Genomic DNA, 124935 nt, shown 5'->3' with positions numbered 1-124935 from the left:
ATTAATTAATTCGGTATAGCTATAAAAAAATATACTACTAGATCCGAAAAAATATTAGTAAATTTATATCCCGTAAAAAAATATAACAGATATTTAGGATATTAAATAAAATAGAAATAAAGATATGAGATAAGTATAAGAATCAGAAATATAAGAGGTTTACTATTAAGGAGCCAGGTTAATATTAGTCTATAAATAGGTATAATAAGTATTAGTATAGCTATTCCTTTGGGAGTCACGTGCGTAGTCACGGGACACGGGATACGGGATATGGGCAATGGGATATAGGCAATAGGATATAGGTAATGGGACATGGGATACGGGATATAGTTATATAACCTCGCGTCCCATTAGTAACTCGACTAGTAAACTAGACCTCTTTAGGCTTAGCAGATTTAGGGATCATATATTAATACTATAATACTATAATCCTTACTTCAAAATAATAATAACTTTACTAACCTTATACAAATAGCACTTCTACGCTTATGTAATAGTACTATATATTCCTGGTAAACTAATACTAATCAGTTTATATATACAGATCAGAGAAGATTTTAGATTAGTCCTAAAAGCATTCGGTAGCCTAAAACAAATCTAGTCTATTCTATATTAAAGAGGGGAACTACTTATTAACTTTACGAAAGTATTCGGTAGCCTATAGAGAAGATATCTAGCTCTTACTAATTAATAAGCGGTCAGCCATTTAACTATCCATCCATTTAACTTCTACTATTCTTTAAAACCAACTTCTTTCGGCTCTAAGACTACCTTCTTGGAAACCATCTTTTCCACTTATATAATACCCGTATCTACGGGACCCTCTCTCCGGAACATACGCCCTGCATACGCCCTTAAAGCCATTTAACTACTACTTCGATTTTACTATCAAATCAAGTCCTTCGAGCTTCAGACCCTCCCGGAATCGTAATATTTCACTTCCTAAATTTCTCGTCACGGACGAAAATATTTAAGAGCGAAATATCTACTTCAACACCCTACCAGGCATCTGGGCATCTGGCATCTGAACCAGGCATCTAGCATCTCAATAACCAGGTATCTAGTATCTTAACCAGGTATCTGAACTAGGCATCTGGCATCTGAACCAAATATCTGAACCAGGCATCTGGACACCTTTACCACCAAACCCTTTCCACGAACCTACCACGAACTACCTTACCTTCGAACCCCTCCTGCCACGAACCACAAATATATACTAGGGAGAACCTAAACTCGGTTTAGTATAGACGCTAATAAGGAAAAGGAACTAATTAAGAAATGGGAGGACAGTATTAACCCGGTAACTATAACAAAGGCTGAACTTCAGGAATATATAACTACTAAAATATATTAGTATACCTTATATAAGAAGAGTAATAATAATCTATAGGATCTGTTCCAGGATAACTTCAAAAACTTTAATACTATAATATATAGTCTAATTAACTATATACTTATATAAAATCTTCGAGCTTAACTTCGGTATAATAGTATTTATATTAAATAGAACTACAGAAACCTTACTATTATATAATTCTTTATTAATCTTGCCCAAGAAAAGATAAAGAGTATATAGAACGAAGCTAATATTATTAATAATAATCTAATTAGAACAGATCTTCTTTAGGAACCTATTATATTAGTTTATCTTACTCTAGATAGAACTAGATATAAGGAAACCAGATAATCTCAGTCGAGAAATTAAGCTATTTATCTACCTCCTCTAAATCAAGGCTATTTACTACTTCTACCTTTACTATTACTAGTATTACTACCAAACCCGAACTATTATTAATTAGTACCTACTATTTCTGCTAGGAAGCTCATTAGGGAAATAGTAAAGATATATTTCGAAGTATAGAAGTATAACGGAACTAATAGTAGTTTTAATTATAAACTTACTATCTTCCTTAATATCTGCCAATATATAGAGCTCCTAGAAAAGGCGCTAGTAAGAGCTTTTCCTACTATATTAAAGGAACTAGTACAAGACTACTTCTATAATAACTAGCTCTCGAGCCATATATATAAAGAGGCCTATACGAATATCTATAGCTTCTTTAAAGGCCCCGGTTTCTATTATTGAAATTTAGACAAATAGAATACTATTACCTTAGTAACTATAATAGTAAAGAACCCTAAAAAGACAATATTTGAGCTTGTCCAAATACTAATTAATAACCTATATAAATTATAGTATAGCCTTGCTCCTGCCTTATAAAGTACCGAATTCCTATATAATAAAATTATTACCTTCTATTAAGGCTTACTAGTATACTAATATATAGTTTCGGACTTTCCTAATAATCTTGGCCAGCTTATTAATAAGCTCTAATCGTCTATTACTACTTATAAGAAGAAGTAATAAATTACTACTAAAACCTACTTTACTAATTAATAATACTATTCTTAAAACCCTCCAAATTACTATCTGTCCGGAAATTATTAATACGGATCTAGCCATAACTTTAGAACCTATAATAACTACTTCAAGCCCTATAATTATAATAATTATACTCTGAAATTATATTTTATATATAAGAGACCCGAATACCGCTTATAGAAGCATATACCAGAGGAATAAGAGGCTAAGAAGGCTCGATTCAAGAGTAGAAACATTTACTAATTTAGATTCCGAAATACTCGCAACTTTAATAAATACTTTAGTAATACTTATATATAGTATATTACTAAATTCGAAAGAGAAAAGAATAATGAGAGTAGTAAGAACGAACTAGTAAGTAATGCTTTTAAAGCCTTACTAGCGGAAACGGATAAAGGAAAGAAATATTATTCTAATTCCTACTTCATTTCTATTAAGAGCTTTCTAGCCGCTCCTATAGCCCCTGCTCTTACTATTTCCATAACTAATACCCTTATAAATAACCTCACTTCCCTTTCTCTTATATACTAGATAATAGGCGAAAACCATACCTTAGAGCCTATTAAATAAATAGAAGATATTCAGATATTTATAATTAATAGTATATTAAGATATAACTCTTACTACTTTTATAAAGTTATAATTAATACCGGAGCCTCCAGATTCTTAACCGCTGGTTCTAACTAATTCCAAGCTTTATAGCAGACTAATAGTAGTATTAAACTTAATAAAACTACTAAAGGTCAAATTAATATCTAGTTTAGTATCGGATCTATATCTTTTATTAGATCTATAATAGTAAGAATACTAATTAGGCAAGTATAATTCTATATTATACCTATAAAGACTCTATTCCTATTTAGCTTGGCTAATATAGATAAGCTAGGAGTTTACTTTAATAATCTTACTAATTATCTCATTATTTCTAATAGATATTTTATATCTATAATATAATATTTTGGATACTCTTTCCTGCTTTGGAATACTATTCTATAAAGCTTTATTTCCGAATTCTTTACTTATAACCTCTGCTTTTTTATAGAGATTAAATTATAATATTTATACTACTATTTTAGTTATTTATCTATTAGTAAGCTTTGAAATATACTAGAACGAGCAGGCTATAATATTAATATAGAAGCCCTTAAGTACTTTATAAAGTACTATAAGTAATACCAGAAATTCGGATAATTACCGGAATAATTTAAGTTTAACCTGAGAGATAATATTAGCTTTAATTATTCTATTATTATTAATATTTTCTATATTTCTGGTAAACCTATACTTTATATTATTAATAAAGGTACTAGATATTAAGCCGGCTAATGGCTTCAAAATATTAGTATATTATATACTTGGGATGCCCTAAAGTAGTATTAGATTAATACCTATTTAGGCCCTCCTAATTAGATTATAGCAGATACCGGAAAGCAGTTTACTAGTAAGGAGTTCGCTTAGCTTGCGAATACTATAGGAACCAAAGTCAAAATTGTCCCTATAGAAGCTTATAGTTCCGTCGGAATTATAGAATACTACTATAGCCTGATTTAATATATTTATCTTATTATTATACCCGAAATTAACAGAATTAATAAGGATATTATACTCCAAATAGCTTTTAAGGCTATTAATAATTTTACTAGACCCGACGGCATTATTCTAACCCTCTTGGTTTATAGCACTTTACCCCGAATAACTAAATATAATACCCTATTACTAACTATATTATAGTAATTAGTAGTATTTAAAAAGGCAATAGTAGAAATTCAGAAGCTTTGAGCTAGATACCAGATTAAAAATGCCCTAAATACCCGAAATAGTCCTAGTACTACTAATATCTATAAACTTCCCTTAAATTCGGATATTCTTATATAATATAAAGGAAATACCGGTTAATCTAGTAATTAGGATAGGCTATATAAGCTAGTAGCCATTAATAGGGAGAACTATATACTAGCTCTACTATATGGCAATACTACCTTTCGTTTAACTTCTATAAAGCCCTTTTATATAGGGAATATTAAGGTTATTACTAATAGCCCCGAACCTGAACCTATTCTCGAATTTTATAATAAAGCCAAAGATAATACAGGTATGATTTCTTCTGCTATTCCCGCTATTTCACTAAAGTATAGTAGAGGACGCTCTTATAAGAACCCGGATATTATAGTATTCCTATAAGATAATAACCTATATAAGAACTCCTATTAAGTTAAAGTTACTAGCCTCCTAGAAAAGGATATATTTAAGATTACTTCTAGATCTCAGGTACTAAAGAAGATATATATCTTTAACTTCCGGTTTATTAATGAGATTAAGAATAAGGATATAGAGAAAGAGTTTAAGAAGTCAAGACTAGTCGTTCAGGCTTATAATAATAATAAAAAACATATGATATTAATATAATTGCCTACTATTTAATGTATTAGCTAGAGAATTATCCTTAGTATTACTACTATAATAATAGATACTATAGAGCTATATTTATATAATATCTCGCAAGCTTATATCTAATTAATAATCTTACTTAACCGTAATTTTTATATTAACCTACCTTGCAAGCTTACTAGAGAGCTAAATCTGAATAATAATTCGGTTCTAAAGGTTATAAAACTATTATATAATATACCGGAAGCTAGAAACTACTAGTTTAAGACTTATTATTCCTATTATATTAATAAGCTTTCTATAAAATAGTTAACTTATAACTCTTGCCTCCTCTATAGTAAGTAATTCTTCGGAATTATTGGCCTTTAAACTAATAATATCCTATTTATCGGAAATAATGATTTTGTAAAAATAAAGTAACTAAAGCTCTAAAAGACTAAGTTTTTGGCCAAAAAGCGTAAATACCTTACTATTAACTATAATCTCAAGTTTAATAGAGGTATTATTTATATGGATACTACTAGAATTACCTTTATATAGGAATACTAGTATAAAAACCTCCGAACTATTTCTATAAAGAATACTACTACTATAAGTAGTAGGGGTACTATTCGTTAAAATCTCTCTATTAAGAACTAATATATTACCTAATATACTAGAGAAATATATATTATATTAGTCTATTAACTAGAAGCTTTATATAACCTATTAATTACTACTCAAGCTATTAAACCCTTGGAAACTAATATAAAGGCACTTAATAAGTGTATTTAATAGCAAATTAAGAATACTACCAGAGGACTGAGATTCGTAAAGCTAGTAAAAAAGTTCTTATATTTAATTGTTTTTACGAATACTTTATTTACAAATAATAGAGATCTCTTCTTTTAAATCGGATATATTATAGTTCTAGTAGACGGAACTGGATATACTAATATTATTTACTAATTCTCTATTAAATACAAGAGAGTTACTAGAAATGTCCTAGCTTCGGAACTCTATAGTATGGCTTACGGCTTTAATATAGGCACTTTAGTCAAATCTATAATTAATAGAGTACTAGAAATAGAACTACTACTAGTAGTTTATATAGATTCGAAGTCATTATACGAATACCTTATTAAATTAGGAACCACTCGAGAAAAGTATCTAATAATTAATATAATATGCCTCTACTAGATATATAAATAATGAGAGATTATAGAAGTCAAATAGATTAAGAGAGAATCGAATCCTGCCGATTCTATAATGAAATCAAAGCTAATAAATACCCTCAAGTACCTAATTAATATAAATATTATATAATTAGATATAGAGAAATAGATTAAGTACAAATAGGGCAGGAAATAGATATATAAGATAGGAGGATATTATAGGAAGAGAAGTCATATATAAAAGGCCGTAGCCTTTGGTATATAACTAAAACCTCGAAAGTAATATAGATATATAAAGCGTTTGGGAAATCTGGTACTAGGCCGGATTAGGGAATTTGTATATAATCGGAGGGAGATACTATTTTTCACGTTTTTAGAGAGTTTCCAGTATTAGTATAGCTATTTCTTTGGGAGTCACGTGTATAGTTACGGGACACGGGATACGGGATATAGGCAATGGGATATAGGTAATAGGATATAAGTAATAGGATATGAGATACGGGATATAGTTATATAACCTCGCGTCCCATTAGTAACTCAACTAGTAGACTAGACCCCTTTAGGCTTAGCAGATTTAGGGATCGCATATTAATACTATAATACTATAATCCTTACTTTAAAACAATAATAACTTTACTAACCTTATATAAATAGTACTTCTATACTTATATAATAGTACTATATGTTTCTAGTAAACTAATAATAAGTTATCTTATTACGGCTTCCAGATCTATAGTATTATTAATATATATTCTTAAATAATAATTAGTATTTTTATTAATATATTAAATCATATATAGATTATTATCCTAAAGTTTTATATTTTTTATATTAGGAAATAAGGTTACTTTCCAAAAAGGTTATAAGCTAATAAAGGCTAAAAGATATTACTTATAGCAATTATATAAATCGAGCTCCGGTAGTTAGTAAAGGGTTACGATTTACTATAGAAAAAGGCCTTTATTTACAGGCCCTTAATAAAGAATTAGTATATTAAGATATAGTAAAATACCTTAGCTAATAGGCTTATAAAGATCTGGAAACGGTTCTTTAAATCTTTTTATAATATAAGTATCTTTAATAGAAAGTCTTACTATAACCTAATTACTATTTAATTTATTTATATAAATACTCTTTATTAATAGATTAATAACTTTATTCTCCTTTATAATATTAGTCTAATCTATTCTTAGCAGATAAGAGCTAATTATTTCTGGCCTAAAATTCTAGAAAAGCTATATAATTATTACTAGAGAGTTCATTATTATAGTATTTCCCTAATAAAAATAACTAAGTAATTACTTTCTGAACTTAAAAAAGAGATTACGGGATATAATTATATAATATATTAAATTCCCGAAATTAAAAAGCTTTATATAACTTTTCTTAAAAATACTAGTATTATATATATTATAAATAAGTTTAAAATAGGGCTAGATTAAAACTATATTAGGATATATTAGTTCCTTTATTATATTCTTAAACTTTATAAAAAGAGAATTAGAAAGCTCCTATTTAATATCGAGCCTTCTTATAAAAAAAATAAGTAATTAAAAACAATTCGAGAGGTAAAATAGAAACTATAGAATATAATTATAGTAAATCGAGGACTAGGAAATATTAAAGAGGATAATCTTAATAGTAAGGTTTCTATAGATAATAAGGGGTAATATAAGAATAATTTAGGGGATTTAGAAAATAAGGGAATTTTGGATAACTTATTTAATAACTAATATTTGGGCTATAAAAGTTTATTTATATTAAGCTCCTTAAAAATAATATTATAGCTATATATAAAGATATAATTCCTTTAAATTAATATAAGAAATTATATAGTTATATAACTTTATAAAATTAGCTAGTTATAAAAATATCTTAAAGCCGGAAATTTATAAAGAGTTTTAAAAGCTTTAGGGTATCCGGACTATTACTAGTATCCGGTATTTTTTGGGAAAAGAATATAATATATTTCATAATAAGTAATCTATTATAGATTATTTAATCTTAAAATTAAGCAGGAAATCTAAGAACTAGATTCGTAATTCAAGTCTTATTAAGGTTATTAAAATCTTTACTAGCTAGTATTATAGATTTAATATAAATATTATAGGAATCTTATAGATTCTATTCTAATTTATTTAGAAAGCATATATAATATATCTCCTTATTTATTCCGATATTTATATATAATTCCTAAGAACTAAACTATTACCTAAAAAAGGAAGTAAGAAAACTAGACTAATATCTTTAAAAACCAAGGCCTTAATAAGTCTATCTAGAAAAGCTTACTAATTCTTCTAAAAATAACCCAAGAAAAGTTTAAATTTATTATATATTATAACTTATATAACCAGAAACAGGAACTGCTCTAATAAGCTAGAAAAAGTTTCTTATATAGCTTACTTATATAACCAGGGATAGGAACTTGAATTCGTTATATAGAATTACCTATATATAGAGACTTCTACTATAAACTCCTTGTTTGAATTAATTAGTTAAATCTATTTTTAATACTAAGTCTTTATTAAGGCAACTTCCTATTCCTAGAGGCTTTAGATAAAATAGCTAATAAGTTTCTTAGCTATTAGCTAAGACTTATTAGCTAGAAAATCTATAAGTAGTAAATAAGATTATAAAGCAGAACTTTCCTAACTATAATACTATATGTTTTACTATAATATAAAATAATTAGATATAGAAGCCCTATTAAATATAATATATCTGGAACTATAAATAATATCTCATAAGATATAAAAAGTCTTAGTATTTAACTAGTACTATAATTTAGCTCAAAAGTACTTATTATCTTTTATATCTAATTTAATAGAAATAAGAAATATTTATACTTTAACTCAAGAAATAATTAGGACTTTTATATAGACTTAGGGTAGTAGTTTGCTTTATAGAGAGAAAATAGACCAGAATTACCTATATTATATTAATTTTTAGAAAGGGTTATAGTAAATACTATAACTCCTAAAATACTTTCAAAAAAACTCTCCCAAACTAAAATAGGCTAGTTTATAATCCCAAAAGATTTATAGAAGTCTTATATACCCGAGAATACGAGTACTTAAGATAAATACTATTTAAGTCCTAATTTATAATAAAAGGAAAATAAAATATATAAAATAAAAATAAAATAAAATACCCGGGTATTTAATAAATAGAAAGCCTAACTATAGGTTATAAGAACTAGTACTAACTAGGCATATATATAGTAATATTAAAAGGAAAATAAGGCAAGAAAGATAAGGCAAGAGAGGTAAGGTAAGGGGAACTAAAAAATAAGTTAGTATATATTTCATTAAAAAAAATAGAGAGATATCTAAATAGCCCAAAAATAAAAAATATATATTAAAAAAGTCGAGATTAGAAAAAGAAAGGCTATTTCCTATAAAAATAAATTAATATATATTCCAAGATAAAAAATAGAGGTATTTAGTAATAGTCTAAAGGCTTTTATAAGTATTAAAAGAGGAAAGAAGGTATTAGAAAAGAGAAGAAGGTATTAAAGTTTAGAAAAATCTAAATAGAAGTTAGCCTCTTTTTAGAAGTTTGAGAAAGGGTATTCCTAAAAGGCCCGAAGGTATAAGAGGTATCGGAAAAGGAGAGGAGGGATCTAAAATTTAGCTTTCTAAGAAGTAAGTAGGTTAAAGACTTATAGTATAGAAGTTCCGGACAAAAGTAACCCGGAAGTAGTAGTCAGGTACTAGCTCTTGGTATTATTAGTAAAGGATTTAAAGGAAGAGGGGTTCGAAGAAGGAGGAGTTAAAGGAGAAGGGGTTCGGAGAAGGAGGAGTTAAAGGAGGAAGGGTTTAGAAGAAGAAAGGTTAAAGGAGGGGTTTAAAGAAAGAAGAATTCGGAGAAGGAGGATTTAAAGAAGAAGGAGTTTAAAGAAAGAGGGAGAGGTTATAGGTAGTTAGATACTAGTTCTTGGTATTAATAGAGGTATTAGTAAAGGGTAGTAAGATACTAGCTCTTAGTATTAATAATAAAGTCAAAAAAATATAGAAGAAAAATAGAGGTTTTAGAATAAAGATAAAATAAAATTATATTTTTATAAAAAGAAAAAAAGATACTAGTATAAGATAATTATATTATTAAATTCTATATTTACTTTTATTATTTATTAAGAATATATATCTCTTAGGGAAAAGTATTATTTAGTATTTCTAGAAAATAATAATTTAATAATAATACTATTAAAAAAACCAAATCTAATATATTTAAATATACTAAAATAAAGTAATTATTTTTATATTAAAAATTAAATTATAATATTACTAGATATAGAACTATTTTAGTTTATAGACTAGACTATATATAAAGATCCGAGAATATTAAAGCTTATTTGAATTACTTATAGAATAGCTATATAAATAGCTAGTAATATAATAAAATAGTATTATATTTTACCTAATTAGGTTAATAATAAAGCCCTTTACTATAGTAGATATATAATATTTGTTTTTTGAGATATTATATAGCCAAAAAAAAAGGTATATAACTATATAATTCCTAGATTCTTAAAATTAACTAGAAATTAGTTAATTAGAAATAAATAAATATTACTTTTTATATTTCTAATTTAACTAGCTACTAGAATAATAAGATTCTTAATATAACTAATTTAATAATACTAGGAAATTCAGATAATCTCTTATTATTTATATATTTTCCCCTTACTTTTAGCTAACTATAGAGAGCTTTTATTAATATTAGATCTAGTTGTTTTAAGAGATCCAGAGCCTTTATTTTAAGCTTCCTAGACTACTAGTACTACTAACTCCGAGCTTTTACCCTAGGTCTCTTATATAGCTACCTAAAAAGCTTTTTATATAGTAGATATTAAGCTTTTACTTTTATTTTACTAAATAACTAGTTTGCTAAGCTCTTTTTTATTTCGTATTATATAATCGAAACTTTATTAAAGAGCCTCTATTATAAGCCTTACCTTCTTTTATAAATCTGTAATTTCCAAATCCTTTTTTATAAAATTATTAAGATATTTTAAACTTATAAATAATTATTTCTCCTTAACTATTTTATTTTAAGAATCTCCTAAAAGAAAAAAAAATATCTTTATATTTAGCTCTTTAAGATTCTTTATATAGATTTTTAGTAAGACTTTATTTTTTAATTACAAATTCCTCTCTTATAATTTTTAAAAGCTATATTCTCTTATTAAGCCTATCTATATAAATATTACTTTCTTTAATTACTATATTTCTTTCCTTTTCAAAACTCTATTTTCGTATCTTAAATTACTTTTTTTCTTTTTTAAAGTTTATTAGCCTCTTTTTTAATATATATTAATACCTATTAATATAATCTTTTATTATAAACTCTTTTAGCTACTTATATTATTTATTAAATACCTTATTAAAGGGCTTCTCTGAATTACTAGCTAGAGTAGGCTTAGTAGCTAGAGTAGACTTATAGGCTAGAGTTTTAGTAGCTAGAATAGGCTTACGGGCTAGAGTTTTAGCGGCTAGAGTTTTAGTAGCTAGAATAGGCTTATTAGCTAGAGTTTATAGAGATTTAGATTTCTTATAGTTCTCTTAATAAATAATATTAAGTTATTTACTAGTATTTTAATACTAATACTATTTCTTTTTAGATATATAATTATTTCCAATTATATTATTATTAAAGTTATTAATATTAAGGGTTTTTAATAAATTATTAGTATTAGGGGTTATTATTAAATTAATTATTAGCTCTTTATACGGTTAATAATCCTATAGAGGCCACTTTTTTTTAATAGGAATAAGGAAGTAGAGTTTGGGCTCTTAATAGTTTATATCAGGATATATCTTCTTTATATATTTAAGGAACTATTTAAAAGTGCAATTTTCTTTAAATAGAACTAGAAAGTCCGGAATTTTAAAGCAGGTAACCCTATTAGTAAGATAGCCTATAATTAGGCTTTAATTCTTAAGGTCAAGTTTATAGTATTTAGCCCTTCTAATACTTTTCCAGATATTAGATTCTAGGAGGCAATTAAATATCTAGCTACTAAGCCTTATAAATATCTTATAAGGGTCGAGAAAAAATAGGAGTTTTAAAGGGGCAGTTTACTTAAACGGCTTCCCAGAATAGCTAATATAGTAATAGATAGTTATTAATAAGCCTATTAGTAAAAGCTTATTAGTAGAATTATAGCCATATTTACTAGTTAGCCCTTCTTTATTATACTTTCTCTTATTATCTTTCTTTATTTTTAATTCTTACTAACTATAAGCCTTAGTTAAAGTACTTTTCTAAAGTCTCGATTTCTTTTTCTTCTTTCTAGTAAAGGCAAGGTTATCTTCCTATATACTATAAAAAGTATCCCTAGTAATAGTTTTTTAGAGACTTTCCCTCTCCTTTCTTATCCGCTCCTTCTTTCCCTCTTTCTCTCTCTTTTCCTTATTCTTTTGGAACTTGGCCTAATAAGTATACTAATTTCTAGTACTTATCTCTTTAGTACTATTATTATTATTATTCCTTTTATTATTCTTAGAAAGGCAAGAGGCGAGAAGCGAGAGGCTTTGGCTTACGGGTCTTTTATAAATACTTCTCTTCTGAGATAGATTCGGTCGGGCTTGAGGAGGGAAAAATAGTACTATAGTAGCTATAAAAAGGCTAATATTTTTTTGCTTTTAGTACTTTTCATAGTAGGCTATAATATTATAATATATAAAGTCTTAGATAAGGCAGTTTTAAAGAGATTAGATTAAGAATAGAAATAAAAGAAAGCAAAAATAGTAATCTAGGAAATAAGAATATAGTAGGAAAACCCCTCTATATTAAAGAATTAGTAAAATTATTTATCTTTATTTTAGATATAGATCTATACTAAGTTATCCTATAATATATCTTTATTTATTACTACCGGTTTCGGATATATTTCTTACTAACTAGTAATTCTATATATATCTTTATTTATTACTACTAGTTTCGGATATACCTCTTACCGGCCGGCCACTCCAAGTATATCCTTATTCGGTACTACTAGTTTCGGGTATACCTCCTATAAACTAATAACTTCATATATTTTAATTTATTTTTACTAGTTTCGGATATGCCTCCTACTAACTAGCTATTCCAAGTATATCCTCTATAACTAATTCTCTAATCTAATATAATTCCGTTCTTCTATATATACCTTATATATATAAAGCTAGTTATATATTAGTAAGAGTAGAAAGAAGGGATAAAGAGGTATTATAAGTAATAGTACAGGGCTAGTATAATCTTATAAGAATAATTCAGAAGTATTATAGTTAATTATATTATAAATTATCTATACTTAGAAATATAATTTAATTATATATATAAGTCTTATAATAAACAGTAATAAAGGGACTTAAGTTAGGTATGGTTATATCTGCAGAATACAGTATTTTGGTTACGGGCAATTTTTGGTAGAGTACGTACGTGCCATAAATCAGATATCGAAGGTCGAAAACCAGATTCGAAAATCGCTTGGTCTTCTGATCCTTACGGCTTTCCGTAGACGTCGCTTGCGACTTCTAGGTTTGATGTTGAAGCACGTGACCAGAGGGTATATACTGATGTGCCTGATGGAGGCTTTGCTGCTTGGGCTCAGGTTGTGGCGGGCCATCTGGTGATCTTCAACTGCTGGGGTTACATTACTTCGTAAGTCAACGCCTTTCCCCTCGGCCTCGCGCATCAGCCAGCCCAGAGTTGGCTATGATGGTGCGGAGAAAGATGAAATCTAGTTTCACTCAGCCTCTAATATAGCTCTTTATAGGTTCGGATTCTTCCAGTCATACTATGTGCAACTACTCGACAGGTCAGCTTCGGATGTGGCATGGATAGGGTCCATGCAGATGTTTTTACTCAACTTTGTTGGTGTCTTCTCTGGAAGGGCGGTCGATCTGGGGTACTGCCGCCTGTGTTTGATGCTTGGCTGTTCTCTCCAGGTTATTGGCATCTTCACGACAGCCTACTCTACACAATATTGGCAATTCTTCCTTTCGCAAGGTGTCTGCAGCGGGCTTGGACATGGGCTCCTGTTTGCTCCGATTGTGTCGATTCTTCCGACCTATTTCAAGAAGAAACGAGCCTTTGCCGTCTCTCTGGCGACTTGCGGTGCTGCCACGGGAGGGATGGTGTTTCCGGCTATAGCCTACACCTCGATGACGAAATATGGGTTCAGATGGACGGTTCTCATCATGGCATCCGTTGTCACCTTCAACGCGATCATAATTGTGAGCCTGGCGAGACCTCGCATCCAAGCACGAAAGGCTCGGTCGTTGTTCGATGCAAGTGCTTTCAAGGAAGCGCCATATTCGTTCTTTGCTCTCGGCTCCTTCTTGACTCTCTGGGGCATCTATTTTGCCTACTTCTATGTACGTTGTGTCTTCCTCGCCCCCTCTTTTCACAAGCTTGTCGGGGGGCTAACAAATTAGGTCGGCATATACGGGCGTACGGTTCTTGATTTTACCCAGCGGACATCCTTACTCGCCATCATCGTCATGAACGGTGTAGGCATCTTTGGGCGCACCATTCCATCCCTACTCGCGGATAGATACTTTGGTATTCTTCACTCTCTGATCCCGGTCGAGCTAGCAAGCGGGGTCCTTCTGCTTGGCTGGATTGGAGTCAACTCAACTGGAGGCTTATTTGGATGGGCAGTTATCTATGGCATCTGTGCAAATGCAACCCAGAGCTTGTTTCCTGCATCAGTCGGCGATCTGAGCACAGATCCGACAAGAGTAGGGACAAAGGTCGGCATGATCCTGGGCATCGTGAGCATATCTTGTTTCACCGGGCCACCAATCGGAGGACGGTTGGTTGCTCTGCGGAATGGAGACTACTTATATGCACAACTATTTGGCGGGTTTACAATGTTGGCTGGTGGGGCAGCGTACCTGACCTCTGCTGTGTTGAAGAATAGAGCGTTAAAGAGGCAGCCAAGTCAGGTATAAGAGAAGCATTGTGTACATAGAAACAAACAAATACGGATGGTGACTTGACAAGGCGAAGAAGAGCAATAACCAAACACAACAATATGCTGCAACCAAGATCATATGAGATAGGCCGGAGTGCATGATAATCTCATGACTTCTTTGTGAGACCGTACAACTCTGCAAATGGATCATCGCCCGCATCTGTCACACGATTGTACTCCATTCTGTCCGCGATTGCCTTTGCGACATTAGTCCCGTGGACATGCTCAATCCAGGCAAGGGTGGCATCGATGCCAGCGCTGATACCTGAAGAGGTCCATACGTTACCGTCCTGAACCCAACGTGCGCGATGCACCCAGTCCACTTCAGAGCGCACTGTTATTGTTGATTGCCAGGATAGCTTGTTTGTAGTTGCACGCTTGCCATCGAGGACTCCAGCCTGTGCAACAAGTCTGGCTCCGGTACATATCGAGATAATATACTGGAGTGAGGGATAAACTTCCTTGATGAAGTCAATCGCTGGCTCCAGACCTGCTGCCCGGCTGCCCTGCCCACCGGGGACGACAAGCACGTCGAGAGGGGGCGCTGTCTTGAACGTATGCGTAGGCACGACCAGCTGTCCAAAGTCGGAGTCACTTGGCTGCTTATCTTGAGGCAGCTGTGTCGAGACTGGGTCCACGGTATTGGCTATAGTATATAGATGCATGTTGTTGGTCCGCGAAAGTAAACTCAAAGCATCTAGAGGACCGAATACATCAAGCGCCTGGAAAGCTGGAAACAGAATGATTCCAAAATTGACCGGTTTGGCTTCATTGGTATCAGAAGATGATGGCTAGGTGCGAGGAATGACTCGTTATAGTTGGTTCCTTACATTGTTTTGACGACATTGCCCTCTTTGGTGACTTAGTGGAAGAAACTGCTGCGACTCTGGTCCTCAGCTGTTGAGCACGGAATAGGTTGGTAATATGTGGGAGCTGGCGATATGTCATCACGAGCTTCTATCAATGCGTAGGGCGGAATAAGTACGTTGAACTAAGACATTGAATGGCAAAGAAATGTACAAGATTGGGCGGCTGGATGGGCTTTTTATAAGTGGAAGGATAAATGTAAAAGTGGGTAGGTCCCTGCACATTGTAGAACCCCCTGTTTAGCTCACATACTATTCCTAAACAGGATTGTAAGCCGAAAGTAGTAATTTTCGTGCTTAGTAGTAATTAACTCACTTTTAGATATGTGCTGGCAGTCTTCCAGGCAACCCTAGAAGGGGCTTAGATAATTGAAAGTTTAATTCGCTTTTTGCTTTCTTTTTTTGCTCTTAAAAAAGCTAGTTTCTAATTATTAAACTTGTATCATTTATTCGACTTTTATTACTAGTTTTAAAAATAATAAAAGTGAGAGTTTGCTATATAAGCACATTTCTGACTTCTTTATAAAATATCAAGTAATAATTACTTAATTTATAATTATTACTCTCTTATATAATAAGACAGTTAGCGAGTTGCTGTTTTCGAGGGTTAGCTAACTAACCTCTCGATACTCCCGCACCCCAACTCTAGTCACCGCACACACACACCAGCATGTTAGACAGCCTCAGGCACCACGTGTGGGCGCTTGAGCTCCACCCAGCCTTCCACCTACGTCCATCCTCTTTATCCTCTTCTGTTGTCCATTTCTGGACCCAGCAGAGCACCCCCTAGGCCCAAAATGCCGTTAAGCACCTACCAGCTGCGCTACATTCAAACCCAAATGAAAAGGGGCGACAGACACGAAAATAAGCAATCTGCGAAGCTGTTACACTGGAAGCTACAAAGAAACTTCCTCTCTGCATCGCGACCACGTGGTTGGCTTTCGAGATATTGTTGACGAGTGCTGTCAAAAGCTTTCAGCCTCAAAGAACTGGTGGGGAGCTGAGAAAGCTGACACGCCTTTCTTAGGAATATACGAAGATCCAACATCACGTACGACCAAATGACCTATGCGGTTGTGATAAATTCGATCTAGACCACTGGCTTATGCGAGTCGCCTAAAGCAATCATGCAATTGAGCCCGCCAAAAAAAAAAAGAAGAGAAAAAGAAGAAAAAAGAAAAAAAAGGGAATTAACCGGTTTGCAGCCCTATATTCTGCTTGTGGCGGAAATGTGCCCTATCATCCTCTACCAACTGCCTTTCAGCTACGCCACCAGAATTGCGGGGAGCGAATAACTTCTGGGGAAGGAGTTCACCGATTCCTTGAAATCCAAGGTTGAAGCCTACATCATATATCATTATACCCCTCTTCTGCACTTTTGATCGAACTTTCTCTCATTCCTTTAAAAAGTAAATCACGACGTTTGATCTTTTCCTCGTCCTCCTTCTCTGCCCAGGAGTTCATTCTGCATTTACCGTCCCCAAAATTCTCTTCACATACCAATCACAAGGCCTTAACTTCAAACAATGGACCGACTTTATCACTATCTGCCTCGCTCCCTTCATCGCACACCTCGCAGGCGGCGTTGTGAGTCCCACTATTCTGGGTAGCCTATCCCAGGGACCAACCTGGATTTCATACCTCACACACTTCAATCCTGTTTCAATCGTCTGGCGCTACTATATTATTGTGGATCGGCGCGTTCGAGCACGGAGTTGGGACCAATGCGACATGGCAGCATGCAATGCTGTATTCTGGGACGCAGAGCGCAAGCGTTGGGATGGATCTGAAGAAATCATGGTGAGGAGTAGGGCTTGGATTACAAAGGTGCCAGTGAAGCCACATGTGCAGCTATTGTCGGCTTCGAGTTTTACGACATTAGTGCAGACGGTGCAAGGAGCGCAAATTATGTTCTATATAATCGAAGGGTATATTGGGGGCTCAGAACATATACTGCTAGGATTACCAGGTGTATTCGCGGGGCTGCAATTGCTAGGGCTTATAAGGTTGTTTGCTGGTCTGTGGTTATCTAGCGATTACAGTTATATGAACTTCAGGGGGACCGATTTGGGTTCAGAGATCAGTGAAACTCCTTTGGAAAAGCATGTCGGCAAAAACATCCTCGAAGCCCCTGTCAGCAACCATCTATTGGAGGTGGATGTCAGAGATCGTCTTCTTCCCCTTCATTGCTGGCAGGGGATCTTGTACCGGGCATTTTGGCTCTTGACGACCTGGGGTATCTTGGGCCCAGCTGCTGGATCCTGTTCCGAGGTTTTCTGGCGCTATCCCCCAGGACTTCCCTATGACCCGGCCTCGCGATTGTTATGGCAGACCATGTACTTTGTTCTGACATTTTTGCTATTTTGATCTATACCTTCTATATCATTCGGGGCAAGACCCACTCGACCATCATTCCTTGTATACACGAGTCGTGGTACAAGATCTTCACGATATTCATATTTATCTTAGCGGTTGTTTGTACTGTGTTTTCGTGTTTGGAGACGAGGGTTCGGTTGGGTGGCACCGTCACTACATTGCCAGAGTTTCTATGTGGCGAAGCGGGAGCTTTGTGTTTCCCTGTAGGGAAGGGCCAAGGGAATAATAATGTTTAATGTCGAATTTTCTCTGTAGCTGGTGAAGTTGCGTGGAGTATTGAGGTGATCGGTGCCTATTGCAAATGTGGGAAGAGTTGAAACCTCATACTTAAGGACTTGGAAATGGAGTTGAAGAGCACTAGTCTTCAGTATGGCAAGTTTTAGCGTTTATATAGACTCCAGAGATATTGAAATTGATGAGTTTGAGCTCTGAGAGTGGGAAAAAGTGTTGATAATTGCCAAACACTAGTATAGTATCTCCCTGAACGCGAGTAACGGGTGTCAGCCTGTATATCGCTTGGGTGCTGACTTCAGCGAACAAGCAGGCACCTAGGATACTACTGGTGAAAAATACAGGGTGTTCCAGTCATCCTCACAGAGCCTCCGAACGACCGTCAGACTCTGTTCCAGCTACAAAGAATTCTTCGCAAATTGGGAGAATGATGTTCAGACCGATCGCGAGGGGAAATACCACCTGTTCCCTCGTGCTCAAGGCTTCCGTGTCTGAGTGGCGTCTCTTCCTACTCCTTGCGTTCTATGTACGTAATTGCGTGCCCAGATCGCACTATACTCTCATGAATATTCATGATTAATTATTCTAATCTAATCAAATTGCATAAGTATTACGTTAATCAAATTCTATTCACGCTATTCATGAATCTTCATGAATTAATCAATTAATCAGATTAATTTTCTCGCACACTGTTCGGGCCCTTTAATAGGCTCGAATGAGCTTACGTGATTCCGCGTATATACTTGATTATGTATAAAAGGGGAAAATGTAAAACGACCCCCCCCCGGGTGTCGATTGGGGGCCGAACTAACCTAAAGTAGAGGCGCTCGGACAGGAACACCAAAACTTTGGCTATTTCTATAATTTAATTTAATTTTATAAGGAATTAATATAATTTAATATTTGTTTTATTTTGTTATAGCACTAATTAACCGCTATTTAAATATGAGCTTTTTATAGACTTTGGATTAGTAATAGCTCTTTTAATTAAAGAAGTCAAAAATTTCATATTTTATAGCCTAAAAATAAGCTTAAGAAAGCCTAGAAATTTAGCGAATAAGTCCCTAAAACCAAATATAAGAGCCCTATAAGCCCCTATTTTATAGGGCCTTATAGGATTCAAAAACTAGAACCTAATTAATTAGTATATAAACTCCCTTAAATTAAAATTCTATTTTAAGGAATCTTTTTATTATAAGTTAGAAAGCACGTGATTATAATACTGGGATTATAATATGCTAGCTTATGCTTATATTAAAAAATATAACCTAAGATTTTTGAAGAGCTTAGGTAGCCAATTACAAGTTTATCGACACCCCAAATTCCAATCGACACCCCTCATCGACACCCGGGGGGGGGGTCGTTTTACATTTTCCCTATAAAAGCATGATCCGGAATCACACAAACTTCGCTTGTAGATTACGTGATGCTACCCCAACCTCAGAGTCACAAAATCGCAAGCGAGAAACTTCTTTCGTGCCACTTTAATGACCCCATTCTTGTGCTTACGGAAATCCTTCCTATTTGAACCATAATGAATGACTGCAGTTAAATGCTACAAGCCGAGCCACTTCCGTCTGCATATACCAATCTGATAACCATTCCTGTCCGTACCAAATCCGTCCTATCCTTTCCCCGTGACCGAAGCTTCGCAGGTTGTATCCAAAAAGATATCCATATTTTGGCATGACGCATTTCAAGTAGATGGCAATTTAGGCGTTGCTGATTAGGACATAGTTACCGATGAGTCAAGTGCCAATGCCATCGGTTTGACTGCAAATACACGGGAAGTCACTATAGAAACATAACTAAGTATTAGTATATAGACTAGACAGAGAATAGTAAGACTTAGGTACCCGTCAGTACACCATCCATAAGCATAGCCTGTACTCTGACACGAACTAGTACAAGTGCTTCCAGACCCGCAGTAGCTCTGAGACCCGCAGTCATAAACACAAAGCGAAAGCAATTGCTGGCTATAATAAGATATAATTAGCACTATAATATCAGGATATATTGGGCCTTTCTTACTTATAAACGCAGCGTTGAACGCCATCATCGCCTCCTAGGCATCCACTTGCGATTGAAGCCACGCAGGACAAAACCCCATAGAAACTCGAAGCTATGCATGACGCATTCCTAGAAGGTGCCGAAGTAGCTGCCGACGAAGTTGTCGATGGAGTATATGGGGTTGACGTGGGGCTAGCAGAACTGCTGGTAGAGGTGCTGGTGGAATAGTCGGAAGAGGTGCTGGTAGAGGTGCTGGTAGAGGCCTCTACCACTGGCAGAGAACTGCTGGTAAAGGTGCTGGTAGAATAGTCGGAAGAGGTGATTGTCGAGCTGCTCCTACACGGTAGTCCTTCAGCCGCCGGCCAGGACTCTTCAAGCGCCTCCTGAGCCTCCACCCAAATCCTGTATTTTCTCTCACAGTCTGGTTCAGTAGCACTGTATTGAATAAGGATTTTCCCATTCGGTTCCCTGCTACTTTGTATTGCCTCCCTATTCCTTCTGTACTTGTATGTTGTGATGCGAATATTGGGCATTAGCGATTTGAGTTTAAGTTCTACTACACGGATTTTACCCGCATATTCGAAAATATTTGGACCATCTTGCTGCCTGACGGATACAATCAAGGCTCGAGGCTCATATAAGGCCTCAAAGGGTTGCGTAGGACCGGTGAGCCCGCCAAGGCCCGGTATTCGTTCGTCTCCATTTTCCGATCCAGTTCCCTCGACTAGGGGTGTAAGGACGCGGTCTCGAAATTCCCGGAAACTTTCTGCGGTAAAGAGGGGATCCTCCCACCAATGCGATACCCATACGGCTCCTTTTGATACAACGATAATCGAAGTACACCCATAAAGGCCAACTATACCAGTAGTAAGATCCTGTTCTCGAAAATATTCTAGCCTGGCCGCTCCCCCGCTGCCCTGATTATCCAATAATTGCCCGCTTGCCTTTGCATTATATAGCTCTGTTAAGAAAAATCTAGTCACATCGCCGTCGTAATTCTCTGGACCCCTCATTTCACGCTTAAACAAAGCAGGTAAAGCCAGCTCTTGGAGAGATCGGGCTTCTTCGAGTAAACATGATGAGCCCTCGCAATTACTATACTTGCATAATTCTGTCGATAAGGTGGGCGTTATTAATGTTGACGTACTAGTAGTGCTACGAGAAGATATTGTAGGGTGAGTGGTAGGAGGTGGAGAGGATGGAGGCGGAGGAGGCGGAGGAGGCGGAGGAGGCGGTAATGTACTAGTACTTGAGGTTACGCTACTGGAGGACGCTGTAGTAGTCGAGCGAGTTGACGTAGTACTACCATTATTGCTTTCTCGGTGCTTTCGACTAAGGGTCGATGCAGCCGAACTAGAGGGGGTTAATATACTGTGCGGAACTAAAGGTGCCCTGCTAGGCGAATTGGTCGCTCTTGTACTTCGGGAAGTAGAAACTGCTATAGCTGTCGAATTCGATTGTCGTCCGCGAGTATTAGAGATGCTAGAACCATGGGAAGCAGAGGGATACAAAAGGCTTAGTAGTATAATGCAGGTAGTTGAAATGTGCAGGAATAGAGAGAGGTTAACGGAAAACTTGAAGAAAAACATTTGGAGTCTTTAGTATAGGCAATAATAAGTTATCGACTTTCGATATATAATAATAATAATAGATCCAGATTTGGAGATAATATATAAGAAGATAATATAATTCTAAAGAAAAGCGTTCTCGGTTTGTAATTACTAATATATATTAATTCGCGGATATAAATGCCAAGTACTTATAATTAAGTTTCCTCGTCTAAAATCCCGGTTTTATTATATAAATTACGGTTTAATTTAAGAATACTCGGATTAAAACTCGGCAATTTCGCGATTTGCTATACTAATATTAAATTAGTTGCATTTTATATGCGAAATTATAATAAATTAATTAGTTATATATAAGAGTTTTAATAATTAAATTACTTTTCTTTATTTATTATTAAATCTCATATATTTATTCTTATATATAAACTTTTTTCTAGCTAATAATACTTTTTAGGCTTTATTATTATTTTTATTATTAAAGAGAAATAAAAAAATTATAATATATAATAAGAATTTAATTAGATATATTTATAAATTTAAGAGATATTATATAAATAAAATATATATTAAATTATTTAATATTTATTTTATAAGAAAAATAAAAGCTAAAATATAAAAAAGAAAATAATTAAGAAATTATATAAAAACATATAATTATATTAAATATTAGTCTAATTCTTATTATATTTATTTCTTTTTTAAGTAAATTACTTATAATTTACTAAATTATTAAAAGAACTTATAAGGAAATATTAGCTTAAGTATATAAATTCTATTTTATTAAAGCAAGTAAAAGAAATACTGAAACTAAATAAAAAGCTTAAAGAAAGAAGAAATTATATAATTTTATTTTCTTTATAATCTTTTTTTTCCTGGATTTTATATTAATTTTATATTTTAATTATATTAAAATCGGGATTCTAAACCGGGCTTAATATTACTTTAATTTTTTAAATATAATATTTTTATTAAAAAAGCAATTATTTAAGCCTTATTTAATAATTGTTTTTTTTTTAAAAAAAAAGCTAATATTAAAGTTACTAATCTTATATTTTCTTTTATTATTTTATTTAATTTTAATTTTTCTTTATTACTTTTATTTTTCTAAAATAAATAAAATATCTTTATTATTAATAATCGGATATCTCGTACTATTTATTTATATACTAGTAAAAGCAGAATTTAAATAATCTTATTTTGCTTTATTTTTATTTTTATTTTTATTTTTATTAAAAATACTTTAAAAATATTTAATAATTTTCTTTTTAAATATAAGTAATAATAAAAAGAAATAACTTATAAATAAAACGATTACTTCTAGACTAATATTAGACTATTATATATAAGAAAAGGAATTCGGGGAATTGAAATAATTCTCTAAATTATTAAAGTTAAAAGCTAGTTTATAAAAGCTATTAAAAGACTTCTAATATTAAGTATTAAAATTAGATTTTATATTATTTTCTAATTTAAAATAATCTTAAAAACAAGTTAATAAATAGTTTAATAATAAAGCTTTTATTAAAAGAATTATTAATTACTTTTTATTTCAAGTCTTTTTTTAAATCGAATTTAATATTACTTTTTTTATTAAATTTATTATTAAATTTTTATAAAAAATTATAAATCTTTTTTTTTAAAGAAATAAGAATTAAAAATAAAGAATAAAAGTTTCGAATTATTTTTATAATATATTTTAAAGCTATATATAAATAATTATATTATAAGCTTTATAAATATAAAAATAAAATATATTTCTTTAAAATAATTATTGGTTTACTAGTAATATATAGCACTGTTATATAAGTCGTGGAATACTATTTGCATATAATTAGTAAAGTTATTATTATCCAGAAGTAAGGATCGCAGTATTATAGTATTAATATGCGATCCCTAAATCTGCTAAGCCTAAAGAGGTCTAGTCTACTAGTCGAGTCACTAATAGAATACGAGGTCACATAACTATGTCCCGTATCCCATATCCCATTGCCCATATCCCATTACCCATATCTTATTGCCCATGTCCTATTACCCATATCCCGTATCCCGTATCCCGTAACTATATACGTAACTCCCAAAAAAATAGCTATACTAATACTGGAAACTCTTTAAAAAATACAAAAAACAGTATCTCTTTCTAATTATATGCAAATTCCCTAATCCGGCCTAGTGCCAGATTTCCCAAATACTTTATATATCCATATTACTTCTGAGATTTTGGTTATATACCAAAGGCTGCGGCCTTTTATATATAACTTCCCCTCTTATAATATTCTCCTATCCCATATATTTATTTCCCGCCTTATCCGTACTTGACCTATTTCTCTATATCTAATTATATAATATTTATATTAATTAGGCGCTTAAGGGCGTTTATTAGCTTCGATTTCGTTATAGAATTAGCAGAATTCAATTCTCCCTTAATTCATTTGACTTCTATAATCTCTTATTATTTATATATCTAGTAAAGGTATATTATATTAATTATTAGATGCTTTTCTTAAATAGTTCTCAATTTAATAAGGCATTTATATAATAACTTCAAATCCGTATAGACTACTAGTAATAGTTCTATTTCTAGTATTTTATTAATTATAGATTTAACTAAAGTACTTATATTAAAACTATAAGCCATATTATAGAGTTCCGAAACTAGAATACTTCTAGTAACTCTCTTGTATTTAGTAAAGAACTAGTAAATAATATTAGTATATCTAGTTCCGTCTATTAGAACTAGAATATATCTAATTTAGGAAAAGAGATCTCTATTATTTATAAATAAAGTATCCGTAAAAATAATTAAGTATAAGGACTTCTTTACTAGCTTTATAAATCTCAGTCCTCTAATAATATTCTCAATTTACTATTAAATATACTTATTAAGTACCTTTATATTAGTTTCCGAGAATTTAATAGCTTAAGTAGTAATTAATAGGTTATATAAAGCTTCTAGTTAATAGACTAATACAATATATGCTTCTCTAGTATATTAGGTAATATATTAGTCCTTAATAAAGAAATCTTGGCAAATAGTACTCTTATTACTTATAGTAATAATATTTTTTATAGAAATAGTTCGAAGGTTTTTATATTAGTATTCCTATATAAAAGTAATTCTAGTAGTATTTATATAAATAATACCTCTATTAAACTTGAGATTATAGTTAGAAATAAGGCATTTATACTCCTTAGCTAAGAACTTAGCCTTATAAAGCTTTAGTTACTTTGTTTTTATAAAATTATTAGTTCTAATAGATAGGATATTATTAGTTTAAAGGCTAATAATTTCAAAGAATTACTTACTATAGAGAAGGCAAGAATTATAAGTTAATTATTTTATAGAAAGCTTATTAATATAATAGAAATAGTAAGTCTTAAACTAGTAGTTCCCGGCTTCCGGTATACTATATAATAGTTTTATGAATTTTAGAACTAAATTATTATTTAGATTTAGCTTTCTAGTAAGCTCTCGAGATAAATTAATATAAAAATTATAATTAAGCAAGGTTATTAATTAGATATAAGCTTGCGAGGTATTATATAAATATAATTCTATAGTATCTATTATTATAATAATAATACTAAGAATAATTCTCTAGCTAATATATTAAATAATAAGTAATAATATTAATATTATATATTTCTTACTATTATTATAAGCCTAGATAACTAATCTCGACTTCTTTAACTCTATCTCTATATCCTTATTCTTAATCTTATTAATAAACCGGGAATTAAAGATATATATTTCCTTTAGTACCTGAAATCTAAAAATAACCTCAAATATATTCTTTTCTAGAAAGCTAGTAACTTTAACTTAATGGGAGTTCTTATATAGGTTATTATCCTATAGGAATACTATAAAATCCGGGTTCTTATAAGAGTATTCTTTATTATACTTTAGTAAAATAGCAGGAATAATAGGAGAAATTATATCTATATTATCTTTAGCCTTATTATAAAGTTCGGAAACAAGTTCAGGTTCGAGGCTATTAGTAATAACCTTAATATTCCTTATATAAAAGGGCTTTATAAAGGTTAAATAGAAAGTAGTATTACTATATAGTAAAGCTAGTATATAGTTCTCTCTATTAATAGCTACTAGCTTATATAACTCATTCCAATTACTAGGTTAACTAGTATTTCCTTTATATTATATAAGAATATCCGAATTTAAGAGAAGTTTATAAATATTAGTAATACTAGGACTATTTCGAGTATTTAGGGTATTTATAATCTGGTGTCTAGCTTAAAGCTTCTGAATTTCTACTATTACTTTCTTAAGTACTACTAATTACTATAATATAATTAGTAATAGGATATTATATTTAGTTATTTAAGGTAAAGTATTATAAACCAAGAGAGTTAGGATAATACTATTAGGTCTAGTAGAATTATTAATGGCCTTAAAAGCTATTTAAAGTATAGTATTCTTATTAATTCTATTAATTTCGGCTATAATAATAAGGTAAGTATATTAAATCAGGCTATAATAGTATTTTATAATTCCGACGGAACTATAAGCTTTTATAGGAACAATTTTGACCTTAGTTCCTATAGTATTTATAAGCTAAGTAAACTTCTTACTAGTAAACTACTTTCTAATATCTGCTATAATCTAATTAGAAGAGCCTAAATAAGTATTAATCTAATACTATTTTAGGGTATCCCAAATATATAATATACTAATATTTTAAAGCTATTAGCCGGCTTAATATTAAGTACCTTTATTAATAATATAAAGTATAAACTTACTAGAAATATAGAAAATATTAATAATAATAAAATAATTAAAGCTAATATTATTTCTCAGGTTAAACTTGAATTATTCTAGTAATTATCCGAATTTCTAGTATTATTTATAGTATTTTATAAGATACTTAAAAGCTTCTATATTAATATTATAGCCTATTTATTCTAGTATATTTTAGAACTTACTAATAAATAAATAACTAAAACGGTAATATAGATATTATAATTTGACCTCTATAAGAAAGTAGGAATTATAAGTAAAGAATTCGGAAATAAAGCTTTATAGAATAATATTTCAAAGCAGGAAAAAGTATCTAAAATATTATATTATAAGTATAAAGTATTTATTAAAAATAATAAAATAATTAGTAAGATTATTAAAATAGATTCCTAGCTTATTTATATTAGCCAAGCTAAATAGAAATAAAGTCTTTATAAATATAATATAGAATTATACTTACCTAATTAGTATTTTTATTATTATAGATTTAATAAAAGATATATATTTAATACTAAACTAGATATTAACTTAATCTTTAGTAGTTTTATTAAGTTTAATACTATTATTAGTCTACTATAAAGCTTGGAATTAGTTAAAACTAGTAATTAAGAATCTAGAGGCTCTAGTATTAATTATAATTCTATAAAAATAATAAGTATTATATCTTAATATATTATTAATTATAAATATCTAGATATCTTCTATTTATTTAATCGGTTTTAAGGTATAGTTTTCGCCTATTATCTAATATATAAGGAAAAGAAATATAAGATTATCTATAAGAATATTAGTTATAGAAATAGTAAAAGCAGAAATTATAGAAGTAGCTAGAAAGCTCTTAATAGAAATAAAATAGGAATTAGAATAATATTTCTTTCTTTTATCTATTTCCGCTAGTAAGGCTTTAAAAGCATTACTTACTAGTTTATTCTTATTATTCTCATTATTCTCTTTTCCTTCAAATTTAATTATATACTATATATAAGTACTACTAAAGTATTTATTAAAGTTATAGGTATTTCGGGATCTAAATTAGTAAATATTTCTATTCTTAAATTAAGCTTTCTTGGCTTCTTATTTTTCTAATATATATTTTTATAAGTAGTATTCGGGTCTCTTATATATAAAACATGACTTCGAAGTATAATTATTATAATTACGAGGCTTGAAATAGTTATTATAAGTTCCGAAGTTATGGCTAGATCCATATTAATAATTTCTAAACAAATAGTAATTTAGAGAATTTTAAGAATAATATTTTTAATTAGTAAAAAAAATCTGGGTATTAATTTATTATTTCTTCTTATAAGTAGTAATAGATAATTAGAGCTTATTAATAAGCTAGCCGAGATTATTAAAAGAGTCCGAGACTATATATTAGTATACTAGTAAGCCTTAATAAGAGGTAATAATCTTATTATATAGGAATTCGGTAGTTTATAAAATAGAAATAAAGCCATATTATAATTTATATAAGTTATTAATTAGTATTTGAACAAGCTTAAATATTATCTTTTTAGGATCTTTTACTATTATAGTTACTAAGGTAATAGTATTTTATTTATCTAGATTTTAATAATAGTAACCGGGACCTTTAAAGAAACTATAAATATTTATATAAGCTTCTTTATATATATATTAAGAGAGCTAGTTATTATAGAAGTAGTCTTATACTAGTTCTTTTAATATAGTAGGAAAAGCTCTTACTAATGCCTTTTCTGGAAACTCTATATATTAGTAAATATTTAGGAAAATAGTAAGTTTTTAGTCGAAATTACTATTAGTTTTATTATACTTTTATATCTTAGTATATATCTTTACTACTTCCCTAATAAGCTTCCTAGTAGTAATAGTAGGAATTGACTAGGTGTCCTTTAAATATAGCAGATCTAGTAATAGTAATAAAGATAAAAGTAATAGATAGCCTTAATCCGGAGAAAGTAAATAAATACCTTAATTTAACTAGCTAGTTAACCGAAAATACTTAGTTCTCTTCTATCTAGTTCTCTCTAGAATAAGATAAACTAATATAATAGGTTTCTTTAGAAGATTTATTCTAATTAGGCTATTTTTAATAATATTAGCTTTATATTAAATATATATTATTTTTTCCTAAATAATATTAAATCGAAACTATATTATAGTAAGATATATATAATTCTATTTAATATAAATATTATTATACTAAAGGTATTTTTAAAGAATTTATAATTTAGTATAACTATATTAACTAAAGATTATATTACTAAAGTTCTTAAAGTTATTCTTAAATAAATCTTATAAGTTCTTATTAGAAGTTCTATATAAGATATACTAATATAGTTTAATATTTAGATATTCCTAAAGATCTGCTTTTATAATATTATTAGTATTAATTCCATTTTCTTATTTCTTAATTAATTTCTTTTCTTTTTTATTATTTATACTAAACCAAGTTTAGTCTCTTTCTAGTATATATATATGATTCGTAATAAGAGGTATTTAAAGGTAAGGTAGTTCGTAATAGGTTTATAAAAAGAATTTAGTAATAAAGATATCCAGATATCTGGTTTAGATATCTGGTTTAGATACCAGATATCTAGTTCAGATACTAGATACCTAGTTCAGATACCAGATATCTAGTTCAGATACCTAATTAAGATATCAGATGTCTAGTAATTAAGATACTAGATACCTGGTTCAGATATCAGATGCCTAATAGGATATTAAAGTAAATATTTTGCTCTTAAATATTTCGTCTATAATAAGAAATTTAGGAAGTAAAATATTATAATTCCGGAAGGATCTAAAGCTTAAAGGACTCGATTTAATAATAAAATTAAAATAATAATTAAAGAGCTTTAAGAGTATATATAGGACATATATTCTAGAGAGAGGGTCCTATAAATACAGGTATTATATAAGTAGAAAAAATAATTTCTAAGAAAGTAGTCTTAGGGCTAAAAGAAGTTAGTTTTAAAGAATAGTAGAAGTTAAATAAATAGATAAATAGTTAAATAGCTAATTACTTATTAATTAGCAAAAGCTAGTATTTTTTTTTTAGGCTACTAAATACTTTTCCGGAGTTAATAGTAATTTCCTCCTTTAACTAGAAATAAACTACTTGTCTTAGGCTACTAAATACTTTTCCGACTAGCTAGGTCTTCCTCTAATCTATAAGTACTAACTAATTAGTATTAGTTTATTAGTAATATATAATACTATTATATAAGTTATAGAATACTATTTATATATAATTAGTAAAGTTATTATTATCCAGAAATAAGAATTATAGTATTATAGTATTAATATATAATTCCTAAATTTACTAAGCCTAAAGAGATCTAGTTTACTAGTTAAGTTACTAATAGGATATAAGATTATATAACTATATCCCGTATCTTATATTTTATTACCTATATCTTATTACTTATATCCCGTATCCCGTATCCCGTAACTATACACGTGACTCCCAAAGAAATAGCTATACTAATAATAATATAATTAGTTTATATAAAATAATTTAATAGCATTTTATTTATAAAACTTAATTTAATAAAACTAATTATAATATAAAATAATTTAATAATATATTTAATTTAAGAAGCTTTTTATTAATAAAGAATTTCGGGATTTTAAAGCTATATAATTTAAAAAGAAAAGTTATTTTAAGAAATTTCATTTTTTAAAATCTTATTATTATTATAAGAAGTTATAAGATTTATAAAAATTAAATAAAAATTATTTTTTAGCTTATTTTTATAAAAAGATATAAATATAAATATATTTAGAACTTTTTATTTAATAAAAGTAATATTATTTAAAAGCTATTTAAAGCCTTTTTATTTATTAATTTATTTTAATTTTTTATTAATATTTTTTCTAAGCCAAATTTAAGAAAATTAGAAAAGAAATAATTATATTTAGTTTTAATTAATATATTAGTTTTATTTTAGAAGCAAAAAAAAAATTTTATATAATAATATTTAGAATTACTTTTAAATATAATAAAATTAATATCTTTAAAAAAAAAATAAGAAATATTAGCTTAAATTTATTAAATAATATTTAAATAAACTACTAAGTATATATTATTATTAAATAAAAATAAAAATAAAAATAATTAAATAAATTATATTTCAAAAAATATAAATTATATAATATATATATATATAAGAAATTTCCAATTAATAGAATTATATAAAAAGACTATATTTATTATTTAGTTAATTATAAAAATAATATTATAAATATAAATATTTATATAATTATTTATATATTTCTAGAAATTAAAACTAATTTATTTTTATAAAAAAGTATTTTAAATTATTTTCTTAAATAATTTATATTTCTTTTTAATATAAAAACTCGAAATATTATAATAATTATATTAAACTTTTTAAAAAGTTTTTAGAATTTACTTTTTTTTATTTTTGTTTTTTATTTTAGGTTTTAAGCATTTTATATATTTTTAATTATAAAATATATAAGCTATTTTAATAAATATAATTAGAATTAAAAAGAGTTTAACTTATTTATTTATTAGAACTTAAAGAAAATAAAGATCTTTATATATAAAACATTATTTGAAATACTTTAAAAAGTTATAAATACAAATATATTTATTAAGATTTTAGAAGTTAGATTTAATAAAATTTGATTTTAAGCTAGATTAAAAAAGATATTTTTAATTTAATATAATAATAATATTTATGTTTTTGCTTTTAGCTTATAAATTAATAAGCTCTTTAATTATAACTTTATAAATAATACAGGTCTTAATTTAATTATAATTATTAATAATAAAATTAATAAAATATTCTTTAATTTCTTTTAAAATATTTTATAAAATATAATTAATAAATTCAAAAACTTCTTTTAATATTATAAATTCAAGTTTATTAGAGTTCTTAATATTAAAAATCGTAGGCTTTAAAGTATTAATTATTAATAAAAATTTTAATATTTATATTTATATTTTTATTAGCTTTTATATTTATAAGTTTTTAAATATATTAATTAATAACTTTTTTAAACTTATTTCCGGCTATATTAATTTCTTTATAAGTCGGGTTTAATAAGTAATTATTAACTAATTTTGAAATAATAATATTAATTATAAAAAGAAAGTTATTTGGGCCTTAGTTAAAAAAAGCTTACTTAATTTAATATAATCTAAAACTAAATTATATTAATTTAAGATTAATTTTTTAGAATAGTTTCTATTTTTTTTATTTAAATTTCGGCTAATTATTTTATTATTTCTGCCTATTATTTTAGTTCAAGCAAATTTAATATTAGTAAATATTATATAAGATTTAATTTAATTTAAAATTAAAATTAGGCGTTTTAAAGTTTTTAATAATTAAATTAAATTAAAAGATAATGCGAGCTAGAATTTATTTATTAATAAGCCAAATAGCTTATATAAATATAAGTATTTTAGTAATAATACCTATTAGTATAGCTATTCCTTCGGGAGTCACGTGCGTAGTCACGGGACTCTGGGCACGAGACATGGGCAACGGGATATGGGCAACGTGATAATTATTCGGCCCTTCTTAGCTAGTCTCGCTTAGTAATGCTTACTAGGTAAGGGCCACTAATGCGCAAAGCATACTAATATGCAAATTTTCACCTCACTATTCACTTTCACTTACCAAAATGCCACCCAAATCGAGAGATATTAAAGAGCGCATGGCTAAGGCCTCTATAGCAATAAACGAAGACTCTCGCCTTAAAGGAATAAAGGCTGTAATCCAGTTTGGGGCCCCCTGTAATCGATTAGTAGCCTGCCGGCGTGGCCATCCTGCGAGTTATACGAGAGGTAGAACTAATAAAAAGCTCTCTGAACCCAAAGACGAAACCCTTAAAAAGTATATTTTTATGCTATAATACTCTGGCTATAGTGTGAATATAAAGGCGATCCGGGAAGCAATAAAAAGGCTGGTTTTTTAAATAACTAAAGAATCTAATTTCTCGGTTTCTATATATTAAATAAAGTAATAAATAACTTAATAAGCTAAATAACTCAAATCTATTAAAGAAAAGCTTTTATTTATAAAACAATTAGTAATATATATTATAAAGAATATATAAGGTTATTTTCGAGAGTTTAATTATATTTTAAAGAAATATAAAGTTTATATAATATATTAAACTTTAATAAAAGTAGCTTTTAAATTAGAGTAATTACTAGAAATTAAATTTATATTTCTTTTAATTATAAAGTTATTTATAATACTAATTCAAGTAATTAAGAGCTTATTATTATAATTACTATAATTAATTATAATAATATAAAAGTTCTTATAATAATAATTTTTAAAAAATTATATAAATATTTTAAGAACTAATTTAATAATAATATATTCTTTATATTCTTTATATTCTTTATATTCTTTATATTCTCTATATTCTTTATATTCGTTATATTCTTTATTATTACTTTTCTAATTATAACTTAATTCTTTATTATATTAAATATTTGAATTATTTATATTTATTTCTTAGTTTTAGCTAATATTATATTCTTATTTTTAATAAATATAATTTTTATTTATATTGCGATTTTCTCGATTATTACTAAATAAATTATATTTAATTTTATAAACTTTATATATATATAATATATTTCTTTTAGTTATTTAATATAACTATTTTTAGGCTTTAAAATACTAGTTTCAAGTTAAATTATATTAGAAGACTTTTATAAAAATAGAAACTATAAATAAAAAGGCATTTTTTATAAAGTTTTTAATACCTATATAATTATACGAAATTTCTTTAGAAAAACTAAACTAATTTCACTTAATTTAAAAATTATTTTTATTAAAAATAAAGAAGTATATATAGCTTTAAAAGTAAAAGAAATAAAAATCTAGTTAAAATAATTAATATATAAAAGGCTAGTATATTAAAAGATTAATAGTATTAATTATATTAATTAGATATTAATTATATTAATTAGATATTAATTATATTAATTAGATATTAATTATATTAATTAGATTTTAATTAATTTAATTAATTAAAAATTAATTTTATAATAAATAAATTTCTTGATTTTATTTATTTTTATCTTTATTTTTATTAATAATTATTAAATAACCTTATAATTTAATAATAATAATATAATAAAAAAAACTAAATTAAGCTAAAAACTAACTAACTATTTTCTTTCTATAATAATAAATTAATTATTCTTTTCTATAACTTGATTTCTTTTCTTTTTCTTTTTTACTTCTTTTAATTTATTTTTAAATATACTTTTATTAAAGATACTTTTATTAAAGATACTTTTATTAAAGATACTCTTATTAAAACTATTATATAATTTAGATATAATAAAAGCCTTTTAAGAAAAAAACCTCTTACTAGCTATTAAGAAAACCGGAATTCCTAAATATTTCCTAGCTATTAAAGCCAAAATAGGAAATCTAGTAATATTAGACTTCTAATAATCTAATAGCCTAATTTATATGTATATTTTAGTACTTATATATTAAAAAATATTAAAGAAATATCGGGGAATTATTTAATAGAATTTAAGTAAATTTTATTTATTTTTTTATTTTCTTTCTTTTTCTCTAAATAAGTTACTAATTCGTTTTCTATATTAGAGAACTTATTAGTAATATATATATCGTTTTTATTAAAATTGGAATCGGCTATATTAATATTCGAGGAATTAGATCTAGCTTAAAATAAATTATAATTATATTTATATCTAAATAAAATTAGTTAATTATTAATTTATTAAAAAGTAATAAAAGAAATTACTTATATATTATAATTAGCCTTTAATCTATTATATATATCTAAAGACATATCTCTAAATAAGCTAATATTATTTAATTCTTTTTATTTAATTCAGAATTAAAAATAAAAGCTAAATATAAAGTCTTATTTTTATTATCTAAAATACCTGTTTTAGGATAATATTTTTAAAGCTTAGCTATACCCTTATTAATAATATCTATAAATGTTTTATTCTATTAAAAGTTAGTATAATATTATTAATAATATAAGAAGAATTTTAAAAAAGACTTATTTTAAATTCCTTTTTAAAATTCTTAAAATTATTATATATTTTATATATTTCAGGTATAATATAATAAATAATAAAGTAGTTTTCGGCTTATAGCTAGTTATAGCTTTAATAAATATTGAAATTGTATTTAAAATATTATTTAAATATATAATTTCAATATTAGTTAAAACTAGATTTTTATTTTTAAAAGCCTTTAAATTAGAGCTATTAATAATTACTTTAAAAGCTTTATATATATATAAAAAGTTCTTTAATATATAATAAATTAAAAATCACCTAGTTTTATAATTTATTATAATTAGTATTATTAATAATTAATAATTAAATAATTAAATAATTAATTATTTACTAAATTAAGAAAATCGAGTATTTTCTATATTAAAAGCTTTTATTTAAGCTTTTAATAGCCGTCTATTTTCCTAGTTATATTTAAAACCTATAATAGTTTTTCTAATTTTTTTCTAAATAGATAAATCTATAACTTATTAATAAATTTCATATATATTATATAAGAAACTTATTTATTACTTGTTTTTTTTTCTTTTTCTTTTTTCTTTTTCTTTTTTCTTCTTTATTTTCGAGTTCTTCTATTTCTTATTTAAATAAGTCCGTAAAATAAAAGATATTATAATTGTTTTTAATAAGAGCTTTTAAAATATCTTAAATTATTAAATTTAAAATATAAGTTATATAGGAAATATCTCTTTGAAATTTAATATCTTTCTTATTATAATACTTTAAAAAAGCCTTTAATAAGGTATTATTTAAACTAGTATTATCTCAAATAATACTAATTATAAGTTAGTTTATTATTAATAATTTTAAATATAATTAATATATTTTTAAAAGAAATTTAATTAATAACTTATATAATAATACTAAGAAAGGCCTTTATTATAAATAGTAAGAAATAGTAATTTATATAAATAATTATCTAATTAAAAGAAAGAAGCTCTAAAGAAAGCCTCTGGATCTAGCTAAATAAAAGGGGCCGCTAAGTAAGCAAAGCTAAGCTCTCTAATACTCGTATATATAATATATCCTCTAGAAGCTTCTAATTATAAAAGAAATAGCTAGTAAAGTACTTTTATAAAGTACCCCTAGTAAAGCAAAAAGAAGTATATATATAGTCTATTTTCCTTAATTAAGAGCTAAGAAACCATTATTCCCTAATGCCTTATATTAAGCTAATAGAACTAAAAGGGGTAGGAAGCAAAGCGTCTCCAGATATCTCTGGTAGTATATTTAGTTCCCAAAAAAGCCTAGCTCTAGCCCCGGACGGCTCCGCAAGCCCAAAGCCAGGAAATCATATTATATATACTACTAGTATTTAAAATACTCTAGTAGCTTTATTTCCTTCTTTATCTAACCCTTCTTCTCAAGCTATTTATATAGCTTCTCATATCTCTTTACTATAAGATATTCTTATATGGCCTTTAATTACTCGTCTATAGGCTATGAATCAAGTTTCCTAGTATAGGAACTAGTAGTTATAAGCTCTAGAATAGAGTAATTAACGGGCTTTTACGAATGCCTTTCCGCTTTTGTTTTCTTATAAGAATACGAGTGGCCTTGCAAATTAGATTATCTAGTAAGAAAAGCAAAGATCCCAAGTAAAGAGTATTCGTTTTACTAAATTAGGGCCTCAAAGATCCTTCCGTATTACTTGAGTATACGAACGGGCTTTCTAAGTATATTAGCCTCAATTACTAAAGCGAATTACTATACTCCCCAAATAGATATAAACTTAGCTACTATTACTTGAAGAAAATCCTTAATTACTAGAAATTCTTTAACTTCTGTAACTCGGTAGGTTTGAGCTTATATAAGAGCTTGGTACTAATTATTAATCCAGGTTTTAGGAGATTCTGTACCTATTCTATTATAGTCCAGAATTCTGTTATAATCCTCCCTTACTTATTCCCATATATTATTCTCTAATAGCTGGAATTTATTATAAAGAGCTCGTATAATATTCTAAAAAAAGAGCCTTTACTAGGAAATAAGTAACTTAAGATATAGTATGAGTAGAGCAGGTTCTATTATATATAATACCTAATCCCAGATATTCTAATACCGAGAGCTTTATATTAACTAATTCAATTACTTAATAGTATATTTCTTGAGCCTAAATAAGTATTCCTTCTTAATATTATTAAAATAAGCTAGATATAGAGCTCTTAGTCATGCTTCCTTCTCTGCTTCTGGCCTCCTATCCATATCCCATATTACTAATAAAGTATTTCGCTCGATATTTAATTACTTAATTATTTAATTAATTATAAGAGGTAAAGGGGGTTCTATAGAAAGTAGGTAAGGAGCTTCTAAAGTATTGGAATTAATAAGGTACTATATATTTTAAGCTCTATATACTATATAGGGAAGCTTCTATAATTAGTAAGGTATATATTAGAGACTAGTAAAGCTACTATTCTAAAGAAAGAAATAAAGAATAAGAAAAACGGGTAAAATATATTCTTTTAGTAATTATAACTATAATAAGAATAATTATAATTACTAGAATACTTACTAATTACTAATAGAGATATATAGCTAGTATACCGGGCTTATAACTATTATAAATAGTAAGAAATAGTAATTTATATAAGTAGTTATCTAATTAAAAGAAAGAAGCTCTAAAGAAAGCCTCTAGATCTAGCTAAATAAAAGAGGCCGCTAAGTAAGTAAAGCTAAGCTCTCTAGTACCCGTATATATAATAGCCTTTTAATTTATAATTATTTAAATATCTAAAGTAATAGAAAAGATTTCTTGAGTTTTTATATTCTTAAATAACTCTTTTTAAATTAATAAGATTTTTTTAATATAGCTTAATTCTAATTTGCTTATAAGAACCGTAATATATAAAGGTAATATTTAACTAGTTATATATTAGTATTAAAGCTTTAAATAAGGTTAATTAAATTATTTACTAATTTAAATAAGTTAAAAGCTTTTTAAAACTTAGACTAATAATAGTTCTAAAAGATATATTATTAGAAATAATAAAATTTAATAATAATCTTTTAAAATAATTAATAATAAAGCTTTCTTTATATTAACCGGTATATTTATTAAATAGCTAAGCTATAATAGGCTAACTAGATTAGCCGAACTAGCTTAATATTTCGCTTTTATCTAAAATATATATTAGTTAAATTAATTAAAGACTAATATTAATTAACTTACTATTAATTTTATTAGTCTTTAAGCTTAAGAAACTTATAAACTTATAAAAATATCGAAAATAAATATAATAATTACTTATAAAGCCATATATTTATTATTTAATCCAGATTTTCCTAATATAAAATTAATTAAAATCTAAAATAGAACTATAATAATTACTTATCTATATCTTTAAACTAAATATTTAATAGTATATATTCGAATATCTTCGGGGTCTTTTTAAGAGAGATCTAATATTCTTTTAAGGTATTTAAATTAAAAAAGAAAAGATTATTCCTTAAATAATTCGAGTATAAAATCGTTTTAATTTTAAGTTAAATTAGTTTTAATTAAGGATTACTAAAATATTTTCAAATATATTAAGTAAAATAGAATAACTTTATAATATAAAGCTTTTTAATAGATATAGTAATTAGTTTAATATTATATTTTAAAGTTTAATACTAGAAAAATTACTAAGGAAAATAAGCTTCTTATATAGAAAAACTTTTAATTCTAAGTAATTCTTAATATTTCTTCTAATTAGAAATAATCTATTAATTTTAAAGTATTTATTACTAATAGAGATTAATTTCTAATTACTTTATTTATAATAAATATAATTTATAAGAGAATTAGAAGTATAGAAAAATTAAGGGAATTCTAGATAATTTATTTATTTAATAAGTAGTAGACCAGACCGCATCTAGTTCTAATTTAGTAAAGTATATTCTTAATATGGCTAGACCTAAACCTTAATCTGGTATTAGCTTGGCTACTAGCCCTTATACTATTATATACTCTATTAATTAATCTAATTAGATTATAATTAGAATATAATTAATAGTAAAATTCTTTAATTAGGTTAGATTAATAGCTATTAATCTAATCTAATCTAATTATTTAATATACTATAAAAGGCTTAATTAAATAAATTATAATTTATTAAATATATTAAACTTATAAAAATTTTTCTAAAAAACTATTATATAATTAAATAAAAATATAATATTTAGGGCTTAATTTATAAAAATAAATTATAATTATTAATTAAATATATAGAAATATTTATATATTAATAACTTTTATTTAATAAATATTATTAAATAAAACTAAATAAAACTAAATAAAACTAAATAAAACTAAATAAAACTAAATAAAACTAAATAAAACTAAATAAAACTAAATAAAACTAAATAAACTAAATAAAACTAAATAAAACTAAATAAAACTAAATAAAACTAAATAAAACTAAATAAAACTAAATAAAACTAAATAAAACTAAATAAAACTAAATAAAACTAAATAAAACTAAATAAACCTAAATAAAACTAAATAAACCTAAATAAACCTAAATAAACCTAAATAAAACTAAATAAACCTAAATAAACCTAAATAAAACTAAATAAAAAATATTAAATAATTATAAAAAATAAAATATAATTATATAATTTTACTTTTTATATATAATTTAATTAATAACTAATTCTTATTAAATTTAATAAATTTAGGAATTATATATTAATATTATAATATTATAATTCTTATTTTTAAATAGTAATTTATATATTAAATATATTATATATATTATATATTACTAATAAACTAATATAAATTAAAGAAATATTTAACTAATTAGAAAAGTATTTAATGTTATGCTTTACTGCTTTACTAGTAAATTTAGCGTCACGTGACCGCAATAACCCATGCGGCTGGCTAGTATTTAGAATACTAAAGCTCCTATACTTAGAGCTTTTCTCCTTAGTTTAGAATCCTCGGATTAAGAGCCACTTTACCTGCTTTCCAAGCCCAGAAACCCGGTTTCGTAATATTTAATAATTTAAAATAAGTAAGTTTATTTATATATTAAAATAGAAAATTATTTATTAATTTCAAAAAAGTATTTAATAACTTAAAAAGAAAATATTAGCTTTTACTAATAAATAAATAATTAGTTATTTAATTAATTAAATATTTAATTTTTATTATTTTTTAAAACTAACTTCTTTTAGTCCTAAGACTACTTTCTTAGAAACTATCTTTTCTACTTATATAATACCTGTATTTATAGAACTCTTTTTCCGGAATATATATCCTATATATATCCTTAAAGCTCTTTAACTACTACTTCGATTTTACTATTAAATCAAGTTCTTTAAGCTTTAGATTCTCCCGGAATTATAATATTTTACTTCCTAAATTTCTTATTATAGATAAAATATTTAAGAGCAAAATATTTACTTTAATACCTTAATATCTCTAGATATCTGAGATATCTATATCTTATCTAGTATCTAAACTAGATATCTAGTATCTTATTAGTATCTAAACTAGTATCTATATATTATATCTATACCTTATTTTCGAATTTCTTTTATTATAAATTATATGAACATATTATAAAGAAATTAAACTCGATTCAAAATAAATAAGAAAAAGAAAAAGAAAAAGAATTAAATAAGAAATAAAAAAACAAAATTAATATTATAAATATTATAAAAGTAAATTTCCGGAAATATTTAAATACTATATTATATTAATATATCTTATATAAAATATCTAATAAGAACTTTAATAATATAATTATATTTAATTATAAGACTTTTAAAAATGCCTTTAATATAATAATATTTATATTAAATAAAACTATTTATATTTTATTATAATATAGTTTCTATTTAATATTATTTAAAATAAAGCTAATATTATTAAAAATAATTTAATTAGAATAGATTTTTTAAAAGAATTTATTATATTAATTTATTTTATTTTAGAAAGAATTAAATAAAAAAACCCAAGTATTTTTAGTTAATTAGTTAATTAAATTAAGGCATTTATTTATTACTTTTACTTTTATTATTATTATTAGAACTACTAAGTCTGAAGATTCTTTAATTAATATCTATTATTTTTATTAGAAAGCTTATTATAATAACTAGTATTATATAGTTAATATAGACGTGGTTTTAGCTAAAGGAATTAGTTTTAGCTAAGGTTCTAAGCTATAATTCAAATCAAACTCGCTTCCAAAGCTCGGTATTTTAGTAGTCTTGGCTATACCTACTTATTTACTGCCACATCTCACTTCTTCTTTCTTTAGCTTTAGATTCTATAGAATATTAGAATTATAGATTTTTAAGTATTATTCTATTACTTTATTTCTGCTATTATATAATTTAAAACTCCTGTCTTATAAACGGTAGTTATTATTATTATTATTATATAGCGCTACCTATAGTCTTTTACCCGCAAGGCGTCAAAAGGCTCGATTTTGGCCAGCTTAACCTACCTCATTGATTTTTTTACCTCTTTACCAATTTTACTAATACTCTCTTGAGAATAGACACCTTCCAAACGCAAGTTCAATACGAGTTCGATGGCCTGTAAGCTGAAATCGCCACTCTGCAAATAGCTCTTGCGAAAACCCAAGCTTCCAGGTCCCGTCCAAAGTTTCCTAATCCTGAGAAGTTTACTAGAAGCACCTATAAATTCGATACTTGGCTTCTGTTAATTGAAGCAAAGCTAGTTATTAATGATACGGTAATTGGAGATACTACGGCTCAATTCTACTATGTCTACCTGAACCTTGATTCGTCTGTCCAATCCATGATTTTGCCATAGCTCTCCTATACGAAGTATATTTAATCGTAGAACTACTAAACGATCCTGGATTAGCTTTCGCGGGTATATAATAATTCAAACAGGTAATCGGAGGCCAAAGACAAGCTCTATATCCTCCGCCAAGGCAATAATCCCCTTCCTGCCTATATTGCCAAGTTTAAACGCACCTTATATAAAGCGAACGGTTAAAGCTGGCCAGATATTAACAAAATATCCAGTTCTTGCAATGGCCTCAACTCCGCGATTCGCTCTCGTTTGGCCCAATAGTTGACTTTGCCCCAGATTTACGCTGATTTCCTATATACGGTTTAGCAGCTCTCGTCAAAAACAGCCGCTCTACCGTATATTACTGCTCCCAGAATTGCCAGCGACCCCGCGAAATATAAGGCGAGCCAGGCCTGGCGGAACATGTGGGCGACGGAAAGACTAGACGCTGTACTGACATTTGTTGCTCCTCACGCGGCGGTATGGCCAGATACCTAGACAGCAAGAAACCTCGCTCGGCTCTTCAGTCTTCCCGATTGTCCAGCCTTGGTGATACCAGCAGGCACCGTGCAGGAATCCGACATAAGGGACCAAAACGCAAAATATGGTACCGCAGATGAAGCTGTCTACAAGCTCGGTGGGTCGCCTGCCCCTGCTTAAAATCATTTTCCCCAGCAGACTAAACTTGCTTTAGATACTAGTCCAAGCGAATACAACGACGCGCCAACGTGTCTTCAGCTAGTTGGAGAAGATCAAAATGACGAGCAGTTTCTATCCATGGCAAGAGGAATCGATAGCATTCTCAACCCCTTCCTCCCTGAGGAATGTGCTTACCGAGATGGGAATCGACATATGCGACACGATCAGAGAGATAAAAGCAAACCCTATTCCTCCGACTGATGGACCAAGTTAGGGGGCATAGCGCAGACCCTAGTTTTAGTTTTCGAGGGCATCACTAGGTCATTCAGTCAAGGAAACAAGACGAACGAGATCAAGTCTGCTTGAATCTGTGGATAATGCGCACACGCATTGAACAAGTTTTGCAAATTCATACCGAGTCAAAAGCGTAAATGATTTCGGGGCCGTAGTGTGTGAAGTTAGCCCGATATCGCATTGCATCCCAAGGAGTTTCAGGCCCCCAGAGCGCTGTGTCTTGAGTCGAGCGATGCGCTAAATACCCTCATCACTGTAGTCATCATCAAGCCGTGACTTTATTCTCTCACGACCTCGTTTCTGCATAGCATCCCTGATCTTCCCTGATCTTCTTGTTCACCTCCATTAACGAGTCATGGTGCTCGAGTGGGCTGAGTGGCTGAATAGAGGTGCTGTGAGATAAAGATCCAATGCCTGGCGAAGACACCTGACTGCGACCGCGACTTCCGGGCCTGCTTGGAGGCATGCTTTTGAGACGAGATTGGGAGATGTCGGTCAGAGATATATCCTCAGCTACGCGCTCAGGATCGAAATCTGGGAAAACTTCTGGCCCCAGCTTGCTGATCAAGTCGGTGACTTGCCCCGAAAGCGCTTGGCGATGCTCTCGAAGCTTAAGAAGCGAGCTGGCCGATTGGGGATCCAAAACCACTAACAAGGGTGGTAATGATTTGATCACATCCATTCCAATCTCACCAGTGCGGAGTGCCGCGAAAGTAAGAATAATCATCAGAGCGAAAAGGCAAACCATGAACATCCATAAGGGAACATATTTTGGAACGTATAGGCTGGCGTTCATCCTGCGTGGAAGATAATTTGTATAAAAGCCGTCATGACGGTTGTGGTATAGCCAGGTAGTTACGATGGCCGTATACCATACGTACAGCGATGGTGCCAGTCCCATCGCAACGAGGATTTTCCATGTGCTAACAATATCACGGGCCTGAATCTTAACTTCAGAAGCAGCCAAGGCCTTTCGTTGCTTCTGTACCGATATGGCTTTTGTGGTGACAAAGACTGGCCAGAATAAGAAGAGTCCAGGCAGAGTGCCAATAGCCAGAAGGGCGAGTCCAGAAATGCGGGAGACGAGGATGAGTAGTATCAGCCACCAGGGTCTGTGTTTCACGTCGCCCCATTCAACCTGGTGGTCCTTGATTCCTAGAGCTCGCAAACGTCTATTGTAGTCGAGGACCGATTTCTTCACGTTGACCACTCTTATATCATTCTGGTATCGTGAGTATCCTTGGAGAAGACGTCGATTAAAGTCAATAACAAGCGATAGCGGCATTTTCTTGTTTGCAGACATGTATAGTCTTCTCGAAGCTTGGATGAGTTGGAGTGTTTCATAGTCTGGACTGAGTTGAGTGACGGAGGCGAGTCCGTCATGTATCGTCTCGAGAAGTGAGCCTACAGCATTGCGTTTCTCATTTCCACCGCATCTGTACGCCTCGATTTGATCAGGGTGCACCTTTATGGGATGGCCAAATTCGACGAGAGCGCGGGAGCGAAATTTGTGTGCGTGGAAGTAATTCATCCCACAAGGGATGATGGTGAGTCCGCAGTCAGAATCTCGTGCCAAAAGTGTCAACGCGATGATAGCTGCTCCTGGCTTCAATGGGAGTAGATTTGGACGATCATGGGTACCTCCTTCCGGGAAGATGCCTACGCAACCATTGGACAAGAGTTCGTGGAAAACGGCTTCAAACATCCCGCTCTGGTCGATGTGCGGAGCAACCTTGAAGTTTGACCCCGTGATTTTTCCGTCTGTTGTGAGCGAAAGCTATTCCGCTACGGATGATGGGAATGGGTTCTTTAGTCGAAGCTCAGTCGGACCAATGATTCTCGCGATGGTTTGCGTGGCTGAAGCCCCCTTGCCCATTCTGGGTAATGTGATGCTACCACCCTCAATAAAATCCGAGTGGGTGAAGTTTGTCGAGTTGCCATATGTTCCCCCCCGTTCGTCAATACGAGCGATTAATTAATCGCCCCCTCCCATTAATCAATCGGACGCTACGATTAGTTAATCGGGGCTAATTATGATTCGGGCTCCACAGTAGGTCCCGATTAATTAATCAATGTCCCGATTGATTAATCGCATAATATTAGGGTTTCGGGGCTAATAGGACTAAGGGAGCTGAAAGCTTTTACTTACTAGTTCATACTAAATATATCCTTAATTCTATATTCTTTACTTTGCTTAAGCCTTACTCTTTATACTATAATATAGATTTCTAATATTTAATACTAAGTATATCCTCAAGTCTAATTTTCTTATTTCGCTTATACCTCACTTATTTATACTATACCTATAGTATTATATAGTTTATTTAATTTTTTTCTAGGTATTAAAGGAAGTAATAATAGGGATAAAGACACTTCTCTAGAGCTTCTAGATATGTATAGGGCCTTTACTTTCTTATTTTCTAGATATAGTTTATACTATAAGTACTATAAGTACTAATTTACTAAGTATAATTACTGATTTTTATATCTCTTAATTAATTAATTACCTTACTTCTAATATATTTCTTTTAATCCTTTGTTTATCCCTAATCCCGCATATGCCTTATTAGTATATTTATAGGCGAGTAGAGCAATATTTTAATATTACTACTCTAGGAGCTCGTTTATCTGGCACCTAGTTTTTGCCCTCCCTAATTACTAAAAAGCCTACTAATAATTAGTCTGCCAAAGACAAAGCTGTATAAAATCAGAGGCTTACTAAAAAAGGTAGTAGGAAAATTCTTATTACTAGGAAATATATAAATATTAGATAATGGCTTTAAAATCCTAATACTCCGCTTCCTAGTAAAACTAAGACAGAGAAGTATTACTAGGCTAATATTAAGTATAAATCCTACTTATATAAGCTTTAGAATAATCAAGTATATTATAAGAAGTACTATAATACTTGCTGTAATAAGATTCTTCTAGCCCGGTATACTCTTTACTATAATAATGCCTTTGAGATTTTAACTACTATTTATAAGAAATTAATATATATAGGTAAGTATTCCCTTAAAGCTACTAATTTTTATACTAATTATATAATAGCTTCTAATACTATATTTGAGTATATAAGACGACTTTAGTATAGCCTATCTTATAATAATTATACTTAGATAAGTGCTTATTATACTTATTATAATAAGAAGAAGGCTCAAAAGAATAATATAGGGATAATACCTATTTAATCTCATTATCCTGGCTAGTATATAGTTCTGGATTTAATAGATTTCCGTATAAGTATTCCCTAAGTTATATGATTTACCCCTATTTTAGCCTTTCCTATATTTCCTATATTTTTAAGCTTTTCCTGTAATTTTCGCGATTTTCGCGATTTTTGCGAAAATCATAAAAATCGCGATTTTTATTTATACTACTTACTAATATTATTATAGTATAATCCAGATAGAGAATATATATGAATCTAGTAATTGAAATACCATTTTTCCAAGTTCGTTTGGATCCGTGGGCTTAAGGCTAAGACTACGGACGAAGCTATAAACAAGCTTATTAAATAGCTAAATAATAATAGATATATTACTATTCTAGCCTATAATAATAGGGGCGAGTTTAAGGGAAAAGTAATTAAGGTTTATAAGAAGAGAGAAATAAAGATTATTTGCGGACGAGCTTATTACTCCTAATCTCAGGGCTCTATTAAGGTTACTAATTAAATCTTTAAGAAATAACTATAGGCCATATGAGCGAATACTAGTATCTAATCTTAAATATAATTACTTCCTTTAATTATATAAGTAATTAATACTATGGCTATATCTGCCCTTTCTAAGGGTAATATGCTATATGAGGTCTGGTTTAAATAAAAGCCACCTACTAATTTCCTAAATTATAAGGAAAGTACTTGCCATATATATATAGCCTTAGAAGAGAGGGAAATCGATATTAATAAGAGTGGTATTTCTGAATAATTATCTACTATTAAAATTTAAGGAGAAAAAGAGAATAGAGAGAATAGCTTATTTGTTAATAAAGAAGCAGAATAAGAGGAAGTAGTAGAGGAGATAATTTTGTCTAAACTAACTAAGAGAGTTATAGAGTATATAAAGAAATAGTAAGAGAAGATAGTAAAGAGGGCTAGTACTAAAGCTCTTGAATATAATATTCAGGAGATCGTAATCCTATAGATCCTAAAGCAATATTAATTTAGTACAGAAATAGCTCGGATTCCAGTGAGAGTTCTGAAAAAGACTTTAAAGGTATATAACTTATAAGGATATACTTTTGGCTAAAGCTAATTAAAAATAGGGCTACCGGTTAACTACTAAGTATAGTGAGCTTATAACCCTCTGGCCGCATAATACTCTCAATAAAGTTGCTTTATAATTAACTTATCCTGATTTGCCTATTACTAGTACGGCCTATAAGAAAGACAAAATTACCCTCCCCAAAGCAGTGGTAAAGGAGAATAATCGGGATTCAATTTCGTCAGTTTAGAAGGCTGGAAGGGTATCTGAGAGAGCAAAGAAGAGAGTAGCTATTGAGCAAGCACGTGAGGATGGAGCTAGAGAAGGGGAATCAGGTGAACAAGTGGGTGTGAGGGTACTAAAAAGGGCTAGAGTAGCTATGAAAGCACCTAGACGAAGTGGGAGGCATGTATAATAAAGCTTGGTTTGGGTGAAGTATACTAATATATACTGCTTTTGCCATTCCCGAAACCTCAATATTACCCGATTAATTAATCGGGACCCACTGTGGAGCCCGAATCGTAATCCCCCCCCCCATTGATTAATCGGGCGCTACGATTGATCCATCGGGAGGGCGATTGATCAATCGCTCGTATTGACGAACGGGGGGTATCACATAGACGAGGGTCGGATCCTCAGGGTTGGGCAAGTAGATAGTCCCTTCCCCTGCCTTGGCTCGGTCCATTCCACGAACAACGGGCAAGCTTCCCATCGCGCCAGCCGTTGTGCTGATGTATGGCTCCTTCATCGATTTCTCGGCAATCAAGAATGAGACTCGGCGGTTTGCATGGGATTTGAGAATGCGCATGAGAACGAGAGAATCCACGAACTGATTGTTGTGCGGGCCCGCCACAATGAGGACCAGCCCATGCTTGGGGACTCTCCACGCGCCGCGAGAGTCGAGTTGTCGAAAGAAAACGTCCAGGCAAAGACTGAAGACTCAGAGACCAAGGTCATAGATCATGGGCGACATGGCCTTTTGCTTTTCCGGCAGCCGTGGCCGGCCATCTCCCATGTTTGCGTGCGGGTATCTGACGCTGTCTAATACTCAATGTGACATATGTGACGGAGAAGAGGATATGGCCCGTTCATATCGAGAAGTTGAGAAGGAAGGTGGTGGTAGCATGTTGAGACGTTAGATGCATCATGCAGGGTTTGCAGCTTGAACGTGGCGCGGAAGCCGAAGAGCGATCACAACTTGTCCTGGGTTGGGGATGGTCAGATTTGTGATATATAATTTATATAATAGTACCAATGGCGTAATTATATAATAACGGTCTCGCCGTTATTATGATTTATGAAATCAAGTATAATTTAGGCATAAGTTAGGCATAAATTAAGTAAATTTGGGCGTCTCCGTTCGTCAAGGGCAGGGTACCCAAGAACCCCCCTCTCCCTTACGAGCTAGCCTTTTCATAATAGGTTAGCGTGTAAAAATAATGTAAAAACGCATTTTCTCCGTTGTATTACATTATTATATAACGACTGTCAAAATTATAATTCTTACATCCCTAGGGGGAGGTGAGGATTGCTCAAAACAACAGTACCGGGTTCGTTGAAACAACTTGGCATTGGAGATGAATTTTCATTGGAAACAAAAAAATGCTCGTCATAATAATAAGACGTGAGCGATAGAGGATACTTGGGTATCATCTCTAACAAATGGCAGAGCTATAATAGAATCGTGAAGGTTTAAATAGAGAAATAGGCGCAAAGAAACATGAAATGAAAGTGTGCTGAAGAGAGGCAGGCCAGAAATTAAACTTAGCGAGCTTAAGCCCCTAGCCCCTGAAGCAATTTCTTTGGCACACCTCACAAGGCTGAATAACGACCGACATCGCAGACCACGCCGTAAGCCGGCACAACTGATTAACAACTCTTGACATTGTTAGTTGAAGGCGCAGGGGTACGGTCAATCGACGGAAAGGGAAGGTAATTGGGGTTGGAATACATTCCAGGAGGGAACCGCAGCTCCTGCTTGCGATTGATCGACAGCCTTTCAATGCCGTGACTCCCGTGCGAGGCCGAGGCAAATATCAGCACCTCCTGCTCACTCTCAAAGCATCTCAAAGACTGCATTAATTGCACACAATGGCGACCTTTGCGTACGCTCCCTCATCCATACGCAGAACAACAAGCTAACATACATCTCCAAGTAAAAGCACCTTCAACGCCCTCACCTACGCCGCCTTCCGCCCCTCCTACCCACCCGCACTCTTCAAAACCGTGCTCTCCTACCATAAGCCTCCCTCCTCCCTCCTCCTCGACCTCGGGTGTGGGCACGGCCTCATATCCCGCGAGCTCTCTCCCTCCTTCACCAAGATCATCGCTACCGACCCCTCGAATTCCATGATAACACAAGCAATATCCTCCACGCCCGAAGAGAAGTACTCAAACATTGAATTCCGACAAGCGTCAGCAGAAGATTTGAGTTTCATAGAAGATGGAAGCCTGGATATGGTGGTTGCAGGCCAAGCAGCGCACTGGTTCGACTACAGCAAAGTCTGGCCCGAGTTGAGCAAGAAGGTTAGACGAGGCGGGACGTTGGCGTTTTGGGGGTATAAGGATAATATCTTCGTGGAGCATCCGGCGGCAAGTAAAGTGATGGATTGGTACTGTTATGGTGAGAAGACGATGGGTCCGTTTTGGGAACAGCCGGGTAGAGGGATACTGAGGGAGAAGTATCGGGCGATTGTACCCCCGGAAAGCGAGTGGGAGGATGTGCGGAGGGTAGAGTATGAGCCTGGTTTGGAGGGGAAGGGTAGTGGGGAGGGAGAGGTGTTGATGCGGGGGAGAATGAAGCTGGGAGAGGCCGAGGGGTATTTGAGGACATTTAGTGCGTTCCATAATTGGGCGAGTGAGAAGGGGAATCTGGGGAGGAAGGCAAAGAAGGATGGCGGGGAGGGTGATATTGTGGATGAGTTGTTTGAGGAGATGAGAAAGGTTGAGCCGGAGTGGAAGGCGGCGGGGGAGGAGTGGAGGGATGTAGAGGTCGAGAATGAGTGGGGAAGTGTGATTTTGTTGGCCAGGAGGAAGTAGAGCTGCTTTAAAGTAGCATTTGGAAAGGAGAGGCTGAAGCAATGTGAGTATCGCACCCCACTTACTCTTTTCTGCAGATGTGGCCAAGCTGCCGACTAGTTCGTCATCATTCATCTACTCCTAGCCCCCGGGCCCTCTGTGGATATGTATATCATATGCAAATAGAATCCAGAACCCTCCGCTAAGATCGTATCGAGCTGGCCAATTCAGATATTGATAGTATTCTCCCCTTGGAGTCAGAATTCGCCCACTCACCGAATTTTCGATGACTAAAACGTTCGCGGACTCTCGTTCGCAGGATACCGCTTTCATGTCCTTGCTTCTTCCTACTAAGATCGACCTAACCACCAAGCCGTTCCTTCGATGGAGTTCCGGAAGTGCGACAGGTTAAATCTCAAGCCGAAAGGGGATGGAACGAAATGCGAACACGAAGTTCCCTGACCACAAAACTCATCTCGACAGTTCTTTGCAAGACGCTGTCATGGCTGCAGCCGAGAGAAAGGATCGATGGTCCTGATAATGAACATACCAAAGCCTACACTTTCTCACAGCACAATGCCAGCTACCCCACTTGACCGCCGATATGCTCATCAGTCATGAAATTACGTTGGACAATTGGAATTGCCTGAGAGAGAGCAAGGGTTTTATATAGACCAGCGAAAACAAATACAAGATTGGAAATTATATTATCGCGAGATATGATGGCTCAATGTTTTTATTGGTAGTGTCGCGAGATAGGGGGGTTCATGTTCTGTTGTTGTTGCCCTTGAGATTCGTCGTTTTTCATTATCGTTGTAGTCCAACTGTGATACTCAAAAATGCTCGAAATTTACAATATGCAATTCCCATTAGTGATTGAAAAGAAATAGGCCGACTATAACATTTGAAGGCCGACTTATGAGAAATACTCTAACGCTTGGGAATGTGAATCTTCCAAAAAGAATCCCAATCCTGCCTCCTGATTGCTCAATTCCGACCCCCTTAATCTCACCCATCTCGCTTGGCTCCATCGCCGGAATCACAGCCTCGCCCGCCCGCTATCGCGTTGCTGTGCCCACCAGCCAAACCCACCAATGTTTCGTTTCAACCACGCACCCGCATAAATGACACGGACCAAAGAAAACACATTTTCATACACATCCATTCCTCGTCCTCCCATTCATCCCTCAATATCTCCGCGTACTCTGTTCGCCTCAGGAACAACAAGCATTATGGTGAGTGCTCTCTCTGTTTACCCTCCAGGTGCGCGGATTAGGGAAAGCGCGGCGCCAAAAAAAAAACCGCCGAACGGCAACGCAAGGAAGGCAGCGGAAGAAAGGAAGGCAGGCAGGCAGGCACGACGGCATTTTGACTTGTTGACGACGACGTGACTTGCCTTACTTTCGAGACCTTACGTACAACTTCATCGCATCACACCACATCACATCCGCGCATTGCTTCCTCCATCGATTTTGATTTGCATTGGATACACATCAGCCCATCCATCCACACCATCCATTCCATTCCACTTCCATTTGTTTGAAAGAGACGGTTAGGGGTTCAAGAGCGTTTGACGGGATACTTTGACCGAAAGGAAAGGAAAATGGCATCTAACGCACCGTACGACGCGCAGGCAAGCACCAACTACAAAGAAGCATTCGCGCTCTTCGACAAGCGCGGCAACCAGCGCGTGCAGCTGGAGTCTCTCGGCGACCTACTCCGAGCGTGCGGTCAGAATCCGACGCTGCAGGAGATTCGGGAGTTGGAGAAGAATGTCGGTTCGGACTGTCGGTTTCCCTGCATCCCCCAATCCATCCCCGATCCGCGCCCAGAGGAGAAGGGAGAATGTGCTGATTGTGAGAATGGGTGGGCATACAGTCGATTTCGAGACCTTCTCCAAGATTCTCAACCGCCCGGGCGGCTTCCGCGACCCTGGCGAGCCCGAAGAGTACTGCCGCGGCTTCCAGGTGTTTGACAAGGACATGACGGGGTTCATTGGTGTCGGTCAGTTACGGTATATCTTGACGAATTTGGGGGAGAAGATGAGTGATGAGGAGGTGGATGAGTTGTTGAAGGCGGTGGATACGAGTTCGGGGGAGATTAATTATACTGGTATGTTCTCTTTCTTGTCCCCCTTGATTCTTGCAGGGAAGAATTGAGATGGGAGGGATGGGTGCTGATATGAGGGGGAATAGAACTCGTCCGCACGATCCTCGCAAACTAGACGACGAATCCGAAAGAGAGTGACGGCGGGATAGAGAGAGCATACTTCATTGTAGGAATACGCATTCATGGCATGGCTAGGGCTGCGGATATGCACAGAAGACACGGGGGGAGACATGGCGTTACGTTGCTGTTATTGATTGTTTGATGTATGGATTTGCCTCCGCCTTCCTCTGGTGTTATGGGAGAGGGAACGGAGGCTGGATGGATATCGATTTGCAGATCATGGACTTCTTGTGGGGAGTGCATAGCATGGAATTGAATGAACGCAATTGAGAAGAAGCAGAACTGGGAATTGGTATTTTGATGTGAACGCCGCGCTATGCTGTGATGCTATCCCCTTTTTCTTCTATCAACAGGTCTCTCCAACTCTCTCTCCCCAGTCCCAGAGTCAAGAGCACTATTCAAAAACAGCCACCGCGCCCTTTACTGCAACGTCCTGCTCCCCAATCTTCTTCCCCCCATTCGTTCGCCCCATCATAACATCCGTACTCTGCACCCCACCCGGCAGCAAATAAACCACTTTCCCCTGATACCCCTCCTCTTTCTCCTTACCCTTCTCCCCACCATCCAAATCCATAGCCTCCCCTCCCTGTATCTGTGTCTGCAACTCGTACCCAACAATCACCCCACACCTCTCACACCTCCAACAAATCCGCTTCTCGAACCCATCTTCCCTACGAACGATTGTGACTTTTTTGTCTTGCGCCATGCCTAATAACAGGCTGTAGCCTTCTTGTGGTAGGTCTGCATCTTCGGAGGACAGGGTTGGGGGCGAAGATGGGAGAGGGAGGATTATGGCGGCGTCGGCGGTGGGGGAGTTCGAAGTTGAGCGGCGGGGGAGCGTGGAGAGAGAGTGCGTGGAGGCGAGGAGGAAGGAGGTGCAGACGCAGTGGTAGGTGTGGATTTTTGGAGGGAGAGAGGAAGCCATCTTCGAGCTCTGCGTTGGTTTATGGAGTGGCTGCAGAGGATGGAAGTGCTGTTGAAGAGTGGAAGGCTGCAGCTTCGAGAAAAACCTCGATCGGCGATGCGCAAGGCTGATGCTGATGTTGATGTTGTTCTGCAGGGTTCAGGATCAGCGGTCTTGTGCAACCTGGAGAGGACCCTTCCACTGATCTGATTCGAAGGTGAAGAGCGGTGAATTGATCAGGATAATGCGGAAGGTCTTGCGAGACCTTTGGACCTTTGGGCCTTTGGGCCTCAATTATCGGAATATTCTCCAATGGTGCATCGTACCTGAGCTGCCGCTCTCGGGTGACCTCAGCCTCCTGCAGCTGCAAATGCCTCTGCCCCCCCCTTAAACCAACAACTCCCTCCTCACCACCGCCTCCCAAACGCACCTTTCCCATCCACCCACCCATCCACCCTTTCACCCTTCCATTCACTTCTCTTATGACATAAAGCACGTCCGTGCCTCCCTTCGCAACGCTGGCTTCGTCTCGACTAAGAACAACATTCCTCGCCCTCGCCCTCTTCACCTGCATTCTCTTCATTCTGGCGTCCTCATCCACCCGCATCGGTCCCCGGCTCTCCTCACTCTTCAACCACTTCCGCCCTACATACGCCAAGGCTTTCAGACCGATCACGAACTCCAGCATGGCGCCAAAGCAGTACAAGACGCCGCCTCAGGCTCCACCGCTATTCACAGCAACGAAGGAGAGCCTGCTTGAGGATGCGAAGAAGCTCTGTGAGGGGACGAGGGGTCTGTTGGATAAGGTGAGTTCGTTGTTCGCTTTTCGGGATGTTTAGACATTCGAGGTGAAGAGAGGCAATAGCTAATGATATCTGCAAAATAGCTGGCAAAAGACACCAAGCCCACCGAAGCCACCTTCACCAACGTCGTGCTGCCCATCGCGCAAGACGAAGACAACGCCGCGCTCTCATCGCGGATCATCGGCTTCTACCAAGCGGTGTCGACGGATAGCGAACTGCGGGATGCGAGCTCCAAGGCAGAGGAGATGATAGACGAGTTTAACATCGAGGCGAGCATGAGGGAGGATATTTTCAACCTCGTGGATGCGGCGTGGAAGCGAGAGGCGGAGAAGAAGGAGTTGGATGGGGAGAGCAAGAGGCTGTTGGAGAAGGAGTGGAAGAGTTATCTTCGGAATGGGCTGGGCATTGAGAAGGGGCCGAAGAGGGATCGGTTTAAGGAGATTAAGAAGCGGTTGAGTCAGGTATGCTGGGATGTTCCTGTTGGAGTAGGGGGAATTTGGGGCTGACGAGAACAGATCCAAATCGAGTTCCAGAAGAATCTGAATGAAGAGGACAATAGTATCTGGTTCACGAGAAAGGAATTGGAGGGTGTTCCTGCGGATGTTTTGGAGACTTTTGAGAAGGGTAATGGAGATAATGAAGGCAAGTTGCGGTTTACGTTCAAGTACCCGGATTTGTTCCCTACATTGAAATTTGCACTTGATTCGGAGACGAGACAGAAGGTGTTCATTGAGAACGAGAACAAGGTCAGTTGTGGCATGTGATACATGGTTTGGATTTCTGCTAATACCATGCAGTGCAACTCAAACGTCCCTCTCTTCAAGGAAGTTATCATCCTCCGTGATGAAGCTGCCAGACTCCTCGGCTACCCAGACCATGCCTCGTTCCGCATCGAAGACAAGATGGCCAAGACCCCCAAAACTGTCAATGACTTCCTTGGTGATTTGAGGGTTCAGCTTGCTCCTGGTGGAAAGAAGGAGGTCGACCATTTGATGGAGATCAAGAAGGAAGATTTGAAGTCCCGAGGTCTGGAGACTGAGGATGATGGAAATTATTACCTCTGGGACTCGCGATTTTACAATCGCATGATGGTGGAGAAGGAGTTCTCGATTGATGAGCAGAAGGTTGCTGAGTATTTCCCTCTGCAATCTACGATTGAGAGCATGCTGCATATTTTTGAAGAGCTCTTCGGATTTGTATTCGTTGAGATCGAGGGTGAAGATCGCACAAAGCTTTCAAGTATGTAAATGCCACTTCTTTATGGCAATCATGCTAACGGAATGCAGCAACTGGAAAGGGAGAAGATATTTCTTGGCATGAGGATGTCAAGATCTTCAGTGTATGGGATGATGAAGGCGAAGGTGGCGGATTTGTGGGCTATCTTTACCTGGATCTTCATCCACGTCCTGGAAAATATGGTCATGCGGCCAACTTCTCTCTCCAACCCGGATATATCTTGCCTAACGGCACCCGTCGATACCCTGCCACTGCACTTGTCTGCAACTTCTCAAAGCCAACTGAAACCAAACCATCACTTCTCAAACACGACGAAGTTGTTACTCTCTTCCACGAACTCGGTCACGGCATCCATGATCTTGCTGGCCGCACAAAGTATTCTCGCTTCCATGGAACATCCGTTGTCCGCGATTTCGTCGAAGCACCCAGCCAAATGCTGGAAAACTGGTGCTGGACCCCCTCACAACTCAAATCTCTCTCCAGCCACTACCTTTCCGGCGCCAAGATCCCTGATGACTTAATCGAGAAGCAAATCAGCGTCAAGCACGTCAATGATGCCCTCTTCAACCTCCGTCAACTCCACTTTGGAATCTTCGACATGACAATTCACACCCCTAAGACCCACGAGGAAGCCGAAGGCTTCGAGCTATCCGCGCTGTATAACGACCTCCGCACCCAGATCGCCGGTCTCAAGGGACCTAAATCCCTCGGCATGAAATCCGACTGGGGTAACGGCCAAGCAACATTCGGACATCTAATCGGTGGTTATGATGCTGGTTACTACGGGTATCTTAGCAGTCAGGTCTACTCAATGGATATGTTCTACAGTGTGTTCAAGAAGGATCCAATGAACAAGGAAGAGGGCCGGAGATACAGACATATGGTGCTTGAGAAGGGTGGATCTCAGGAAGAGATGAAGACTCTGGAGGACTTTTTGGGACGGAAGCCAAGTAGTGATGCGTTTTACCAGGAACTGGGGTTGAAGGGGATGCAGAGTTAGAGGTCGAGTGGAGGAGATGGTATTTGACGGGGAGTAGAAGGGGTGGAGGCGAGTGGTGAGTGGTGAGTGGTAAGTGGTGCGATGCGTACCCAAAACGGTGATGGCTAGATGCGTTAGAGCAGAGCGATGAGTTTTAGCGATGCATACATACGTTGCTTTCATGAAGTTGGCCGGTGCAGTTGCTGTGCAGTGACTGTTGAAAACGCTTTTCATAGCCTCATTCAGGTCAGTTAGTCTGCACCATTCTGATGACTCAAACGAGAGGCGTTGGTTGTCCACCTATGATGGCGTGGAATCTTACGCCCAGTCTCCGCAGCAAGCGGACAATCCCCATCTTGAACGTTACGAAGAGGGGATTTTTCCAGTCCAGTAAGCTTGGTCCGCTAAGGTACACTTTACAGATGATCTGAATGGGAAAAGAAATTTCTTTTTCTGGAACTTGGCGCCCGCTAGAGCTTTCAACTCACTGCCATCCTAGTTCGTGTCACCACCATACCTGCAGAAATTGTCTCATACAACTCGTGATGTTTGATGTCGCTGAATGAGAGTGATTGGTTTGAGAAGGAAACATAACATGGCTTGATTTATGGCTAATACACTCTTCTCTCCAACTTGAACGCATTTCGTAAACCTCTCCTGTTTCGGCACATTTCTCTCGCCGAGGATTAATGGCGGAAGCTTTGGGTCAAAGGAAGTTTGTGGAGAAAGTGTGCCCCCAATGCAAAAGGAACAGGCTGGAAGAAGCATTTCCACCAGCGCCATTCAACGAGCATCTTGATAACATCTACACTCCATTTACTTCAGTAGAGAAGGAGATAAGGCTTCTCAATATCCTCCCCGGGCTCGAAAATGAGCCGCTCAGGTGTTCGCTTCAGCCAGATTTCCTCGACAATGCTCGCTACACAGCATTATCATACTGTTGGGGCGCTGGGAATGATCGGATCAATATCACGGCCAATGGGCAGAGTATCCCAGTTACAAGGAATTTAGAAAATGCTTTGAGGCAGTTGAGGCATACGCATCAGAATATGGTGGTCTGGGCAGATGCTATTTGCATCAACCAGCAAGACCTTGCTGAGAAATCAGTCCAGGTGGGCATGATGGGGGGGATCTATTCAAAAGGTATGGGTTAGTCGACTAAAGGAGAGAACTTCAGTAATAGGTTTCTAGCAACAGATGTTTGGATTTGGCTTGGAAACGCAGGTGACAATAGCGACGCCGCCATGGACTACATTCGGAACATTCGAGCAGTTGATTTTGACGACCCTCAGTATAAGCCACACCCAGATACATGGCACGCCATCAAATTACTATGGAATCGACCGTGGTTTGAGAGGTTGTGGGTTGTGCAAGAGGCCCTTCTTGCGAGGAAAGCAACCTTCAATTGTGGTCAACAGAGCGTGGATTTTGACTGTTTCGTTTACTTGAAGAGAGTCCACATGAAATATAGGAGGCTTCCAGATACACGACTAGCCCCAATGTAATACAATCTATCATCACCATTTAGTCTTGCGCTCTGGGACTGGAGCAGACTGAAAGAACAACTTTCGCAAGGAGGCATACCTATTTTCGAGATGATCACTACAACTGGAAAAGCGCTGTGCTTTTTACCCGTGGATAAAGTGTACGGTATCTTAAGTGTGTGTCTGGAAGTTGATCGGCGGGTAGTCAAGGTAAATTATCATATCTGCGTTCGCTGTCTCCTTACACGGGTGGCAGGATACATGCTACTCCGATATGAAGCCGTTGGTCCACTACTTGTGCTTCAGACCCACCAAACGAATAAGCTGCAAGCTCTTCCATCTTGGGTACCCGATTATACCACGGACGATGACGAGGAACACCTTATAATACCAAATATAGAGGGCTGTACACCATTCACCGCCGGTGCAAATAACGCCGCTTGGACAGCTCTTGGCCTCCCTTCATTTCACTGTCTTCGCCTTCATGGCGAAGAAAATGGCGGTGATGATTTGAACTCCCTTCGGATACAATTTGAAGACGAGAATACTCTTGAGGCTCTACTGGTCCCAGGCCTCATTGTGGACACAATCAAATCTGTCTATCCGCCTCCCTGGGTTGACTTCTATACTGGGCCCGATCTAGAGGAGGACCGGCGCGTTAAAACACTTCGAAAGAATGAGCTTATTACTGCTGCAAAGGAATGGGAATTCAATATTCGAAATGACTTGCGGAACGAATTCAATCCATATCCGTGTCCATCTGGTCGTGCTGAGGCATTTTGGCGCACGTTGGTCACAGATCGGGACACCAATTATCCACCCAAGCGCCCACCGGGCAATGACTTCGCGGGTCGATTTGAGGCTTGGATGGGAAGGGGAGAAAGACCTGGCGATGAGGCGTACATTCGGCCTTACAGCGATGCTGCTATCACACGGTGTCTGTACAGATCGTTTGCCACCACACAGAAAGGATATCTGGCTCTGGTACCTCGTCAAGCTACACCAGGCCATTTGGTCTGTGTACTCCGGGGTGGAAATGTCCCGTTCATTCTAAACCGACGAGAAGACGGGTATCTTGAGCTTGTGGGCGAGGCGTACGTTCATGGGATTATGGACGGTGAAGTTGTTCGGAGCGCTCAGAAGGAAGATTTGAGCGTGTTTAGGATTCGATAGATTTGGGCGTGGGGGATGTTTTTCCGGATCGGGGCGGGATGCAAGTTTCCACGCCTATTGGCGCACTCGGAGCTTCTTATGCAGTATGAGTTTACATCAGCTATACTTATTCAAAGTCCAATGCAAGTCAGTCTTCATATTCTCTGCACCAGATTACTGTACAAAATTCGCACCTTGCACACTTCTTCTCAACCCTTCCGGACTCTAGGTGAAAATCCCACCCCTTGTTTTCCGCACTCTTTGCTGCTGGTCTTCATGAACTCAGTTGGATATTAAGAGATGCGCCTGAGAACCGTAGTATGCCCTCAGCTGAAGCCATTTGCCACGACTTAAGATTAACGGGTACGATATCTAGAAGACACAACGCTGAGGCTTGGTAGAGAATCGTAGTCAAGTCCCCAAGAAAAGATGCAATATTCAGAGAACATCTTTATCATCCATTAAGTGGCCCTAAAACATCAGGCTACAGCTCATCATTGGCGAAGCCGAGGGAGTAGCTGCCAAGATTTGAAGCCACTCACCTTGAAGAATTGCTGCTTATTAGCACCCCTCTCTAGCGCAGCCTGATACTGATTCTGCGCCCTTACCTGCCTTTTCAGTATTTTTTCTCCTACAAGCCTAGGCTCTCCTCTTCCACTCCGACATACCTATCATCCCCATATGCAATTTTCTTGTTGCCACTTGTTTACTCGTAACCCCAATAGCTCGACTTGTCCCGGGGTTGCCCTCAATAGCTTTCCGCTCTGCTGCTCTGGTGATCGTGGTTTGGCTCTGCTTGTTCCCCCACCTGAATGTTTGCTCTTCCTAACCCTATATTTCACCTAACCAGCGCCGCCTTTGCTCAGGCTGGCTCAGCCACGGCTCAGGTTTGCTCATCCTATTAATGTATTTTGTTAGAAACCGTTAACTTTATAGAAGGGCGCCCGAAATGAACACCTTTCGCTTAGTAAGGGTCAGAATTCCATTACTATTATATATCTCTAAATGATTATTCTTATTTGCCTTATTTTTTTTTAACTTAGTGCCTTACTGGTAGACTAGGAAATCGCATGTTTGTTAGATGTGAATCACTTGTTTATTACTTGGTTTATATAATTTCCGGGGATCTCTCTCTTTTTCGCAGCCATATTTCAAAGGAGCAGGTCTATCTTAGTTCCAATAAATAAGAGGGTTTCCGCACAAGCTCTCTTGCTTTTTCGGAGAATATCAGATAAATCCAATTAGTAATCCCAATTCATCTTGAGCTAAGCCTGATAAAGGAGATCACGTGAATCCCATTGTCACACATTAGGAAGGTTTACTAGCCAATCGCCACGAGGAACACCCCCAAAAAAATTGGCTTAGAAAATCTCCGAAAAATTCCCGGATTTGCTATAAATGGGCCGGAGATCCCGAATATTAACTTATTTCCTATCATTTCATGTCGTTGTGGTGAGAATAGATATGGTCGGTTGGGTGGTTTGGGGGTTGGCAAAAGGGTTATTTCACGTGACTAATGTTAAGGCAGAAGCGTAAGGCTATGGATATTGGCATTTTTGAAGTCTTTTCATGGCTTGCTACACATTTCTCGTCTTCCACACCGATCCAGTCTCGCCTTCTCCCTACTTCAAGCCCGGCTCTGAACCCATGAGAATATTCATTCAGTCTGCATATGCAACATCGTCTACGAAACGTTAAACCAGTCCCACCTGCGGCAGTTTCAACAATCTGTACTATGCCTTCATCCTCAATTACGTTGTGCCCCAAATGCCAAGTCTTGAGATTCGATGACGCGGCTCTCGGAGGGTATGAGGGAAGATCTTCTAGAGGCAAGACGTGCTTAAAGTTCAACCAAGATGACAGGACGAGGAATTTCTATCTAGACTACTTTCTGGTAGATGAACTACCTGATTTGCGTGCACTTGGAGAATTTTCTAAGAGAGGGTGCAAATTCTGTGGCCTTTTGAGGACAGCAATTTTCAATTGTCAGCTCGATAATGTTGAATGGCTAGAAATTGAGATGGAATATCGTTGGATGCCGTCTGCTTATCCTCTCAAAAGGGGGCTTGCGGGTTTGGTAGTTCATCTGAACCTTTATCCCTCAAGCAAAGGTAAAGCCCATTAAAGCGATATCGGATACAGCTAAATCTATTAGAATATGGAGGACATACTACTCTCTTGTTTACAGTTGATGCTCCCCCTGACGTTCGTATTTTGATCCCCTTGAATCGAGTTCGCTATGACTAACACTTCCTACAACTTTAAACTCGCATTTCGAATTGGCTGAGGCTTGAAGCATCACCGGGACCAAAGCCATTGTGCGAGGAGAATTTACAAATGATCACTAGGGAACTGATTCCGCTTTCGCGCCGGGAGCCGGTGCTATTTATTCTAAGTCGATTAATCGACATCGGCGACGATCCAAGGAACTCTAAGCTGTGTCTTACAACCAGAGAGAAGCTACTGAGTCGGTTTAGTGGCCAAGATCTAGAGCGTTTCAAATATGCAGCCTTCAGTTATTGCTGGGGGCCGCCAGAAGTAGCCGCCACGCAAACCAAGACAAAGCGACACTCGCTAGCAGATATGATGTCAGGGATTCCATTTCACTCATGCTCTAAGGTTATCCAAGATCTCATTACGGTTGCTAGATTTCTTCAGCTCAGATTCCTTTGGGTCGACGCAGTGTGTATCATCCAGGATGACCAAGCGGATTGGGAGACAGAGGCATTGTCAATGGGAGACATCTATCGTCACGCATTTCTCACGATCTGCCCTATAGCTTCCCAAACATGCCAGCAGGGGTTTCTGGCGAGGACCACAGAGACTTTAAATACAAGTTTTAAGTCCAGTATTGCAGATGATATAGAAGGAATATATACACTGCGGCATAGGGGAATTCGTTCTCCAAATAAAGACACGTGGTGGCCTTTACGAATTGATCTAGATTTGGCAACATGGGATCGGCGAGGGTGGACGTTTCAAGAGCTATCACTCTCTACAAGACTCATAATGTTTGGACAGTCGAAGATTCATTTCCTTCGCTCAAGCAAGGTCGTCTCGGAGGGTGGAGACGAATATGATGGCTGCGGAATTGATGTTGATATTGGTGAGGTCTTGGTCGAACCTCATGGCCAAAAATGGCATGAGAAGTGGAGGCGGGATGTGGCGAGCGAGTATTCAGAACGTGAATTAACCAGAAGAACGGATAAGTTGCCGGCGCTTTCGGGACTGGCAAGGTCAGCAGCAGTCAGAAACATATGTGACTATCTGGCAGGATTGTGGAAGGATGATCTCCTAGCTGGACTGCTCTGGGAATGTGTCTCACGCAACAATGTTGTTACTACGGCGAAATTCTCTTTGCTGGATAGCTTTGATTCTCCCGGCTCGTACATTGCACCATCTTGGAGTTGGGCTAGCCGAGATACGTTTGCCCATTTCGGACAGAAAGATTTTGATACTGGCTATACAGAAGGTTTCCGAGATTTTCGCCCAGAATATACGACTCTCGATGCTTGGACCACGCCACCAGCATTGAACCCTTTTGGAGAAGTGAGCAACGGCCATTTGCGCATCAGTGGACCTGTTTGCTCACTGCCATCAAACTTGAGCTTGATGGAAGACAAGGACATGATACAAAAACGATGGAGAGCTAGTGTGCGTGGTCAGTGCATAGCATATTGCTCTTTGGATTGGACTCTTGACCTCAGAGTGAATGTGTAGATGGTATTCTGATGGTGTTACTCGGCAGCTGTGTTAGTACGAAGAAAATAAGTGGAAAGAATGGTAAGCTTGGTGAAGTGTGGTCAGAGTCTACCCGCTTTGCATTCGGGCTTATCTTGCATCCAGCAAAGCAACCAGGGTTATATCTTCGCGTCGGAATATTCAGTTCTTGGCCAGTCGAGAGAGGTGGCTCGGCCTTTTTCAACCGCCAGGGCCACCGTGTTCTGAAAATTATCTAAGTCTTCAAGCATCGTACGAGGCCAGAGAAAGTGATTGGTGATTCAGGATAATAGATATTGTTTACGCCGTCCTGGAACAGGCCTCTCACTTAGGTCACTTCTTGCCCACTTGACATATAACCCTACCATGTAGAGCTTTAACTCACACGTGGTGAATAAATAAAATTTCTTGTCCTTTTCTTTACTCTACTATCCTTTCAAGTTGGTTTCGAGATTTCAAGGTATCTAATGACACATGCGCGCGATAGTAAATATTAATATGTGAGATTACATTCTTAATTAAGCCAATATAAACATAATTTGGCTCCACTAAGACTCTCCTATGTGCACCGGAACAGATAGAATAGACCTAGGGCTACTTATCGCCCAAATAAACAGCTTGAACCTGAAGAATTTTTGCCGAATCATCCTATTTACATATAATCAGCTAGAATACGGCCCATCTTTGAGAGCGACCTCTCCTAGTAAAGAGAATTGAATTAGTACTTGACAGATTAATGCCATGTATTTGTACAATAAAGTTGAATTCGTGAAGTTCATAGTCGGTAGTTTCGTTTCGTGCGGCCGTTGTTCACCGGGGTCCAGAACCTTCTAATTTGAGCAGGTGGCAGTCGTAGCCGAGGAGCTCAAACGGGTTGCCTTCCACTCGTTTCATGGCTCACTTGCCCAGCCTGGCTCAGGCTAAAGCAGCAGTTGCCCAGGTCCGCAGACGGAAATGGGGGATACACATGTCAAAATTCTGATGTGGTACTCACTGTAACAACGGGCCTGAGACCGATGACCCAACATCCGTCCCAAGGGGAGATGGAGCTCGTTGCCAATGTGAACAAGAACCTCGAGAGACTTTTCTCTGACTTCGTTCTCTGCATCGGAGTCTGCGTCTACGTCCCACTCGACATCATAGAAATCTTCATACTCAGACTCGGCGTCGGGATTGAGATTGCGATGTCTGTTCGAGAGAGATCATCTTGATCTGGAATGAAAGAACCGTGATTTTCCCCCCTATTTTTGACATTCAGCTCTACGGTTGAAGAATTGATTGTGCAAAAGAGACATCTTGAGGGTTCAAATGGTTGTTTAATTTCTGCCCCATTCGGAGACACTGTTTTATTTTCCATTGAGATATCTAGGTCATTGTTCGATCCAAGCTTTTCGAGCACCTGGGCGCGGGCTTCAGGTTTCAAGTGGCTTTCATATGTCTTGGCGCTATCGTATGCCTTCTAACGTATCGTGCATGTCTTGGAAATTCCCGAATCGCTGGTCAGATCCATAGATGTTGATTTATCTTGTGCACTAGCAACATGTACATTGTAAACTTCGGAAGTGAGAGGTGACAATGAAGCCACGCGCCTCTTCAAATTATAAAACTTGCATTGTCGGTGCCGTATCAAAAACTGAAATTAGGCATCATCTTACAATCGACCGGCCTTGTTGTGGGCACTTTGAAGGACATTATTTTCGAACTCAATTTAGCAACCGCTGCAACTGAAAGATGTCTGTGTGGAAATCATTCTGCATTCTTAGAAGGCGAAGAGAGTTCGTCCGTACTTTCGGGTAGACCCCATCAGAAAATTTGCAATAGAGAAATATTTGAAAATCGTGCTCTGATCTTGCATATATGCGTTACTCGAATTGGCCCTTGGATTTGGATTTTCCGCGGGGCTGAGTGAGCAAGGGCGGCTAAAAGGGGAAGGTTGAACCTCGAAACCAATGATTTTTTGGTGTCTTACCTAGCGTTGACCACAGTGGCTCGATGGGGAACACATCGCAATATCAAGCTTGACTCTGACCTTTCGTGTCATGCATCTGGATGCATGAAGAATGACGTCCCCAGAGAACGGAATGTGCTTTGGGCAAGCAACCCGCAGGTAGCTTGAAACAAGCCTCGAGTTTGCAATTTCTAGTGGCGAAGACCAGCTGGGTCATGGCTCCAGCTTTCCCACATGCTCGAAGTTCAAGCAGTTTTGCAAAAACCCCTGTCTAACCATAGACCGATCGTGATTTCGTACTTCAAGTGAGACTGAGTAATTTTCAAGAAGGTTGAGGATAAGGATTTTAGTTGGAGAGGTGATGTGAGGTTGAAGTAGGAGACTCGCTTAGAAGCGGGCCATTCCATTTTCCGCCCGCTTCTTCCCGAGACCCGAGGAGATCTGATTGTGCCTCGAGAAGTGTTCAAACAACATCTCGATCGCAAAATATCAACAGATGTAAAAAAAATAGATTTCACGATGTTTTCGAAACATATATGGGCAGCTGGGTGTTCTCGAGGCAAGTTTTCTATCACCAATGCTGCTGTTCTGACCAATTGAAAGGGGTGGGACTCAGGCTGGGTGCTGTCCCCCAGACGGCGTTGAAGCGGCTTGCCCAAACCACAGCCGCCGTTCAATATGTCAAGTATGCCCGTACTATTTTCTACAATTCCAATTGCTCCTTACCATCCAGCTCCCCCAGTTAACCAAACATCTGCAGACCTTTCACCACCCAGCCGATGAAGCCCGCAGAATCCCAACAAATCCTCGCCGAACAACGCAAACTACGACCCGTCTCCCCCCATCTAGCAATCTACCGCATGCAAATAAACTACTTCAACTCTCCCTTCAACCGAATAACGGGCTCAGTCCTCTCTGGTGCGTTCTACTGCTTCGGCGCGGCGTACCTGGTCTCCCCACTCTTTGGATGGCATCTCGACACGGCTACGATTGTTGCAGCATTTGGGTCAATGCCTGTGGCTGCAAAGGTTGCAGCGAAGTTTGCGATGGCGTTCCCATTTACCTTTCATGGTATCAATGGCGTGGGACATCTGTTTTGGGATACAGGGAGGGGGTTTGCGAGGAAGCAGATTGTGTCGAGGGGGTGGACTATTCTTGGGCTGAGTGTTGTGAGTGCAGTCTATTTGGCGGTTTGGGTATAGACCGGACATATCAGAAGATGGTGTCTAGACCAACAAGCCCCCCAAACCATCCTCTAGCTCTTGCAACAACTCAAATATTTGTGGGTGATCAATTCGTCGCTGCGTTCAAAGGCCGCGGGGAACGCCTAGAGAGATTCTGCTTGTGTCGGGACACAACCATTAAGCACCCGTGGGTACACGTGTGTCTGCGCACTCGGTGGGCCCAAGGCAAAGCGCAAGGCGTTTTTGTGCAGACGGGACACGGCTCCTATTGGCCCACCATGGATCAGCAAGGCTGGAGGAATTTCAACCTCGCAACTCTCCTTGTCCCCACTATCGCCACCTTTCTTGATTCATTCCATCGTGCCTACCATCTCTATATCACAGCAACGGCACCAGCTTGTCTCACTAGGAACTTCTCTGCAAGAAAATATGGACGGGTTGAGCGCTGCCGCCAGCGGCTTCGCAGTCGTGTCCCTTGCGGTACAGCTCGTTGGCTCTGTGCGCCAGATCAGACAATTTCTACACAGTATATCGGAAGCCCCGGAGGAGTTGAGGAGGTTGATGGATTTGTTGGAAGAACTCGAGCTTATTCTTGAACAGGTCGGCATCCTGGTTCAGAGCCAGCGAAGAAATTCGACACTGTGGGAGACTGGTGTATTGACGAGCGTGTTGAAGGCAGCTAATAGCTGCCAAATCAAGTTGGCTATGCTTGAAGGTGTCGTTGAGGCTACGAAGAAAGCTTTTGCCGCGTCTAATCGGACAACGAGAGCGTTGGGGTCCTTCAAATTGGCTTGCAAGAAGAAGGATCTTCGAGAGATAGAGAGTCAGCTGCATAATGCTGCGAACTTGTTGAGTTTGAGTATGATGGCGAATTTGACGTATGTAGAAGACTCTTATTTCACTTGACGGTTTTGCTAAGAATTCTGAGGTTCGTTCATTCAGAGGGCATGGGACAACTCCACAACCAGCTCTTGGCTTCAAATCAAACCACGAACACGATCAGGCATGATCTGGCCCTTCTCCGTAGTAATCTAACAAGAAAGCCTAAGGAGACTTCCAAAGAGCAGTGTGCCATTGTTCAGAAAAGATCGACGAGGTCCAGGGTCATCAGGAAGCAATCAGTGGTATGCCGATACTATACCAGTATATTTGGCAAACTCCTTATTCGAAGGGTATCACAAGTGACGAGTTTCTGCGATGCGAAGCTGCGGTCAGCTACAGAAACCTGTTCTACTACTACCGAAAGTAGTTGGGCCTTTATGCCGTCGTTCCTTTCCCGTTGTTTCGAATACCAATCCATGAGCACTAGTGGCTTTATTCGGGGGGCGCTCAGGATTTATTCACTCATTCCAAACAATCACCCAATCTGGAGGATGTGCAGGTGTGGTGATTTGGAAGGTGTCCAGACTCTACTTAGTAGTCGCCAGGTATCCCCTTTTAGTGTCGACACGGATGGCACTACACTTCTTCATGTAGGTCAAAGAACTACCCTCAAACACACATACAAGATCTGACGGTCGCAGATTGCATCAGCCTGTTTTCAAATAAAGATTTGTGAATTTCTATTCAACCTAGGTCTCAATGGCCAAGAGGTAACCGTCAATGGCAGGCATGTGATCTCTTCATTATTTCACGACCCTCGAATTACTTTTTGAATAAATCCTGACTGGAATTGTGTAGCCCACCTTGGCTCGGTCCACTAGTCTCCTTAGACAACGCATCAGAGTTGCTGGATATATATTCGTTATTCACAGTACGATGTGAATATTTTGATGACAAGGCATTCTTTAAAGGCATTTTCAGTGATCCCCATTTAGAGATCACATTCGAAGCGTTCAACAGTATCGTGCACGGATTGATTGCTCCCATCACCTTAGATGCATTTGATATTTCGCCAATATCCACAGCCATGCGAATGCTATGGAAATCAACTCCAGAGTTTCGCTGTAATTGGGAGCAATTAATCCATCAACTCCTTGCCCTAGGGCCCGATCTGCATTCATTCCCCATGGTCGAGAATGGAACAATGCTTGATCAAATCATGGATATAGCCGAATCTCCGTTTGAGTCTGAGGATGTGGGGGAGGAATGGCTGGCCATTCTCGAAAGTTCTGGCCTTGACATCGAAAATTACTTACGAACCGAACGTCTCTACCAGTATGACGGGTCAACACCGCTGATCACCCTACATCTGGGGACTTCTGACAATTTCTATTGTTGCCGAGGCCGTTACACGATCTTTTCGGAAAGTAGCCCAAGAGTATCCTGGGATTGGTACATTGATCCTGAAGGGCATGTTTCTGAGGTGCTCCACGAATTCAGAAACCTAGGGCCGATGGGGCAGGACCTTTCATACGATTACGAATACCCTGAGAGGATGTTCAACTGGCCTTATCGCTACCCTCGATGGCAATATCTCCAGCCGGCGCTAAAATGGTCTACAACTTCTGAGGAGACGAGGACTCTTATCAAAATATTTGACGACCGCTTCGAGCGTCGCTGGCTCAAGAAGGTTGAGAAGTTGCGAAGGGCGCAAGGAATTGGGAAAGGTCCAAAAGTACCAGGGGCGTGGGTCGACTGAAACTGTAGCCTTCTCTTTCCAAAGCGTTGCATTTGATTTTGCTAGTGAGGGGTAACCCATAGGTATCTGAGAAAATGGTTGGTGTTTGTGCTCAATAAAATATTTCCAATCTTTCCACTGCTCTTTCTCCTTCCCAACTCTGCAGAGATCTCAAATTACCAACACGATGTGGCCACTTCGTACACGGTTTTTATCACCCCAAGTCGACACAGCAGCCCTCTTCCACCTGCTCTAGTTCCCCCGAAATGTCCTCTCCAGCCCAACCGCCACATGGCGGCAAAGACGTTGGGTGGCTGTTTCCGTCCCATTTTATGGGTCTGACCTGATAATAGGTCTATGGCGATGGTCTCGCTCCACAGCGCATACGTGTAGCAGTATCCTGTTTGATGGGACATCGGTGTGGTTATTCCTGCGAGGTCCGGAAGCTTGTCTCGGGGATAAGTCAATCGGAGCCTGGAGTACTCTCCCACTACCCGATGCCACCGAAAGAAGCTCAGTGAGCTCTGATCAGGGTCTGGGGGTGACAAAGCGCTGCGTTTAGATGGGTGAAAAGCCGTTGTCTGGCATAAACTCCTACTAGGACTCTGTTACAAGCTCGGGGTGATATTCGCAGCAAGAACCCCCGTTACACTCCCAAAATAATTCGTCAGCAGTGAAGTGCAAACCACGCGTAGACAATAGCCTTTCTTGGTAGACCCAGGCTCTCTCCATCAGTGGAGGTATCGGGTGGCAGGATTCATGGCACAGTCCTCTACCCATTTAGAGATTGTCTGAAAAGCCAACAGCGAGCCTGTATCTTCACATGTCAAGTGATGTATGGGTACACGAGAGAGATCTTGGGCACCGGGGTTGTTTATTTCTGAAATTGACAAGTAATAGTATTATAAACGTGTGTTATAGCACGAATCGCGCAATAATGAAATTTGTAATATGGAATACGCGTATATTGCGAACAATATCCTCAACACACAATTGCTTGCCTGGGGTGCGAAAAAAAATCAAACATTGTCGGTTCGGGCAAAGACCCGCTAAGTTACCAGCTGTGTTGTCGGCCGGGTCGACGGGACGGTTAGTGACTGCAACAGCTGCGTAACTAACACCCAACTCGGACAATGCGATGACGGCCCTCTCGTCACATAGATCGCAGGTCTGGAGGCCTTCACAGATGATTCTGCAGCTTGGACAGGCATCATTGACAGACCAATGCAGGTTAGTGAGACTCATTCTCAGCCGTCTCTCAGGGTATCCTGAGCTTTTGCATAGGTTCAGGCATACCTCAAAAGCGAATGGTGGAGCGGAATCCTTGTCCAGTAGTGGAAACTTGAAAAGGGAATAGAGATTTTTTGAAGTGACTTCGCAGTAGAAGTCCAGTGTTCTCAAACTGGAAAATGACATGGCGCAGCGTGGAAGGAGCGAAATTGGAAGTAGTCTTAGTGATGCGTGGTTGCCTTGTCAGGCTTCAGAGTCTACTTAGCTAGTTCTCCTCACAGGACTCAATCCACACCCTTACATCCCCTCCTGATTCCATCGATTTTCTCGCAGTTCTCTAGATCACAAGGCTACGCTGTTGACATGGTTATGGTACTTGCTGCATTGGTACCCCGAAAGTTCGCTTAACACAGACGTATCGCTTCAGGTCGAGGTAGAGGAGGACGGGATGTGTCTGCGCGTGCGGTCGAAAGAAATGATGCCGTTCTGGGAGGCGGTGAGCAGCGCTGCTATCACGTGACTGAAATCACGTGAAGGCCGTTTTCAACGATCTCGCCCCAGGAGCCGACCTCCCCTTCTCCAATCAAGACACCATCCCAGCCCTTCATTGACTCTCAATCTTGAAAGGCCCCTCCGCTGTGAAGCGAACTCCAGACCCAGCACTGGCAGGGGTTGAGCAGGCGGTTGAAACATCTCGACGACAGCTCCTGCCTCGCCCACGTTTCACGATTTGCATTGCCTCTCATGCATTGCCAAAAGCCGACTCCTAGCCAGGATCTACGGTCTTGATTGGAAGGATGACTCCCTCGGATGGAAATGATAGGGCGGGCAGACGTTCCGGAAGCAGATCTTCGGACGATTTCTCATGCAAGTGGACTGAGGAGAGTCGTCAAGGCTGCAGAGCCTAGTGCAGATTCCTAGATCTGCCATCCGATTTTGTCTTGGAAGGAAGGAGCCTATTATGTCTTGTCCACATCTGGCCTTGCCATGGGGTTAGCGGAGAAAGGCTGCTGGTTCGTTGGGTTGCCTCTTTGGTACCGGGTGCCGCATGAGGACGGCGCCTGATATACGCAGCTTGATGTCTCGAGTGGTCTCGCGCCTCATGCGGTGACATGTAGATTTCTCTCTCCGCCCTCAATTTTAATCTGCTTTGTTCTTTCTGTCTTGTTCATGCTCAGCGAGCTGACCTCCGTTCCTTCTTCCTTCTGTACCTTCACTGTTTATTTTCTTCACTTCGATTCTTGCGATATTGATGATCGACGTAGCATTTCTTAATTTTGGAGGATATTCTGCTGCTTGGAAGAACCTGTCCGGAACAGACACGAATTTAATTGTGGGATCAATTGAGGCAGGATGGATCGAGTTGAGAGGGAACTGAGCAAGATGGAGTCGATGTCGCCAACATCGCCACAGAGAAGCCATATTAAGAATGGGACGGTCGTGCCAGGTGCAGGAAGTACAGCGAACCTTGGTGCAAGGAGTGAGAGAAGTGGAAGTGCAAAGAGGACGCCGACAAAGTTTGCACCCGGAGGGATAGAATTGATTCCGCAACCAAGCTCCATGCCGGTAGATCCACTGGTACGTTCAATGGGCCGCAACTCGAGGGCGCCGAGTGCTAACGATGGGTGCAGAACTGGTCAAGGGCGAAGAAAGAATGGACCTTTACCTCGGTAATCTTCGGCCTGGCACTCATATGCCCCTCAAAAACGATGTTTGTCACAGTCAATGCAGTGATCGCTGTGGAACTCAACGTCACATATCCAGCAGCAGCAGCACTAACTGGTGTACCATACATATTTGGAGGGGTTGCTGCATTGAAATGCCATGTTCTGAGTCGGTTTTTTGGGAAGAGGGGACTCTACCTCGTGAGCGCTACCACTGTATTGCTTGCCATGGTCTGGAATATGCATATCATAGCTAGTTACCCAGCGTTCATGATCAGTCGGATTCTTCAAGGCCTGGGGTGGGGTACATTTGAAGCTTTGGTGGCGGGGTCTATTTCCGATATGTATTTCGTATGCATCAGTGGCCCCCCCACGTTGAATTTCTGGCTGACCTGCAAAGGTGCATCAACGAAGGACCCGAATGAACATCGTCAACGCCGTGACAATTCTTTCGACCTGGGGTTTCCCTATCCTCGGTGGATATATGTCCCAAAATACTCAAGGCTTCAGGAATCAAGTTATGGTCATCAACATCATGCAAGCATTCTCCATCGTGTTCCTCATTTTTATCACTCCAGAAACGACATTCGACCGCTCGTCTGCCCCTCACACCCCTCCAGTATCCAGCCACAACGTCTCATCCTTCAGAAGCTACCTCTCAACACTCCGCATCACGACCCCTCACAGCACCAAGCCTTTCACTCTTAACGCTGCGGTGCGCCCTGTCCGTGCCCTTGTCGCACCAAGCGCCATTCTCACAGCGCTTCTCACCGCGCCTATGCTCGGAACAGCCTTCGGCATCGCCAACACAGTCTCCCTCCTCTTCTCCGCAATGCCCACATTCCTCTTCCCTTCTCACATGGGATTCCTCTTCATCCTACCACTCCTCTTCTCTCTGATAATCTACTCCATAACAACCTACATCTCCTACCTGCGCTCCAAGCCCCCGAACCACCTTTCCGAATCCCGCGAGCTATCAACATCACTCTTCGGCATGCTGCTCGGCGTTACTGGGCTCCTTTCCTTCGGCTTATACACCGTGGGAAATCTGCTTCCGCGAACAGTGAATGCGAACCAAACATTCACGCTCGTTGTCTCAGGTGCGGACCTCAACCTCAACGCCACGTCTGCACTCTTCGGGCTCCTGGTCGCCGGCGCCCTCGTGCTATACTATTCGGGCCTTTCGCACCTCTCATCAACATCGGCGCCCGCTTCTCCTCTCGCAACGGAGCTCGAGAACGCGTCAAAGATTTGGGTTGAGTTCCTTGTCGGGATCTGGATTATTGGCGTTCCGATGTGGGTGACTGGCAGTGATGGGATGCTAGTGGGACTCAAGGCAACCAGCATTGCGTTGGCGGTTGTGTCTTTGGTTGTTGGGAGTACCGTTGCTGCCGCGATGTGGGCCAAGGGGAGAGAGATCAATAGGGTTGATGAGAGGGTGTTGAAGATCCCTGTTGAGGAGATGGGGGGCAATGCGGGAGTGCCGATGCAGAAGAGGAAGATGAATCAGAGTTTTTCTGAGGCGTGATGGGCGAGGGGAAAACAACCCACGAGAGGTCAAGTGGGGAGGGGTGGGAAACCGGGAGTTATGGGAGGAGAATTTGGGAAGATTTTGGACTTTCTTTCGGGTTGAGGACTTGACTTGAGAATTGGAGGCGGGCTCGGCCAGCTGTGCTGGGCGCGAGACGGATGCTTTCAAAAATGGATAATGATCGGAGATAAGATATACAAGCCCACTGTCAGACATCTCCTGAAAGTCCGGAAGACATTCCTTGTAGGTTTCCATGCCCCTCATTGCAATGGACTCTTTCATCCAAGTTAAACCACCAGTAACCTACTTGGGATCTCAAAGTTCCAAATTACTTGACCCTCAAACGCCCCGCCAGGTCAGCAACTTTATCGGAGAGGCCCTTCATCCCCAGATCTCTTCCCGATGTGCGCCAAATTGTCTCGGATATGCTTCTTGCATTGACTCTTATTTCTACCTCCTTACAAAGTTCTGTCCGTGGTTATTGGTCCTCTCTTGACACAAAAATGGCGGCTTGTTCTGGATCCTAGAAAACTCAGTAATACCTAATAGTAGACAGTGGAGTTTATTACCTCTTCTTGAAATCGCTACCCCAAGTCTACGATTGGCTTTTTGCTGGCAGGGATTTTCGTCTTCCACTTCTTCAGAAACTCAGACTTCGCACTGGTACCTATAGCAGTCTCACAAATACCAACTTCATAATCTGAAATATAGGATTCCTGGTCTTGCATTTCCTCCCAAGAACGTTTGGTTGTCACTTCTTCATTCGAAAAGCCATCGCGTTTGTCCTGATTTTCTCGGAAAGGCGGGTCGATATCTATTGCTTTGTCTGAAACTCGATTTTCATTTCTCACTGGCTGCAGAAAAATTTTCCCTGCGCCTTCCTCCCTCCTCACCAACCTAATAAGAAAATCCCTTTCGACATTGATATCGCGGACATGAAGGCCATCCGCTGCTCTAAAAACGGCAGGCCTATTGACACTCTCGACATCGGATGGTGCAGGAGCACCCGTAGCTCTACTACTCTCACCAAGCTCTTCAATGGTTTCCTGCTTTTCATCCGAAGCTTGTCCAACATCCAAATTACCATCTACAATATCAAGTTGTCCTGGATCATCTAGAAGCCCTCTTTCTCCAAGTTCCCTGAAATAGTCCATGATCATGGCCTTGTGCTGACTGATGTGAGGACTTGCGAAGCCTTCAAGAATGAGTTCTCTCCGAAGCTCTTTCCAAACCCCTTTATCGTCCCCACTGTAAGAAGTAAGTATAGACCCTTCGTTACCGGCGGATAATTTCGCAGTAATCCAGTTGAGTGATTCTCGAATTTCCGGCAGAGCATTGCGGATCTCCCGTTCGACTCGTCCTTGAGAACTCATTGAAATCAGATTCAATTGCGGAGTGATTGCAGAAGTCTACGTCGATATCTTGACTCGAAGTTCGCTCAAGTCCTGCATCTCTCCGTTCCAAAATTTGATCTTGGTCCAAAGCCGCTTCTCCGCCCTCTTGTCCTCGCTCAATGCATGGTATTTCTTGAGGATATTGTCGAGTATTGAAAGGACCTTGCTGCAACCCTCGATGACATGCTTAGGTCTTTTTTTGGGAGTCATCTTGTCGACCCAGAAGTGACTCTGGCTTTGTGGCTTGGTCCTCTAATCGGCGGAGCACTGCATGCAGGCCCGCAACATCTCTGGTCGACACATCGTGCTCCCCGCAGGCTCCCCGACAGTCGGAAGCCACTCGAGAGGCTAGCCTAGAGACTCCGAGGATCTCTTTGAGGCCGTAGCCGAATGAAATTGTTGTGGGCAGGACAAGGCTGAGTACCTGGACACTTCGGACCGAGGATATGACGTAGGATTCGAGCCGACGGATGGTATGTAGTGGATGGCACCCCGGAGATATATTCGAGGTCTATTCGGCCTGGCACAAGGTGAAGAGGTTGAATTGAAATCATACATGCCATCTGGGAGATCCTATCAAGAAGTTATGGTGCATGTTGTCAAGGCTCTCCAGTCAGGCTGATCGCTCTCGCTTCGCCAGCCAGTCAGATCCCATGGCCACCCCTTTCCGTGAGGCTGGACTTGTTCTTAGAACTCCCTTGAACTTCCATCTATTCACAATCCTTTTTGTATAATCAGTAGTAAAAGAAATCGAATTGGCATTTACTGGTACTGAGAAACGAATGGTTCATCCCAGAAAACATACCTCGCCAAATTGGGTTATATATGAAACAATTACCTAAGCGGCTTTGGATGAGAGATCCCCCTTTAAGAATGTACGGTAATTCACATCATTTATTGAATGAGCTCCCTTGAAAGCTCGATGAAAGCTCGAAGGCGAGGGGAGAGCACTTGCTGGTGAAGGTCTGGCATCTCGGATCAGATTGCTCACTTGTTATCCCAACAGGAGCCTCTTTAAGAAATTTTCTTGCAGCGACATCGGAACAAGTGATTGATGCGAATAACGGTGAATCTTTCCCATCTGTCGAGCAAAGATAGGAAATCGTCTATTGAAAGTGACGTCACGGGACGTCAGCTTACCCATTTCTCCTTTTCTGCAAGACTGCACGTCAGCTGATTTGTCATATGGGCATTACTTGACAAATCACGCTACCATGTATATATATGCCCCCAAGTCCTTGATTTGAAGGGCCAGCCGCTATTGTCAATAAATCTCCATTCCAACAGTGTCCCTCTTCAATGACGGTTTTAAGCGAGGCTCCGATATCGTCCAATCTGCCTTCGTTTGTTCTCGTCCAAACTTCTTCCCTTCCACAACTCGAACCGTCTCGGGGTCAACAATGCCATCAACCACCTGATTTGCCTTCATGTCCTTTGTTTGTCTCTGTCCATTAATTGGATGCTAATTTGTCAACAAGGGATTGAAGTTCAAGCTCCAGCAGACTCTCAGTGGTCTTCCTCTTCGGTGTCACATTTGACCAACTTCTTCAGGCAACGCGAATTCTCTTTGTCGTCTCAACTAGGATCACCCCTCTCTCGTTTTCTTTCTCCGCTTTCGACAGAATGAAACGTCTCGGAATCTATTGGCTGCTCCAGACACTCGTTGTCTCTGCTCTCCACACCAACATACTCGAGCCCAGGGGCCACACGCAGACCGTTCCGTCCAAACCATTTTCAGGAAATGTCAATGCCAATACCATCTCAAAGCATGGTAACCTGGACGGTCCTCAGCTATCAGCGGTAAACGACTCCTCTTACGAATGGTGGTACTTTGATGCCGTATCCACCGATCGTTTGTCCTCCATCACCATCGTCTTCTACACAGCCCTGGCGTCCGGATTCGGCTTCATCGATCCAACCCCTGATGTTACAGTCGTTGGAATAGACTTCTTGTTTCCGAATGGGACCACAAACTCTATTATGCTGAAAGCCGACGAGGCTGTCATCACAACAGTTGGTCAAGGGGCTTCTGCTGTTTTCGAAAATGCTGGTGCTAAATGGACCGGTACATTTGATCTGTCTTCATATGCAGTAGAGATCGACGCTCCAGAGTCGGGCGTCGTGGGGACTTTTCACTTGAAATCTTTGGCTCCTGCTCAGTATGTATTTCCATTAATTTCGTCACTGGTCAAACAATCCCTAATGTTTTCGAAGCTATGCATGCGGCAAAGCACAGGCCGGGCAGCGGATGATGGTGGCGCCAAACGTTGGCTGGTCAAATGCTATACCCGATGCCGCTGGAGAAGTTGATTTCGAAGTGAATGGCGAGAAATTTCAGTTTAACGGAAGTGCATACCATGACCACGTGAGTCTTCTTACCTCATCCGCACCCTTTGTAATTTGGCTAATATTCGTCTTAGAATTGGGGAGCCCACCCTTTCCAGGATGCTATCATCTTCGAGCACTGGGGCCGTGGCCGTTTGGGAAACTATTCAATAGTTTGGTCCACCGTCTCTTCTGCTCCCGACGGTAGAGGCTACAGAACCATATATGTCGCAACCAACGGGCATATCCTCACAGCAAGTTGTAGCGACAAGTCTTTCAGCCTGGCCCCATTATACACAAACAGAACGGCGTCCTCCAAGGGAACGCTTGCTGGATATGCGCTTGAGGTGAAGCTGGACTCGGGGGATGCCCTGAGCATCCAGGTGCATATTCAACAGGTCGCTGTGGATGCCGCTCCAGTGTATGTGCGGTGGATTGGCAGCGTGATTGGACAGCTGAATGGCGGAGAAGTAATCAGAGATGGGGTAGCATTGTTCGAAGAGTTCGATCTCTCTGGTTTGCAATGAAGTGGGGCGTATGATTAAGTTGCTGAATAGCGGAGAAATGACTGGCTTTGTTGGAGGTATTCGCCCTGTCGCGGTTGTACCGAGGTTTGATTAAGGTTAAACCACCTTGCTTAAAATTTGAGTGCAAGAACTCATTTCTGCCGTGTGTTTCAACCCCCGCAAAGAAAAAACACGAGACTTGACCCTCTGCATCCGTTCTTCCAAAGCACACTCGGATGTAAATATGTCTAATTTTCACCCTGACAGTCTGCCACCAGCTTCATTTTGCGCAACCATCTTCCAGAGCTCGTCTCCGGTAAGACGTTTCTGACGCCCAATTGTCTCTTTCTGTAAATAATGACGCAAACATATGCGGATATTGAGAATGAGTGCCAAGGCATATAGAAGTTCAAATTTGTGAGGCAGGAGTACTGAGGCCATTAGCGGGCTAGTCGACAAAACCGAGAAGCGAAAAGTGATTTTCTGATTTTTTGATTTTCGTACCTGTACCCCCCCTGTCCCCCCTCCTATATCTTACTAAAAAAAAAAAAAAGTATAGTATATATACCTTATTCTCGACTACTCCTAGCCCTTTTTTAGCTTATATAGTTTATAAGGCAAATCCTATAAATTACGAGATATATCTCTATTTCTCTTATTCTTTATATTTTCTATATTATTTATATTACTTGAATTATTTATATTTCTTTTATTTTCTTTTTCTTTAGTATCTTTATTCTTCTTTACTATAATCTTTTTTCCTATTATTTTCTAATCTTATATCTATCTTTATACTTGCTTTTTATATCTTATAAGTAATTAAAGCTTTAATATAAAGAATTTTATAAATATAGAATAAGGCTTTTTAGACTTAATAGAATTAGTATTAAGTTAATAAAAAATATAGACTTTATTATTATTATTATATCTATAATTTATATAAGTACTATTAAATTTGCTTTTTATAATTATATAATATTTAAAAGAATCTTTTAGTCTTTTCTTATTATTATAAATAATATAAGCTTAAGAGAATTTAGTTCTATAAATATATACTAAGCTTGCTTTTAAATTTACTTTATTTTTTTCTAATTTCTTTAGTTTCCTATTTTAATATAATTCTATTTTTTTAATTTTAGTTTTATTATTAATTTATTTTATTATTTTAGTAATATTATTAAATAATATAAAAAGATTAAAATATTATTAAAAAGAAAAAAAAAGAAGAAAAAAATTATATATAAAAAAGAAATTAAGAAATAAAGAAATTTATTAGTTAAATATATTAATAAAAGAAAATATTATAGACTAAATTTAAATTATTAGAAAATATATTATAAATATTTTTTATTTATTTATTTATAGCTTTATTATTTTTTTTATTACTTTTATTTTTATTAGAATTATTATCTAAAGCTATATTTAATATATTTTTAATAAAAAAAAGCTTTAATAATAGTATTATATATTAGAATTAAAATTATTTTTAGAAAAAAATTAAGATTAAGATTAAGGCTAAGATTAAAACTAATATAGCTATATTTTTATTATTTATTTTTAGAATATAAAAATATATATTTAATATAATTATTTAAATCCGAATAAATTTATAATAAATAATATTTAAAAATAAAAATATTAGTATTTAATAGCTCTAGATTAAGTATATTTAAATATTAAAAAAATTATAATTTTAAATATTATAATTATAAAAATAAAAATATAAAAATTCTTTTTTTTACTAACTTATAAAAGCTAAAATATATTAATAATAATTAAATTATATTTAATTTATATAATTAGCTAATTTATTTTACTAATTATAAATAATTTAAAATAATTTAAATTTCCTTAAATTTCTATATATAATTTATTATATAAACTTTTATATTTCTATATTTAGTAATATTATAATTATAATTTTTAAATAAGAAAAATTTCTTTATTTTAATATATATAATTATATTTATTTCTTATTTTTTAAATATATAATTATTAAATTAAAAAGATTTAAGAATTCTAAATAATATTTTTTTCTAAGAAATATATATTTTTAATAAATAATAAAAGTAAATATAAAATTATATAATAATATAATTATCTTATATTAGTAATTTTATTTTCTATAAAACTATAATTTTATTTTATTTTTATTCTAAAACTTCTATTTTTTTTATATATTTTTTTAATTTTATTATTAATATTAAAAGTTTCTATTTTTTACTAATATCTTTTTTATTAATATCTTTATTAATATCTTTATTAATATTTCTATTAATACTAAAAGCTAGTATCTAATTATCTTATAACTTTTTTTTTCTTTTCCGAATTTCTTTTCTAAATTTTTTCTTTAAACTTCTTTTCTAAATTTCTTTTTTAAATTTCTTTTCTAAACTCTTTTTTTAAATTTCTTTTCCGAATTTCTTTTCTAAATCCTTTTTCCTTTAATACTTTTATTATTAATACTAAGAGCTAATATCTAATTACTTTATAATTTTTCTTTCTTTTTTCTTTTCTTTTTTTCTTTAAATTTCTTTTTTAAATTCTTTCTTTAAACTTTTTTTCCGAACTTCTTTTTTTTTAATATTTTTACTAATAATACTAAAGCTAATACCTAATTATTATTTCCAGATTACTTTTATTTAGAATTTCTATATTATAAGTTTTTAATTTATTTATTTTTTAGAAAGCTAAATTTTAGATTCTTTTTTTTTCTTTCTAATATTTCTTTCTTTTCTTTTCTAATATCTTTTATATTTTTAGACTTTTTAGAAATATTTTTTCTTAAATTTCTAAAAAAAAAACTAATTTCTATTTAGCTTTTTCTAAACTTTAATATTTTCTTTTCTTTTTTAATATCTCTTATATTTTTAGGTTTTTTAGAAATATTTTCTTTTAAACTTTTAAAAAAGAAACTAATTCTTATTTAGATTTCTTTAAACTTTAATATTTTTTTTCTTTAATATTTATAAAAGCCTTTAGGCTATTACTAAGTATTTCTATTTTTTATTTTAAAATATATATTAATTTATTTTTATAGGAAATAGTTTTTCTTTTTCTAATTTTAATTTTTTTAATATATATTTTTTATTTTTAGGCTATTTAGATATCTTTTTATTTATTTTTATAAAATATATATTAATTTATTTTTTAGTTTTTCTTATCTTATTTCTTTTTTAATATTATTATATATATATTTAGTTAATACTAGTTTTTATAATTTATAATTAGATTTTTTATTTATTAAATATTCGAATATTTTATTTTATTTTTATTTTATATATTTTATTTTATATATTTTATTTTTCTTTTATTATAAATTAGATCTTAAATAGTATTTATTTTAAATATTTATATTCTTAGATATATAAGATTTCTATTAATTTTTCGGAATTATAAACTAGTTTATTTTAGTTTAAAGAAGTTTTCTTAAGAATTTTCTAAAAATTATAATATTTATTATAACTTTTTTTAAAAATTAATATAATATAAATATTTCTAATCTATTTTCTTTTTATAAAATAAACTATTATTCTAAATTTATATAAAAGTTCTAATTATTTCTTAAATTAAAATATAAGTATTTCTTATTTCTATTAAATTAAATATAAAAAATAATAAATATTTTTAGGCTAAATTATAATACTAGTTAAATACTAAGATTTCTTATATTTATTTTATAAACTTATAATTTAAGATATATTATATTTAATAAAGCTTTTATATCTAATTACTTTATATTATAGTAAAATATTTTAGTATTATAATTAGGAAAGTTCTATTTTATAATCTTATTTATTATTTATAGATTTTCTAGCTAATAAATCTTAGCTAATAGTTAAAAAAACTTATTAGTTATTTTATTTAAAGTTTTTAGAAGCAGGAAATTACTTTAATAAAGATTTAGTATTAAAAATAGATTTAATTAATTAATCTAAATAAGAAATTTATAATAGAAATCTCTATATATAAGTAATTCTATATAATAAACTTAAGTTCCTATTTCTAGTTATATAAATAAGTTATATAAGAAACTTTTTCTAGCTTATTAAAATAGTTCCTATTTCTAGTTATATAAGTTATAATATATAATAAACTTAAACTTTTTTTAAGTTATTTTTAAAAAAATTAATAAGTTTTTCTAAATAAACTTATTAAGGCCTTAGTTTTTAAAGATATTAGTTTAGTTTTCTTATTTCTTTTTTAAGTAATAGTTTAGCTTTTAGGAATTATATATAAATATTAGAATAAATAAGGAAATATATTATATATATTTTCTAAATAAATTAGAATAAAACCTATAGGATTTCTATAATATTTTTATTAAATTTATAATATTAGCTAGTAAAGACTTTAATAATCTTAATAAGACTTAAATTATAAATCCGGCCCTTAGATTTCCTACTTAACTTAAAAGTTAAATAATCTATAATAAATTACTTATTATAGAATATATTATACTTTTTTCCTAAAAAATACCAGATATTAGTAATAGTTTAAAAGCCCTAAAGCCCTTAAAATTCTTTATAAGTTTTGGGCTTTAGGGCTTTTCTATAGCTAGCTAATTATATAAAGTTATATAATTATATAAATCCGGTATTAATATAAAGTAATTAGTAATTTTATATATAGATATAATATGGTTTTTAATATAACTAATCTAATATATTATATATTTATATATAAATATTTATAATTTTATTATTATAATATAATATATTTTTAATATATTTTTAATATAAAATTCTTTTTATAATTCTAGATTTTTAGAAGTCTTTTTTATATTAAAAATAAAGTATATAATATAATTTAGATATTAAACTTAAAAGATAAAGAATTATAAAAGCCCTAATAATTATAAAACTTTATAAACTTAAATAAATTTAAATATTATAAAAGTATTAAATTTAGTAATCTAATTTTTAAATAATATAAGAACTAATTAAAGAGTATTATTTTAAAGTATTAATTATAAATTCCAAATATATATATATTTATAAGAAAATAAAACCTAAAATAATACTAAACTAATTATAAAATATAGGAAAAAGTATATTAAATATTAGGTTTATTTTTTTTTAATTATTTTAATTTTAATAAATATTTATATATAATTTATTAGATCTTATATAATAAATTTACTTAGGAGAAATAAGATTAATTAGCCTAGGGAATTTAATAATAATAATTAGACTTTTATTTAATATAATAGGTAAAATATTAGTAATAGCTTAAATATTTTAGGTTTTATTTATAAAGCTAAAGATATTATATCTATTAATTCTTTATATCTAATAAAAAAGAGAAATAATATATTTATATTTCTAATATATTTATTATTATAAAATAATACTTATATAGTTTATAAAATTAATTATAATTTCTTTTACTAGAGAAAAGAATAATAAAATTAAAGAAAAATCTAATAATTTATTATTATTATTATTATTATTATTATTAGAATTAGCTTTAGTAATACTTTTAGTAATACTTTTAGTAATACTTTCTATATTATTTTATAGCTTCTAGAAATTAGTAAATAGAAAAGAATTCTAATATATATAAGTTAATTAAACCTAAAAATAAAAAAAGAATCTATAAAAGAAATAAAAAATAAAAGCTAGAATTAAAAAAAAAAATTATATATATATTTTTATTTATTTACTAGTTTATTAGATTTCTTCTTATTTTTAAAATCTTATATTTATATTAATAAATAATATTTTCCTAAGCTTTTTAGGCCTTTTTAGTTTATTATTTAATTTCCTTAAATTATTATATTTTTTAAATATTTTCTAGCTTTTTATAAATAATTTTAAAATAGAGATTTTTATATAAAATCTCTTTCTAAATATTTTCTAGCTTTTTATAAATAATTTTAAAATAAATAATTTTATATAAAGTCTTATCCTAGTATAAAATAAAGAAAATTATTTAGATATTTTTAAAGTCTAAATATATATTATAATAGGAAAGATTAAAGATAGTTTAAATAAAATCTAATAAGACTATAAGTTCCTGAGTTCTTTTATTATTAGAACTAGTATAAAATACTAGTTTATTTATATTATTAATAAATTAATAATAATAAATAAGTTTATTAATATAGAAAGAAAAATAAGAAAATAATTATTAAGAAACTATATTAGAAAGAATAGAAAAAACTTAATTATTTATTTTAAATTAAAAGCTATTTATTAAAAAATATTTATTAGAATTTATATAAAGAATTTAGTAAAAGAAATAAAAGAAAACTTATTATTAATTTCTTTAGAAAATTAGATAATTCTTTATTTAGTTCTTTAATTCTTTATATTATTAAATACCTATTTATAGAGAACTAGTTATAAAACTATAATCTATAATTTTATAAGACTAGATCCGGCTATATTTTAATTTATAAAATCTTAAAGAACTCTAGATAGCCTATTACTAGTATAAGAAGCTATAGCCTAGATAATAGCCTAAATAACTCTTATATTTATAGTTTATTAAGCTTATATAATAGTATAAATACTATTAGAAAAGTAATTAGATTAAGTAATATAACTTATAATAAAAGGAAATATAAAAGAAAGTAATTATAGGGCTATTAGAATAGAAAAAGCCTAAAATAAAATAAGAGAAATCTAGAATAAAATAAGAGAAGCCTAAAATAAAATAAAAGAAGCCTAGGATAAAATAGAAATAATATTTAGTAGCTATATAGTAATAATAACTAGAGAAATAGATATAATAGATATTTCTAGAAAAAAAGATATAAGATAAGAATATTAAGAAAAGCTAGAAATCTAAAGTATTTTAGATATAAAAAAAGAAGTAAATATAGGCGGAATTCTAGAATAATAAGATTTAAGTTTACTAATATTACTATTCTAAATAAATAAAGTAATAGCCTTTATATTATATTTATTATTAGTAAATTAATAGAACTTATAATATTAGATATTATTATATTAGTATTTGGCTATAAAGTATATAATATTAGAATAAGTTTTAAGAAATAATAGTATTATTTTAAGAAATAAGAATTTAAAAATATAAAATATTTATATAATAAATAAACTTAATAATTTTATTAGTATTATTCTTAAAAATAAAAAAAAGATTTCAGAAATAATATATTTAATAATAAATAATACTTATTTTAATATATCTAATTATTTTATAACTAGCTTATTTAATTATCCTATATTATTAGAAATATTACTAATAAAAGACTATTTCTAAATAAAGTTCTAAACTATTAGGAATTATATAAGTATTTTTTTGGCCTATATATTACTTATATATTCTATATTTATTAGAATAATTTATTTAAAGATCTTATTTTATATAATAATAATATTATATTTATTAGTTAGCTTTTCTAACTCTTTTAATATTAGTAATTATTCTAAGGCTATATATATTTGAATTATATATTAAAGCTAATAATAAGTTTAAATATATAATTAGTTATTATTTCTATTAGTATTTCCTATATAAATATTAGTTATATTTATATTATAAAATATAAGCTTTTAATAATACTATTCTAGTATTTCTCTTAATAGAAACTTATTAATATCTATATTAGTATATAAGTAAATTATTTATATAAAACTATATAAGATTATATTATTTATTTTAAACTAAATAATTATTAAGAATTATATTATAAAACTCTATATTTATTATAAGTACAAGATCTAGGGCCTAAAAGATATAGTTAGACTATCTCTATTTCAATAATTCAAAGCTAAAAAGAAAAGAGGATCCCGAAGAAGCCTCGGATCTAAATAATTACAAGCTATATACGGGCCTATATACTAGCTTAAGCTCGGGGTTATATATAATAATTAGGTAACTATAGATACCTTATTTAGATACCAGATGCCTCTCTAGTTCTAGTCTAATTCCTACTAGTACTATATATTATAATAACTATAATATTACCCTCCTCTCTCAAAATAAGCTTATCTCTAAGCTTTAAAAGTCCCTATTAAATTTCCAAGTCACAGGTTATATATTAAAGGCCAGGGCCTTTTATATATAACTTTAAAGAATTTCCGTCTATATTATATAGTTCCGGTAATATATTATTCTTAGTATAATCTAACTAATAAGAGAGATTCTGGGGCGGTTCTGGCTATTCGGGGTTCTTATTATAGAAGCTCTAAAAAGCTAGGGTACTATTACTTAATAAGGAAGCGGGATATTACTCCGGATCTGGGTTCTATTCTTTCTACTAGACTTAGTACTTTAGCTTCCTATAAAATAGTTTTACTACTTATATCTCTTGAACTTTATATTCCGTTTTCCTGTTTTATAGTTCTAATAATAAAGGCTCCGGATTTGCTTATCCGGAAAGGGGATTACCTAAATCTTTATATAGCTTCTTTATATAGAATACCGGATATATTCTTATTAATTCCGGAAGCTTAAGCCTAAAGAAATATTCTATTTATTCCAGGATTTCATATAGTTCTTCTATTTAGTAAGCTAGCTTATAGCTCGGATAATCGTTTTTCTAGTACTTGGTAGTAATTCATATCTTGTTTCCTATTCTAAAGTCTACTAGTTAGTAGTACTTATTAGCTTAAATAGTATAGTATTCTTATATTTATATTATATTCTCCTATATCTTTTATTATAATTCATAGAGCCATATTACTAGGGCCTTTGCCTCCTATCTATTTAGCTCTTCCTTTAGGATACCTAATTATACTTGGGTTTCCTAATTAAATAATATCTATAGTTTATAGCCCTTCTCTATAAGAAACGGGAATTGGCCTATAGTTTTATAAACCAGAGCTACTTACTAGTAATTAATTATTATTATCTATTCGTCCCAATTATTCTAGTAATAATTTATATAAAAATATAGCCATTAGTTAAAATACTAGTTAATAATCTCTATCTAGCTATTAGTTTGGGAATAATTAGTAGTTAATAACTTAAGCTTTATACTAATATACTTATAGAACTTGCTTTAGAAATCCAATATAAACTAGAAACCTTAATTAGATACTATAGTTTCCGGAATACTAATTTAGTAAACTATATAGATAAGAAATAAAAATACTAACTCTTTAGCTATTACTATATTTCGGATAGGAATTATAATAAAATACTTATTCAGGTAATTAATAAAGATTATTATTATATTATACTTATTCCTATTTTTTAGGCACTTCTTAAAATCTACTAATATATACTACTAGGGGCGGTTAAGAACTAGTAACGGATATAAGAGCCCTGGCTTCTTATTTCTGGGAATATAGGATTATTAGTAGATATAGTAGTTATTCCTATACTAATTAATATCTATACCTTAGCCTGGCTAGTAATAGCGGGCTTAAAGAAGTTATTAAAGCTTGGTTTATTCTAGGTATCTTATTAGGGATTATATATATATCTTTTAAATAAGAGTAGTATATAAGGGTATTTCGGGTATTATTATACTATTAGGTATAAACAGTTTACTATATTATAAGAGGAGGCCATTTTATAGTATTCAAGTGCCTTTCTTCTTATTTCTTGCCTTATTCTATAGCTCTTCTAGCTCCGGTAACTTTCGGTTCTCATTTAATAGCTTATCTACTAGCTAGATACTATTATACTAGGTTTCTTCCTAAGCCGGGCTTATAAAGGCCTCAATTAGAGCTAACTAGAGATCCCATATAATATTATTATTAATCTTTTATTATAAGAGAAGAATTTGGATTCGGTAGGCTACTATTACTTTATTCTAGGCAGTTATATTCTTATATTTCCTATTTAGGGTATTTGCTTATTTATTTGACTTATCTACCTAATATATAAGCTTGAAATAGTAATAGGAAAGATATTCTACCTAGTAAGTTTATTTTACTAAGAGCTTCTTTATAGTTATAAAGTACTTAAGGGCTCGGTAGTCTAAGTAAATCATAAAGAATACCTTCTATAGGCTTTCTAGCTCTACTTACTATTTAGTTAAAAAGAGAATAATAGCAAGTATCTCTTTATTATAGATATTATAGTTTAGCTCTACTAACTATATAGTCTTAGAGAAGAATATTACCGGATACCAGAGTCCTATCTAGAGGTCTTATTATAAAAGAATACCGGCTATAACTTTATTTAATATATCTGTCTCAATTATAATAAAAAGGTTCGGGTTATAGTAATATAGAATTAATACCGAGAATATAGCTTACTTTAGCTTAATAAAACCTTCTTAATACTAATCTATCTATTTAAATAGAACTCCCTTATATATTAGAGCTATTAGGGGCTTTACTATATAGCTATATTCTGTAATAAAATACTAATAAAAGTTATAAAAACCCAGAAAGTCTTATATTTCTTTAACTATTTTTAGTAATTACTAGTTTTTAATAACTGCTATCTTATCTGGATCTACTTTAATACCTCTAGTAAAGATAATAAAGCCTAGATACTTTATATAAGTAACCTTAAACTCTAATTTCTTAATATCTATTTAGAGGCCGGTATCCTATAATTACTAAAGAACCTTTTATATATAGTCTTTATACTCCAGGGAATTATCCGAATAAATCAGGATATTATCTAAATAAACTATATAAAAGATATTAAGGTAATTAAAAAGAATATTATTTATATACTTCTAATATATAATAAGGCTATTAATTAGGCTTTTCCAAAAGACCTTATACTTATAGGCCCTATATCTTATACGGAATATTATAAGTTCTTCTAATTCTGAGTCTATTCGAATCTAATAGAATATTTACTAAATATTTAGCTTTATATAGACCTTGGCTTAAGCTAGCTATATAAGGGTCTTATAAATAAGGGAAAAAAGATAATAGTTCTTCCGTATTAAGTTATTTAGCTTATAATAGTTAATATAGAATTAGAGAGCTCTATTAGCCTTTTTTATAAAGAGGATCGGGGATATAAAAGGGAACTAGCTTGGTTTAATAAAGCCCTATTAGAGGTTCTCTTTAAAGAAGTACTTGATTTCCTATAGCTTATAAATTAACTATTAATAAAGCAGGAAATACCCTAGGCTCTCTGGGCCTTCGGGATTATTAATCTGAATCTTATAGTTATATAGTTAATACGGAAATAAAACATTTAATACTTCTTTTAAAAAGATATTTATAAAATCCTTAAACTCTTCTAATAAGACTCTTATTAGCTACTATAGCTCTATTTCTCCTAGCTATTACTCGCCCGGAACGAACTTATCCTCTTATTATAATTCTAGCTTTTTATTAATCTCAAAAAACAATATTATAAAGAAAAGGTTCTCCTTTTTCTATAGGTTTATCTAGAAAGCAGCCGGTAAGATACCTATAATATTAACCGAGGGCCTCGACTAGATCTTATAGCTTTCCTTTAGATAGTATGGTTTTAATATCCCTATCTCTGGCTTAGGAAAAACTTCTATATTTCCCAAGGCTATTTATATTTCTCTATAGTATTAAGCTTAATTCTTTTACTATATATAGCTTTCTGAGCCCGGGTTAGGAAAAGAATAAGGGGATTTCCTCTTTATAAGCTAAGATCTCCAGGACTTATTTATAGCTATAGCTTTATTTCTTCTATTTATATTTTCTTAGTATTAGTTACTTTTCCCAGATTTCAAGTTCTTATATATAATAGTTAGGACCTTATCCCAATTCTTCTTTCTAGGCTAATTATCTGGCTAGATTAATCTTCTATTCTTATAATTAATTAGAATACTAGTATTTATAAACTACTATTATCCCAAAATTATATTATATTCGCCTAGTCCTATAACTAGTATAAGTACTAGGACCTTCTGTCTATTAATTAAGAATATAAGCTTAATATAATAAGTAATAAATATAGCCTACTTATTATTAAACTCTTTTATATTATAGGGTAATACTAATTAAGTAGGCTTAATATCTAGAAATCATTTAATTATTCTTATAAACTTAAAATTAATAAAAGAATATCCGTTTATTCTGGTATTAATAAGAAAAGAAGTCTTAATACCTAATCTATTATTACTAATTATATAAGAGAATATAAATATTTTATTTTCTAGTAACTAGTTTAAATCAACTTCTACTATATATATATAATACGGCCCTAAAAAGGAAACTTCCTTTAGGGGTTTTCGTTTCCCTATTCTATATCCTTAGACAGCTTACTTATAGTAAGTATTACTAGCTTGGCTACTAAAACTTACTTTATATACTCTATCTTGGGCTCTAGATAATTCCTAGATATATAACCAAATCCATTATAGTTATAGTATTTGAGATCTGAGAATCCGGGCTTCGGGGTAATAGGCTTATCTATTACTAGGGTTTTGGGAACAGGCTTTATATAAGGAGCGCCTCCTGGGCTTGGCTTATCTATACCTTTATTAGCTTTCTTAGATACCTGTTCTTTCTTTTTATAATAAGCTCGGATCTGTTAGTTATTTATAATATAGTATTATATAAACTCTATAGTACAGATAGCCGGATTATTATAGTATATAGCTATGGCCTTTTGGAGCTTCTAGGTAAGCTTATTATTTAGGTCGTCTTTAAGGTCCTATAGATTAATATTTCCGTCTATTATATATCTCAGGAATAGAGTATAGAACTCCTAAAAGATCTGGCCCTTTTTTATAAATAGCTTCTTAAATACTTACCGAGTATTATACTTCTTATTTGGGTTACTATATAGCTCTTCCAGATAGATATATAGTTCTCTAATAGTTTCATATATATATTAATTATCCTGATTCAGGCAGAAAGAGATTAATATAAGGATATAGCTATCTATATAGCCGGATATATAAATAATCTTAAGGTCCTCTATCTAATAGGTATTAGAGTTACTATAGAGCTTATTTTTAATCTGAATTAACTAATTATTAAAAGTAATACTATCCTTAGTTATATTTTCGAAAATAGAAGGGTTAAGAAGTTTAACTAAATATCTATCTTCTAGAATAGGAGAACCGGTTATTCCGGTAAGCTATATAATAAGCTTCTTAATAATGGCTTCATTCTTTTATAGGGCTTACTTGATTTCTTTTAGCTAATCCCGATAATTCTTACTATAGGTAAAGATATTATATATCTTTAGAATTAGCTTAATAATCTCTTTATATAAAGCCTCTAGGTTCCAAAGTAATTCTTGGAACTCTGCCTTTAATAAGATAGGTCTCTTTTCTTCTTTTGCTCTTTAGAAAAGAGTATCTCTTTTACTATAAATATTAATAGGATATTCGGATCCCTTAAAAGACTTAATAAGAGGCTCTAGTTCACTTTCTAGTAATATACTAGTAATATCTCGTATTATAGCTCCTTCTAACTTGCCTAGTTATTCCGGGATTTGCTTTCTTATAGATCTTTATTTAGTAGTAAAGTTACTAGCCTATCCGCTTATCTAGCTAGTCTAGGGCTTTCTTACCTAGTTATTTTAGGGCTTTCTTTTATTCTAATATTAGTTAACCGGTTCGGGAGTAGCTATAGTATATTATATCTATACTTATTAAAAACTAATTAGGTAGGTATTATTTAAATCCTCTATAGAATTAAGAAATAAATAAGCTTTGAATTATATTATAAATATAAGATCTAGGATCTAGAAGATATAGTTAGACTATTTCTATTTTAATAATTTAAAGCTAAAGAAAGAAGAGAATCCCGAAAGAGCCTCGGATCTAAATAATTACAAGCTATATATAGGCCTATATACTAGCTTAAGCTCGGGATTATATATAATAATTAGATAACTATAGATGCCTTATTTAGATACCAGATACCTTTCTAGCTCTAGTCTAACCCCTACTAATACTATATATTATAATAACCGTAATAATATTTATAGAATAATCCCAGTATTATACCTTGCCTAAGGGCCTTATATATAGTCTAAATAGTTTACTAGCTATTATATTAGGCCTAGATTTGTTTTTTCTAATCTTATAAATATTTTATAAGTTTATAAACCTATATATCTTATTTTAGATCTACTATATATAAAGTATTAATAAAGTAATTATAATTTCTAATATAGGCTAGTTCCTGAAAATAGTTCTATATATACTAATTAGAATTAGTTATATAATCCGGTATTATAATACTAGATCTAATAGCCTTAATAAAAAGTAATATAATTATTAGTATTTAATACTTTCTTTTAATAATAGAAAAAATAAAAGACAGATATAAAGAAATAGAATTATTTATATATTACTAGTATAGCTAGCTTTTCTAAAACTCCTATTACTAGAATTTAATCTACTAATTCTTAATATTTTTCCTAGAAATAAAATAGTTCTCTATATATATAACTAATAAATTAGCTATTTATAAGAATATAAAGTATACTTTAGTAATAAGAAAGAGTTTAGAGCCTTAATTAGCTCTAAAAAAATAAGAATAATAGCTTATTTAAATATAAATTTAAAGATATTATTATATAACTAAATAGATAATCTAATTAGAGATTCTAATATATATTTAGATAATATTATATAAATAAATATTAATATAAATATATATTTTAATCCCAAATAGTAATAGTTTATTATATCTATTAATTAACTAAATTTAGTCTGGCCTAGATATAATATATTCTTTTTTCTTAAACTATATCTATTATATTTATAATATAATTACCTCGGGATCCAGAAGTTATAATATTATATATAAGTTTTTTTTATAAATAATAAAATATATTAGTAAATAAGGCTCTAATCTTTTAAGCTAGGATAAAATAGTAAAGTATAAAAAGACTAATTAGGTTACTAGTAAACCTTATTAATAGAAATATATATATAAATACTATTATCTATAATTTATAATTTATTTATTATTTAGCTTATTTTATAGTATTATAAATAGTTATTTATTTACTATTTACTTATTTATTATAGTTATATAATAAATAAAACTAAGCTTTTTATATATATAAATAACTTTAGTAATTAAAGCTATATAGCTATAATTCTTAAAATTCTTAAATATTTCCTTATTTATATTTTCTAAATAATATAGAATTATAATCTATATATAAAGAAAAGATATATTTATTATTTAAATATATATTTAAATATTTTATTTTTATAATTAGTATTTAATTATATAGATATTAATATTAATTTTCTATAAATCTTTTAATCTTATTATAATTATTTTATAAGAAATATTTATATAAGCTTATTTAATAATAGTATTATAGTATTTTAATATAATTAAATAAAATATTAATAATATTAATATATTATAAGTTTGGGCTATATATTATTATTATAAAATATTTTTAGTAATATAAGTACTAAATTACTAGAATAATAATAAGATATATTATAATGGGAATTTAATTATTATATAAATTTCGGACTATATATAAGTATTAAATATATAAGTAAAGATAAAAAAAATAGGAAGCTAAATAAGTAAAAGTAATAATTTTAAAACTCTTAGTACTAGTAATAAAATAATATAAATAGTTAAAAATAAGGGGCTTCGAAAATTAATATCTTGGGAAAGCTAATTATATATATAAATAGAGGTCTTATATAACTCTTTAAACTAGTACTAGTATACCTAAAAAGCAGGATATATAATAGTAATTACGGGATAAAAGAAAAAAAACCCTATTATATAGCTCCCTCTTATTATTTATAATTATTCCCTAATTATAGTAAAGAATATACTAAGCCTATATAAGTATAAAGCCTAATAGAACCTGGAAACCCAAATAGTTTCTAAAGAAACTTATAGCTTATATTTAAAATCCTTTATATTTCTCTTATTCTTTTATTTTTCCCTAAAAAAAGAATATAAATATAATAATAATAGTTATAATAGAATTATATATATCTTTTATAACTAGTAAAAGCTTATAATAAAAGGAAAAAGCTATATCCTAGTAGCTATAAAGAAATAATATTAGTTTTATTTCCTCTTATATCTGAGATATTTAATTCTTTTCTTCTTTTTTTCCTAGATAAGTATTCTAGTATAATATTCTTATTTTTGAATTCTTTATATATCTTTAATTCTCTTATTTTTTTCCCTAAAAATACTATTATTTCTAATATAATAGTACTAAATATCTTATCTTCTAGCCTTTCTTTCTGTTTTATCTAATATTTTATCTAATTCTCTTACTTCTTTTATAATAGTATTATCTTTATATAAATTATTTATAAATTACCTTTATATAACTATTTCTAAAAGAGGGAAATCCTATAATAAATATTAGATAAACTTCTTTATTATAAAAAGGCCTCTTTTTCTTATTTCTAATAATTTTCTTCTTTTTCTAATAATAACCTTAATTTTCTTTATTCTTTATTTATATCCGACTTCTATATTTATTAATTATTATATCTGCCTTTCCTAATATTATTAAATTCTTGGAAGCTAAAGAAATTAATAAACTCGCCTCTAGCTATACTTCCTATAATATAATACCTAATATTCTTTTCCTAATAATAATTAAAGATAGTATTATCTAGCTAAGTATATAATAAATATATCTCTAATTATTACTATATAATTTCTTACTTATAATTTTTCTTTTTAAATAAATCTTAAATTACTATTTCAATTACTTTACTATTTCTGCTATTATTATTAGTTACTTTAAAAAGTTCTATTTTCCTAATACCTAAAATAATAATACTAATAAGCTTACTAATAATAACTATACTTATTTCTATACTTAAGAACTTAAAGCTATAATTATTATAGGCTTTAAAGTTATATATACTAATACTTAAGCCTATATAAGCTATTAAGAAAACAAGTTCTATTTTAATAAATACTACTAATATTACTTTTTTAGTCCTAACTATAGTAGATATTTTTAGAAATATAACTTTTATAAATATTCTTTTTATATAACTTGCCTTTTCCTAATTCTATTTAGATCCAAATACTAATAATAATAAATTCTAACTAGAAAAACAAGCTTTTAGTTCCTTAGTTTCCTAAAGTTCCTTTTCTATTAAATCCTGGCTATTATAAAAATATAAGAGTAATAAATCTTATAAATAATATAATTCTAGATAAAAATAATATATCTAAATATTCTCTAGTTTATAATTTCTAAAAAAAGCTAGTATTTTAGTAGCAAAAATTAATAGTTAGTATTAAGCTTTAAAATAATATTACTTATTAATTTTATATTTTTTTCCTAGCTTTATTAACTTTTTCTTATAAAATCCCGGATATAGCTATTATATATATAAATAAATACCTTATAATTTCTTTTCTTCTTTTATTTTTTCCTAATCTTAATTAATTAGTAATATAATATTTCTCTCTTTCTTCTAATTTCTGCTTTATCTAGCTTTCTTTTTTATAGTAATTTCCTATAAAATACTTTTTTTTTCTAGAAAACTAAACTTTTCTTTATATATATTAGGTAATAAATATAAAACTATAGTATTTATAAAATTATTAAAATTATTAACTTTTTTTTAAATAAAGAGTATTTTATTACTTCTTTTCTAATATCTAATACTTTTTTTCTAATATTTAAGGACAAGCTACTAAGTACTATTTCCTTATTCCCTAGTTTTTTATATATTTCTAATTCTTTTCTTTTTCTTTTTTAAAGAATTACTTATTCTTTTTATAATAAATTAAGAAAATACTCTTCTAGCTTTCTTTTTTTATTTAATATCTATCTAATATTCTCTTTTACTTCTTCCTAAAATAGCCTGTTTTCTTTCTTATATAACTCTTCTATATTATTTCCTGCTTTCTATTATATCTATTTTATTTTCTAATTCTTTAGAGTTATTTCTTTTATAATTTAATTCTTATTTTCTCTTACTTTATCTTTCTTTCTATAATAATTTCTTCTTTCTAATACTTTTATTTATATCCGGTCTTTATATCTATTAATTATTCTTATTATTTCCTTATTATTTAAGCTCTTCTTTCTAATATTCTATTTATTATAGCTAACCCTAATAATACTTTTTCTATTATCTTACTAGTTTATAAGCCGCCTATAAAAGTAAATAATAGTATTATAATACTAAATAAATAAGTAATATATTTCTTCTTATTTCTATATAATTTCCCTTTTATAATTTCTCTTTTCTAATAGATCTTATTTTATATATCTATAAATCTTATTCTAGCTTCTAGTACTTATTTTAAAGCTAACTATATTCTTTATAACTATAATAATAAGTATTTCTTTATAAATAATAATTATAACTTATCTAATACTCAAGAACTTAGTATAGTAATTATATAGGGCTTTAGAGTTAATTAACTTAATAATAAAGCCTATATAAGATACTAAGATATTATTAAGTTCTAATACTTTAAAGTTTACTACTAATATCTTTTCTATATTAGTACTTATACTAATTATCTTTAAATATATTATAAAAATAATTTTTTTTTTTATATAACTTTTCTTTTCTAAATTTTATTTAAATTCAAGTTTTAATAATAGTAAATCCTAACTTCTAATTCTTATATATTAATATCTAATAAAAGTAATTTTTTCCTTTATTAAGTTCCGGCTATTATAAAAATATAAGAGCTTTAAATATAGTTAATAAAATAGAGCTAAATAAGAATATTATTTCTAATTACTTCCTGCTCTATTATTTTTAAGAATTTAGAGCTATAAATTAAGAAACTTATAATATTTTCTAGTAATTAAATATATTAATCTTTTATTTACTAGTACTTTTTATTAATTTTCTCTTATAAAATCCTATTTATAGCTATTATATATATAAATAAATACCTATATATTAATTTCAAATTTCTTTTTTTTTTTTTTTTTCTAATTTCAGTTAATTAATAATATAATATTTCTTTTCTTTTTCTAATTCTCTTATTATTCTTAAGATTTTCTAATTATAATAAAATATAAGAAATATTCTTTTATATAAAAAAAATATCTAATTTATATATAGCCGCTTCCCTTAATAATATTTTTCTCTTGCTTTTTCTTATTTTCTTTTTTAAGGCCTAATAATTATTATAAAACTAGTTCTAGCCAGAATATAAGTTTAATTTTCTTTTTTTATAATTTCTTTTTTTCTTTTCTACTATTTTTACTAAGTTATAATCTAGTTTTCCTAGTCTAAATTAATATTCTTTTTCTCTAAAATACTAATCTCTATTTCCGGAAATAGTATTTTCTTATAAATACTAGATTTCCCTTAAACTAGGCTATAAATCTGCTTTAATACTTCTTTATTCTAGTAATATAAATTATATAAGGTTTCTAGAATAGTATTATAAAAGATAAACTTCTTAAGATAGCTTATAACTATAGTTCTTATTCGGAAAGTATTATCTAGTTCTATAATTATAAAAGTACTAATTACCTAGCTAGCCCTAAAGATCCTAAATAGTTCTTTCTAATAATAATAAAGCTTTAATAAATAGTTATTTTCTAGTCTAATATTATAAAGAAAAATAATATTCCTAATAAAAAAATATCCGAATAGCTTTAAGATATAAGTATTATTAAATACTTCCTTTTTATATTACTAAGAATACTTTATTTAGGTTTATATCTCTTTACTTAAGCTATTATATATATATAGTAAATAAGTTAGATATAAAAGAAACTTTATATTATAGTAATATATTCTAAATTAAATAATTTAGATTTATTAGTAAAAGACTTTCTTAATCTTTTTTAAGATAAAAAAATATATAACTAGTAATAACTTTAGTTATTATTTAATTAGCCCAAAATATAGCTAGAAAATAGAAAACCTAATTATTAATATTATCTTTAGTAGCTTTAGTTAGAATAGTAATTATAGGCTTATATTTTCTTTTAATTATTTTATTAGCTAGAGAATTAAAAGCAGAAATAATAATATAATAGATTTTATATATTATTATAAGCTCTTTTATAATAGTATTATTATTCTCTGGTTTTCTATTTATAACTAGTTCTAGAAAAACTCTATATTTATAAATAATATTTTTGAAAATAAATTAGGTAATTAATTAAGTATTAGTATTCTTTAATACTTTTTCTTTAACTTATCCCAAGCCTTTTTCTCTAACTAGTACTAGCCTATTTTTACTTAAATATAAAGATATATAAACTATATCTAAAATTATCTTATATTATAATACTTATACTTAAATAAAATATAGCTTATTTTTTATTTTTATATAAGCTATAAATTAATATTACTTATAATTCTTAATATATATTTTAATATCTTTATATTATTTATTTTACTAAAAACGGTCTATAATTTTATAAAAAGTAGCTTTTCTAGACTTATAATCCCTAATCTTATAAGCTATTATTTTAATATCTTCTTGCTTTTCTAGAAAATTAATAACTTTTCTAGATATATTTTAATTTTACTAGAAAAGTATCCTGTCTTATATAAGGAACTTAATAATATTATTCTTAAATAGCTAATATTTCATAGTACTTTATTTAGCTAGCTAAATAAATATAATAAGCTAGTAAATATATTATTAGTAATATATAAAATAGAAGTTTTCTAGATAAGAATTTATTTCGGGTTATTTTTCTATAATAATAGTTAAATAAGAATAAATATTTTAAGTAAGTAATACTAAGCTAAATATATAAATAAATATAATTCTTAGAAAGAATAATTAGGTATTTATAAAGTCTTTAATATTCTCTTTCTTTTTCTTTTTCTTTATTTCTAGAATTATATATAATTAGTATAATAAACTATTAGCTATTATATATTTCTTTCTAGCTATATACTTAATATTAAAGTTAAATAGCCGGATCTAAGTAATTTATCTTATAAGTAATAATCCGGATAAGTCCAAAATAATATTATTAAGCTATATAATTAGAATATTTATATTAGTTTCTAAGAGGAACTTTATTTTATAGAACTAGTTATAATATTTTTTAAATATCTTTAAAATCTTCTTATATTTATATTTTATAATATTATAAAATGCCTTAACTTAATTCTAATAATTACTTTTATATTATATAAGATAATACTTTCTATTATACTAGCTAATTTATATTAAAACTATATCTTATTTAGTAAGACTAGTATCTATTATAAGAATAATTAATCTAGTATTTAATAAGAAGTCTAGTATAACTAATATAAGAAAAGAGATTAAGAGAGTTTTAAAAATATCTATTATAAGCTAATATTTATATATCTAGATAAATATCTAATTTTTCTAGAAAAGTTTATAAATAAAGGCTATAATCTTAGTAAAATAAGTAATTCAGATTTAATAATAAATATAAATACTAATAAAAGTATAGGCTTATATAATATCTTAAGAAGCTAGCTATTCTAGAATTTTAATAATTTTTATAATTTCTAGTAATCTTTTTTTAAAAAAAATAAATATAACTAATAATTTAAATACTATTTATATATTATTATAATTTTAGGCTAGATATAATTAATCTAGTATATTTTAGTAATATAAGAACCTAGTTCAAGTTCTAAATATATTCTTATATAAATTTTTAGATATTAGAAAGGTCTTTAATATTATTATAAGTAGTAATAGAACCCCGGACTCTAATATTATTAAGGTAAGCTATATAAACTAATAATATTAAATCTCGGAAAATATAATATATAATTTAAATAAACTAAATAACTAAGTTTATATTTCCTTAAAAAATCCTAGTATAATAAAGAAACCTATATAAAGTTATAAATCCCGTTATATTTTTATATTTCTTAGCTAAAGGAAATTAATTATAATTCAAGAAATAATTTACTAAACTTATAATTATATAACTAGTAAAGTATTTCGAGAACTTATTTATATTTAGAAATAAGTTAGTATTCCTAATAATAATCTTATTTACTTATAAAGCTACTTATATTATATAATACTTAGAGGCCTCTTTCTTTCTTACTAGGAAATAAGGATTTCTATAGGACCTATTATAATATTTAAAGATTCCCGTATCTAGTTATTTCTATATAAGCTTATTAATTACTAGGGCTAATACTCTTAGTACTAAAAAGCTAGGTTCTTACTAAGCTTTATATAAGATAATATAAATTTCTAATAGTAAAGATATTTCTAGTTTTAATAGCCCTAGATAACTAAAATCCTAAGCTAGAGCCCTTTCTCTATTATCTAATATTATAAATAATAAATCTCTTTTCTTATATAATAATTCCGGACTAATTTTTAAGGCCTTTTTCTTCTTTTTTATTAAATATAAACCTGAAATAATATAAGAAAACTTTGGAATTAATTACTAAAAAAAATATCTAATTTCTAATATACTAATATTCTCTTTCTTTTCTAGTACTTTTTTCTAATTATCTAGTTTCTTAGAAGCTAAGCTAGTATTTTTATTTAAGTTTACTAGCTAAATTTTCTTTATAATAGGTTTATATAGCTTATTAACTAATATTATTAGGAAAAGGCTTTATTATTATATAAAAAAATAAGTATTAAATTATAAAGAAATATAATAATTTATATTTATATATAAAGAAATATTATAAAAGATACTTATTAAAGGTTCCGAATTAAATATATATATAATTTTCTCTTAAATTCCTAAAAAAGAAATAAAAATATTTCCTAAAAACTCTTTTTTTCTAGTTCTAATATTTCCTTTAGAATTTTCTAGTTATTTAAAAAAAAGATATTTTCTTAAATCTAGTTCTATAAATTAGATACTTTTATAACTTAGCTTATAGAAAACTTATTTTTTCTAGTATTAAAAATAATTATATAAATAGCTTCTAATTAGATATACTTAATAATAAGATTAGTTTATAGAATAAAGAATTACTTAAGAATAAGTTAATAATTAGTTTCTTTAATAAGAAAGATCTAAATATATAATAATATATTTCTAATTTTAACTTAAATATTTTTATAAAATTCTTTAAAAAAATAATATTTCTTATTATAAAAAATTAAGATTAAATAAGAATTTCTTATAATTATAAGACTATAATTATTTATAAGGCCTTGAGTTATAATATTAATTTTAGTACTAATATTAATTATAGCCTTAACTTAAATAGCTTTATTAAAATATATACTAAGCTTAAATATAAATACTATATAATATAAGTTCTCTTTATTTCTTTCTAGATTATAAAAAATAATAGTAATACTAGGGCCGGATTCTAATAAGTTATATTAAGGGCTCTAGAAAACTAGCTTTAGAAGAGCTAGAGAGTTTAATAAAAGCTCTCGAGTTATAATATTTTTTATTTTCTAATTAAGGATCTTATTTAATAATAGCTCTAGCTTAGTCTTTTTCTAAAGTTTATTTATTAGATACTAGACTTTCGGGTAAGAATTAGATAAAAGATAAATAAGAGCTATAAGTAAAGCTATAGGCTTAATAGTAAAATTCCTTAGAAAAGTTAAGTATATAAAAGTAGGCTATAGCTAGTCTAATATAAAACTATCTTATTAAGTTTTTTTTTCTTTTTATTTATAGCTATAATAGATATTTATTTCTTATTTCTAAGATATTATATTATAGTAATACTAGTTTCTTTTTCCTAATAATTCTTTAATATCTAATACTAATTATAATTATCTTTTAGTTCTTTATATAGCTTATTATTCTTTTTTTTCTTTATTTTAGAAATACTAACTATAACCTATTTATTTTTATTATTAGTCTAGATAAAATCTCTTATTTTATTATTAGAATTTATATATAAGTTATATTTTTTTATAGCTAAAAAAAGAAAAAAGATCTTGGTTTCCGAATTAGAATAAATATTCTAATTTATATATTAAGAATATAGCTTAAATTACTATACTTTATTAATTCTAGAAATAAATTAGAATATTATATTTCTCGAACTTATAGGGCTAGTATAGATCTAATTTACTTAATTAAAATATATAATTCCTGCTATATAAAGAACTAGTATTTCCGGATATTAAATAAACTAGTAAAAAGAAAAAGAATATAAGAAATAATATCTAGGATTAGTTCTAGTAAGTTTTAATAATTCTTACTAGGAAATAGGTAAATAAAACTAAGAGAATCGAGCTATATTTAAAGAAGCGAATCTAATAAGTACTATTTATATACTCGAGTTAGGTATATTATTATTTAGAAAAGAGTTCTAAATATTATTAAAAAATAATACTAATATTTATATAACTTAAGTAAGTTTAGCTATATCTAATATAAGAACTTTAGTATCTATAAGCTATATACTAACTAATAGCTAGTAATAGTCTGGTTTTATATAAATAGAAATAAGGCAAATAAGGTCTATTTCTGTAATTATTTAAGCTTAAAGACTATTAATAAGAATATTATAAAAGTAAAAATAGTCTTAATAATAAGTTATTTTTTTATTAGCTTAATCTAACTTATAATACTTTATAGCTATTAAGGTAAAAGCCTTGAAATTTATTATATAAGAGATATTAAGCTTTATATTATATTTCTAAATAATCTTTTTATAAAGAAATAAGGAAATTCCTTTAAGAAACTAAAATATTTAGGTATAGCCTTTAAATAATTAATTATTTACTAGATATTAAGAAAAGGAAATATATTATTAATAGAACTTTTATAAGTTAATTCTATTAGTATAGCCTTTCTTTTTTAAGGCCTTTATAAAACCTCGGGTTCTTATTATTTAGTAAGTATTCTTCTTTTAATACTTCTAATATAAGATAATTTTAAGAATAGCCTAATTATTTAAAACTTATTCTAGTATTATATAAATATACTATATAATAGTTATATAATAATACTAGAGAAGGCAGGAAATTATAGCTAAACTAATAATATAATAGTCTTAGTACTAGCTTTTATATTAATTTAGGAATTTAGTAATATTAGATCTTTAAAAATAAAGTATTTTAGGAGTAATAGTAAATAATATTACCTATATAAGATATATAGTTTAAGTTTTATTAATAAAAAGATCTACTAGTATTATAGGTAAGGCCGGGTTATTATTATTTCGGGAATAAGTAGTAATATCTATTTTAGTATTAGAAATAAAGCTAAAGAAATTAGTTATAATAAAGTTTAGATTATAAGTAAGAACTCATATAATAAAGAAAATAAGTAATAATAGTAATAAATATAGTTTTATAATTAGAAATAAGATAATCTCGATAGCTTAAGTAATTAAAGTTAATAATATTATAAAGGAAAATAGTAAGTTCTAATTTTATAATAACTACTTGATTTTCTAAGAAGATTATAATATATAAGTAATTGCCTTAATTCTAAAAACTAGTTCTAAAGCCTTAGTAAAGAAGCTTTTTATATAAAATAAATAAGATATAGATTATCTAGCTATTTATATAAAGAGGAACTAAATATAAGGTTTTTTATTATAGATTTCCGAAGCTATAATTTTAATATAGGCTAACTTTATACTAACTTTCTTAAAATAAGCTACTAGCTTTCCTATAAAATAGGCTAGTATAGAGAAATCTCTATATTTCCTAATAATTATATATATATTATAAATAAGTATAATAAGGAAATTAGTAATTAAAAGATATAATAAAGGAAATAGTTTTATAAGCTAATTTATTTATAAGATTAATATAAAAGAATATATCTCTATAATTATAAATAAATAGAATTAATAGCTAACTAGCTAGTATTTTAACTTTAGAAAACTTATATAATTAAAGCTAAAATATATAAATATAACTAAAAGCAAATATGCTTTTAGAATCTAGAAAATACTTATATAATTTAAAGATATTAGCTATTATAATTTAAATCTTTCCTAAATTACTAATATAATAGGAATTTAATTATTATATAGATTTTGGATTATATATAGGTATTAGATATATAAGTAGAGGTAAAGAAGATAGGAAGCTAAATAAGTAGAAGTAATAATCTTAAGACTCTTAGTACTAGTAATAAAATAATATAAATAGTCAAAAATAAGAAACTCCGAAAGTTAATATCTTAGGAAGGCTAATTATATATATAGATAGAGATCTTATATAATCCCTTAAACTAGTACCAGTATACCTGGGAAGCAGGATACATAACGGTAGTCACGGGACAAGAGAGAAAAAACCCTACTATAATACCCTAAAAATAGAGGGGCAGGTATGTACGGTTATCAGAAATCAGAAAATCAGAAATCGAAAATCAGAAAATCAAATCTCGCTTCTCTGTTTTGTCGACTAGCTAGCTATGGGCCTCAGTACATGAGCCAACCCTAGCAAGCCATATATTCTATCTCTCGGCTCCTGGCATTCGGCGTATCGAAAATCTTCTAATAACTTTTCCAGGCGGCTTGTATCACCCAAACGACCCCTCCGTTTCTGATCAAGGTTCTTGATTATCCGCATCTGGTGACTTAGTTCGTCGTATTTCCCTGCATGTTGGTTCAACGATTCAAGAAATGCTTCCCATTTCTCGGAGTGGCGTCCGATACAGACTCTCAGATCCTGCGATAGGGTAACTTCCTGTATGATCCATAGTCGAGTCCAATACTTGTGGCCACAGATCCAGGAACAAAACGTGTGCCTCTCACTTTCTTCGAGGTTTTCCAAATCAGACTTGAATGCTGTCTGGATCATTTGGTCCGCTTCACCCAGCCAGATCAGGACTCTTGCTGCGCGAGCGTATATAGAGTCCATAAATCGGACTTGCCGTTCGCGTTCTGCCAGATTGCTTTGATCGATGCAAATAGCATCGGCCCAGATCAATCTTGGCTTGTGATCTCGCCGTAAGGCCAGTAAGGCATCGTGAAGGTTTGGTCGGATCGCCATTGGAGTCCCGTTAAGCAGGATGGTGCCGGTGAGTTCAGGGGAACCCCAGGTATACGACAGTGCTTCATATTTAGGCCTGTTGCGAAATGGCACGTGGATAATTCTGCACCTGAGTATTTGCGGGTTCTCTGCAGGCTCAAGCTCGAGAAGCCGAATGGAATCCACTGAAGGATCGAGCTGTTCATATCGGAAGACCTCTGGAGTCTCTGGCATAGATACGGGATCACGCGAAGGGGAGCGGTTCAGTTTCCCCTTATGGTGTTCTCTCCCATGATGGCGTTCCCTTCCTGCACGCTGATCCCTTGTATGGCGATGTCGTTTCTTGGATGGCGCCATAGGCACTGCCCAGGCCAAGAGGTAGAGGTGTGCGACGAGACGGCTCTACGACTGCCGGGAACAGAATATTTGGAGGACGGAATTTGGCGGCGTGACGATGATATCATGAGTAAAGAGGGACGAATACGTCAACTGCACGCCTTATGGGCCAGATCCCAGCAAGTCAGCGGGTTGCGGTCTCTCTTTTGCTGGCTTGAATCATACCTCCGTAAACCAGTGTGTTCGGACTGGTAATCTTACCAAACCACTCAAGGGAAGCAGGACTGTTCACCAACACGCACAGAAATTATCTCTCAATTTCTCCCTGTCTCCGCAGACTCTTAGCCTGATCACCGTCGGCGATGCAGTAAGACAATTATTCGAGGAAGAAAAAGTGATTATCTGTCCAGAAGCTAGTTTCTCTGGCTAGTCATGAATTGTAGCAGGAGCAGTTGCGTTGAAGTTCAAGGCCAAATAGAAGCCGCGACGAAAAAATGAGGTGGAAAAGGTGAGCTGCGAGAAGTGAGCTGCGAGAAGTGAGGTGCGAGAAGTGATGTGCGAGATGCGAGGAGCTGGCAGACAGCAAAGCCGGGCGTTGATGATAAACGCCTTCAATCGCGATTGGGCGCAACAAATCAGCTTGAAACTGATATCTCCGGACCTCCCAGCCTTGTCGTCTTTCTTGTCCCTTAGGCAAATCGCACACCAAGATAATGACCCGAAGTCCAGAAGGGGTGGTTCAAGACGTGGAGGGAGCACTACCCTGGCTGTTGGGCGCCTCTCTGCGAGATCAATCACTGAGATCTGCGATTCTTTCGTACGCATTTTGCCTTTGAAAGGGAAGTTAAAAGGCGCGGCTGCGCTGAGAAGCAGGTTGCCCCGGCAGCCTTGTGCATGCTGTTCAAGGCAGGACCCGTGCATTCAACAGGTCGAGGCAGAATTGAGGGTCGCAAAACTTGATTGTTCACCCTTTTCGTTATTTACAAGGAGATAGAGCGTTGCTAACAGGCGTTCTGTCTGCAACTGAGGGTGAAATAGAGAAAATGAGGTTTTGACGAGGATGAGGTCGAGAAGGAAAGGGGATTGGTCTAAAAATAGCCGGATTGCTGAGTCATCAAGAGATACCTTCCCATTGGCTCATCGCTCATGTCAAATCAAAGCCGGCGGGGGTTCATATTCTTTTTTCAACATCTGCCTTGTCCTTTTCCCGCGTTCACTGAAGGCTGGTAAACAACTCATCGCCCACCACGCATATTGACAACTTCATGTACAGATTCTAATTCTTCGATCCCAAATGCCTTGTGGGGACCCTGTTGTTGGATGGAGGGCCCAACTGGATTGGCAGGGACGCGCCCGCGTAGCGCCAGGTGTTCCTCCAGCCATGCCCAACGCCAACCTATATAACGCCGGCTTGTGGATTGTCGGAGGATTAGTCACAGCCGATTCACCATTATACCCAGTACGGGTGCTCTACTCACTTGTCAATGGCTCGTTTAACTTCACTCTTATTCTTGTTTATTTCGGGATCTATTACCTTGCTTCAATCTGGGCCAGTCAGGTGACCAAGGCTGTCCCTGACCCGTATTTGGTATGTCTACCTTCTATAAACACGAACACCCTCCTAACAATATACAGGACGAAATTTTTCATATCCCTCAAGCTCAGGCATATTGCAGTGGAAGATTTGATGTGTGGGATCCAAAGCTCACAACCCCTCCGGGCCTGTGAGTTGTTACCTATTCTCATTCAAGAGCCAACACTGACCTTCTCCAGCTATTTTATCTCGACACTCATTGGTAGTCAATACTCGCCGCATGGGTGCAGGGTGTCCAGTCTTCGTTTTCACAACGTCCTAGCCCTCCTGTTCCTACTCTCCTACGCAATAGATTGTAGGGGCCTTATTGCTGTCGCTTGGAGGCGGGACCGGAATGAACCAGTCCGGAAATGGATCAGAGATGCGCGCCCAATTTCGGCAGACATGCTGCATACAGGCGCCAACATTGCCCTGTTCCCTCTCCTGTTCTTCTTTTCGGGCTTGTATTATACAGATGTCTTGTCGACTTCTGTGGTACTGGGGATGTACCGCCTATTTCTAGAACGGAAAGGTGCCCGTGCCAACTCTGCTGCGGGACTTGTGTGGTTGTACCCAGTTGGTCTGATTTCTCTCGCCATGAGACAAACGAATATCTTCTGGGTGGCGGTGTTCATGGGAGCGCTTGAGCTGGTGAGGACGATCACAGCCAATAAAGTGGACTTCACGAGTGGGCAGCCGACACCCCGAACTTGGAAACACGTGGCGATTGAGAAGTTTCAGCAATACAGTCATGGCAATATCCATGATATTGCGCTGAAAAATGCTGGTGTGATTGGCATGTTATCGTTCATGATGTTAAGACCCAGAACTAATATTCGACAGACTTCATTCTCTGCGCGATCAGCATTATGGTCGCTGCGATTTTCTACCCTTCGCTCATTCTGACCCGACTCTGGCCATACGTATTGCTCTTAGCATCTTTTGCTGGGTTCGTGGTCTGGAATGGCGGTGTAGTCCTGGGTACTTTCCTTTCCTCAGATACATGGCCTTTACTAAAATCCGCAGGGGATAAATCCAACCACGTCGCAACCGTCCATCTCCCTCAAATGCTCTACATCTGGCCGCTCGTTACTTTCTTCTCCGCTCCTCTCATCATTCCCATTGGCATTTCATTTCTTCGAAATCTCGCCTCGCTCCTCTTGATCCCTCTGTTCCCACGCCTGGTACAGAAATATCTTCTCATTTCAAGCTACACCGCCATTGCACTCGCTGCAACCCTGCTCGTCATCAAATACAACACAATCATTCATCCATTCACTTTAGCGGATAATAGACATTATATGTTCTACGTCTTCCGATACACCATTCTCCAACATCCTCTGGTACGATACGTTCTAGGCCCGATATATCTGATTTGCGCATACCTGGTCTACCTAACCCTTGGCGGTCCCTGGCGGCCAGGTTCCTCCTTAGTTTTGCAGACTAAAATATTGAATGGAACAATACAAAGGCAGCCAGAACACCTCGAGAAAGAAGATAGTGAACAGGGAGGGCCAACCACGTCCTTCCTCATCACCCTCCTTGCTACCACAGCACTCTCACTCATCACAGCACCTCTCGTCGAACCTCGCTACTTCATCATTCCGTGGGTGATTTGGCGCTTGAACGTTCCGTCCCTTCCCTCCCACGCGACGTCTTCGCCTGCCAAGCAAAGGCAGAAGGGAGTCGGAAGACCGAGCGATAGGGTTGTCGAGTTCATCCGTTATTGGGGATGGGAAGGGCATGATTACAGACTGTGGTTAGAGACGGCTTGGTTTCTTTTGATTAATCTTGTCACGGGGTATGTTTTCCTGTATCGGGGATTTGAATGGCCGCAGGAACCTGGGATGGTTCAGAGGTTTATGTGGTGATGTAAGATTACTGACAAGTGCTAAAATGGGGTCGGTGTGTTATACCAGAGTCGTGAGATGCCATGAGAAACTCAGGGGGGGTTCAATGTGTTTTATATCGAGGGCCGCAAGAAAATTTCAATCTGTTAACCAAGTGCTGGGGGGTCAATCTTCCTATAGCACACCAATCTACATTCCGCCGCACCGCCGCATCTGCCATTTCCTGATCCTCAAGAGTTACCCGACCGCCGGTTCTCGCCTGGTTCTCGAGTCTGCAATTGCTCGAGATCTAAATTCCGTCGACTCCCAGTTTGAAGTGTGCGGTTTTGGACGCGGCTACGCCCGCGCAGAATGTTCCGCATGTAATGCTTCTTAGAAAATACAGGGGCGAGATCTTCCTCGCTTTGCTTCGCGGGGACAGTTTTCTCGCTGGTTCAAAAGTGGAGCTGAAAGGATCGTGCTGCAAGATATTCCTGCAGTCCTCAACAGCCTCACCGAGACCCTCCCGTCTGGAATTAAGTCCACTACATACGATTTCTTTACGCCACGGCCGGTAAAGGCATGAAAGCGTATTATTTGGCTATCGTGTTGCATGATTGGCCTGATTCACTTGCTTCGAAGAATTTTGGGGATGTTAGGGAGGCGGTTGGGGAATGGAAGAATGGATGGGGGTGGGAAAGGTGAGTATTGCGTCTGCGAGCGCGGATTTGATGGTAATGACCGGCTTTCCGGAGCCGAAGAGGGCGGAAGAGGGGTTGGGTTTGGTGGGGGAGGCGGGGCTGGTGGCCGTTAAGGTGTGGGTTGTGGGGTGTGGAGAGGAGAGAAGGCTGCTTGAGTGTGTGTTGAAGCGGGGGTGAGTAGAAGTTTGATAGTCCGTACCATTTATGTGTCAAGAGGGGAAATGGTATTAGATCGTGCGGTGAAGCAGGGGACAAACAGATGTTCCGATGGCGTACGGTATTACAGAGGGTCGAAAAGAGTTTGTATTGGGCTGTCAGATTCCGAACATCTCAACTCAATCGATAAAGGTGCTCTTCCTGGTCCTTCAAACGATTTTTACAACACTAAACTCTGCATCTCTGAACCATTCCGTGATTGTTCCTGCATGATAGTCGATACTATCCAAAGAAATATTCTCATACGGTAGCCCCACTATTTCATACGCACCAGGCATAGGAGGAATAGGACCAACCCCTCTGGAGGTTCAACGATCACGGTTTGTGGAAGCACCATGTTACCAAAGCGTAGCATTCCAATCCAAACACAAAAGGTATTGAACACTCAATTGTTGCTTTCGTCATCTAAAAAATCGGCAAGGGAATCAGCGGCAAACTGAACCGTTTACAGGATAAATTTAAGCATTCTCGTGGACGGACGCCGTCTTCGCGGATTCGGCCCCCCAATCTTGGCGGTCGTCTTGCATAATGCACAGATAGTCAATTCATAGATATCGTACTGAGAGACATCAAGTTATTGCCATGGCATCGTGGAAAGTCCCAGATTGTGCCATAACTAGTCCGGATTCCATATGTGTGATATTTAGCTTCGTTGTCCATATGGGCTGCAATAAACCCCATAAAAAAGTATTCTGTTTACAATTGCTCAATAGAATACATTCCGGGTGTTGGTATGGAGGCTGAAACTACGACAAAGGAAAGAAATTAACGCGGGCCTGCGAAAGCCGACTAACAGCAATGTTTCATTGCATAATATATTGCAAATAGGCTTTGACTATTCGTCTAGAACGGCCTCAATAATGCTGCTATTATCACCACCAGCCCCGTGAACATTCACAATTTTGAAGCCCGCCCTCTGCAGCAACCCATGCCACTGAAACAGGTTCCTCTCCTGCCCACCAATAAACAGCATCATAATATCCCGAACGACTTTTGCGGGTTCTGGGTACTGGTCCGGGAGTACTAGTTCACAGATGAGGAGCTTGGAATGGGGATGGCCTCTCATAGCCGGTGCGAGGTTGGACAGAATTTGCAGGCAAGCTTCGTCAGGCCAGTCGTGGATGATGGATTTCAGGAAGTAATTCGATCCTAATCTGGTCGTCAATGGTATTCTTCTTGTGACCTCTTCAACGTAGGGAGGCTTACCTTTGATAGGTTGAACCTCCTTGAAGAAATCATAAGTCTGCAACTTTACATCCTCGCTAACAATCACACCCCCGTCAAGCACGGCCTTCAAGTCCTCCAACACGAGCTTCCCTTTCATGTGCGGGTACGCCTCCTGAATAGCTTTTAGCATCTGTCCCTTTCCTCCACCAATATCCACCAGCGCAACTCCATCTTCATTAGAGACAAGTTTATCAAATGCAAACAGACTCCCTAGCGGCTTCATGCCCAGGACAGCCATGATCTCCATCGCATCATTGAAAAGCTTGAATTTATTCTCATCCTTCACAAGAAGATCAAAGAAACCCTCATCTTGAGCCCCATGAGCGAATGTGAACGGCACATTCTTCAAGTCTTCTGGACTCTTAAACCCGTATTTATGGTAGTACCCAGGAGCGGAAGAAAGGTGCGCAGGGAGCAATATCTCAAAATGGTTCCTGAAACTTGCTTTTGCTGCTGGGGAGATTAAGAGGCGGGACATCGGTGTGTGCGCGAGAGACATGAGATGGTTTGGTGGATGGTTTGGTGGAGGATAGGTCACTTCGAGGATTTCGAAGGCGCCGAGGACGCGCACGAGGCGGAAGATGAATTCTTCGCTTGCGTTGATCTCTTTGGCTAATTCTTTTAAGGTGAGGTGGCCGAATGCGGGGATGGCTTCGAAGAGATTGAGTTCTAGGGCTATTCGGACGGTTACGTTGAGGTATGGGCGGGCGTTTAGTTCCATGAATCGTTGTTGAATTGGGGACGTGGCGGTAGAGAGTTTTGAGGAGGTGGATTGTATGGCTTTGAGGGCTGAGGTTTTCTCCTGGGCAGTCGAGGCGGCGGCGTACCGGGCCAGAGCGGCTTGGATTGAGTCTGAGAGGGAAGAAAGTATTTCGACTGGGGGCTCGAAAGGGGGAGGTCCTTGACCGGATGCTCTTTCTAAACTTGACATCCTGGATCTTGTCACGAGAAAATGGTTCAGACAGTTAACAGGTTGCTATAAGTTATAAAGTCATCGAATAAACATGAATGTTAATTCAACCGCGCGTTCTGGCGCGACCTTTTGAGTTGGAGTGAGAGTAACACCGCCACACTCACCCCACTATTCAAGAGCGGGAAATAGCGGGGTAGTTTCGGCCGCCTGAGTAGTCTAATAAGCATAGCCTTAGCAAACAGTATTGAAAGTGATGAGTATGACGTGAGGGCCGTTAAGTCGTTTGGCCCATTAGGCATTTCATGGTATGACAAAGTTTGTGAAACGCAAATTAATGTGGTAATAGCCTGTGTTCCTTGCATGTTTTGAGAGATCATCCATGTTGGGGCAGTAGCTCGCGCCGGTGGCACTGAAACCCCTTTCTATTGCCCAATCATATCCCTTTGTCCGGTGAGACATTGCCACATTAGCGGCCGCACATGAATATCCCTAATGGGGCCGGAACATAATCCGAATTAGGGATATTCATGTGCGGCCGCTCATGTGGCAATGTCTCACTGGACGAAGGGATAGAAGACCCCCACGGGCCGCTATCTAAAATAAGATGCGCATTGACACACAATAAAATGAGCCTTCCGTCTTGAATCAACTTCAAGCGAAACCTGCAGCAACGAGTCGCTTTGTGAGCACATATGTACCCACCAGGCCCAAGTTAACCTCCTTTTGATGCCCGAACGATGCCAGAACTCAATTCAACTGAACAGAACTCAAAAGAACTCATCGAGCCCGAGACGGAGACGCAAGCACATACCGGGGACCGTTCTTGGGGAAATGGAAGCACTACTTCCCTGCCATCGATAGATAGTCACCACAATAGTGTGAGCACTACCCAGTCTCTCCAGGTAGGCTGCATCGAATGCTTGGGCGCTAATGCGAACACATGGGCCATAGAACGACGCCGACTCCGCAATTGGCAGTTTCTCTGATGCGTTCGTTGCCCTCTGCTAAATTTTGAATAATTTGAATTTTATGAAAAGACATCCTATCGACACTGGCTGATACATGAGCAGGACATCTACAACTTCATTACGATCAAATATTTACAAGAATGTAGAGGAAAATGGTCGAACGTACCATCAGTACAAGCAAGGCAGTATGTCCCCCCACCTTTGGATCAAAATGGAGCTCAACTTATTGCATTCTAGAATATAATCTACCAAATGATGAGGTCAGTCCCAACGACGCTAGACCATAGGTTTTGAGTCTCTAATCTAAACTCGCTTGCTATCTGACAGATGGAAAAAGAGAGACTAGGTACGCTGTTAAGGGGTTTTCGCTGTTGAGTTCTCCGCAGATTAATGTGGTGATAGACCTTCAACATACCCTGTTTTACATCTCTCTTGGCGAGAAACTCTATTTAGCACCACTTGGTCCAAATATCCATAATGTCCTCGACATTGCGACTGGTATCACATTTCTGCATCCGGGTTCAACAACAACACTAATCCTCGAACAGGGACTGGTATTTGGGCAATTGAATTCGGTTAGCCATCAATACTTCATCCGGGACTTTGAATAACACCCTACAGCGAATCTGTTCCCCTCCGCTCAAGTTCTTGGCACAGATCTGAGTCCAATCCAACCCGAATAGTATATTTCCTCTTCATATTTGGAGTCCCAAATTCCCACCCACGTACTGACGTACCCACAGCGTCCCCCCAAACTGCCGCTTCGAGATTGACGACGCAGAAGACGAGTGGCCTTTCGCTGAAAAATTCGACTACATCCACGGCCGGGCCCTCCTCTCCTGTTTCAAAGACCCTAGAGCTGTCCTCACCTCCGCCTTCGACTCACTTGCTCCAGGCGGTTACCTGGAACTCCAAGACGGAGTGTGCCCATTTTCATACATCGGTGACCCGCCAGTGACCTCCGATTTCTATCGCTGGAACGAGCTCGTCGTTGAGGGATCAACGAAGGTCGGGAGACCGTGGACGAATGTTGTGCATTACAAGCGCTGGATGCAGGAAATTGGGTTCGAGGATGTGGTAGAGAAGAGCTTCTATTGGCCGACGAATGGCTGGGCTAAGGGGAGGCATTATAAGCAGATCGGGGCGTTGTTTCAGGCCGATATGTTGAATGGGATTGAGGGCATGAGTCTGAAGATTATTGGGCAGCTTGGGTGGACGCCTGATGCGATAAGAGAGTTTATTGTGGGAGTTAGGAGGGACTTATGTGATCCTTCAATTACGTCGTACATGAACATCAGGGTTGTGTATGGACGGAAACCCTCACCGGTTGTGGTTTAAAAGTGGGGCCCTTGCTTCGATTTCTTCGACGTTTTTTCGTTTAGCGGTGGTGTATTTTGGCCCTTCTAGATAGCACAACCTGCCTTTCTTTTTTGCATAAAGGGTCAATGGACTGGGTCCTGTGAAGGGGAACTTCGAGCTAAATTTCCCTTGCAGCATATTCAACTGAGCGGTGGCTGAACTCCAGCAGGGTTGGCAATAGCGGGGTAATTTCGGCACTCCCACGGCCTCTCTCTCAGTAAACTGCCTAGGAGACAATGATAAGATTTCAAAATTGAAAGCTATTCGATTGATCCTTAGGCCAAACTTTCGGCGATATTGTACAACATCTTCAGTATGAAAAGACGTTGTGTTGTTCTGTATTGCAAGGCGTAGTTATGAGCTCTGGAGTAGTTTAGCGGGGCAGAGAATAGCCCGGTCCGACCTGCACCCACCAGACCGAGACACCTTACCTCTGGGTCTCTCATAAATCATCTCAACCAGCTCAATCCTCTTTCACACCCCTTCCGACAGTTAAAAGCTGCCTTGCTGACTCCTTTCGCACCATTTGTGCAACCCCGACTGCAGATATACGATGCCCAGAGCGGGAATCAGCCCACTCCACGGAATGTGGGTGTGGCAAGCTGACCTGGCAGTTGACGCACCATTCAGGTCACCACTCCTCAAAAAGTAGCCACAACATGAGCCTACCCGAACGGTCTCCCTGCAGCCTCGTCTGAAAATGGCATTGATCACGCTGATTCCGCTTGGAGGCGTTCACAGCCTTGTTGCCGTTGATGGTGGAGAGTCAACAGTCGAAAGATGTGGTCATAAAAAGACGAGCCTTCGTTCTCATCGTTCTTCCCCCCTTTGCCTTCCTTCCAACTCACTGTACCCCGCAACCTCATTTTCTTCACTTGCAGATTCCCTCTGCCTTCTCAAATCAATCGCTTATTTGCAGTCTTTCTCCCGTGTCAAATCCCCAGCTGAGACTTTCACGTGCATTGTGGCTGAAGCCCCCTGCACTCGGTCACGGCTGAACCACGCATCTCGCTCTCAGCCCCTCTACCTTCTCTCAAATCTCCTCATCGATTGAAAGAACCAATCCCGAGCTCTATCTTTGGCTCTTCTGAAGGAGCTCGCCCCGTACACGAGCAAACTTTCCTCGTTCATCGGATCAGACCTCAATAAACTCCATCCTTGCATCCTAGTCTCTCACAATGACTCCGGCTTTCGACCTCCTCGAGCGCCGGAAGGACAAGTTCATGCTTTGGATTCCTGCTGGGCTCCCCAATGCGAGTCCTCCTTTCTTGGTGCTCAGTGCCTTTGAAAAAGGGCCGCCACCCCCGGTGAACCAATCCACCAGAAGTCAGTTTGTCCAGTCAGACCACCATGACCTGTGGGAATTGGATCCGAATTGCATCAGCCCGCCATTGACGAACGACACGGTCTATCAATACTGGTATGAGATCAACGATCTGTCACCAGAAAAATTGGGACCAATACAAGTCACAGACCCGCTAGCGTACACCATATACTACACTTCCTCGGAGTCTCGAGACGACCATACGCAGCCAGCATCCATCGTCAAATTTCGCGATGGAAAGCTGTGGCCTTGCGATATTGATGGCAGCGAGCCCGGTCCTCCAGCGATCCCGTCGCAAGACTCTATGCCCCAGAACAACCACATGGTCGTCTACGAGCTCCCAACATCTTGGTCCAGATACCAACATGTTGAGCAAAATAACCAGGACGTAGAGATTGATGTTGGGACCTTCACCGATGTCCTCGCTTTGTTTGATAAGTCCGTCGGTGGTAAGAGATTCAATGGGATCTCAGCGATTGACAACGAAGCCATCGTCGCGGAACTCGGCATCAACGCTCTGGAGCTGTTGCCACCCGCAGACGCAAGACCAATCGGCCAGTGGGGGTATGCTACGGCGAACTACTACGCAACCGATTTCGATCTGGGAACTTCATCACAGTTGGTGGCGCTTGTCGAAAAGATCCACAGCCAGAACACACGCTTCTTCACCGACGTTGTGATGGCATTTGGACACGAGCCGTATGTCTACATCGATTTCAAGCAGTTCCACCTCGACCAAAATGCACCGGAGGAGGCAAAGAGCCCGGATAGGTGGCAATCCAACTCAGAGGGAGCACGAGATGGGTATGGGGGGCGACTTTGGCGGTATAGCTGGCCGGTCGATGCAAATGGCGAGGATGTGGTCACCTCCTCATATGACCCAGAGTCTGGCCAAGTTGCAAACATCCACCCATCTTGGGCCTTCCACAAAGGCCACGTTCATCGTTGGATGACCTCTTTCGGAGTTGATGGTCTGCGCCTCGACAGCATCAACAACGTTGCCAACTACGATTTCATCAGATCATACAAAGAGTATGCCTGGTCAATATACAACTCCCGCTATCCCAACGCTGACCCGTCAAAATTTCTCGTTATCGGCGAAGAGCTCAGTGATCCGCTAAACCTCATTACATCCGGAGCTCTCAACGCCCTATGGAACGAGGGATTCCAACGCCGCCTCCGTGCCACTCTACTCGGAAACGGCAGTGATGGCGACGACTTCGAATGGACAGTCCGCAAGATGGTTAATTGTACCCTCGATTACTATCACCCTTTCGCCGACGGCTCCCAGTCGCTAAACTACATCACATCCCACGACACGGAGGGCGGCCTTGCTAAAGAACGGCTGTACAATTTTCTGTCCGACAGTGGGGTCACCGACATGGAGCGCCGTGCAAAGTTCGCCTTTGCGCTGTTTCTGACTGCTGTCGGTATTCCGATGATCTTTGCAGGCGAGGAGTTTCTCGATCAGATGGATCGTCCTGTCGGTGACAAACAATCCGACCCTGTGAATTACGAACGAAAGTCTGAAGACTGGCGAACCAGGATCTTCAATTATGTTGCCAACATGGTTCAGTTCAGAAAGTCTTGCCCGGCTCTGGGCGACAACGACACGGAGTTCATTCATGTAGACCAGAGTCGTGGAGGGAAGATCATGGCGTGGAAGAGAGGAGGTCAGGGACAGATTCCGGCTGTGGTGGTAGCGAACTTTACAGATCAAGATACGGAGGGAAGTGAGTACGTTGTTGCGAATTGGCCAGATAAGGATAAGGGGGGCTGGAGGGAGGTGACTCAACAGAGAGATGTGCCCGCTGAGTGGGTCGGAAGGGAGCCGTTGATGCATTGGGAGGCTAAAGTTTATACTTATTGGAGCGGATAGGCGGTTGAAAATTAATGTTTAATGAGTGGTGGTGGACTTGGGGTGGGAAGGGAAATTGCATGCTGGTTGGAAGATTGGTGAGGAGTAGGTTCTTGAGTATTGTGCACAAAATTCAGCCCAGCTTGATTCATTCGATAGCAGTAATAAAAACAGCGAAACCTGACAAGTTCTAAGCTGCCTTGGAATTGTGTTACTTCTATACCCACAAGCCCCCCGGCCACCCCCCATTTTTTAGGGTGTGGCAGGCCTTAAAATACGTGTTCTCTACAGTTTAATTACCTATAATCGCGTTGGTGAAAATTGAGACAAAGAGCGTTGGGCAGCCTTTGAAAGCTAGTTGTGATATTGAAAAAAAGGTTCAATAACCAACTCTATGCCAAATCGAGCTAACCAAGTTATCTTACTCGGTACAAGGCCGTTTACAAGTACCCCAGAAAGTGTCATGCCGTCTTAATCTGCTCTTAAGTCTTTCCACAAACCCTGCCGTATTGCTTACCTTCCTTTTCCGACTTTCAAACCCACTCAAATCACGGAGATCAATAATCTAGAAATGTCGAATTGCAGATGCTCCCAGCTATTGAGATATCTCTGCGGTCTTCAGTGAGAAGACAGGGGTGCATTTGCCACCGGGCGAGTCTTGGTCACGTGCTTGTTTATATTGTCAAAGATATTTGCAACAATATGCCGAGTTAGTTGATACTTACAATACGTACCTGGTTGACCGATTTACACCCAGATAGATGGCTTGTAGTGTGTTTCGATGTGCAAAGCCAGATCCGTGGCAAAGCTCGATGTTCACGCAACGCTACTTAATTGGGCAACTATAAGCCTAAATCCATATCCAAGAAACTCATCTCTAATGTGAGCAATCGGTCGAACCACATTCCTTACCTTGTAAGAAAGTTTCGTAGCACAGTTGATCATCTTTCAACATCGCTGGCAGATATTCGTGGCTCGGCAATTGCTACTACTTGGCTGTAGATCAATGAGCACAAAAGTGTATTAGAATGGTCGTCTTCCACGGATGTGGGTCCTACCAGAAGTCGAAAACGACTTGGTATCAACTTGTTTCGTCCAGACAGCTTCACTGGAATCTTGATCATTGTCGAATTATTGCTCATCGTCGTGGTCGTACTTTTTTCTATGGCCAAGGAGCAGGAGCAGGCATGGCTGAAAAGAAGTTCAGCCTCACTAGTACCGCCCCCCTAAACCCCTCTCGGTCCTAAATATCATATTAACGGAGGGCTTATTCTAAGAAAATCGGAGGCGCATACCCCCTTGATGTGGTAGACAAGCTCGAGGAAGCCAGCCTGAGCAATTTCGCTGCTTATCTCACCAAACACCCCCCCGAACTCTAGTTGCACTCTTGAGACTGCGGTTAGGAAAACGGAATGTTACGAAACCCACCATCTACTGCTGGGCTAGTCACAGGCAGCCCATTATGAGCAGTGTGTCAAAGGATTAATCACGTTAATCAAATTAATCAATTGATTGATTGATTAGTGTGATTAGATTATGATTAGAATATGATTAATGACAAAATCCTTCGATTAGATTAGATCAATGCCCATTAATCTAATCTAATCTAATCTAATCATTTGACACACTGGTTACGAGAAAAACTAGAAATGGACTCGGGCTAACTCTCTGTGAAGGAGTGATCTTCCCGAAGTGCAAAGAAAGGAATGCACTAAAGCAATAGTCTGTCTCCAGTCCAAGCCCCCTAGATCGCCAAGAGATATGTATCCAAATGCTTTAAATCGTTTCGATAGTTTCGTAACAATGCATGAGACGATGGCTCGGGAACTTCGTTCAACCGCAGGTTAAGTCGATGCTTCGAGATAGTCAATGCTTACGTCCATGTGCAAAGTCGCATCTGTTTCCAGATCACCGGTTGTTCATCTGGGCTTATAAAAAGGCTCTCCGTGAAGAGTGCGGGTATACTGCCTACCAACCTGTAAGTTTAGAACTATTGTGAACTCCAAACCATATTTCCTAACATCGGGAATTAGCACTGGAAATGTGGCCGTACCGCTGAGGACCCGATCAATTCACCGCTCTTCAATGGAAACGATTCCAGTATGGGGGGAGACTGTCTTCCAAGTCGACCACTTATATTCTTCCAAACAGGACTTCTTTCTCCACCAGGTGACCCAGTCTTTTATCTGCATCATGGTATAATCGACTTCATCTGGCCGTTTGGGCAAATGCAAGATCCCGAGAATCGTATTAATGTGCTCCCAGGATATGCTCCGCCAATGATATTGTAGGTCTGAAATGGATGGCTAAGCCAGCAAAGATATTGGATATGTTGACCAACATTGGTGGCAATGGCGGTCAGTTCTGTTATATCTATTGTTTACATTGCAATTCGTCGTCAGTCCAGCTGGGAAATGTATTTCGTAGCAGGTGAGGCGGCTGCTTGCTGCCGCAATTCTCTCAGGCATATTTTGAGTACGACAGGCTGAGAAAGTTACAGCGAAGGATATAAATGACAACAGGAAAAAATTTCTTCTGCTAGATTTTATTTATGCATTTCATATAATCTACAATCTCGTTTCGTGTGTCAATTGCTGGCTGGGTGCATGGTTCATTTCTACTTGGAAAAGTTAGACTCTACTCGCAAACTCGCCGGCTCCATTTTTGTCTGCAAATATTAGTAGCAGCTACATACATTGGCACGAGCCGAGGGCGGGTAAGCAGTCTTGGGCTAAGTGTAAGCAGGACTGAGCTTAACCCAGGCATGCATTGAGTCACTTGCTGTGCATCATCAATGGCAACACCTATCATCTCAGTAAGTTTCGGCAACGTTGAAAGCAGCCCAATTCGTCAATTTATCCCTAATTATTCCCCCAGAGATAGCTGATATCTGGACCATTTGCGTGGATTCTAGGCCCCCTCACGATCGAGAGATTGATGGCCGATCTGCTGAGAAACATTCTGGGGCGAAGCCAACCTGCATCAGACTCCCCGCATTTGAGAAGAAAACATACCCCGAGTGGTCCCGCATTCCTGTGGCTTTTCAGCTTTCAGCTGTTCTTTTGGTCGTGTGCCTCTTGTCATTCTATTTAACTCCTGATTTGCTGGATTGTGCATAATTCTGCCGTGTTGTCTTGGCTTGCATCCTCATTTTGTTATGTGGACAACTAATCTGAGACTAAGTATTGGCTAGGCTCACTGGATGCTTACAACTTGACTTAACGGAAAACTCCATTACGTCCAGCATCCCTAAGGAGCAAGTGGTCGCGTGTCTTTGTGGCATGACTTTGCGTGCGCTGTGTGGTAGGATCCATGCCGTACTACCACACGATGCCTCAGCCTGCAAGATATAATGCTCGCCCTCCTCTGGCAGCCGGATCGAAGGATGACATCCTCTTCAAACTTCAAAGAACAATCATCAACACATCTCTAAAACAACAATCATACAACCTTCACGATGAGCAAACCACAGGATCTTCTCAACAGTTTCTATGGGATCGACAATCTCGTCACCATCAACCTCACGATGCCGGCGCAAGACTGGCAAGCCTTGATGCATGCAGAGCCGCGTGGCGGCAGGTGCAATTTTGGCTATATTGGAGACCGCTATGACTGGTTCAAGGCTACGTCAGTCACAGTATCCGGAACGAAATTCCCTCAATCAGGCACCTTCGCAGATGTTGGTATAATTAAGAAGTCATACTGCGGATCTTTTAGCACTACCAAACCATCATTTCGTCTCGACTTCGCTCGCACTGTCAAGGCGAACGAGGACGCTGCTGAAAAACTTATCGGAACAAAGACTTTGACGCTGAACAATTCCTCGCAGGACCCAGCTTACGTCCGGCAGCCACTTGGCTACGAGATTTTCCGGCAAGCAGGACTCCCGTACGCAAGATGCAATTTTGCAAAAGTCATTGTCAATGGCGCCAGCCTGGGTGTTTTTGTCAACCTCGAGCCGTACAAGAAACAGTTTTTGAAGAATTTGTTCGCTGGCAACGACAAAGGCAATCTCTACGAACTGGAAGTCGGGGAAGACATCGACCCAGCCATAGTTGCATCGGGTAAGATCAGTTTCGAATCGGGCTTGGTTCCAGACGAAAAAGATCTCACATTGGCGGCCACGCAAATGGCCACTGGAGGCCTGGCAGCCGCAAAGCAAGTCGTCGATTACGATCAGTTCGTGAAGCTTTTTGCCATGGAAACCTTGTTGAAGCACTGGGATGGGTTCACAATCAACGTGAACAACACCTATGTCTACAATGATGTGGTGGCAGTTGCAAATCCAAACGTCTCCAATGTCAAGTTGAAGTTCATCCCCTGCGGTATCGACCAGATTCTTCAAGAAGGACGCAATTTTGAGATCGGCGGAAAAGCAATTCTTGCTCGGCTTATACGCGCCGACGCTGGAGGCAAAGCAAATCTTTTCTCAGCGATCCGGAACTTTGCAAGCACAATCTTCAGCAAGACCAACCACGACACTGTCTTGAAGCCCTACATAGACCGTATGGAAGCCTTGCTAAACACCGCCGGCGTGGCTCCAACGGGAGACATCAACATTGTCAGAAACCAAATCAAACTTGTCAGATCCGGTGCGTTCCAACTCATCGGCGAGTTTCCCCCAAGCCCAACTATGTTTCTGACCCGCGCTGTCGGCGAATGCTTCCATGTTAGCAACACCGAGTTTATTCCTCCCAATGGTCCGCCAACGGGTCCTCAAGAAGTCACCCATTACCAAGGCACCGCTGTCCCAGCAGACTATTGGAGCGTTACCCCGGCAAAACCTTCAACGTACAAATTCAAAAATCAAGCCTACGGATCGTGGTTGCATGCCGATGCAAATGTCAAGACCCCCAGTGGAAAACTGAATGTCTACGCAGTGCGCAATGACCCAGACGATGGCAACAACTTTGTTGTCGAGCCTTCGGGCAACTTTGGGGGTGATGCGTGGCACAAGACTGGGTATTTCAGGCTCAAGAGCGCCGTAACAAATAACTATGTGTGGTTCAGCGACACCGACCTCACTCCGAACGGCAAGAAAGAGGCGTGTCAGAGCGCGAATGCTGCTGATGCAGCGGTTCTATACATCTTTTGAGGAGCTACAGCAAGTTGAACGCCTGTTTTCAGTTGTTAACAACTTCGATGCTAGTCAAGGGGACTTGGGTATGGGCAGACTTGGGCTAGGGGGTTTTCTTTGTGGATGTCAGGGATGATATGGGGTGGAAAACGATCTTTGGATGAAATCACTTCAACTGAGAGTACAGTTCGAAATTGTGGCCCCACTGGTTTGTAAACTCACGATGCAAATGACTATAATGACGGAGTCAAGCAATGGTTCCCTACTGGATGCTGAGCTATATTCATTATTATCAAATATTTCCCTTTAACCCAAAACTCCGCTCATATCTCATCCCCTCCGCAGCCGCGGCGTCACTGCGTGAATTTAAAGTTACATTAACAGTAAGCGCCGAACCTTTAGTATAAGAAAGTGCCAGTGTCCTGTGATGATACCTTGCAATTGTAATTGCTGTCCCTTCTTTCCCTTTGAGTACAGAGTGTCCCTTGTGCCGGCAATGGAATAGTTGATTTTGTCGTATGGTTGTTAGTTTTGATACGTCATCTCAAGTGAATTGCCAGGAAAAACTGGAAATGCACTGCTGTGTATCGTGTCGGTTGAAGGCAGAAAAGAACACACCACTCCCGGAATGGGGAGGTATTCAGGCCATTGACTAGAATCAAAAATTGTCATTTCCTTCCAAGGCCCCCCTACGGAAAATCTATTTTGATGGAAAGGCGTCCTCAGCTAGCGATAACCCACATATTTTGGAGAACGAAAAGCCCACAGCTCATACCGCAGTTCTTTCGTGGTGTCGCTGCTTATATAGTATTATCAAATTGCCAATTGTTATCATGCCAGAAACTCGCAGCTTTAACTGTAAAGCTCTCAAGTCGTCTTGATATGTTCTTTCCCCTTCGTTTCGAGTTCTGTCACGTGAAAAATTGTTGACCATTTCCTTGCAATTCATGTTACAATTTTCCTTCTGAGAGGCTCTCTTCTGGGACCCCTTATGCTTACTTTCGCTGAAAGAGTCATGGCAAGCAGAAGCGAGCATCTTCTTCAAGATGGATATCCTAAGTTTGGTGGGAGGTTAAACTTCACGTGACTAGATTCAAGCTCATGTCACAATGCAAAGAACCCTCTCCCAAAGTTTAATTCGGTTCCATTGGACAGCAATTGATTTTGAACTTCCATAAAACCTCAGTCTTGTGTATCGCATGAGGAACCAAATGCATTTGTGGAAGGCTAATTCAAGCTGAACTTTTGTGAAAGGTCAGGTGCAGGATATCAAAGGCTGGCTGGCACCTTAAAGTAATGGAGGGCTGGGATGCATCTTAAAATCTCCATCTCTACTCTATTCAATGTCAGCGCGCATCAGGCCCTTTACCATCAAATTTCAACAATGTTGTGATGTACTGGTATAGGGCTGAGAGTTCTCCGGGTCCGGGTTCTTTTAGTGCAGCGCCGGGTCTCCACTAAGGAAACCAAGGATCGCCCCGGGCCATGACGTTTCCTAGTGGACGACCAGCGCTACCTCAAATGCTTGGTTCCATTCTTTGATCTCACTGCTCGCCTTGGGGGATTTTTCGTTGCGTCGTTATCACCAGTGATTAGAAGCGCGGGAGCGACGGATGATGCAGTCGGTATTTCATTACATCACTACCCTAGCACCCAACTAGCTTCAAGAGAGTCTATATATACGGCCATTCCTCCCTTGTTCGTAATGACTAATCTCACTTTTCCTTGAAATATATTTCTGTTCTCAGTCTTCTCAGATCTACCTCTCCAAGACTCCAACGTTGCTGTTCCCAAGACTCGACCTCATCGCTTCAAATCTGTTCGTCATGGAGGTCTGCCTCACTTCTCAAGACAATCCACGGTTGAAAGAGGAAGAGTTCCTCTAGTCCATGGATGCAAGCCTTTTTGGCAGGGATGCAAGAGCTCGAGTTCACTCCTTATCACATCGCGCCCGCAATCTCACGATGGAGGATCATTGGAGCAGGGACGCTTGAAGTCATCCACTCTTAATGGAATCCGGTGCACGAAATTGTCCATCTTCTGCTCGGCCCGGCTGTCTTCCTAACTTGTTCCCCAGAGAAGGTAGAACAAAGTTCACCAGCACTTATATCTTCACGCTTGCAGGGGTCAGCTCGCTAAGCGAGATCCACTAAAGGGGGCGGGCTCAGAACTATCGTGAGCCTCCTCCTCTTAACTACGGGAACGTCTATACCATGACTCACAAGAGAAAAAAATCTTTCGAATTCTTCGAGCTCTCTTACACGAAGCTAGGGACAATTAGCGCACACAGGAGTCTTAAAGAAGCCCCTTCCCTCCGTTCCGCGCTCTCCCTCCTTATCTTCCAAGTCAGCTCCTCATTGACGCGCATCGCACTTTCTCTTTCCCGAACACTCTCTCCCCCGTTCTCCATTATTTTTCTTTCCAGTCTTCGCCCCTTATTTCCTGCGCTTCCGCATCCTCCCTCTTGTCGTTTCATGGGCATCAGGGGTGGACTCACTGCAACAACCAGTGGAGTAGAGTCCTCTGCCAGTCAAATCGAGTGGGTGGGGCATGAGTCAAATCGAGGGAGGGTGGGCAGCGCCTGACCAACACGATCCGATTGTGGACGGTTGGAAAGGGGGCCCCGGCACGATCCAATTGTGGACGGTCGAGAAGCTCTGCGCTCGTGTCTCCCCAGCTGGTAGAGGCTCTTCTCTGCTGTAGTGGTGATGGGTATTTTCAAGGTAAGGATTATTCCAATGCGTTTGCTAACATGTCGTCGGCAGGGTGCTTAACATGGTCTGACCTTCGCGTTGGTGTTAGGCGTCAGTACCCAGATGGGGAAGCTAACAGACCACTCTTCGACGTCGTGAGAACGTCGTAATCGCGATTTCACGGGGTTGTTAAATTGAAAATGGAGAGGACTGAAGCTCTATACTGCGCATCGTGGATAGACACTCTTCACAATGACCATTCCCTCCTGCCACCTCGAGTCACTTCCATCGTGACATGTCATTGCCTCCAACTTCATCACCGCCAGTACTTCACTGCCGCACACCTCACTGTTGCCCATCTCATTTCTGCCTACCTCGCCGCCGGTAACCTCATCACCATCACAAGTCGTCCATCTGCCATCCTTTCTACCTTCAATCTTTCAAGTTTTGTGTAACCAAACAGTAAATCATCTACCACCACACTTGAGTCTTCTTCCACTCCCTCACATGGCGAACCCATTACCTTGTTAAAGTCCTGTTTCCGACATTGGTTGATATACAACTTTTGAATATCAGCAGAAACTGATTTAAGACCACCATTCAACAACATGCCGCAAAGGAGTTCTTTAGCTTTGTCAAAACTCATTTCTTCGTCGGATGGCACAGCGTAGTTGCATATTCTGGAGATGCTAGACCGTGGGCAGCATTTGGGGCCTCGGAAATTTCACCCCAAGAGGAGATAGTGACAGTGAAATGTAGCTTGACCACAGCCATGTATTTGACGACTGCAACACATGGACAGTCAGCATGCCACCAAACTGGCATGAAGAGGCAGAATCTGGAGAGAATCCAAACGGACGGGATACAGCAGCTGTGGACATAAATACCAGACAGCTGACTTCTGTTTTGCTGCAGATTCCATGTGCCCAGCCTCTTCTTTGTTTGTAGATGAAGCGCAGATCAAGGGCGCGAGGCTTTCCCATTATAAACTCCGGCGGTGGTCTGTAAGGGGGGGACAAGGAGGGCTCCGACTTCTGTTCGGCTGGCGTCCGAGGGCTGTTTTGGTAGTCTTCCCCTAGCTCTAACTGCATTGTAACATGGCAAGAACACCGAGGTTTCTCGCCCATTGGTTTCTCGGGATAGCTTCCATGGAAGGATAGAATGAAGGACAGATAGGAATGAGAAGGAGTATAAAATGAATCGGGTGACTGATATGCTTTCCGACCTATGCCACCTCGAGCAGTTGCTGATCGCAAGAAATATGGGAACAAGATAAGATTTTTCGATTTGCTACCTTGAGCGTCGGTATCTGCTATTGCCGGAGAGAGACGTATTTACGATTTGGAGTCTGTGAGATGCGCCGGCTGTAGAGTCGATGTCTCTCTAGACAAGTGAATGAGCTGTCCATATTGATAACGAAATTCGAACTGGCAACAAACAAGTGCTTGACAGCAAAAGGGGGGAGGAAATGCAATGGTCGATACGTCCTAGAATCATTAAGAGGCTTCAGAATCAAGCTACGTAGAGTAATGAACACGGATACTAAAATCCGATGCACCTGTCTTGAAGTCTGTAAATGCTCCTCTTTATCCTCTTCACACAGGGCGAGAAGTGGGACGTCGTCTTGGATCAATTCAATGCTATCGAACCCTGCGGCTACGTCAGCGCACGTAAACATAAATTTGATCGTCTCTA

The 124935-nt window shown here is 35.1% G+C and overlaps 25 protein-coding genes across 25 annotated transcripts; 17 read left to right on the top strand and 8 right to left on the bottom strand.

Annotated features, from left to right (window-relative positions):
* Nucleotides 1-13290: 13290 nt before the first annotated feature.
* Nucleotides 13291-14932, top strand: K444DRAFT_714164 (MFS general substrate transporter; the record flags this gene model as incomplete). Its single annotated transcript, XM_024888320.1, has 4 exons — nucleotides 13291-13312; nucleotides 13503-13572; nucleotides 13688-14288; nucleotides 14349-14932. The coding sequence occupies 4 exons, from the start codon at nucleotides 13291-13293 to the stop codon at nucleotides 14865-14867; spliced, it is 1212 nt and encodes a 403-aa protein (XP_024741165.1). The 3' UTR covers nucleotides 14868-14932.
* K444DRAFT_555354 (DJ-1/PfpI family protein) lies at nucleotides 14727-15882 on the bottom strand. Its single transcript, XM_024876703.1, has 2 exons — nucleotides 15721-15882; nucleotides 14727-15656 (listed from the first exon to the last, which is right to left on the bottom strand). Exons 1-2 carry the CDS (start codon nucleotides 15836-15838, stop codon nucleotides 14998-15000), a joined length of 777 nt encoding a protein of 258 aa, XP_024741164.1. The 5' UTR covers nucleotides 15839-15882; the 3' UTR covers nucleotides 14727-14997.
* Nucleotides 15883-17265: 1383 nt separating this feature from the next.
* K444DRAFT_660601 (uncharacterized protein) lies at nucleotides 17266-18123 on the top strand (the record flags this gene model as incomplete). Its single annotated transcript, XM_024886485.1, has 1 exon — nucleotides 17266-18123. Exon 1 carries the CDS (start codon nucleotides 17488-17490, stop codon nucleotides 18121-18123), a length of 636 nt encoding a protein of 211 aa, XP_024741163.1. The 5' UTR covers nucleotides 17266-17487.
* Nucleotides 18124-20390: 2267 nt separating this feature from the next.
* On the bottom strand, nucleotides 20391-21962 carry K444DRAFT_626126 (uncharacterized protein; the record flags this gene model as incomplete). Its single annotated transcript, XM_024882605.1, has 1 exon — nucleotides 20391-21962. One exon carries the CDS (start codon nucleotides 21960-21962, stop codon nucleotides 20391-20393), a length of 1572 nt encoding a protein of 523 aa, XP_024741162.1.
* A 20593-nt stretch (nucleotides 21963-42555) lies between these two features.
* Nucleotides 42556-47908, bottom strand: K444DRAFT_650883 (uncharacterized protein). Its single transcript, XM_024885669.1, has 4 exons — nucleotides 47611-47908; nucleotides 47244-47571; nucleotides 44262-44331; nucleotides 42556-44192 (listed from the first exon to the last, which is right to left on the bottom strand). The coding sequence occupies exons 1-4, from the start codon at nucleotides 47652-47654 to the stop codon at nucleotides 42718-42720; spliced, it is 1917 nt and encodes a 638-aa protein (XP_024741161.1). The 5' UTR covers nucleotides 47655-47908; the 3' UTR covers nucleotides 42556-42717.
* An 822-nt stretch (nucleotides 47909-48730) lies between these two features.
* K444DRAFT_626124 (putative Trans-aconitate 3-methyltransferase) lies at nucleotides 48731-49678 on the top strand (the record flags this gene model as incomplete). The annotated part of the gene is made up of 2 exons (XM_024882604.1): nucleotides 48731-48744; nucleotides 48796-49678. The coding sequence occupies 2 exons, from the start codon at nucleotides 48731-48733 to the stop codon at nucleotides 49676-49678; spliced, it is 897 nt and encodes a 298-aa protein (XP_024741160.1).
* Nucleotides 49679-51260: 1582 nt separating this feature from the next.
* Nucleotides 51261-51881, top strand: K444DRAFT_521358 (EF-hand; the record flags this gene model as incomplete). Its single annotated transcript, XM_024874122.1, has 3 exons — nucleotides 51261-51444; nucleotides 51536-51769; nucleotides 51853-51881. 3 exons carry the CDS (start codon nucleotides 51261-51263, stop codon nucleotides 51879-51881), a joined length of 447 nt encoding a protein of 148 aa, XP_024741159.1.
* A 399-nt stretch (nucleotides 51882-52280) lies between these two features.
* K444DRAFT_626122 (uncharacterized protein) lies at nucleotides 52281-52811 on the bottom strand (the record flags this gene model as incomplete). The annotated part of the gene is made up of 1 exon (XM_024882603.1): nucleotides 52281-52811. One exon carries the CDS (start codon nucleotides 52809-52811, stop codon nucleotides 52281-52283), a length of 531 nt encoding a protein of 176 aa, XP_024741158.1.
* On the bottom strand, nucleotides 52378-53664 carry K444DRAFT_308075 (uncharacterized protein). Its single transcript, XM_024871784.1, has one exon. The coding sequence runs from the start codon at nucleotides 53476-53478 to the stop codon at nucleotides 52831-52833; it is 648 nt and encodes a 215-aa protein (XP_024741157.1). The 5' UTR covers nucleotides 53479-53664; the 3' UTR covers nucleotides 52378-52830.
* K444DRAFT_626121 (putative Saccharolysin) lies at nucleotides 53477-55829 on the top strand (the record flags this gene model as incomplete). Its single annotated transcript, XM_024882602.1, has 5 exons — nucleotides 53477-53596; nucleotides 53677-54054; nucleotides 54109-54339; nucleotides 54391-54832; nucleotides 54880-55829. 5 exons carry the CDS (start codon nucleotides 53477-53479, stop codon nucleotides 55827-55829), a joined length of 2121 nt encoding a protein of 706 aa, XP_024741156.1.
* A 668-nt stretch (nucleotides 55830-56497) lies between these two features.
* On the top strand, nucleotides 56498-57313 carry K444DRAFT_521261 (HET-domain-containing protein; the record flags this gene model as incomplete). The annotated part of the gene is made up of 2 exons (XM_024874115.1): nucleotides 56498-56957; nucleotides 57006-57313. 2 exons carry the CDS (start codon nucleotides 56498-56500, stop codon nucleotides 57311-57313), a joined length of 768 nt encoding a protein of 255 aa, XP_024741155.1.
* An 846-nt stretch (nucleotides 57314-58159) lies between these two features.
* Nucleotides 58160-58465, top strand: K444DRAFT_521485 (uncharacterized protein; the record flags this gene model as incomplete). Its single annotated transcript, XM_024874131.1, has 1 exon — nucleotides 58160-58465. The coding sequence occupies one exon, from the start codon at nucleotides 58160-58162 to the stop codon at nucleotides 58463-58465; it is 306 nt and encodes a 101-aa protein (XP_024741154.1).
* Nucleotides 58466-60487: 2022 nt separating this feature from the next.
* Nucleotides 60488-62564, top strand: K444DRAFT_555343 (HET-domain-containing protein). The gene is made up of 2 exons (XM_024876701.1): nucleotides 60488-60555; nucleotides 60600-62564. The coding sequence occupies exon 2, from the start codon at nucleotides 60782-60784 to the stop codon at nucleotides 62162-62164; it is 1383 nt and encodes a 460-aa protein (XP_024741153.1). The 5' UTR covers nucleotides 60488-60555; nucleotides 60600-60781; the 3' UTR covers nucleotides 62165-62564.
* Nucleotides 62565-64891: 2327 nt separating this feature from the next.
* Nucleotides 64892-65314, top strand: K444DRAFT_521297 (cytochrome b560 subunit of succinate dehydrogenase; the record flags this gene model as incomplete). The annotated part of the gene is made up of 1 exon (XM_024874118.1): nucleotides 64892-65314. The coding sequence occupies one exon, from the start codon at nucleotides 64892-64894 to the stop codon at nucleotides 65312-65314; it is 423 nt and encodes a 140-aa protein (XP_024741152.1).
* A 1502-nt stretch (nucleotides 65315-66816) lies between these two features.
* K444DRAFT_307968 (uncharacterized protein) lies at nucleotides 66817-68037 on the top strand. The gene has a single exon (XM_024871783.1). The coding sequence runs from the start codon at nucleotides 67206-67208 to the stop codon at nucleotides 67875-67877; it is 672 nt and encodes a 223-aa protein (XP_024741151.1). The 5' UTR covers nucleotides 66817-67205; the 3' UTR covers nucleotides 67878-68037.
* A 2402-nt stretch (nucleotides 68038-70439) lies between these two features.
* Nucleotides 70440-72278, top strand: K444DRAFT_626116 (MFS general substrate transporter; the record flags this gene model as incomplete). Its single annotated transcript, XM_024882601.1, has 3 exons — nucleotides 70440-70664; nucleotides 70718-71101; nucleotides 71151-72278. 3 exons carry the CDS (start codon nucleotides 70440-70442, stop codon nucleotides 72276-72278), a joined length of 1737 nt encoding a protein of 578 aa, XP_024741150.1.
* Nucleotides 72279-73405: 1127 nt separating this feature from the next.
* Nucleotides 73406-74072, bottom strand: K444DRAFT_502503 (uncharacterized protein; the record flags this gene model as incomplete). Its single annotated transcript, XM_024873358.1, has 2 exons — nucleotides 73406-73641; nucleotides 73895-74072. Coding segments are annotated over 2 exons (414 nt in total), but the record flags the coding sequence as incomplete, so codon positions are not given.
* An 838-nt stretch (nucleotides 74073-74910) lies between these two features.
* On the top strand, nucleotides 74911-76710 carry K444DRAFT_583477 (uncharacterized protein). The gene is made up of 3 exons (XM_024877829.1): nucleotides 74911-75834; nucleotides 75890-76040; nucleotides 76096-76710. The coding sequence occupies exons 1-3, from the start codon at nucleotides 75299-75301 to the stop codon at nucleotides 76525-76527; spliced, it is 1119 nt and encodes a 372-aa protein (XP_024741148.1). The 5' UTR covers nucleotides 74911-75298; the 3' UTR covers nucleotides 76528-76710.
* Nucleotides 76711-102313: 25603 nt separating this feature from the next.
* On the bottom strand, nucleotides 102314-103757 carry K444DRAFT_307895 (HET-domain-containing protein). The gene is made up of 2 exons (XM_024871782.1): nucleotides 103728-103757; nucleotides 102314-103663 (listed from the first exon to the last, which is right to left on the bottom strand). Exon 2 carries the CDS (start codon nucleotides 103521-103523, stop codon nucleotides 102597-102599), a length of 927 nt encoding a protein of 308 aa, XP_024741147.1. The 5' UTR covers nucleotides 103524-103663; nucleotides 103728-103757; the 3' UTR covers nucleotides 102314-102596.
* Nucleotides 103758-104703: 946 nt separating this feature from the next.
* On the top strand, nucleotides 104704-107354 carry K444DRAFT_609203 (glycosyltransferase family 59 protein). The gene is made up of 5 exons (XM_024879532.1): nucleotides 104704-105090; nucleotides 105138-105226; nucleotides 105276-105871; nucleotides 105919-106056; nucleotides 106102-107354. The coding sequence occupies exons 1-5, from the start codon at nucleotides 104797-104799 to the stop codon at nucleotides 106944-106946; spliced, it is 1962 nt and encodes a 653-aa protein (XP_024741146.1). The 5' UTR covers nucleotides 104704-104796; the 3' UTR covers nucleotides 106947-107354.
* A 1150-nt stretch (nucleotides 107355-108504) lies between these two features.
* On the bottom strand, nucleotides 108505-110052 carry K444DRAFT_660587 (S-adenosyl-L-methionine-dependent methyltransferase). The gene is made up of 2 exons (XM_024886484.1): nucleotides 109028-110052; nucleotides 108505-108970 (listed from the first exon to the last, which is right to left on the bottom strand). Exons 1-2 carry the CDS (start codon nucleotides 109977-109979, stop codon nucleotides 108657-108659), a joined length of 1266 nt encoding a protein of 421 aa, XP_024741145.1. The 5' UTR covers nucleotides 109980-110052; the 3' UTR covers nucleotides 108505-108656.
* A 971-nt stretch (nucleotides 110053-111023) lies between these two features.
* On the top strand, nucleotides 111024-112267 carry K444DRAFT_521252 (S-adenosyl-L-methionine-dependent methyltransferase; the record flags this gene model as incomplete). Its single annotated transcript, XM_024874114.1, has 7 exons — nucleotides 111024-111114; nucleotides 111167-111189; nucleotides 111257-111275; nucleotides 111332-111427; nucleotides 111478-111504; nucleotides 111551-111611; nucleotides 111673-112267. 7 exons carry the CDS (start codon nucleotides 111024-111026, stop codon nucleotides 112265-112267), a joined length of 912 nt encoding a protein of 303 aa, XP_024741144.1.
* Nucleotides 112268-112861: 594 nt separating this feature from the next.
* Nucleotides 112862-113713, top strand: K444DRAFT_307779 (uncharacterized protein). The gene is made up of 2 exons (XM_024871781.1): nucleotides 112862-113442; nucleotides 113610-113713. The coding sequence occupies exon 1, from the start codon at nucleotides 112989-112991 to the stop codon at nucleotides 113340-113342; it is 354 nt and encodes a 117-aa protein (XP_024741143.1). The 5' UTR covers nucleotides 112862-112988; the 3' UTR covers nucleotides 113343-113442; nucleotides 113610-113713.
* Nucleotides 113467-115491, top strand: K444DRAFT_521424 (glycoside hydrolase family 13 protein; the record flags this gene model as incomplete). Its single annotated transcript, XM_024874128.1, has 4 exons — nucleotides 113467-113622; nucleotides 114253-114576; nucleotides 114904-115285; nucleotides 115328-115491. The coding sequence occupies 4 exons, from the start codon at nucleotides 113467-113469 to the stop codon at nucleotides 115489-115491; spliced, it is 1026 nt and encodes a 341-aa protein (XP_024741142.1).
* Nucleotides 115492-118927: 3436 nt separating this feature from the next.
* K444DRAFT_714110 (uncharacterized protein) lies at nucleotides 118928-120581 on the top strand (the record flags this gene model as incomplete). The annotated part of the gene is made up of 1 exon (XM_024888319.1): nucleotides 118928-120581. The coding sequence occupies one exon, from the start codon at nucleotides 118928-118930 to the stop codon at nucleotides 120563-120565; it is 1638 nt and encodes a 545-aa protein (XP_024741141.1). The 3' UTR covers nucleotides 120566-120581.
* Between the last annotated feature and the right edge of the window lie 4354 nt (nucleotides 120582-124935).

Source organism: Hyaloscypha bicolor (assembly GCF_002865645.1).
Source record: "Hyaloscypha bicolor E unplaced genomic scaffold K444scaffold_39, whole genome shotgun sequence".
In the NCBI taxonomy this organism is placed as follows: Eukaryota; Fungi; Ascomycota; class Leotiomycetes; order Helotiales; family Hyaloscyphaceae; genus Hyaloscypha; species Hyaloscypha bicolor.
This window is presented reverse-complemented; position numbering and strand designations above follow the sequence as displayed.

What these genes read in the sequence shown, in the direction of transcription:
- K444DRAFT_555343 (XM_024876701.1), top strand. Translation starts at nt 60,782, where the DNA reads ATGATCACTAGGGAACTGATTCCGCTTTCGCGCCGGGAGCCGGTGCTA.
- K444DRAFT_308075 (XM_024871784.1), bottom strand. Translation starts at nt 53,478, where the DNA reads ATGCTGGAGTTCGTGATCGGTCTGAAAGCCTTGGCGTATGTAGGGCGG.
- K444DRAFT_583477 (XM_024877829.1), top strand. Translation starts at nt 75,299, where the DNA reads ATGAAACGTCTCGGAATCTATTGGCTGCTCCAGACACTCGTTGTCTCT. An exon ending in AAATCTTTGGCTCCTGCTCA is followed by an intron (nt 75,835 to 75,889) that starts GTATGTATTTCC and finishes ATGTTTTCGAAG; the next exon opens with CTATGCATGCGGCAAAGCAC. An exon ending in GAAGTGCATACCATGACCAC is followed by an intron (nt 76,041 to 76,095) that starts GTGAGTCTTCTT and finishes TATTCGTCTTAG; the next exon opens with AATTGGGGAGCCCACCCTTT.
- K444DRAFT_660587 (XM_024886484.1), bottom strand. Translation starts at nt 109,979, where the DNA reads ATGTCAAGTTTAGAAAGAGCATCCGGTCAAGGACCTCCCCCTTTCGAG. An exon ending in GGAGGTTCAACCTATCAAAG is followed by an intron (nt 108,971 to 109,027) that starts GTAAGCCTCCCT and finishes CGACCAGATTAG; the next exon opens with GATCGAATTACTTCCTGAAA.
- K444DRAFT_307968 (XM_024871783.1), top strand. Translation starts at nt 67,206, where the DNA reads ATGCGAATGCTATGGAAATCAACTCCAGAGTTTCGCTGTAATTGGGAG.
- K444DRAFT_307895 (XM_024871782.1), bottom strand. Translation starts at nt 103,523, where the DNA reads ATGGCGCCATCCAAGAAACGACATCGCCATACAAGGGATCAGCGTGCA.
- K444DRAFT_555354 (XM_024876703.1), bottom strand. Translation starts at nt 15,838, where the DNA reads ATGACATATCGCCAGCTCCCACATATTACCAACCTATTCCGTGCTCAA. An exon ending in GGCAATGTCGTCAAAACAAT is followed by an intron (nt 15,657 to 15,720) that starts GTAAGGAACCAA and finishes ATACCAATGAAG; the next exon opens with CCAAACCGGTCAATTTTGGA.
- K444DRAFT_609203 (XM_024879532.1), top strand. Translation starts at nt 104,797, where the DNA reads ATGCCTTGTGGGGACCCTGTTGTTGGATGGAGGGCCCAACTGGATTGG. An exon ending in CTCACAACCCCTCCGGGCCT is followed by an intron (nt 105,227 to 105,275) that starts GTGAGTTGTTAC and finishes GACCTTCTCCAG; the next exon opens with CTATTTTATCTCGACACTCA. An exon ending in GAAAAATGCTGGTGTGATTG is followed by an intron (nt 105,872 to 105,918) that starts GCATGTTATCGT and finishes AATATTCGACAG; the next exon opens with ACTTCATTCTCTGCGCGATC.
- K444DRAFT_650883 (XM_024885669.1), bottom strand. Translation starts at nt 47,654, where the DNA reads ATGGGAGATGGCCGGCCACGGCTGCCGGAAAAGCAAAAGGCCAT. An exon ending in CCGGAAAAGCAAAAGGCCAT is followed by an intron (nt 47,572 to 47,610) that starts GTCGCCCATGAT and finishes CTGAGTCTTCAG; the next exon opens with TCTTTGCCTGGACGTTTTCT. An exon ending in TCGTCTATGTGATACCCCCC is followed by an intron (nt 44,332 to 47,243) that starts GTTCGTCAATAC and finishes GATTTTATTGAG; the next exon opens with GGTGGTAGCATCACATTACC.
- K444DRAFT_307779 (XM_024871781.1), top strand. Translation starts at nt 112,989, where the DNA reads ATGGCATTGATCACGCTGATTCCGCTTGGAGGCGTTCACAGCCTTGTT.